Source organism: Phocoena sinus, chromosome X (genome assembly GCF_008692025.1).
Source record: "Phocoena sinus isolate mPhoSin1 chromosome X, mPhoSin1.pri, whole genome shotgun sequence".
NCBI lineage: Eukaryota > Metazoa > Chordata > Mammalia > Artiodactyla > Phocoenidae > Phocoena > Phocoena sinus.
Window position 1 is genome coordinate 20,770,214 of NC_045784.1, and position 144,179 is coordinate 20,914,392.

The 144,179-nt window shown below is 45.3% G+C and overlaps 2 protein-coding genes and 2 pseudogenes across 2 annotated transcripts; 1 reads left to right on the top strand and 3 right to left on the bottom strand.

Moving 5' to 3' along the window:
* Positions 1-13,851: 13,851 nt before the first annotated feature.
* LOC116747815 (transcription factor SPT20 homolog) lies at positions 13,852-16,136 on the bottom strand. The gene is made up of 2 exons (XM_032620353.1): positions 14,216-16,136; positions 13,852-14,096 (listed from the first exon to the last, which is right to left on the bottom strand). The coding sequence occupies exons 1-2, from the start codon at positions 16,134-16,136 to the stop codon at positions 13,852-13,854; spliced, it is 2,166 nt and encodes a 721-aa protein (XP_032476244.1).
* An 8,863-nt stretch (positions 16,137-24,999) lies between these two features.
* Positions 25,000-48,284, bottom strand: LOC116747816 (annotated as a pseudogene).
* Positions 48,285-58,804: 10,520 nt separating this feature from the next.
* Positions 58,805-61,111, top strand: LOC116747817 (transcription factor SPT20 homolog). Its single transcript, XM_032620354.1, has one exon. The coding sequence runs from the start codon at positions 58,805-58,807 to the stop codon at positions 61,109-61,111; it is 2,307 nt and encodes a 768-aa protein (XP_032476245.1).
* A 32,972-nt stretch (positions 61,112-94,083) lies between these two features.
* On the bottom strand, positions 94,084-119,874 carry LOC116747818 (annotated as a pseudogene).
* Between the last annotated feature and the right edge of the window lie 24,305 nt (positions 119,875-144,179).

Consider the following 144,179-nt stretch of genomic DNA (forward strand, 5'->3'; position numbering starts at 1 on the left):
GATTAACAATGTGTTAGTTTCAGGCATACAGCAAAGTGATTCAGTTATACGCATACATGCATCTATTCTTTTTCAAATCATTTTCCCATTTAGGTTATTACAGAGTATTGAGCAGAGTCCCCTGTGCTATACAGTAGGTTGCCGGTTCAGGGAAGAGTTTTTATATGCAAAATTTGGGGGGAGATATGCAGGTATATGACCTTCCTCTGATTGTTGGTGGTGAGATAACAGGGTGGTGTTCCAGGAATCTCAGTCGTCAGCCTTCTGGTTCCATCCAGTCTGGGGTCCACGTGCTTGTGCTCAGCCTGAAGTTACCATCCTCCACCTGGGTGGGGGCCTTAGTTCCTGCAGAAGAACTCAGAGATATATTGCTATGTATATCCCTTGAGGGGGAACCAGGACCCTGCTTTAATTACTGCACTGCTGTTTCTTGACTGCTCCTCCTTTGTTTCTGCATTCCTTCATTTCCCTAATTAGTAACTGTTTGAATCTGCCCTTTGGAACTCAAGGAAGGTCTAGGGGGTGAAGCCTTTGCCCTACAAACAGGAAATGGGGGACGGGGAAAGGCTTTTGTCCCTGGGAGGGCCCCACGAGCTTCCTGCTTTGTTTCAGAATGACAATATTGCACTTGATTATCTGAGTATAAATATGTGAGGTTTTATTGAGATCAAGAGCTTAGTTTTACTAATGGTGTCCTTACTAGAAAACAGTAAGTCAAGTTTCTATGAAGATCAAGTGCCTATAGGAGGAGGCCTAAAATAAGCATTCTGTGTTAAAACAAACTAAGGACAACAACAAAACTGTGGCCAGTGATTCTAACATATAGCCAAGATTGAGAACTAATGAACCCAATGCTGCCCTACAGAACTTTCTACAATGATGCAAGTGTTATACATGCACTGTCCAGTAGAGTAGCCACTAGCCACACGTAGCTCTTGAGCACTGATATGTGGTTAGTGTGAGTGAATTTTTAATTGTGTTCAATTAAATCTAAACGTAGATGTAAACAGCCACAGGTGGCTAACGGCTACTGTGTCGAATAGCACGGCTCTCGTGCAGTGACGCTCAGACTTCGGCTGGTAACAGAGTCCCCTGAGCAGCTTGGTAAAAATACAAAGGCCCAGGCTGCATCCCACTTCAACAAGCCTGGGTCTCTATTCTCTATTAGCTCGACGGGAAATTTTTCCATAGCAGCACTTTGCAAACTTTTGGGGGATCTTGACAAAATGCAGATTCTGATTCAGTAGGTCTGGGATAGGGTCCAGAGACTGCATTTCTAACAGGCTCCCCTGGCATGCCAATGCTGCTGTCCAGGGGACCACACTTTGGGTAGCGTGGCTCTGGATTTTGGTTGTGTCTGTTTCTTTCTAAGGTAAATTCCTGAGCGGATGCTGTTAGCTATTTTCAAATGTTCTACTCAGTGGAAGTTTTTTAAACATTTATTTTAAAATTTGAGTTATAATTGACATATAACATGTTTAAGTTTAAGGTGTACCACACATTGATTTGACGCACTTATATATTGCAATATAATTACCGTAGAGTTAGCTCACACCTCTATCACGTCATATAATTAGATTTCTTTTTTGTGGTGAGAACGTTTAAGATCTAGTCTCTTAGGAACTTTGAAGTATATAATACAGTACTGTTGTCTGTAATCACTCTGCTATGCGTTAGATCTCCAGGACTTATTTATCTACTAGTTACAAGTTTATACCCTTTAATAGTAGCTCCCCAATCCCCCGACCAGGGGAAGAAGTGTTTGGGACATCAGCTGCTCTTTCACTTCCCTTTCCCTGTTCAAATCAGGCCAGCTACATTTTATCCTCCTGCCCCAATTCCCTACACATTGAAAATGCCAACATCACCCTGAAGGCTAGGAAGAGGTAGAAATCCCAGGCAAGTGGCATCCTGATCGTATCTGTATTTTGTGCAGTGTGTTATTTTTCTTTCATAATTTACTGCCTGTTCCAGAAAAAAAGAGAGTCTGTGTAGGTGTGTTGAGAAGGGCGGTCAATATGCATAATGAGAGTGTTTTGAAAATTTATCGGTTGCCACAAATTCTCATCACTGAGAAATGAAAGCTCTGCACAGCTTATGGCACAGAAATGGGACCTGTATTTGCCAACATTAAACAGTTGTATTTCCTATAGATATTAGGAAAAAATTCCCTAAAACTATTGCTAAAACTTGACAGTAAATATAGACTCCTGGTTAGTCAACAGAAGAGAAAAGGGGATTTTTAGTGGGTCAGAAACAGTACATTGTCTTAACATGGACTGACTTTTTAAGTCTCAGGAAGTTAAATGGATCTTTTAATGGGAAATAACGGGCACCCTCTTTTTATTTCCACCACTGCTGTGTTCCACAATGTCATCCATACATTGGGCAGCTGCTCCTTTCTTAACAACACCCCGAGCCTACAGAACTCCCATTTAGATAAAAGAACCTAATTCTGCACTGTGCATCTGTTACAATCTGCTACAAATTGCAGATGTGGGAGGATGGAGGGTTGTGTGAAAAGGCCTGTGTCTCTTTCAGGCTGCCTGCAGGGAAGGGAATGTTGTCCTCCAGGTTCTGTCTTCTCTGACCCTGGAGCTGGTGCTGGGTGGAGCGGCTGTCTGACCGCTGTGGCTGGGGTTGCCTTTACCTGTATGCAGGTTGAGACCTCAAGAAATTACATCACCCACCTTCCTGCTCTTCCTCTCCTTTCTTGGTCACTCCTTCTCAGCCTCCCATTCCAGCTTATTCATTTTATTTATTTAAAATTTTTTTTGGCTGCACCATGCAGCATGTGGGATCTTAGTTCCCTGACCAGGGATCGAACCCATGCCCCTTGCAGTGGAAGCGTGGAGTCTTACCCACTGGACCGCCAGGGAAGTCCCCAGCTTACTCTTTTCCCAACCTGTAAATGTGGGTATCTTTTGATACTCGATCCTAGGCTTTCTTCTTTATGTATTTAGCGGCTATGTTGCTTGGAACATACAAGTTTTTGACACTTGCTTCTTAAACTGTGCCTTCTGTTGTTCCAGTGTCCCTCTTCAGTCTCTCGTAGATTCTTTCATCTTCAGTTCCTCCTTTCCTGATCATAATGTTGCCATTTCTGTTTTTTATGGCATTGGCCTTGCTATCTCTCTCTTTTTCTTATAACTTATCTTATAGCTGGGTTTGGTTTCTTTTTTTAAACTCATTTTGACATTTTCAGTCTTCTCATAGAATTAAGTCCGTTTGCATTTACTGAAACGACTGGTATACTTGGTTTTATTCCTTCTGTGTTGCATTTATGCTATAACATTTGACTTTGATAGTTCTTTTTTTCTTTTCATTTATTTATTTATTTTGCGGTACGCCGGCCTCTCACTGTTGTGGCCTCTCCCGTTGCGGAGCACAGGCTCCGGACGCGCAGGCTCAGCAGCCATGGCTCACGGGCCCAGCCGCTCCGCGGCATGTGGGATCGTCCCGGACCGGGGCACGAGCCCGTGTCCCCTGCATCGGCAGGCGGACTCTCAACCACTGCACCACCAGCGAAGCCCTGATAGTTCTTCTTTTTACTATTTCTTTTCTTTCCTTTCCAGTTTTATTAAGTTGCTCTCCATTCTATTTTTGGCCCTCGTTAATTTGGACATTCCATTGTACCTTTCCGTTCTTTTAATGGCAACTTGTTATTCTCTAGTGTTCTTAATCAATTACCTATTTTGTTACCATTACTTGAAAACAAGACCCCTCAACTATTTTTCTCACCAAGGCAGTCTATTTTTCGCTGACTCCCCTTCCCCGATAAGATGATAGTTAGGCTATTTTCATTTCTCTTCCCCTTCCTGCTCTGAGAAATTTCAAATGCTCTTTTTTCACTCTACCTCCATGCTCACCACATCCAACGTCTAGGTTTTTCTGAAATAGTTTAGTTCTAAATTATTATTAAAATTGCCTTTGCAGCAACCTCTTTCATTTTAAGAATCCTTATCTAATACATTACATATTCCAAGACATTTGTTTATGATTGGTTTAGATTAAACTACATATTTTTAGAAATCCAATTATTTTCCATTTAATTTAAACTTTAGTATGTGAAGCCTCTGTTTTTGTTCATTTGTTGTTTGGTTAGAATGATTTTTTTTTTAATTGAAGTATAGTTGAGCTACAACGTTTCGGGTGTACAGCAAAGTGGTTCAGATATGTATACACACACACACACACACACACACACCCCTTCTTTTTCAGATTCTTTGCCCTCATAGGTTATTACAAGATATTGAGTATAGTTCCCTGTGCTGTTTATCTATTTATTGTTTATCTATCCTTGTTGTTTATCTATTTATTGTTTATCCTTGTTGTTTATCTATTTTATATATAGTAGTTTGTATCTGCTAGTCCCAAATTCCTAATTTATTCCTCCCCCACCCCCTTTCCCCTTTGGTAACCATAAGTTTGTTTTCTATGTCTGTGAGCCTGTTTCTGTTTTGTAAATAAGTTCATTTATACCATTTTTAATTTTTTTTATTATTTATTTATTTATTTTTGGCCGCACCACGCGGCATGCCAGATCTTAGTACCCCCTGCAGTGGAAGCATGGAGTGTTAGCCACTGGACCACCAGGGAAGTCCCTCTTCTTTTTAGATTCCACATGTAAGTGATATCATATGATATTTGTCTGTCTCTGTCTGACTTACTTCACTCAGTATAATCTCCAGGTCCATTCATCTTGCTGCAAATGGCATTATTTCATTCTTTTTTTCATGGCTGAGTAGTTAGAATGATTTTTCTCGAATAGAGCATGTGGTTGTTCAATTTTTTTAATGCATAAAAAATTTTAAAAAAAAAGCTTTTTACCAGGATGGATGAATGAAATACTGGCTGGGTATGGGATTCTTGGGTTGTAGTCCTTTACTTTCAGTAGTCTCCTAGTTGTTTTTTCAACATCTTCTAGCTTCCAGGACTTCCAGTGCCGTATAAGAAAAGCCTAATACTTATCTTACTTTTTATTTGTAGACAACTTATTCTTTCTGACTAGAAACTTAAGATTTATGTTTAATTATTGAGATTTATAATTTTACCAGGATATGCCTAAGTAAAATTAGGCCTGTCGGCTATTGCCACAGTAAGGCTGTGTGACAAAGTACCCCAAAAAGTTCATTGGCATTAAACAATAAGCATTTATTGGCCACTCACACATCTACAAATCTATGCTGGGCTTGACTCTAAGGTCCAAGTTGGGTCCAGGTCTGCTTGATGTATTTCTCATCCTCCTTGGATCAAGAGCCTCCCAAAGCATGCTCTTCTCAGGGCAGAAAGCAGAAGCACATGATGGTGAACCCACTATGCAGGTATATTTCAAGTTTCTTCTTGTATCATGTCCATTAATAGTCCATTGGCCAAAGTGAGTCACATGATAAAACTCAAAGTCAAGAGTTAGGGAAGTACGGGGCTTCCCTGGTGGTGCAGTGGTTAACAATCTGCCCGCCAATGCAGGGGAGACACGGGTTTGAGCCCTGGTCTGGAAGGATCCCACATGCTGCGGAGCGACTGAGCCTGTGCGCCACAGCTACTGAGCCTGAGCTCTAGAGTCCACGAGCCACAACTACTGAGCCCACGTGCCACAACTACTGAAGCCCGCGCACCTAGAGCCCGTGCTCCGCAACAAGAGAAGCCACTGCAATGAGAAGCCCGTGCACCGCAACGAAGAGTAGCCCCCGCTCACTACAACTAGAGAAAGCCTGCGCGCAGCAGCGAAGACCCAATGCAGCCAAAAAATAATTAATTAATTTAATTAATTTATAAAAAAAAAAGTTAGGGAAGTGCAATTTGCTCCATGTTAAAGGGGAGGGAATCAGTACTTGTTGAACAATACTTTAATCTACTATAATGGGTAGATTATCTACTCCGACTCTCATGGCACCTGCTGGGAAGTTGGTGTACTTCTTGAGTCTGTAAACTTGGGCCTTTGTTTTTTTCAGGGATAATTGCATTTATTACTTGCTTAATCATACTTTACCTCCATCGGTTCCTTGTTGTCCTGTTTTTGCTTGTTATGTCTCCTAGATCTATCCTCCAAGTCGCTTATCTTTTTCTTCTATAAGTTCCATCTTTTTATATTTTTGAGACATCATGCCTTGAGATTTTTCTTCCCCTTCACCCATGTTACTAACTCTGGCCACAACAGTAGGTATCCTCTCCCTTAATTCAACTAATGTTTTTGTTTTTTTAAAAATTGGGGTATAGTCGTTTTACAATGTTGTGTTAGTTTCTGCTGTACAGCAAAGTGATTCAGCCCTATGTACGCATATATCCCCTCTTTTTTGGATTTCCTTTCCATTTAGGTCATCACAGAGCACTGAGCCCCTGTGCTATACAGCAGGTTTTCATTAATTGCCTATTTGATACATATTAGTGTATATATATCAGTCCCAATCTCGCAATTCATCCCACCCTTCCTTTCCCCCCTTGGTGTCCATACATTTGTTCTCTATGTCTGTGTCTCTATTTCTGCCTTGCAAACAGGTTCATCTGTACCATTTTTCTAGATTCCACATATATGTGTTAATATACGATATTTTCAACTAATGTATGTATTTAATTTTTTTGGCTGTGTCAGATCTTAGTTGAGGCACGCGGGATCTTTTGTTGCGGTGTAGGCTCTTCATTGTGGCACGTGGGCTTCTCTATAGTTGTGGCACATGGGCTCTCTAGTTGAGACATGCGAGCTCAGTAGTTGTGGCATGCAGGTTTAGTTGCCCCGTGGCATGTGGGATCTTAGTTCCCCGACCAGGGATCAAATCCACGTCCCCTGCATTGGACGGCAGATTCTTTACCACTGGACCACCAGGGAAGTCCCCAACTAATGTATTTTTAAGTTTAAAGCCATAGCATTCATTTACAGAAAGTTTGTGATTTTTTTTTTAAAGGATCCCTGGGGGATCCCCTTCTTCTTGTTTTTTTTAATATAAATTTATTTATTTTATGTATTTATTTCTGGCTGTGTTGGGTCTTCGTTGCTGCACACGAGCTTTCTCTAGTTGCGGCGAGTGGGGGCTACTCTTCGTTGTGGTGAGGGCTTCTCATTGCAGTGGCTTCTCGTTGCAGAGCACAGGATCGAGGCGCGTGGGCTTCAGTAGTTGTGGCGCACAGGCTTAGTCGCTCCGTGGCATGTGGGATCTTCCCAGACCAGGGCTTGAACCCGTGTCCCCTGCAATGGCAGGCAGATTCTTAACCACTGCGCTACCAGGGAAGCCCTGTGATCTTCCAAAAAGTTGTCATCTGTCCTCCTCTAGCAATTCTGTTTTGCTGGGTGCCTGTTCTGTTTTATGTTCCTCCTTCTGGCTGCTGGGAACTCTTAGTTGTCTGTTACTTTTCTTTATCTACTGTACTGAGACCATTTGGGTATCACATGTTATGCAGTAGGGCCTGGAATGAATTGAGTCATCAGCTTTATTGGGGGAAAGGAAAACTTAAAAGGGCAGGATAGCAAGAGAAGAGAAGGCACAGGTCCCCTTCCTTCCATCATTAGAGAAGAGTGCCAGTGCCACCACACCCCCCCGGATACATAGTGTGGGTTCGCATTCTGGTAGAGGGACCCGCACCCTTATTGTTCTCCTTTTATAGAATGAGCATGAGAAAACAACTTTATCAATGAAGGGACACACAAACTGCTTGAGCGTTGCCGTCTGGAGTTGGACACTAGCTATTTAAAGGAGTTGTCTGGGAATTCCAGTTGCCAGCACCTGAAGTCTGGTGGGGGACAGTTCTCCATGTTTCCCTTGTTTCTGCTTGTCTTGTGAGCAGAGACACTGATAACCTTTATTCTGGACTAACTTTCCAGGAAGTTTGTATGGTAAACAGCCTGAGGAAATAGAGATAGTATCTCCCTAATGGAGCCAAAGACAAATTTGTTTCTTGACTGTCATAACAAAGATAATGTCTTTCTCCAGAGCAAAAATTAGGCAGGTTTGTTTGCAGCCCCTTTAAACATTGTTATTTCCTAAGCTTGGGTTCTTCCCTTGTGACAGACATCTACTGCATGTGCGGTATTCACTCGGGCCCACCTCTCTGTTGTCCCCATGGGACTTGGGTGGGCAAGGGAACCAATGCACACATGAAATGCATGCTGCCTTGTTGTGCTATGAGTAATAAAGTCCTTTGTCTCTGACCCAGTATTCTTTTTTTTTCTTTTTCGGTACGCGGGCCTCTCACTGTTGTGGCCTCTCCCGTTGTGGAGCACAAGGCTCCGGACGCGCAGGCTCAGCGGCCATGGCTCACGGGCCCAGCCGCTCCGCGGCATGTGGGATCTTCCCGGACCGGGGCACGAACCCGTGTCCCCTGCCTCGGCAGGCGGACTCTCAACCACTGCGCCACCAGGGAAGCCCTGACCCAGTATTCTTGTCTTCTGCCAGCATCCATGAAATTAAGGCTAACTTGTTAGTTTTCAAGCAGCACAGAGTCTCAGACCTTTCAGAGTTCTCGACAGAGTTCATTAGAAGTGACGTGCCCTCCCATCGGGAAGCTGAATTCAGTGGAAGCCCCGCTCTCCACTCTGCTCCAGCCCCAGACGATTTGTGGTCCAGGCGGCCAAAATAAGGTCACTTTGGGATAATGCTTGTTCGATACAGTGGATAACTGGCAACTACAGGGTGTTCAGTAATTCCTGATCTCTATATGGAAGAAGCCCTAGTCTACAGAAGGGTTGTCTTCCAATGATTTATTTAAAATTTTTTCTAGGAAAAGAACTTTATAAATGGCAGTTATACTTAGCCCCAGGTACTCTTAGATTAGCCCTCTAAACTTACTGAGCAGGTTCAGTTTAGTGGTTAAGACGGTGGGTTCTGGAGCCAGACTACCTAGATTCAAATGCTTACCCCTCCTCAGATGTGCAAACTTTGACAAGTTACATTAACTTCAATTTCCTCACTTGAAAATGGAGTTAACAACATTAACTACCAATAGGGTCATTCTGAGGATTAAATGAATAATGTACACCTTGTAAGCAACTCCTTTCCAAGCTGCTGTGATAACCATTCAGTAATCTGGTCACTGTGTACAGTGGGAGCAGACTTGATCACCGGCAGGCTTGTTCATATAGCATACACTGCCGGAGATGACGCTTACGACCTATTTCTTTTGCTGGGGGAGGACCTTCCATTAGAGCAAGTATTCTTAACCTGGGGCTCATGGACACTTTTAGGGGATCCATGAACTTAATGAGAAAAGAAAATGCTTTATATATTTACATTCTCTGATCTCTAAGTGAAATATATTATTTCCTACAAATGAATATAGAGAACAAACCACAGTAGTATTAACAATGTCTATGAATTTGTATTGAATAAAAATCACAGATGTTTTCACATATTCCACTTATTGCAGGTACCTCAAAATATCATTCATGGTCAGCACTGCTTTGAAATTATAGTAATTATTAGTTCCTCTGCTACATCTTATTTAATGCATTAACCAAGAAGCATATTTATTATTTATCATAACTTTATACTTTCAGGGTTGTATTTTAGTGTAACGGGCTTCCTTTGTAATGCCGTATCTTTTACTTTATGCACATCAAAATGTCATTCTGGGCTTCCCTGGTGGCGCAGTGGTTGGGAGTCCGCCTGCCGATGCAGGGGACACGGGTTCGTGCCCTGGTCCGGGAGGATCCCACATGCCGCGGAGCGGCTGGGCCCGTGAGCCATGGCCGCTGAGCCTGCGCGTCCGGAGCCTGTGCTCTGCAGCGGGAGAGGCCACAACAGTGAGAGGCCTGTGTACCGCAAAAAAAAAAAAAAAAAAAAAATGTCATTCTGAGAAAGGATCCATAGCTTTCACCAAATGCCATAGGCCCATTGTCCAGGGATTAAGAAGCTCTTCAGTAAAGTAAAATTGGCTTGCTCTGCCCACTCAATTTCCCCTGTAAGAGAGCCAGACCCACAGGGAGGGCTCTGTAGTTCTCTAGCCCTGCCTGTGAGCGAGTGGAAGAATCTCCCTAATACAGGGTGCAGTATTAGAAAACCCGCTTGGCCCAGATCTAAATTGTGTCCTTGAATATATGAGCAGAACGTATAAAGAGAATGTATTGACGTTCAGCTGAGTCCTCAATCTCTCTCTGTCAAATGGTTCCAAACTGTGGCAAAGATGTCAGTTATTAGCTCCTCTCAAACACCAGGATGTGGCTGAGTGATAGATTGTAATCTGTCATTTCATCCACACATCTTGAGGTCTTTCCAATCATACGATGAGTCCACTGGGGACAGGTCTATGTCTTGCCCTCAGTGAGGCAGTGGAGAGGGTAGGGTGGTAAAGGACATAGTCTCTGACCCCAGGAGGCTTGGATCCGAATCTGGGCTCTGATACTTCATAGCTGGGTGACTTTGAGCAAATTATTTAACTGCCCAATGCCTTGTTTCCTCATCTATAACCGTACCTTGCTTCCATGGTCCTTGCAAGGACTGAGTGAATTAAAACATGCAAAAACAGAATAGTGCCCAGCAGGAAGTGAGAACAGAGGGAAAAATCCTGTATTTTAGAGCCTAAGTGTTTTTCAAAATGCAATTAAAGCAGCTAAGTTTTACATTTTCCCTGCAGATCAAACACTGAAGTACTTGAGATGAAGGGTTATTTTATTAGACTTTATGGGAAAAGACATTTAACTATCTAAAACACTAACACCCTGTCAAGGTTGTCCTCTCCCTTGCCAGAAAGAATGAACTCGGCTTTCTCTAACGAACAGGTGGTTGTGGTGCTATTTCAGGAAGCAACACACAACAAAAACCAAAGACAATATCGGTATCTGTTGAGAGGTGGCAGAAGTAAGAACAGGATGTTCGAGATGGTCTAGCAAGGAACCTAACATGTTTCTGTCACTTTAAAGAAATAAACAAAAATTTCTTAGGAGTATTTTCCCCAAGATTTTCTCAAAATAGCAATCTAGAATGGAATGATAGATTTTTTAACTTATCATTTATAAACAAGTACAAATTCTCTGTGCAGGTACACATACCTGGACTTCATGAGCTGGGCAATATTTTCTCTCTGGAGTCCGATTTCCACCATCTCCTTGGTCTGTGTCCTAACCTCTGACTTCTGGCAGGGTGGTAAGCCACTAAAATCTTGAGTCTTCTGCGGTTTCCTATTCTGTTGTGTACTCATCTTCAGATATGTAACATTCATTATTCTGCTGAGACTTTATCCTACAGGGAATTTACCTTAAATTGCTGAAGGATAAAATTACGTGAATTTTGAATGAGATCTACATTCTGAAGAGGTGCTTTACTTTTCTTTGGTATCTGTATTCTCTGCATCCCACCGAAGCCCTCACACAGTACAAGGCATGTGGGAAGTCCTCGCTTTACAGCTGTTTGAATGAATACAGACTGTGGGATTGTATTTCCAGGGGTACACTCTTTCTTCTTCATCAGTGAGGCAATGGCTTCAATTACAAACCTTGGTGAGGATTAGTAGGAGGAAATAAAGACCACCAAATGGTAATCTGAAACAAAGCTGCATTTATTTGCTTGCCTGGGAAGGGAGCACAACGTCAGCTGGTCTCTCCGTGTAGTAGTACCTGAAAGGATGAGAGTGAGGACAAAAAGGGAGAAGGCACACAAAATCTAGTGAGATTCAGAGTTCACTTGTCTGGTTGGCTCCCAAGGCTGAGTACAAACTCTTCTTTGCAATTGGTCATTGCACTGGTCTTCTTTGCAATTGGTCACTTCTTCAAAGCGCAGGCACCGTTCCTAAAGATGTCCAGGGTGGGCTACATAAAGCTCTAATGGGCTCAGTGTCACTCCGCTGGCATATCTGCCACGTTGGCTTCAAGCTGACCAAATCTTTCCTTAACAGGATCGGTAGCACGTTGGTACAGCCGGGTTAACGCAGTGAGAATCACCGGTTACCTGCCTCTTCACTCATCTCTTTTGGCACTGCCAAACTTCCTTTGTTTGGTTAGGGCAAAAGGCAGGGAAACATACATGTGTACTTGGGAAAAATACTTTTATATACACAGGTTGTCCTTCAAAGTTGGAAGAACAAAATACGAGAGGCCTCCAGATACTTGTACACAACTGTTCATAGCCCCACTATACACAATGGCAAAAGGTGGGAACAACTCAAATGTACATCAACGGACGATGGATAAACAAAACGTGGCGTACACAAACCAGGGGATGTTATTCAGGCCTAAAAAGGAATGAAGTGCCGATACGTGTTACGATGTGGATGAACCTCGAAAACATTATGCCAAGTGAAAGGGGCCACACAGAAGAGGTCACGTAGTCTCTGATTCCATTTTTAGGAAAAATCGAGATGGAGGAGTCTGTAGAGACAGAACGCAAATTGGTGGTTTCCTGGGCTGGGGGAGAGGAAGCTGGGAAGTGAGTGCTGAATGGGTACAGAGATTTCTCTTGGGCGATGAAAATGTTTTGGAAGCAGACAGAGGCTGTGGTCGCACCACATTCTAAATGCAGTGAATGCCAATGAACTGTACACTTTAAAATGGTTGATTCTTATGTCAATTATACCACAGTAAGAAACGGCAAAAGAAAACAGAAAACTTCAGGGGTCTTCTGAGCCCCACTGACACGAGAAAGAAGGTAAAAAGAGATGAGGAAGCACGGACAGCTGACCAGCTGGTGACCACTCAGGGGAGAGGGACTCCACTTCAGAATGTACCAAAGTTGAAAACACTTGAAAGACAAACCCATTTCCAGATGTTTAGATATTTACCTTCTGCAAATAACCCTGGGTTCTCAAAAATGTAAACGATTTTCTAAAGAGAGAAGACAACATCCCCCTTTCACAGCCAGTGACTGCAGCCTAGAGGAGAACAGCTGGGCTCTGGGGGTGGGGGGCTCCTTTTAAAGGGCTGGGGACATCCACGCAAGCAAGGGCCCCTAAAGCATGCTGCGCACTTGGAGGTATCCCATGGCCTCAATGTCAAGATGCCAAGCATCAATTTTTGGTAGCGTTAGCTTGTTTTTGTTTTTTTCCCAAACCAAATGTATAAAAATTGCATTTCAGACACTGGTGCAAAAAGCTTTTAAACTGAATAAACAAATAGGAAAGTGCACTCTCTTCCGAGGGACGTTTCTAATACTTCGTAGGCCGCGTCAGTATATCGTAGGTACACCGAAAGCACCTGTAAACGGCTACAACCTTCCTGTGGCACGCTAACATGGAGGGACCTCGAGGACAGGACACTAAGTGAAATGAGCCCGTCACGAAAGACAAATCCTGTACGATCCCACTTCTACGAAGTATCTAAAGCAGTCACATTCAGAGACACAGAAAACAGAGGGGTGGGGGCCAGGTCTGGGGGCGAGGGAAACAGGGAGCTGGTGCTCACGGGGATAGAGCTTCACTTTTGCCAGAAGAAAACGACCCTAGAGATCTGTTGTACAGCAACGGCAGAGGTCCACTTAACACTACTGAGCTGTACACGTAGAAGGGTGAAGCTGCTACAGTTATGTGTTAGTCACATCTCGTTAGAATACTACTAATCTTGACTTGACTGGTGTTGCAGTTTTATTGCTGGAGAGAAATTACAGGCTTCAGGAGTTTAAACTGACCCTAGTTTGGATGTGGATACACTTGAGAACATCGCAATAAAAAACACTGTCAACAGCCACCGCCCAAGCGATGGCTTCGGCGAAACCCTGCCAGTTTAGTAAAGCACTTCCCCGTCTCTATGTAAAAATCACGGGCTTGTGCCTCTGCAGAAAGTTTGTACGTCTAACAACGTAAAAAAAGAGCGACACATTAAAACAAAACCCAAATGCGGGTGAAACTCGAAATGCACTCGGTCGCTGCTCTTTGTGTTTTCTAAAGGAGAGAAAATCAGCCAGGCCTCAGGGCTTGGGAGCGGCTGGCGGGCCTCTATCCGCGGTCCTCGCGGCCTGGCTGCTGGGCTGCGGGCCCCGAGGGGAAGTCGCGGCGGCGCACGTGCACGCTGAACTGCAACTGCGGCCGCGGGGAGCTCAGCCCGGGGCTGCTCAGGCCAGAGCCCGGCGGGGACAACACGAGCACCTGGGGCGGCTGGAAGCCGTCCTCTGCACCGAGGTGAACAACCACGGCTTCCTCGGCACGCACGACCGTGTTGGGAACGGCGGCGCCCTGTGAACCTGAAGCCTGTGCCCCCGGACCCTGGACCCCCGGACCCCGTACCCCTGGACCCTGTACCCCCGGACCCCTGGACCCCGTACCCCCGGAACCTGTGCCCCCGGACCCCGTGCCCCCAGACTTTGGGACGCCGGCAGCCGAGGAGGCGGGGCGCAGGGCCACTGCCGGGGAAGCAGCTGGGAGAGGCGCGGCTGCGGGGCCGGCTGCTGGCTGCTGCGCAGGAGCGAACCGCGGGGCAGCTGCACCACAGGAAAGGGTCTGAGATCCGAAGCGTTTTTCTCCGGAGGAGGAGGCGGCGGCGGCGGAGCTCCTGCGGGCAGGTGGCCCGGCTGGATCCCCCCGGGAGCTGGGGCTCTGGTGGCACAGCCTCTCCCCGAGGCCTGGCCTCCGCGTCTGGGGCCCACTTCTCTGATGACCTTCAGGCCAACGGAGATGACCGTGACCCGGGAGCCCGAGGTCGTCCGCGATGAGCCCTCAGTGGACAGGGCGGTGGCAGGAAGCGTGCTAACTGGGCTCTGCCCCACAGAGGATTTCTGGGAGAGACCTGGTGGCTTAGGAGCAGGGCCAGGAGATGCACAGGCCTGAGAGCTGCCTGCCTGCTGTGAAGTGAGACTCTCACCCCAGGAGCTCCTTCCTGAGTGCCAAGGAAGTCGCATGGGTGGAGGTGGATGTGTGGCTCCTCTGTCGGGCACTGAAGACTGAACCCACCCAGTCTTAGGCTGTTCTGGTTCTTTCCCTGGAGAAGGCTGCCTGAGACCGGCTGAGCCACTGGAGCTGTGTGACATCTGCACTGGACACCGGGTGCTCTCCTGGACCGACTCCTCGGGCCGACTGACCACTCTCCCAGCATCAGACTTTGCCCCGGGCGGGAAACTGTAGGGATGGTCATCTGCGAAGGAGTGGGGGGGAGACGGCTGTCTCTCCCACGTGGCTTCTGTACCGGACCCTTTTCCAGAGGCAAGTGAATTATCAGTCAGCTGCCTGACGGTCAGCCTTGCTGCCTGGGACTGGTAGCCAGCGTCACATCCAAATGCAAGATCACCTTGTACCTCACGCACTGGCCAGACTGTTGGTTGTGAGCCATCACATCTGACAGACTTCTTCCCTTTAGCATATTTCTTCACGTCCACTTGAGAAGGTACGGCCAAGTCACAGCGTCTCTGTTTCCACATATCTACACAACTTCCTGCTTTAAAAGTTTTGAGGCCGTAATTCCCACCTGTTTTACTTCCTCTTATTCTTTTGCAGGAAGTCAGGGCTCTTAGCTTAGGAGGTGGACGAGACAGCTCCTGCTGCCAATTCAGAGAGGTCATAGAGTACCTCTTGAAGTTCCTTTTCATGGGAAGAGTGTTCATCTTTTGTTTGTTATAGAGCAGTCTGTTTGCAGTGCACGCTACAGATATAGAAGGGTCTAGACACAGTGGTTCAGCTGTAGCTAAGATCAGTTGGCTCTCAAGCAAAAGTTTGTCCTCCTGGGTCCAATTCTGGTTATCTCTGGCTATGGCCTCTACATCGCAGGCTAAAGTCTGCATCGTGGGACGTAAGAGAATACGCCTGCTTTGGTAATGGGGAGGTTCCCTGTCGCTGGACTGCCTGTAGTCCCGTATTTCTGCTATCACACACCCGTGATGAAAAACGTTAACCTGAGACTTTTCCAGGAGACCCACTAAAACAGGAGGTAATTCTTCTGCATCCAAGTATTCGAGCAATTCCCCTTCTTCGTAGGGCAGTCGGATGATCTCCGAAGATGATCCATTTTCCCCTTTGAGCATCAGCGAATAGCCCTCGTTTCCTGGGTACAGGCTGACCACCAAACACGGCAACGACTCTCTCCTAAGAAGCTTCTCTAACAGGTTCACGTTGCTTGTTAATTCCTCCGTAACCTCAGGCTCTTTTTCACATTCTTCAACATAAATGTCATAAAGTTTTTCATAGAGAGACTTCTCCCCATTAGATTGGTATTTCCTTTCCGGAGGTCTCTGTCGGGCACTTGCAATGATATACTCCGCACGATCCAAAGCTCGTTCTAGAGCCTGTTCCATTGCGGTACAAAATGGGGGGCCTAATGGAAGAGAAAATGTAAGTGAGCACATGAACCGGGTGAAAACCCTGTCTGCAGTACCGACAAGCATTCTTGCAAACGCGGCCACTCCACAGTGGCGCGACCAGCCTCACCTCCAAAAGGACACCAAGACACCCGCCCCCGAAGAAGCAGCGCGCAAAATACCTGCGATTTAGGGAAAGACCTAAAGGCGTGCAAGCGGCCACCGCGCTGGATCTCGCTCGCCCCGCGTGGCAGCAGATGACCCGGATGTGAATGTAAGCGATTCTCCGCCCCCCACGCCCCCCACCCCCGCACATCCCCCCCGAAGGCGCGCGCATCCGTGCGTGCGCCTGCGCAGATCGTAGGCTCAGGCCTCATCCTTCTATTGCCTCTTGGGCGCAGGCCCGCCCCCTTCACTTCTGGTTTTGGGGTCTGCACTTCCACCAAGGGCTGGGCTTCGCCACACCTTCTTTTCTTATAACCTTGAAAAGCACAAGCAGCCAACAAAATAAAAATCTATCATTTTTCGGTGTGGCTTTAATACGCACCAATTTTCGTGGTACTGCAGTTGCCGGGAAGGTCATGAAGGGTGGTCATTTCTTGGCGATCGCTTCACCAAGCATTATTCACTGTTTTGGGAATGGCTTGTTTGTTCCCAGTGGCAGGACTGCGCCTGGTGTCCATCGCCAATTTAACACACCCAAAGAGTCCCCATATAGGGCTTCCCTGGTGGCGCAGTGGTTGAGAGTCTGCCTGCCGAGGCAGGGGACACGGGTTTCGTGCCCCGGTCCGGGAAGATCCCACATGCCACAGAGCGGCTGGGCCCGTGAGCCAAGGCCGCTGAGCCTGCGCGTCCGGAGCCTGTGCTCCGCAACGGGAGAGGCCACAGCAGTGAGAGGCCCGCGTACCGCAAAACAGAACAAAACAAAACAAAAAAGAGTCCCCATACATAGCTCTTGCCTACATGCAGGCTCGCTGTATTTGGTGCAAGCATCAGAATTCTTCATTGATTCTTCCAGTGATCTCCTGCCTCATGGTGTTCATAGAGATGTGCACGTAACATGACATTCTTTTACAGAAGTACTTACCTTTTATTTCTCTAGGTATTTCAGAAAGGACTTTATAGTCTTTTTCAAAGTGTGTGGTAGGTACCTTATATCGTCTAAGAATTCCATTCAGGATTAAATTGTTTTAAAAGGTGGTTTGCATCTGATAGGGTTGAGAACTGTTGTTCCAGGTGACGGCAGTACAGCTTAAATGGTTACTCTAACTGTAGACCATAGCTACAGTCCTAGTGGTGGTTTGGAGTGGTATGATTGAGTCCTAGGTAATTTATGGGCCATTGTTTTCCATTAATATTGTTGCCTTGCAATCTGCCAGCCTTTTTGGACAGGTTTTTTTTTGTTTTCTGTTTTAAAGAATCTCTTGATGTTTAGGTGTAGACGTAATGATAATACAATATTCATAGTGAAGTCACAAATGAGAAGAATCCAAGATAAACTGGTGAAATTCCTGAATTACAGACTACTATAAAATAAATGTGTTTTTCTAACCAATAGCAATTACGATAATTACATATTACAGTAGATACAGTCTACCGACATAGGATTAAAAACTCCTTGACTAAGAGTTCCTTAAACATGTCCCTCGTTCAGCAATAGACAAGAATAATTTTCTCCTGGCATATCAGTTGTCTTTGGGCAAATGTATACAGTCGTCCCTCGGTATCAGCGGGTGATTGGTTCCAGGACACCCGCCCGCCCCCTCAAGGATGCTAAAACCCTCAGATGCTCAAGTCCTTACAGTAGGCCCTCCATATCCCCATCGCTGGTTCTCCCTCTGCAGATCTGATTATATTTGATCCGTGGTGGGTTGAAACCGCAAATGCGGAACCCGCGGATACGAAAGGCCAATGTGAATACTTGTGGATGCCTCGGGGGGGGGGCTTGAAATCGGTTTAGTTTCTTAGCTCTTTTAAGCATCCTTCCCTGTCTCTCTCTTTTCCCCTCCACATGCCCACCTTTAGGCTAAGCGTAAGACTGGATAGTTAAACCATAGTTTGCTATCCAATCATCCAAATAGCCAACTTTAATCAAGCCCAACTGAATGAGGTGAACAGGAGCTCTGACCCTCACTCAAAGCACTGCCTATCCTTCCAACTTGAACAGATGAACTTAGCTGCCTGCCGGCCTCTTGCAGGCTTCTCACCAACCATGATCCCCTTCACCTTCTGTGCTCAGGAATTTGCTGTGTGTTGGGTCTGGAAAAGTACCAGTCTGGGACAGTATTCCGTGTAGGTGGAGAGGCTAATTAGAAAGGGAAAGCTCTGCTTTCTTGGGGATCTGAGGTAGATTCTGTTGGAGGGGAAGTGGCACAGTGGACCTGTGTTGGAGTCAGGTTATCCTTCTGAAAAGTAAAGTCCAGGATTTCTGAGGGCTGCCCCCAGCCTGCAGACCAGGCCCGGTAGCTTCTCAGCACGACAGAGGAGGAGGGCTGGGGCTAGGGTGAGGCAAGCGGGAGCCCAGGGTGTAGGGTGCAAGGAGACAGCCACGCTCGGCCTGTGCAGGTCCCAACAGGGCCGGTGCCCTGGGTGCCTGGCTTGCTCACCTTGCCCCAGCCCTGCAGACAAGGCCCCTCACCACCTGGCGCCTGTCTGCTCCCCACCTCTTTCCTCTCCTCTCTTTCCTTTGCTTTCTGTGCTCTGAGCATAGTCACCGGGCACCGACAGGCCCACCCCTTCAGGGCTCTGTGCCCTCTCTGCTTAGTTACCCGCCGACCTCCACCCATCACCTCAAATATCCCTTCCTGACTTCCAAGGAGCTCGCCTCCTTGTCTCTGCCATTCTGCCAAAGCACACGTACCACACGCCGTATCAGAGCCAGGCTTCGCATCGGAAGGGAATCGAGTGTGTGTTTGCACCGTTCTCCACGCCCAGCCTCTGGATTCTCTGAGGGCAGACACGATGCCTTTTCCGTCTTTGTCTGGTCACCGACTTGGTCATCACTTGGCACAAAGTTGGCACAACAATGAAGGAACGGTTGACCCCGTGCTCTAGTTACTTTACTTCAAGACTCGTGTGAAGAAATATTTCATCCCCTTTTGAGCGGTGAGAAAGGCGTCCCGAGCCGGGTCTTCAGAGTGTTGTGCTGTAGTGCGCCAGGGCGTCTGAGCCTCGGCACTAGTGACGTTTGTGAGGGGGCATTGTGCTGTGCACCGTAGGACGTTTAGCAGCATCCCTGGCCTTACCCACTAGACGCCAACAGCACTCATCCCCCGTGTGATAACCCAGAATGGCTCTAGATGTTGCCCAAGAGGCCTTGCGGGGGCAAAATCATCCCCCTGGTTAGGAACCCCTCCACTACCCTGCTCTGTAAACCATGAGCTTGGTCCAAATGCAGCCCCTAAGCTGACATCCCCGGGTACCCCTCTCTCAGTAGAGAGGTGCATCTGCCCACTCTGTCATGGGATGGGCGAGATGCTCAGTTGTGGTCTTGACTGTGTCTCCGGTTGGGTTCCCCAGAAGCAAACCCTGACAAGAGGATTCGAGTGCACGGGGTTTATTTGGGAGCTCATCCCGAGAGACGCTGCTCAGGGAAAGGGCAGCTCAGTCAGGGATGGGGAAGAAGGTGATCAAAGGCACAGTCGTGAGCAGAAGGCCGCTGTGGACAACTGGTCCCTGCTGGGGCCCTTTGGGAGACAGTACGGAGCAAGCTCAGGTTGTTCTACCCTAGAGGCAAGGAGGCTGGGCTGTTTCTCCATCCACTCCTCTCTCTCATTTGACTGACGACAGTCCTGAGGGCATTATCTCCCATCACTCTGGGTTGCCACATGTGAGAGTCACCCATGCTCCTGGGGCCTGGGTGCCCTCAGAGAGAGCGTCAGGAGTGCTTACAGTAATACTCAGTCCTCGTGTACAGGATGGCAAGTACCTCGGGGGGATGGGCAGGGCCCCGGCAGCACGGGCTACACCTGTGGCTGAAGAGCCACGGAAGAATGCGGCCATTCACTCTTGGTGATGGAGACAGTGTGCTCCGTGATATATGTGGGCGTGTGGAGAAGTGAAATTGTACTCCATCCAAGTGAACGGGGCGATTCCACGTGAGGTTTTTGTCAGCTACTACAGCCCACGATGCCAACAGTGGAGAGTGTGGCCCACGCCTTACTCTTCCCCGGGAGGACCCCCAAGGCAGTCTGGCCACACGTGCACCGGGTGAGTCTCTGTCCCTGGCTGTGCGTGTATTCCAGTGAGCTTTAGTTGGCCAGACAGTGCTTACCATGGCTCAGCACCCCCTGCACTTGAGCTCCCTAATTGCCTGCTCTTTCCACGGGATGAGGTTTTTTGAAAATATTCTCAGTGCACACCATCTTTGGAGCCTTCTGAGCACATCAACGAGCACGCTGGCTGATTCTAAGGAGTCCAGCTGCTGCCGCCCCTACAGCAGCTCGACAGAGATGCACACGCTGAGAAAACCCATGGCCAGAAAAGACACGCTAGAGGAGGCAGAGAACTGAATTAACTACAAGATAATTAACCTAATTTACAGTAGTCAACTGGTTCATTCTCTACCCGCTGAGGTGTAGTTCTAGGTTTTTGCCGCCTCTCTCACTGTGCGTAATTAGAGGGACCAGCCACAGCCTTGGAACTGCCGGGATCAAAGATTGGGGAAGGTGAAGAATCGTTGCTTGTTGGTCTCATCTCGGGTTAACCCTCCATCACTGGCATTGAGACTTAATGCGTTACTCCTGTGATCAGGCTGCAGGTTCAGTAAAGCAAATCCCATGGAACGTTGTAGGTCTGTGAGATTACGTGAGCGAAGATCACTCCCCCGGCCTGTTACGTCATTCTTTGCCGCCACATCTACTAGTTGTTTGTTAAATCTAAGAACTTCTCAGAGCCCGTAAGTGTTGCACTGCATATTTATTTTCCTCTTTTCCCCTTTTCTTGAATTGTGTCTCCCCTCCACCTTCTTCCACCTGTGCACCTTTTTTATCATTTTACTGAAAAATAAATGAAGTTGGATGTTTTTCTGGTGTTATTGCTCTGTTATAAACTCCCTGAGATAAGTAGCCGTAGCCTGAGTCAGGGTTTTTCACCTCTGCTTGTTGACATTGTTGTAGGCGCTGTCCTGTGCAATGTGGGCTGTTCAGTAGCATCCCTGGCCTCTACCCACTAGAGGCCAATAGCAGCCCCATCCCAGTTGAGACAACCAAACATGTCTATGGATATGGCTAAGTGTTCCCTGTGGGGGGCAGAGTTATCCCCAGCTAAGAATCACAACACCATGGTATCACAAAATAGCTGGGTTTAGAGAAAGGAAGCAGCAACCTACAAACCACAAAACACTTTGCACCTTAATTTCTAGGACAGTTCCAATGATTAGGTGTGACTTTTACATTTTTTGTTTGTTTTTTGCTGCAATTACTGCTAAGGTTGGCCCTGAGTTATCTTGCTAATGCTCTAAAATTTCCATTGGACCTGATTAATAAATAGAGTCTCTGGCCAGTAGGAGAGATGCAAACAAAAATATCATTAAATCTTTAGAAAGTAGATTTTCAAAAATATACTAGCAGAGATTTTCTTTTTTAATTCATCTGCCTGATAATAGTCACTAACGATTTCCAGATTTTCCACGTTTCTTCAACAATTGAGAATTTTTGCTCATTTCAATAATTTTTCTTTAATCTTCATTCAGTATTTGCTCTTTCAATGTATGTTCTCTGCACTTTATTTTGCTTTCTTAATGTCAGACTGTCCCTGGACTCACTCCTTCTCCCACTTTTCTCTATTTACAGTCAATCCTTCAATGACTTCATCTAGTCTCATGGCTTTAGGTACCATCAATACATAGATGGTTCTTCAATTTATATCTCCAGCCTGGACCTCTCCCATGAACTACTCATAACATCAAACTTCCTATTCAAAAATCTCTACCTGGGGACTTCCCTGGTGGTGCACTGGTTAAGACTCCGTGCTCCCAATGCAGGGGGCCCGGGTTTGATCCCCGGTCAGGGAACTAGATCCCACATGCATGCTGCAACTGAGTTCGCGTGCCACAACTAAGGAGCCTGCCTGCCACAACTAAGACCCGGTGCAGCCAAAAAAAAGGTAATAAATAAATAAAATAAAATGCTATGATGAATGTGGATAACAGAGAGCTATCAACTATCTGTAAAAAAAAAAAAAAAATCGGGACTTCCCTGGTGGCACAGTGGTTAAGAATCTGCCTGCCAATGCAGGGGACATGGGTTCGAACCCTGGTCCAGGAAGATCCCACATGCCTTGGAGCAACTAAGTCCGTGCACCACAGCTACTGAGCCTGCGTGCCACAACTACTGAAGCCTGTGCGCTTAGAGCCTGTGCTCCGCAACGAGAAGCCACCGCAATGAGAAGCCCACACACCACAATGAAGAGTAGCCCCTGCTCACCGCAACTAGAGAAAGCCTGCTCACAGCAACGAAGACCCAACTCAGCCAAAAAAAAAAAATCTAGTTTTTAACTAGGAGACCCATGGATGGGTTTCAGAAGGTCTTTGAACTTTCTAAAGTAGTAGATGACTTTCAGATCATTCCTGAGAAGCTGTATGGTGTTTTTGTGGGGTTTTTTTTTGAGGGAGGAGAGAAAGCATAGGGTGGCTGAGGAAGGTGAGAAAAAGACCAGAGACTGGTGGGGCCAGGAAGCCATATTTCACCTACCGTACAACTTTCTCATAAAGTGGAGGAAAAGTCACCACCCAGGAAGAGACCACTGTGCGTGTGCCACGTGGGTGGGTGGGACAAGCTAAGCCAGCCTGTGGGACTCATGGGCTGTGGCCTAAAACATTACCCCTGGGAAACTGTACAATAAAACCACCAAGGGAGTTAAAACTCTCAAACCAGCTGTTCAAGAACGGCCTTTTCCTTCCTAAACCCTATAGGCCAGATGCCACTTCCCAGCTGTTTCCTTTCATAGTTTCTCTGCTTTTGTGGATCCCTCAAGGGCCTGTTGATGAGTAAAGAATGTGGAGATCGAATGACAGCCCAGCCCATTCAAAAAGGGTAATTCAAGAAGAGCACAGGTCCCCATTGCTGCTGCTTCTGTCTGTCCAACCTACCAATCACCAGGTGAGTTTTCTTTGGAAAGCCACAGACCTAACAATAAGGGCCGATGAAAACCATCCTGGAATTCATTTTAGAAAGAACCACTTTCTCGGAGTGATCTCTTCAGTGAGTTTCCCCAATCCCTGCACGTGTCCCCTCATCACAAAAATGTTCACTGGCCCTTCTTATTCTGGATGGTGATGTCAGCATTGGCAGTGAGTTTGTTTTGAACTGCTTTCATTAAGCTGTGAGTTTTCTTCCTGAATTATAGCAGATTATTTAATGTAGACAAAGACCTTAGAATCATCATAGTAGACACTCCATAAATAGGGGCTATGTGCCACATAAAATAGGTGATATGCTTCCCAGTTTACAGGCAAGGATATAGGTGCCTGGAGACTAACCAAAATCATCCTGGCTGACGGCAGTCAGCCTTTAGAGCAGAGGTTTTTACCCGTGGCTATTCGTTAAAGTCACCTAGGGAGATTTCAAAACTAGCAACACATGGAACCACCCCCAGAGATTCTGTTTCATTGGTCTGGGTGGTGCCTGGGCATCCTTCACTTTCAAAAGCTTCCCAGAGGATTCTAATGTGTAACCAGGATTGAGAACCAATACTTTAAAACTTCACTCTAGTCTACAAGCTCTATTTGCCTCTTCCAGACAGCATTTGGTCCAATGGCACAGTTTTACAGATGAGAACACTGAGGTCCAGGGAAGATGAGTGATTTTCTTAAGGCATCAGAACTGGAGCTAACCATTAAAAAAATCACAATTTATAACCCTTCTTTGCCTCTGCATCATCTAAACGCAAACTTGGTTGAGCATAAGAATCACCTGATTGCTTGTCAAAAATAAAAACTCCCAGGTTCCTCCCCTGGATATTATTATTAAATAGGTCTGCGGTAGGGTCTAGCTGTCTATAATTTAATAAGTATCCCAGTGGTGAATATAATCTGGCCAATTTGTTGGTTCTGTATCATTTTTGTTTAAGATTCCACATATAAGTGATATTATGTGATGTTTGTCTTTGTCTGTCTGGCTTAGTTCACTTAGTCTGATGATCTCTAGGTCCATCCATGTTGCTGCAAGTGGCATTATTTCATTATTTTTAAAAAACATTTTATTTATTTTTGGCTGCGTTGGGTCTTCGTTGCAGTGTGCGGGCTTTCTAGTTGCAGTGAGCGGGGCTACTCTTCGTTGCGGTGCGCAGGCTTCTCATTGCGGTGGCTTCTCTTGTGGCGGAGCATGGGCTCTAGGCGCATGGGCTTCAGTTGTGGCTCACGGGCTCTAGAGCGCAGGCTCAGTAGTTGTGGCTCGTGGACTCTAGAACACAGGCTCAGTAGTGGTGGCGCACGGGCTTAGTTGCTCCGCGGCATGTGGGATCTTCCTGGGCCAGGGATCGAACCCGTGTCCCCTGCATTGGGAGGCGGATTCTTATTCACTGCGGCAACAGGGAAGTCCCTATTTCATTCTTTTTTTATGGCTGAGTAATATTCCATTGTGTATATACACCACATGTTCCTTATACATTCATCTGTCGATGGACATCTATGTTGATTCTGAGCTAATGAGATTGTTGGTATTTTCTTTCTTGCTTCCTTTCTTCTTTCCTTTTTTTTTTTTTTTTTTTTTTTTGCTGCAAAAAGCTTTACTGTTTCCATTTGGTCCAAGGCTTGGGAGAGAGCTCCAGGGTGGTTAAAAGCTGCCTAGTGGCTGCAGAGCGGGGCTTCAGGCCCTGACACCAGAGGGGCTCCTCAAAGGCCGCTGGGCTCCGGACGCTCCTACTCGTGCTGGAGGGTGAGCCTTTCGACGAGGGACTCGCCCAGCCCCCGCTGGGGACCAGCCGGCCTGCGGAGGTTGGTCAGGTGGGCGCGCATTGTCTGGATGAGTTTCACCTGCTCATCTAGGAGGCGGCTCTCCCGGAAGTCACAGAGGCGGGGGTCTGTGCGGGCAGAGCCCAGGGCGTGCAGGTCCACAAGGACCTGGTTCAGGTTCTCCTCCGCGAGCACGACGGCTTCCACAGCGTCCTGGGTTTCACCCCACTCATCCTGAGACGCTTCTGCACGTCCTGGAAGAGGGCGCGGCTGCCGCGCTGCTTTTGCATTTTCAAGAGGCGCTGGGCGTCCTCACGCTTCCCCTCGGGCACTTCGCGGAAAAAGTGGCCCAGGCCCTCCAGAGCCGCGTCGTGGTGGTGGAAATAGGAGCCCAGAGAGAGGTAGGTGCGGGAGGCCGGCAGATGCATGTTGGCCAGGCGGTTGACGGCGGCTTTATGGAGTTAAGCTCAGAATATGGTGTTGGCGGTCCCGGTGGCCGAGGACAGCTGAGCGGCTGGTTCTGAAGGTTGCGAGTGGAACACAGGCTGGAGGTGGTCGGAGGCGGGAGCGAGGGGCGCCCCTGGGTCTATGCCGTCTACACACCGTTGTAGCAGGAGACGGAGCCGCGGGAGTGCCCAGCACACTGCCTGTTGATATTTTCTAAGCTAAAGAAAATTTTAGATCTTTCACGGTGGTACAAAAAAGAACTTAAATATCATTTTAATGATTTCCCCGTGTGAAGACATTAAGAAAATGTAACAGCCCTGCTTTATCAAACTCTAGGCTTTAGTTACAATTCCGTAATTCTTTTTTTGTTTGGTTGTTGTTGTTGAAGTGTGTGGTTCTTTACTCAGAAGAACATGGATATTCATTTCAATTTGTAGTAAGTTGTGAGCTGAACTCAAATGGTTATAGCTTCCGGAACAGAGAATAAACTGGCTACTAGTGTGACCAATTATAATGACACATGCCAGTCTGTTCTCTGCTCCAAGTTTGGTGGTTTCCAGTCAGGAAGGGTGAGGCAGCCGTAGTCTTAGGTGGCCAAGAGAAGAGTGTAGCTCAGCAAGCATTTGTCGTAGGACCCCTGATGAACATGTGACTCCACAGGAATGCCCTTAAACTCCACTCTTCGAGGCAGCTTTACTAAGAGGTGCAGTGGAAAGAGCCCTGGAATCCAACTCTGAAAACCTAGGTTCTGAAATATTGTTCTCCCACCTACTTGCTCTAGAACTATGATCAAATCATTTGACTTGTATGAAGCTCATTTCCACATCTGTAAAGAGAGGGTAATGATATCCGTTCTACCTATCTAGTGAGGGATATTTGAGTATTATATTAGCTAACATATTCGTTAGCATTTGCCTTGTAGCAATCACAAACCTCTGTGGTATATGACAATAAATATTTGTTTTTCATAGATCTACAGGTTTTAGCTAATCTAGGCTGGGCTTCCTGGGCAACTCTGCCGATGTTGGCTGGATTCACATGGCTGGAACGTTGACTGATCCCCCCAGGGCTGGACAAGGGTGATTAACCCAGATATATCCTTCTCATGGAAATGGCAGGAGTGCAAGATTGCAAGAGAACAAGCCCCATTGTGGAAGCACTTTTACAAGCCTGTCCTGTGTCATATCTACCATTGGTTAAAGCAAGCCACATGGCTGAACTGAAAATTAAGGAGTGGGCTTGTATACCTGGCCTTTTGATGGAAAGGTGTGTAAAGTCACACAGTAAATGGTATGGATACTGGGAAAGATGAAGAAATTGGGTTAATGCAGTCGAACACAGCTGATGCTTATAAAGTGCTATGCAAAGTATATTAATGTAATGAAACTTCTGTGATCCGGAATATGTAAATTAACCATATATGAACTAACTTGTGAGTAACTTTTATGGATAGAAGAGAGTATAAGTCAGTTTATATTCCAAGTATTTTCCATTTTAGTGGGTTTATAGGTAGCATTATATATGGTGCTTTCGTCAGTTATTGTGCTTCTTGATTGGTAGTATGGGACACAAGTTTAAATGACTTGGTTGTCTGAGAGAATTTTTTCTTTTCTCCTGGATTGAGATCTTGAAGAAAGCCAGTTGTGTATGTCAGAGTTTCATTTCACAGTTTAAAACTATGTTTCTCCGGCTGATTCCAGGGAAGTAGTGAGATCGATTCAAGAGGAGCATAGAATATCCCGATATGTCAGGAAGTAAGGAAGTGATCAGAAAAATGTTAGGGACATGCCACAGGTACAGAGGAGCCAGCTTGAAGGGGCTTCTGCAGGCTGAATCTTAGACAATTTGAGCACCAAAATAATTAATTACAGTACTGAATTATAAACCAATGGAAAAACAGGTATATACATGGATAAATGGGGGAGAAGGGTGGTGGGCTTTTGCTTACAAGTACAATGCCAAGGGTCCATGTGGAGGGAGTCCTAGAGTTGGAAGATTATCATTTTGCAACCATCATAATAAAGCCTCGGTCAGGCAAGAATCATCAGTGGATACTAAATGTAGGGGAAATTGTGATGGGCAGGATATTTCCATGGTTGTTAAGTGTCTCCCCAGAGACTGCTCATTAGCAGCAAGGGAAGGAAAAAAATAGTAATTATACAATGGAAAAATTGGACAACACCTAGTCCAGGTGACCAAAATTAACATCCCCAGTGAAGGAGAGAGGGATATCACGTAGCTCCAGAGGTGATACCCTGAAAAGGATACATGGCACCTATGTAGTATTTTGACTGAGAATGTATAATCTGAATCTAATCCTGAGGAAATATCGGCTGGACACAGAACAAGGAAAAGGAGGTGGGACGGTATTCTTTCAATGTCAGTGTCATAAAAGACAAAGGCTGTGGAAATGTTTGAGATTAAAGGAGTCTGAAAAGACATGACAGCTAAATGGCAACACCTGAGCCTAAACTGAACCGTATACTGCAGGGGAGGTGAAAATACCATAAAGGACATTATTAGATCAGCTGACAAAATCGAAATATGGACAGTAGATTAGGCAAAAACATTGTTCTGACCATGATGAAGTAACGGGGACCAGATGTACCCTCCTACCTTAAACAACTAAAGAACCAGAGAAAATGTACGAAACGATGGTTCGCAGACATTAGACGATAGGCGGCACAGGACAGAGATCCCTAAGAGAAGAGACACAAACAAGGTGAACCGTATGATTGCCCCTGTTTACTGCCTGGAGCCAGTTTGCAAGCCTCGGTGCAGGGACGGGAAACGCAAACAGAACCCCCAGGTTTCCTGAGTTGCGGAGACATAGTTGAGAATTTGGAGAGGCCACGGTGGCTAGGATTTGCAGGGCAGGGGACCAGAGAGGAGAGCGCTGCCTGGAGACTGAACTCTGGAGGTCTGCAGAGGGGCTCCCTTGAATCGTCAGCTTAGTGCTGATCTGTACATGAGGTTTTTTTTGTTTTTTTTTTTGTACATGAGATTTTAAGGAAACTAGCTGAGGCCAGGGAAATAATCTCCCAAAACTATCAAGTGGAAAACTTCTTGGCGATCACACAAGTTTGGGAGTAGTTCATCTTCCCTTTTGCTAGACTGGAGAACCCTTGTACTATGTGGGCATTAGGTAGAGTATTTAGAAAGGTGTTATCTCAATAGTGGGATCGAGCTAGGCCTAGACTAAAGGCTGCTCTGGTCTGATTCAGCGTAACAAAGCTGAAAAGCAAGATTTGAAAGAATCAAATTATTTCCAAGTAACTTAACTGCATCCCAGAGGAAAGCTCAAAATTATTTACCAAGAATTACAGAACATTACAGAAATTACTTCTAAAAAACCCAACAGCTAACAACGAACCCAATGTCTGGCATCCAATTAGTCTGTAACTGTACTGTGGTTATGGAAGAGACTAGCTCTACTCTTAGGAAGTACACACAGAAATATTTAGGGATCAAGGGCCATGACGTATGAAATTTGCAAAGAGAGGGGTGGAGAATAGGTGAATCTGGGTAAAGGATATACAGGGTTCTTTGTACAATGTTTATTTTTATAGCTTGTGAATTTGAAATTATTTCCAAGTAAGTTAATTCAAAAAAGAAATATAAGAATGATGTTTCTTGTACCTTAGAAACCAGCAGAATCCTATTTGGATAATGCTATGATGGTGCTCAATCTATCCACAAGAATGTGTATAACTTTCAATTATCAACTGCTACAGAGAATTCAAAATAGCATTTAGAGGGGATCCTGCAAAGGCAGCAAATTGGGGGGAAAAAGAAGAGAAATATAACAGATAGCTATTTGTTACCATGATGGGCATTTGGAAATTCTTTAAGTGTTGGCTTTTTCCCCTCATCAGCCAATTCCTATATTCTGCTGAAGTGAGGGATTTTCCCATTTGCTTTTCTCCAACCTGCCCTGACATTGCTATCTATCGCGTTCTGGATGAATGGAATCTAGAGCCTTTCTGATGTAGGTGCTGAGGCAATCTGACTTACTGCGCAAGGAAGGAACAGCTTCTAGTATGAGGCAACCAGCGACAGGGAGACCAGTTCCTGGTGTCAGTAGAACACAGCAGTTCCAGGTGGAGACAACAGTTTTCTGCAGCACTTGATGCTACAGTGTTTCCACGTGCTCAGTCAAAGGTGGGGGCATGTGAACATTCTGATGGGAACTGGATTTGTCAGAACAATAGGAAATAGACTTAACCAGAGAATTCTGGTTCCTTCTCTTCCTGGATAACCCTCCTGCAATGTGGGTCTAATGTTCTGTTGAGGTCTTCACTGTTCTTATCCTGTGACCAGTTGGAATTATTTTTCTACGTCGTGTGACCCTCAGCTGCAAGAGGAAAATACCTAAGTTTACTCATCAAGGTGATGAACGTAAATTCCCTGATCAGTCTGGGTTTTGTGGCATCTGTAGTATCCTAGCATTGGGGCCTGAGAGAGAGGAGGAAGTGTCACAGGTTTTGAAGCCAATGGAATAGTCCCTATTTCTGATATTTGGGAATAAATTAGACCGAAGGAAATAGGCTATTAGTGGTGTGTGTGTGTGTGTGTGTGTGTATGTATATGTATGTGTGACAGTTCCTGTCTTTAATAGCCCAGGAACTTACCCCTCTAAGATGCCCAGAGAGGTGTTCATTGAACATTTTTCTGTCTCATGGTCTATTGATTTGCTTTAATATGAAACTTCTATTCCCACGTTGGGTCTTTCCTAATCAGAAACATTAAGCAAGCATGAAGTATTAAGTAATTTTATTTTGGGAAACCATGCAATTTAGTCTCATCTGTAGCTAATGAAAATTTATGATTCAGACAATGTCTAAAAGTTCCGAAAACCATACACAAAAATCACTGACTGAGAACAAAATGGTCAGCCTGGCAGATAAAGAGGTTGTTGAACGGCATTTATAAGATTCTATGCTGCATGAAGCCCAGGGAGATCTCAACTCTGGCTGCACATTAGAATCATTTGGGGAGCTTTAAAAAATTCTATGACCAGGAAGCCAAACACCGGATTGATTAAATCAGAATCTCTGGAGGTGGCTTGGGTATTAGGAGCTTTTAAAGCTCCCCAGTTATATGTGGAACTTAAAAAATAAAAAGAAATTAATGGGGCTTCCCTGGTGGCGCAGTGGTTGAGAGTCTGCCTGCCGATGCAGGGGACATGGGTTCGTGCCCCGGTCCTGGAAGATCCCACGTGCCACGGAGCAGCTGGGCCCGTGAGCCATGGCCGCTGAGCCTGCGCGTCCGGAGCCTGTGCTCCGCAACGGGAGAGGCCACAACAGTGATGAGGCCCGTGTACAGCAAAAAAAGAAACAAAACAAATTAATGAATATAACAAAACAGAAACAGACTCACAGATGTAGAGAACAAACTTGGTTACCGGTGGGGAGAGGGAAGGCAGGAAGGACAAGATAGGGGGAGGGGATTGAGAGACGCAAGCTACTATGTATAAAATAAGTAAGCTACAAGGATATATTATACAGCACAAGGAATATAGCCAATATTTTATAATAAGTGGAATATAACCTTTAAAAATTATGAATCACTGTTGTACACCTGAAACTTACATAATATTGTACATCAACTATACCTCAATTAAAAAAAATAAGCTCCCCAGTTCATTCCCACGAGCAGCAGCGAGTATTGAGAACCACTGAGCTAGAGTGATATCTGATTTTCACCTTCACCTTGCGGCAGGTATTTCAAAGAAGAAAACCCAGGGGATGATTTTCTGCAAAAAAAAAAAAAAAAAAAAAAGGAAAATAATGTTTCTTATCGGGTGTCTTAGCCCGTTCACAGAAATGTAGGCTTCTTCTAGCGTGCACCTCAAAACTCCTCTAGTTATTACTGTGTTCCAATGCCGCTTCCACATTTTTATGTATTCTTTTATAGCAGCACCCCACTTCTTGGTACCAATTTCTGTCTTAGTCTGTTCAGGCTGCTGTAACAGAATACCATAGATTGGGTGTGAGAAATAAAATACTGCCTGCCATATCGATAAACAAAGCATGTCACAGTCACCGGGAGGTGAGCTGGTGAGCCCTGAGGGAACTCAGGAAGGAAACAAGGAATACCTGCCATCTAGCAGCCATCAGACTGCAGCCACTCCCCACGGTGAGCCCTGAGGGAACTCAGGATGTGAAAACACAGGATACTGGCCCCAGATAGCTGAGGTGCATATCAAAGGAATGGTTTCAGTGAGCCCAGACTCTTGCATCTTCTCATACATAGAAAAGCGCTAAATTCCTTAACTTGAGATATCTGGTTTTCTTTAATTAACAGTAATCTTTTGTTCCTACTACCTGCCCTTTGTTGCAAAACTATTATATATCCTAGCTCCCCCCTCACCTCCTCAGAGCAGTTTTTTCAGGGTTACCTGAGATGCTGCCTCCAGGCTTGAAGTCCTCAGTATGTCCCCCGAATAAAACATAACTCTCAACTTTTAGGCTGTGCATATTTTTTTAGTTGACAGGTGGTTTATAAACAACATAAATTTATTTCTCACAGTTCTGGAGGCTGGGAAGTCCAAGATCAAGGGGCTGGCAGATTTGGTGTCTGGTGAGGGCCTGCTTCTTGGTTCGTAGGTGGCCATCTTTTCACTATATCCTCACGTGGCAGAAGGGGCCAAGGAGCTTTGGGGGTCTCTTTTATAAATGCACTAATCATATCCCAAAGGCCCCACCTCCAAATACCATCTCAGTGGGGATTCAGTTTCAACATGAATTTTGGTGGGGCATAAACGCTCAGTCTATGGCACTGGGGATGAGAGGAGAGAAGCAAAGGAACGTGAGAATCACCTGAAAAGTTTGTTCAAACCATACATACTCCTGACCATCCTAGATTAATTCATTCCCTCCTTTTGGAATCACTGTCAACATTCAATCTTGGAGAAAAGTGTTAAGGATGGTTATATTAGTAGGTTGCTTTTGATAGCAAGTGACAGAAAATGTAACTCAAAATGGCTTAAATAATGAAAGGATTTATAACCCTTGCAAGCAAAAAGTTTACAGACTAGTTTGGCTTTTGGAGAGCCTTGATCCAGTAGCCTAAATACATCAGCAAGGATTTTGCCTCTCCACTCTGCTTTTTGCAGAGTTGTTCAACCTAAAGATGCATCCTGTCGCAGTCTCAAGATGGCTGCAGGCAATACCTAAGGTTCCTTTTTCTTCCTTCACTTCTAGCAGGAGAAAGAGAACTTGCTGCCTTTCCAGCAGCAGTTCTAATATTCACCCTGATTGGCCTAGAGCATGCCACATGCCTACCTGTGAACGAATCATTGTATAGAGAGATGGAGTGCACTTACTGCCTTAGTTTTGCTCAAATGCTCCACCCCTGAGAAATTGATGGCTGTTGGAAGGGAAAGTTGGGGGGTGGGGATGAGGAATTGATGTTGGCAGTGCAGCCAACTGAGGCCATGGGATGGTCTCAAAGGTTAAGTGTGAATATACTTCAGTAATAAAAAAAAAATAATGAGACTCATTTCACCCATCCTTACCACCAGTCTTGATAGTTTATAGCAGGAGTTCTCAACCTTACAACCATTGGCATTTGGGGCTAGATTTTGTTCTTGCTATGGGGGCTGTCCCATGCATTGTAGGATGTCTAGCAGCATCCCTGGCTTCTACCCCCGAGATGCCAGTAGTACCCTCCACCATCACCACTCTCCCACAGATGTGGCAACCGAAAATGTTTCCAGACATTGCCAAATGTCCTCTGAGGGACAAAATTTCTCTCTTTCCAAACCACTGTTTTATTTATTTATTTTTTATTGAAGTAGAGTTGATTTACAATGTTGTGTTAATTTCTGCTGTACAGCAAAGTGACTCAGTTATATATATATATATATATACATACACACACACACACATTCTTTTTTATTTTCTTTTCCATTATGGACATTGAACATAGTTCCCTGTGCTATTCAGTAGGACATTCTTGTCCATCCATTCTATATGTAATAGTTTGCATCTACTAACCCCAAACTCCCAGTCCCTCCCTCCCCCACCCCCTTGGCAACTACAGGTCTGTTCTCTATGTCTGTGAGTCTGTTTCTGCCTTGTAGATAGGTTCATTTATGTCATATTTTAGATTCCACATATAAGTGATATCATATGGTATGTGTCTTTCTCTTTGTGACTTACTTCATTTAGTATGATAATCTCTAGACCCATTCATGTTGCTGCAAATGGCATTATTTAGTTCTTTTTTATGTCTGAGTAGTATTCCATTGTACATATGTACCACATCTTCTTTATCCACTCATCTGTCGCTGGACATTTAGGTTGTTTCCATGTCTTGGCTATTGTGAATAGTGCTGCTGTGAACACAGGGGTGCCTGTATCTTTTAAACCACTGTTTTATGGTTGAACCTCCTAGATAAAAATCTCTATCGCAGAAGCAGAGATCAGTTTTCCTCCGTTTCTCCAAGGTTTAGGAAAATAATTTAAACTATAGCATGAAGAAATAAGTTAGATGTAAAGCAGAATTCCCACCATTACACATGTGCATTAAGTATTAAATTTATTCCTGTATTACTATGTTATTCTTTACTGGAATTCTTTTTAAAAATGTTCTCACATGTTTGAAGTGAAGCCTATCTGAGATGAAAAGTGTTACTAGATCACTTTTCAGGATTCCTCCTAAGCATCAGTTTGTAAGATTTCTCAGCCTCTTTCAGAGGAGAAGCATTGCACTGAATATTTGTAAATATAAATATTTGTAAATATTATAAACGTGGATGCTTCATTTTGGGTCTCACTTTGAGTAGCAAAAATAATTTGGCGGAATTCATTTGGGGACCTTTGGGCTCTGTTGGGCTCAACTTAGCTCCATGTGTCTTCTCATTCTGGAACCCAAGCTGAAGAGCAGATACTATCTGCAGCTGTTCTCATGGTGGAAGGCAGAAGGTCAAAAAGGGGAACAAAACCATATCGAGAACAGCATGAGAGCTTGTATTAGGGTGTGGTATTAGTCATAAATGTCCATGTTCCATTGGCTAAGGCAAGTTACATGACCAAGCCCCAAGTCTGTGGTGTGGGGGCATTCCTACGTGTTAGAAAACACAGGGTGATAAGTGTTGCAGAGCATACACAAGTGGCTCAAAGGAGATAGTTCTACCTGGGAGAGTCAAGGAAGACCTCAGAGAGAATATGATGGTTAAGCCAGATTTTGAAGGATAAGTAGAAGTTCTCAACAAACCAGGAATGGGGACCAAAGTGGGAGAGAGGGCATTCAAGACAAGGGAAGAGCGTGAAGCAGAGAGGTACCTATTCTCCAAAGAAGATCTCTATAATCACATGGAAGGATGCTCAGCATCATTAATCATCGGGGAAATGCAAATCAAAACCACAGTGTGATAGCACTTCACCCCCACTAGGATGTCTCTCATCAAAAAAACGGATAGTAATAAGAGCTGGTGAGATCGTGGAGAAATTGGAACCTTCATACACTGTTCTTGGGAATGTAAGATTACATAGCTACTTTGGAAACCAGCCTGCTAGTTCCTCAAAAGGTTAAACATGGAGTTACCGTATGATCCAGCACTTCCACTCCAAGATACAGGCATACCTTATTTTATTGTGCTTTGCTTTATTGCACTTCACAGGTACTATGTTTTTTACAAATTAAAGTTTGTGGCAACCCTGTGTTGTCAGATGACGGTTAGCATTTTTTAGCAATAAAGTATTTTTCAGTTAAGGTATGTACATTTTTTAGACATAATGCCATTGTGCATTTAATAGACTACAGTATAGTGTAGACATAACTTTTATACGCACTGGGAAACCGGAAAATTCATGTGACTCGCTTTATTGTGGTATTCAATTTATTGTGGTGGTCTGGAACCCAACCTGCAATATCTCCAAGGTATGCCTGTATATACCCAAGACAACTGAAGACATATTTTCACACAAATATTTGTACATGAATGATTCATAGCTGCATTATTCATAATAGCCAAAAAAATAGAAAGAAGCCAAATGTCCATCAACTGGTGAATGAATGAATACAACGTGGTGTATCCATACAATGGAATATTATTTGTCAATAACAAGAAATAAAGTACTAATACATGCTATATCGTTATGCAAATGAAAGATACCAGACACAAAAGGCTAAATACATGATTCCATTTATGTGAAATGAACAGAACAGGCAAATCCATAGAGAAAAAATGTATATTGATGATTGCCTAGGGCTGAGAGGGGATTGGAGAGAAACGGGGAGTGACAGCCAGTGGGTAAGGGGTTTCTCTTGGGGCTGATGAAAATGTTCTAAAATCCATCGTGGCAATGGTTACACAACTTTGTAGATATACCAAAAACCATTGAACTATACACTTTTGTGGGTGAATTTTATGGTACGTGAATTATATCTCAGTAAAACTGTTAGCAAAAAAATCTTCCACACGGTAAGGCACAGAGGCACAGGACCATAGTGTAGTCCAAGAACCTAAGCAGATTAGCGATAACTATTGCAGAATGGGAATGGATACATCTAGGAAGGCAGGTAAGGATCAGAGCATAGAGGATCTGAGGGCAGCTTGGAGCAAGAAGAACGTTTTAGGAATATTAATTCATATGTGGAGACTGGGTGTGAAGGAAAAGGATGCAAAGAGGATGGGTAGTTAAGACTACTGCAGTAGATCCAATATTAGTTCACCAGGGCTGAGTCAAAATGATGGTGGCAGGGATGTAGAAAGGAAAGAGAGAATCCAAGAGATTTTAAAAAATATTTATTTAGGCAGGCTGCGCCAGGTCTCAGTCGCGGCATGTGGACTCTTAGTTGCAGCAGGCATGCGGGATCTAGTTCCCCGACCAGGGATCAAACCCGGGCCCCCTGCATCGGGAGCTCGGAGTCTTACTCACTGGACCACCAGGGAAGTCCCTCCAAAAGATTTTTATGAGGCCAAAATAATAGGATTTTGTGGGCAGGGAAGAAGGAAGGGAAGGATCTTTCTTACACATTCTTTTGTCCCCAACAACTTAAAATGTCTGATACAAAACAGTGCCCAATAATGTTTAGTGAATTAATGAATGAATGAAGTGGATGGTTACAATTTCAGAGTTTCTGTTACCCGACAGAGAACTTTGGGACACAGCAAGGTATTTTTGGGGGTGAGCTCAGGACTGTAACATTTAGAAAAAGGATACTTTTCGTATGAGGGGAATGGCTATTTCAGGGAGAGAAAGAAAATAATGGTAGATCCAAAGGTACACTTCATCTCTCTCAGTTTTACCTACGGCCAGCCTGCTGTGTGCCTGTGGAATTCTTTTTTAATGAAGAATTATAAAAAGTCAGTAAACTCCACCTAACTCTGGTGCCTTCAGGCTTTTGTACCCATTAGCCAAGTAGACAGAATCTACTCCCACGTGTAAGACAGAACACAGCATGCTTTACAATATGTATCGACCAGATAGATATTTTAATGAGGCTCAGTCACTAAGATACAACCACCAGAAACCACTTCGATAATTTTATCCATTTCCTCCCGGTCAGCTATGGCCTGCCTACTCCACTATGATGCATCCTTCGATGCTCACACTGGAAGATCTAGCTTTCGTATACTATAGCTTTGAGTTAGAAGTTTGTACCTAATTTCCAAGCAGAGCAGAAGAATCCTCTCTGGAGATGGATTACATACAAGGAGATGAGGTGTTTATGTTTGTAATAACAGCATGCCTCCACAGAAGACTGTGCTCTATCTAATATTTGTGGATTTGCAGGGGTAGGGTGGGGAGGATTGCACATTTGCCTTATTCTGAGCCATCGTCGACCTATTGGCTATGACGAGGTGACTTCCTATGGACTTCCTTTCCCTGCTTCAGTAAGAGAAGCTTATGGATGAGTAATAGAAAATTCTGCATTTGCCTAGTATTTGAAGTATTGACAAGGTACAGACAAAGCAATGGGAAGTCAGGGACTACCAGTGCAGCTCTCCTGGCCCTTTCTTGCCACATTAAGACACATACCAGGTCAGATTTAACATATAAGATCTCTAAGCAGTGTCAAAGTCATCACTTACAAGAAAAGAAAGCTACTTTGGTGATGGTATGTCTCCATTTTTTCTACTCTGATTGTTACATAACTTACATTTTCCAGGGAGCCATGCCCCATAAATACGTATGTTCCAGGTTTGTTTACCACAAACAATGCCAGACAAACCAAGTACATCCTCCTCAAAGTATTCCATAGATAAAGACTACTAGTTAATACTATTAGAGTGTTTGCTAGGAGGTCTGTCATTAGCATGTGTACAAGGAGATCTGACTGGCTCAATTTCTTTCCTTCCCAGACAGTAGTCCTTCAATAGAAGGAAAGGCTAGAGTGCACTCTTCTGCTTTCCTTCCCAGATTCCAAGGGACAGGAATGGGATGCAGAGTGTCTTCTGTGTCTGTTTATAGCTGCCCAGATTGTGGAAGGTCTGGGGCACTGGGGGAAATGCATGTTTTGAAGTTGGCCATATAGACAAATGAAGCTCAAACCTCAGTACTTCCCCTTTCTGGGTTACGTTAAAGAAGTCATTACAGGGCTTCCCTGGTGGCGCAGTGGTTGAGAGTCCGCCTGCCGATGCAGGGGACACGGGTTCGTGCCCCGGTCCGGGAAGATCCCACATGCCGTGGAGCGGCTGGGCCCGTGAGCCATGGCCACTGAGCCTGCGCGTCCAGAGCCTGTGCTCCGCAACGGGAGAGGCCACAACAGTGAGAGGCCCGCGTACCACAAAAAAAAAAAAAAAAGTCATCACAGCTCAGTCACTTTATCTGAGGACTGGGAATATTATCTACCTTACTGGTTTGTTGTTATACCTACGTGAGTCTTTTTGTGTGAAAATACTTCTTAAACCATAACAAGCTATGTCCGTGTACTGTATTATTGCTGTTATCACTGAGTGTCTGCAGTCCTTTCTGTTTGGGTGTTCATTTGTGGCCTGTGCCGAGGTTGGTGGCTCTGGACTCTGAGTGCAAAGCCTCTTAGTGGTTAATGCTCTGGGTCGGCATCATGGCGTCCTGGATGACAGGAATCCTTTGTTTTGAAAACCTAACCTGGATCCTGGATCTACTCTTATAACACCACATTTTTCATTCTATTTCTTCTCACAGTGTGCAGTTATATATTTGTATAGAAACAGTTACTACATGCTAAGTACTCTTCTGTGCACTTTAAGTGTAATATCCCATTTAATCCTTCCAACAACCAATGAGGTCATTATTTTTCCTTTTTGATAATAGACTTTAATGATTACAGAAATAAAGTAGTATGTGTTCAAAATGCTATGTTCTGTTTTGATCAATTAGTAATAGATTGGAGAATTTTTCTGTTACAGTCATCATGGTTATCTTTTAAAAAGCTGTTGGACTTTTAGGCTGTCTCTAATTTTTCGTAGGGATAAATAAAACTATAAAGGACATGTTTGTGCATAAAAATTGTCCTTTATCTAAATATGTCATTTTTTAAAATAAATGTATTTATTTATTTTTGGCTGCATCGGGTCTTCGTCGCTGCGTGCCGTCTTTCTCTAGTTGCGGCGAGCGGGGGCTACTCTTCGTTGTGGTGCGCAGGCTTCTCATCGCGGTGGCTTCTCTTGTTGCGGAGCACGGGCTCTAGGCGCACGGGCTTCGGCAGTTGTGGCACGCGGGCTCAGTAGTTGTGGCTCGCGGGCTCTAGAGCACAGGCTCGGTAATTGTGGTGCACGGGCTTAGTTGCTCTGAGGCATGTGAGGTCTTCCCGGACCAGGGCTCGAACCCGTGTCCCCTGCATTGGCAGGCGGATTCTTAACCACTGCGCCACCAGGGAAGCCCTAAATCTGTCTTTTAGCTTTGTTCCTATAGTTTTTTCCCAACTCTTTATGGGAATGTTACGTACATGTAGAAGAGTTCACATGAATGTTCAGCCCAGTGAATTTTCACAAAGTGAGCACATTCGTGTAACCAGCAGACAAAGAAGAAACACAGTATTACCTGAACCCTGGAGTCCCCCTCATGTCTCCTTAAGGTAACCACTATCCTGACTTTTGACCCCATAGATTTCATTTTCCCTCTTTTTGAACTTTACGTAAATGGAGTCATACAGTGTGTACCCTTGTGTTTGGCTTCTTTCATTCAATACTCACCCACGTTGTGTGCAGTTACAGTTGGTTCATCTCAGAGAGGGTCGGTATTATTATTAATCCTACTTAATAGATGAGAAAACTGAGTCCCAGAGAGGTTAAGTGAACTTGCTCAGAATAACAAGTGGCAGAGCTGGAATTTGAACCCGAGTAGTTTGAAGCCATTCTCCTAACCATTATGTTATACTGCTCCTATTTATTTCATGTCCATCTCCTCCACTGTACTGTAAGCTCCAGTTTTTACTCAGCACCTAGCATTTAGCACATACCACATAATCAATAAATATGTCCTGAGTGGATGAATACGGATGAATGAATGAATGAATATCAGATAGGGCTGCTGTATCTTCCTTTCATTCACCTTGATTATGGACTTCTCAGAGTCACTCCCACCACCTGTGGTCTCGGCCCCCTGTTATCCATTCTGCAGCAGACCCCTGTTGAAGAGAGATTTGCTTCTGTGTCTAGAGCTTGGAGAGTTCCTGGGCCTCATCTTGTCTTCCCACATGAGGGAGACTCAAGGGTAGTAGTACCACTTGAGAGCTGCTCTGGGAGTTGGAATGACCCCTCTACAAATTCCTGCCTCTACAAGTCCCAGCGCAGTTAGAAATGATTATTGCCCTTTTTTTTTTTTTTTTTTTTTTTTGGTATGTGGGCCTCTCACTGTCATGGCCTCTCTCGTTGCGGAGCACAGGCTCGGGACGCGCAGGCTCAGCGGCCATGGCTCACGGGCCCAGCCGCTCCGCGGCATGTGGGATCTTCCCGGACCGGGGCACGAACCCGTGTCCCCTGCATCGGCAGGCGAACTCTCAACCACTGCGCCACCAGGGAAGCCCGATTATTGCACTTTTAACCCTAAGCTTCCTGTGCAGAATTTTGATGTCCATGGACAGCTGGTCTCCTGAAATTCACAATAACTTTTTCGGTCTGGTTTTCTCTTTCTTTGTCTATCAGTAAATCTTGTCCGTATAATATCCTTGAGGCGGGGACATTTAGAAACTGCTTTCAGCTCTATTCCATCCAGAACAATGTGAGGTTGACCGTAGGGTTTGTACATCCCAAGCTTGATCAGGATGAGTGGTAAGACTTCAAGGAACAGCCTACCCTCTCCTCTGAAAATTGCCTTCAGAGAAATTATTTTAAACCAACTGTTTTAGAGCCCATAAGTGATCACTAGGGAATTTCCAAAACCAAGAGAAGGGGTCACTTTCTCCAATATCAGATTTCTTCCAGCACTCTGAAGCCTGGTGCTATAACATAATAATAAAAAAATAAATATAGCAACAATTCTTTGTATTATTGGAGAACACTTTTTCTTAGAACATTTTAGCCATTATTGTGACAATTCTGTGTACTGGGCAGAAGTACACTACTTAGATGGAGAAAACCATCCCAACAGTTAATGCCCATCTAGTGGTCTTATTCTCAGTGTTTTCTCCTTATTAGATGAACACTATATTCAAAACAGGAAATACATATTTTGAGGAACATACTTGAGAGTATTAAAAGAAAGCTGATTATTTGTACTTCTTATGGTCTAGGATGGGGGTTAACAAACATCCTCTCTGAAGGACCAGATAGTAAATATTTTAGGCTTTGAGGCCCATACAATCTCTGTCACAACTATCCTAGCCTGCCCTTCTAGTGTAAAAGCAGCTGTAAACAATATATAAATGGATGGGCATGGCTGCGTTCCAATAAAACTTTATTTACAAAAGCAAGGGCAAGCTGTATTTAGTCCACAGGCCAATAATTTGCTGATCCCTTGTCTGGGAGATCTGACAGAAAAAATTAATCCAGGGAGCAAAATCTTTGTAAAACTTAAGTGGAAAAGTAGATATCTTCCTTAAGATTGATAAATCTTTTATAGAAATATTTATGTTGTCCATGGTGCCCTAAATAAAACAGTTGAACGTGATAAAGAATGATTTCAAATGAGGGTATGTGCAGAAAAGAGTTCACATAGCAGGCCTGACTGCAGTCCTTTGGAAAGCCTGCTTATGTTGCCTGCTAAGGGCCTGCTTAGGCTGGCTGTTGAATGGCATCTGGAAACTTCGATTGTGGAGAGAGTTCCCACTCTTAGCCGATAAGACTAGCTCACTGTGCCTGCACTGTACAAGCAATATGGTTTATGCTGAACACCTGCTTTCCTTCCAAGAATCTAGAATTTTTATACCTGCTAGGCAGAGGCTGCCTGTGTGACCAGCCTCCAGTTAAAAAACCAGCTTCCAGGGGCTTCCCTGGTGGCGCAGTGGTTGAGAGTCCGCCTGCCAATGCAGGGGACACGGGTTCGTGCCCCGGTCCAGGAAGATCCCACATGCCGCGGAGCGGCTGGGCCCGTGAGCCATGGCTGCTGAGCCTGCGCGTCTGGAGCCTGTGCTACACAACGGGAGAGGCCACAACAGTGACAGGCCCGCCTACTGAAAAAAAAAAAAAAAAAAAAAAAAAAAAAAAAAACCAGCTTCCAGTAAAAAAAAGTTCTGTGAGTTCTAGTGAATAATCAAACCTAGGGGTGGTCTTGGGCACCTCCCAACACAGATACATTCTTTTCTACCTTGTCCACTTAATCTGTTCTCCCTTCAGATATGAATCATTGTTAAAGAAAAGTATATTCCAGACCCTCATGATAGGTATAGGGCCCACTGGAGGAGAGAGATTGGATTCCGCTCCACATATGGCATGGGCAAGTGGGAATTTGTAGCCAAGGAGCAGGGTGGAAGGTCAGTGGATAGAAAATTACTAAGAGAAAACATCAGGGGTAAGGCGGGGGGTTCTAGCTCAACTGACCTAATAGGATTCTTCACTGAAAACAAGGCAGGGTGGTCAGACATTACCTGGGGGATGGTGGAGGATGAGGAACCTGATCACATATTGAGGGCGATCAGATATCCAGGGGAGGGAGTTCTGGTTAAACTGATTTAGCAGGGTTCTTGCCAAAAATAGGTTCTACAAGAAAGTGTGCAGATGGGCCTAGGAGAAGGTTCAAGAGCCTGACTGAAGTTTGGTCAAGCAAAGAATGTCTGTCACCATCAACTTTTAATTACGGAGATGTTCCTGATCACAGTGACAGACCCTGGGTTTAGCAAAGTAGGAGGTTTGCAGAACCCTGAGCCACGAGGGTATGAGAAATTGCAAGGCAGTGCGTGGTCAGGGCCCCGCTAAAAGGAACTGAGAAGCCACTTACTGGAAAACTGGTCCAAGTCAGCAGAAAAATGGCTTCATGATGCAACTGTGACTTTTTGCAGCCTATGTATAACTCAACTGCATATCTGGGGTCAACATAACAGACTTGATGGGTAAACACAGTTCCTAAAAACCACAACCAGACTTGGGGTTCCGTAAATGGCCTGTGCCCGGCTTCATTACAATGAACCAATCTTGAACTGACAAACTTGGTCTTGTTCAACCAGTCATCCTTTATGAAACCTTCTCGGTTTGATTTTTATAAGTCCCACCGTTGCTTTTGGTCTGAGAGGGTCTCCATGGGAGCTGTACTCCCTTGTGTAGTCCCTAAATGTAAGTAAATCCTCAATACTTTAATTGTCTCTGAATTATTATTTGATAGTTAGTTTGAAGACTCCATCCCATAGGACTTAATCCTGCTGTGTTCGATCAGGTTTTCCCTCTTGTTCAGAAGTAAATTCACCTTAATACTATGTCTCAGAACTTCCCTGGCGATCTAGTGGTTAAGACTCCACACTTCCAGTGCAGGGGGCGCGGGTTCAATCCCTGGTCGGGGAACTAAGATCCCACATGTCGCATGGTGTGGCAAAAAAAAAAAAATACTATGTCTCAAAGTCTTTATATTTCCTTTATCATCAATTACCTCAAAGGTTGGGTACAGGGAAGCCTGGGATGATCTGAATCATGCAGGTATCACTGACTGGAAAAATCAAGGAAACCACCAAGATGAACACATACAGCAAAAGAGAGGAAGACAAAATCCAAAACCTGTGGGAAAAAAACTAAAGTTGTTCTTTTCCACATCTTAAGATAAAAGCTGTTTCTCTAGGACCCAAGAAAACATTGCAGGGAGAGAGAAACTTTTCCTATATGCTTTTATGTTCAGTAGCTGGGGCCTGCTAATTAAACTGACAATAGACATTGACAGGAGAAAAGGTTTATGACATATGCACATGAGGGCCTCACAGGAAAGGAAGTTAAGACCCCAACAGGCACTTTGATCCAGGGGCTTATATTCCATTTTAACAAAGGGTGATAAGTTTGTGGAGAAGTGATAAGACAAAGAACAAGGGGTTTGGGATTCCAGGGGCAGTAAATTGTGGGCAGGTAAAATATATGGGAGAAACAAGTGGAAGATAAAAGCTGTTTAGTAGGGTTTGTTATGCGGACCCATCTTGGGACTGAGGTTCTGTCTCAGGTGATAATGGTGGTTTTCCTCTTGCTGGTGTGGGAGAGGGGAGTGGGAACACTTTTACAAGGAGAAATTTGTGCTCTGCTTCTAGGCAGATAGGAGGAGGGCAGAGAGTTCTTTCTGCATTTGTTGCTTCTTAACTGCCTTTAGCTCAAAATAATCCTTATGTCAAGGTGGCATATTTAGGGGTGGCATTTTCTTTTTCTTTTTAATATTTATTTATTTGGCTGTGCCAGGTCTTAGTTGTGGCACGTGGGATTTTTAGTTGCAGAATGCGAACTCTTAGTCGCGGCATGTGGGATCTAGTTCCCTGACCAGGGATGGAACCTGGGCCCCCTGCATTGGGAGCACGGAGTCTTAGCCTCTGGGCCACCAAGGAAGTCCCACAGGTGTGGCATTTTCTGATCCCCTTCTGCTTATGAATTAGTTGTATGTCTTCACTCCTGGAAGGTGATTTAAATTGTAGTTTTACATTTATGCCTCTGAAAATAAATGGTCCTTAACTTAAAACCCCCTTTCTAAAAAACCAGATGACATTCCCCATCTCCCCCTCCCCAACGTATTTGCTTGGCAAAGGTCTCGAGCACCCCACCCAGACCCACTTTTCTTTATGTTTGCTCTGCTCCCCCCAGCCCTTTTATACTCAGTCTTCAGATTTCACATCCCTCCCCTCAAAACTTGCCCTGTCCTCCAAATGGTTGGAGCTTCACAAAGGGTTTGGGAGCCCAGGAAATAGCATAAATTCCTTACGGGAAAGCAATAGATTTTAATGGAAAAAATGTTATTTTCTGGGGTCTGAAAAGCAACCACAGGCCTCTCCTTTGTGAGGCAAAAGCAATTTAAGATTCCAATTAAAGACCTTTCTAGTCCATGAACAGATGCATGGATAAAGAAGTTGTGGTAGATATATGCACAATGGGATATTATTCAGCCGTGAGCAAGAATGAAATCCTACCATTTGCGACAACATGGATGGACCTGGAGGGTATTATGCTAAGTGAAATAAGTCAGACAGAGAAAGACAAATACTGTACGATTTCACTTATATGTGGTATCTAAAACAAACAACAAACAAACAACCCTAAACTCATAGAAAAAGATATCAAATATGTGGTTACCAGAGTGGGGGATGAGGGGAGGGAGAATTGGAGGAAGGTGGTCAAGAGGTACAAACTTGCAGTTATAAGGTATAAGGTTATAAGGTAAATAAGTACTAGGGATGTAAGGTACAACGTGATGACTATAGTTAACACTGCCGTGTGGTATATAGGAAAGTTGTTAAGAGTAAATCCTAAGGGTTCTTAACATAAAGTAAAAAACCTTTTTTTCCTTTTTCTTTTTTTCTTTTGTACCTATTTGAGATGATGGATGTTAACTAAAATTATTGTCATATGGACCCTGTTCAGGTCCTATCCTGGGTCAAGACTCTCTGCTTCGGCAGGGGAGGGTTCTTTTTCTGCTCAGGTTAGAGCAGCCGAGTAATAACAAAACTGAGCTGAGATCGACTCAGCACAAGCTTTATTCAGTGGCCAAAGAATGGAGAAGGGAACTAAGTTCACAGGTCATCTTCTTGCCCACCTGGTGAGAGGGATTTAATTTTAAAGAGTGAAGACACAGGGAGGAGGAGTGAGGCTAATGGTGGGGAGGCACATGCATTAGTCTACTGGGGAAGGGGCAGGGCTTTTTCCGAGGGAGTGGGTGCCACTCCCTTTGTATCCTTTTTTGATCCTTAATGTCCGGTCATGGCCACCAGTAGGTGTGTCATTTGAATATGCTAATGTAGTAAAATCAGCAAATAATGAGACTCAGGGTCTGTTGGAGGTCAGGTTCGTTGCTGTCTTGGTCCCAGCTGGTTCCATCTCGTTGTGTTTTTTGTTTGTTTGTTTTTGTAGCTTCCTTTCTTATCTCTGGACCCTTTAATTTAAAGATTATGTTACCTCCTGCTAAAGGCAGTGGTTGGTGGGTTTTGAGCAAAGTCCTGGACAGCTCTGGCAATAATTTCACAATATATGTGAATCAAATCACTGTGCTATATACCTTAAACATATACAGTGCTGTATGTTGATTATATCTCAGTAGAACTGGGTAGGGGCCTGTTCTGCAGGCACCAAAACCAAAAAACAAAAAAGGACCTTTCCTTTGTAAAATGTTTCCACTGTTGTCACCCTGCCCTACCACTTTACCACAAAGTACTTTTGGGTCTACCTGGATTTTGTTTAGAGCTGCCTTGAGTCACTTATGTAAATGGAAGAACCTAACCCTCAATCCTAATCCCAGGGCTTTCCTCTAGTTAGGAATTTACTACATTACTTTGATGCCTCATTTCTTTTTACTTATTCAACATGTAAGAAATGTTTACTGATCACCTAACTGTGGTACAGTCATTAGAGATGCAGAGGTGAACAAGAAATAGTCCCTGTCTTTGAGATGCTTCCAGTATAGGGACAAAAAAAAGTAAGCAATTTTGACAGTATGTACACTAATGGGGTAATTCAGTCACGTTATAAGAACACACTAGCGGAGCGCTCATCTCAATATTAGGCACGGCTAAACAGTCTGAAGCAGAGAATCTTGCTTTGTTTCCATTTTTCAAAATCACTGTCATGAAGACCTCTATATTTGGCTGACCTGATCCATTGTATTCTAGTACATCATAGATGACTTCTTCCATGACTCCTAGACCAGTGAATAATGGTGGATGCAGTAGTTCACGGAGGCTTCTTTGTTCTCAGAGTTCCCCTCATTCTACTCATCCTTTCTCCTTGCCATAGATGATTGCATCGAGGATTGAAACTCCTTAGTAACAGCCAATCCTACTTTCTCTCCTGAGAATTTGAAAAAATGTTCACAGAGATTAAAGACAGAAGATGCCTGCCTTGACCAAAGCAGTGGTTCTCAGCTTCGAGCATGCCTCAGAATTCCTGGAGGGCTTCCAACCCCAGAGCTTCCGATTCACTAGGTGTCAGGTGGAGGTCAGAGCATTTGTGCTTCTAACCAGTTCCCAGATGCTGCTGCTGGTGGTCCTGGCACCATAGTTTGAGAATCACTGGACCAGAGAAGAGAGACGTTTTTTGTCAAAGCCCCTGTGGAGTCGTTGTATTACTAAAAACGGCTCTCAGCGTAGATGGCTTGTTCTTTCACAACAGCACGCGATGGACTTACTTCCTGTGTATGGTTGGCAACCGGGCAGGAGGTAGAAGAAGGGAAGAGAATCAGCCTGGCCAATTATAGAGTCTAATTTTGGGTAAAGCACCTCTTTGCAAGTTGTATTGCTTTGGGGAAAGTTTGTCCTCTTTAATCGGATTTAACTTTGTTGCTGAGAATGATTTTTTTGTCCTTGGGACAGATGGTTTATTTTGCCCAGCATTTACCCACTGGGGACTGGAGCAGTAAAGTGGCGCAGTTTCATCCCACACTGTTGGGGAGAGAACTCAGAAGGATTTGGCTTATCACACCAGAGACCCTGGGCTGTTCTGCTGCACTTCGGGAATGTACTGCCTGAGAATTATGGAGCCTTTGACTACGCTTAAAAATGGGTAGAAAGGTGCTGCTTTAGGTCGGTTCCCGAGAAGAAGACCCTGAGATGAGAATTCGTATGAGAGTGATTTTTTTTAAGTACGTGCTTCCAGGGAGACCTTTAAAGGGGTGGGAGAAGCGGGGGACTGGGAAGGGGAGGAACCCTGAGGATGTGATCTCAGGTGAAGAGCCAGCCTCAGCCGGACCCTGCTGGGGAGCTCTGGAGTATGTCACGCCTCTGAGTTTGTCCCAACTTCGGGCCAGGGAGCTGGGCTTTCACATTCCCGTGCCTGCCTGTCCCTGGCTCTTTAAAGCAGATCAAAGAGTCTCAACTTTAGACCACTAGAAGCAAAAGCACACAGGAGCCTGGAGAGGAGCGTATAGAAACTGTAAATGGGATCCAAGGGGGCCTGGATGGGGCCCAAAGAGTGCCCACCACAGAAGATGATCAACCCAGTACAGTGCTAACCCCTGAGGAGAGTGAGTGGAGTTTTCCTACAATGGAGTGAAAACTGTACACTGAACACATTTGAAGAAGGGGGCTCCTTCTCTCTCTCTGGAAGGGTCAGAGGAGAGTGGGCCTGGCAGCAAGGCCGAGAACTGGGATGTCCCGTCACAAGGACCCCACCCTCCTCAATGAAGCGTTTAATGTCCTTTGTTCTTTTCCTTTGGACTATGAGAGAATTCATATTTAGCATCCAGTTAAAAAGTACTTTCTACCCTGTAATACCAGTAAGTTATCCCCAACTGGTCAGTAAAGTCTTAAACATTCGCACCTGCCGTCATGGGGGAATGGAAGGCAGGCCACCATAGAGCGTGTGGCCCACCCTCCGTGCTCCATGACAGCATCGTTGCAGGGGAGGGAAAGGCTGCCTGGGGTGGCCCCGAGCAGGAGCTCGCAAAGCAGAAAAGGAGGTGCCAACTGAATGACTCTGGAGCAGTCAGATGACAAACCCCTTTTTCTCCAAACGTAATAGAAAAGAACATCACATTTGAAGACAGTAGGGACGAAGCTAAGGCTTGGGTTACACTTAGAGTTTAAGTGTCACACCGGATGTGAGAGGTTCTTACAAGAGACGATACCTTCATACCTTGGCCTTGTAAAGACTAGATTGTTATCAAAATGGCGATGGCACAAGGCATTGACTCTCTGAGACAGATGAACAGATAACGAACGATATTTCCAGAAAAACGTAGGCCGGGAGTCATATCTATCTTTTATATATGACAAAACTAAAATTATAGTTGGGGTTATCATCTTTTCTTAGTAATGCATTTCAACTGTAATTTAGTAGTAGACAGTGTTATACATTTAGTAACATTAGTCAGCCATATTAAAATGGATCTGATGACAATTTTTTTTCTTTTAAAAATATATTAAGGGCTTCCCTGGTGGCGCAGTGGTTGGGAGTCCGCCTGCCGATGCAGGGGACACGGGTTCGTATCCCGATCCGGGAAGATCCCACATGCCGCGGAGCGGCTGGGCCCGTGAGCCATGGCCGCTGAGCCTGCGCGTCCGGAGCCTGTGCTCCGCAACGGGAGAGGCCACAACAGTGAGAGGCCCATATACCGCAAAAAAAAAAAAAAAAAAAAAAAAAAAAAAATATATATATATATATATTAAGTTTTTACTCTTTTCAAAATGTAGGATGACTAAGTCGGAGGTACTTTGTCTATAGGGACTTCTTTGGGTAAGGTAATGTGGTGACCTTGAATATACACATAATTTTAATACATACATGTATTATATAAATATTAACATTATATATACCAAAACCTGTTACCAAAAATTAACATAATATATATACCAAAACCTATTAAATAGCATTAAATATGCTATTTAAATAATATTTAAATATGGAGTTTTAGCATTTATAAAATTGTAAAATATATACACACATATATATATATACAAATATATTTTTATTTTTCTGAGCACCAAGCATACTTTCCATTTTCTGAGCTGTATTTGGTAATTCTTGTAAAAACATGCAATCTATAGACTGGCTTAGGGATTAGAGCGTTGTGGATAATGAAAAAGGTTTTCTTTTTTTAATTAATTTTTTATTGGAGTCTAGTTGATTTACAATGTTGTATTAGTCTCTGCTCTACAGCAGTGTGAGTCAGTCATACATGTACATATATACACTCTTTTTTAGATTCTATTCCCATATAGGTCATTACAGAGTATTGAACAGAGTTCCCCATGCTATACAGTAGGTTCCCATGAGAAAGGTTTTGGTTTTAGCCCTTGTCCTTGGAAAGGCTTCCAAGTGGTGGCGGGAGCCCACTTTCTGACCTCAGCAGGTATGGTACAGTGGATGTAACTGAGTTTTTTTTGCGCGGGAGGGGTTTTTTGTGGTACGCGGGCCTCTCACTGCTGTGGCCTCTCCCGTTGCGGAGCACAGGCTCCGGACGCGCAGGCTCAGCGGCCATGGCTCACGGGCCCAGCCGCTCCGCGGCATGTGGAATCTTCCCGCACCGGGGCACGAACCCGTGTCCCCTGCATCGGCAGGCGGACTCTCAACCACTGCGCCACCAGGGAAGCCCTGTAACTGAGTTTTTGTATGATGATGCCGATCTTGCTTTGCTTCCAGATCCTGATCCTGAATGTTGTTTTCATTATAAGTCTCCTGGGAATGAAAACATTTTGGATCTGCTCATTTTCTTGTGATGTTCCCCTTTCCAGTGTCTTGAAGTTCTGCTAATTGAGACTCTGATGGACTGTAAGCCTCACCTGAATAAATGCTTCACCTTGGGAAGAATTAGAAATAGGGAAAAAAAAATAGATGCTATGATTCCTAAAGTCCTTGCTAGATAGAGTATCTGCCATTTTCCATATAAATGTTAGGAAGCCCAAAGGCTTCTAGGCAGCACATTTTAATTTCAGGGGAAAGATAAAGTTTGTCTTCTAGGAAAAACCATATATATTCCTGGATTTGCTCTAATTATTTGAGCTTTGACGAGTTTTATAACCTTCTGGGTCTCTATTTCCTCATCTGTAAAACTGAGACTATAGTAGGCTTTGAGAGAGTAAGGCATGCAGACACTCCGTACACGGCGAGCACTCAATAACTGTTAGCCATTGTAATTCTATAAAGCTAAACAGAGCTAAAGAACAGGTGATCTCTGTTTGCATTAAAAACTCAGTTTACATAATCTAGGTTTACGTCATGGGGTTATCCCTGTCTCTGGTTACACCCAGGGCAGGGAGCTGGATTTGTTGAGTGTAAACTCTGAACTGAGGTCAGAAAAGGGGTTGGCAGTGTATGTGCTGAGAAAGTGACCAGGCCAAAAGGCCTGCAGAAATGGAACATTCCCCTGCAGTCCTCTGAGAGGAAAATGGGGAGCTGGTGGCCTCTTCCTCCACGATGCGATCAGCAGTGGCCTGGGAGAAGCACACTTGGAAACAACCCTGTTAGCAAAATATGCCTCTTGGTTTTGGTTTTTCCTGGTTTCAGAGCCTGAGTTCCTACCACTATATTGTTCTGGTTGGGTTCGTTCTGCGTTCCCCAAAGACGCTAAGCCTCTTACTTGTTTCTGACATTTGGGATCTTGGAAACAAAGCATTTTATAAAATTAAAGGATGACAGTAGATGTTCTGGGAAAGGCTGCATGCATCTCTTTCGTACATCTTTTTTCCCCCTCGATTTTAATCAGATATTAGACAACCAGGTGGTACTCTTGTTAGAGAGGCATGAGGTTCTACAAACCCGGATTCAGTAAACTACAGGCAGCAGTATACAGGTCTTCACGATTTCTCAACACTGTCTATCACATAAAACATAGATTCATTTTCTAGTGCTGCTATAATAAATTACCACAAATGTAGTGGCTTAAAACAACACAAATGTATAATCTTATATTTCTGGAATGCAGAAGTCTGAAATCGATCTCACTAAGAAAAAATTAAGGTGTTGACAAAGCTGCATTCCTTTTTGGAGACTCTAGGGAGGATTTGTTTCCTGGCCTTTTCCAGCTCCTAGAGGCCATCTGCATTCCTTGGCTTATAGCTCTTTCTTCCGTCTTCAAGGCCAGCAGCCAAGCGTCTTTCAATCTCCTCTCTCTCTCTCTCTCTCTCTCTCTCTCTGACTTTCCTCCCTCCCTCCTTCCCTTAGAAGGACCCATGTGATTATATTGGGCCCACCCAGAGGGTCAAGGATACTACCCTCATCTCAAGCTCCATAGCTTAATCATACCCTCAAAGTCTCTTTTGCACTGGAAGGTAACATAGTCACTGGTTCCAAAGAGTAGGATTGGACATCTCTGGGGAGGCGCATTATTCTGTCTACTGTGAGTACCTAGCAAGGCATTGTAGCTATGCCGTAGGTAAGCAGTAGTGAGCAAAAATAGCAGTCCCTGCTCTTGTGGCAGTTTACAGTCTAAAGAAGGCCACCATTCCCCAACTTCCTACAGTCTTGACCCCCCCAAAAGATTGTGAATTATATGTGATACCATATAAGTTGCCACAAGCCACTCAATCTCTTAAAGCTAGCGATTCTGAGTCAAACTCAACTTTCCTTGTTTTCAACTCCTATAACCAATTACTTATCAAGCCCTGCTCAATCTACCTGAGAAGTGATTCAAGCACTTCCTTCACATCTTCACTAACATTGACCTCATCAGTTGCCACTGGGATATTGCAGTCACTTCCAAACCTGTTTTTCTTGCCATCAGTCTCACCCTATTCCCGTCCATTGTCCTCACCATGGTGCCCCACTGTCTTAAAGAAATAAAAGAAAAGGCAATCGGAAGGGTGGTGGTGAGGCAAAAAATGGCTAACCGTTAACGAGTTCTCACTATGTCCCAGGCATTTTTCTACGGATACGGTGTATATGGGTTATGTCGCTTAAACTTCAAAACAATTAAACGAAGTAGGCGTCATCATCATCAACAACCCAATTTATAAATGAAGAAACAGGGGCACGAGAGAGTCAAGTAACTTGCTCAAGGGCACACAGATAATTAGTGGAACTACAGTTTAGACCTGACAATCTGTAGAAATTGGCAAGATGATTCTAAAATGTATGAAAAGACAAAAGGACTAGGATAGCCAAAATTACTGTGCAAAAGAAGAACAAAGCTGGAGCTTTATCACTACCTGGTGTCAAAATTTTTGATAAAGCTACCGTAATTAAGACACAGTGGTATTGGCACAGAGATAGACAAATAGATCAGTGGACCAGAATTGACAGTTCAGAAATAGGGCTTCACATATATGGTCAATCGACTTTTTGCAAAGGTGGGAAGGCAGTTCGACGGTGAAAGGACAATCTCTTCAACAAATGATACTGGGACACTTGGACATCCATATGTAAAAAATGAACCTTGACTTATACCTGACACCTTATACAAAAATGAACTCAAAATGGATAATAAACCTAAATATAAAGCTTACTGCTATAAAATATCTAGAAGAAAATAGGAGAATAGCCTTTTTAAAAATAAAATATTTATTTATTTATTTGGTTGCCTGGGGTCTTAGGTGTGGCAGGCGAGCTCCTTAGTTGTGGCATGCGAACTCAAGTTGCAGTATGCATGTGGGATCTAGTTCCCTGACCAGGGATCAAACCTGGGCCCCCTGCATTAGGAGCACAGAGTCTTATCCACTGCACCACCAGGGAAGTCCCAGGAGAATAGCTTTGTGACCTTGGGTTAGGCAAAGATTACTTAGATCTGATACAAAAAGCATAACCTAGAAAAGAAAAAAGTGATCAATTGGACTTCGTAAAAATTAAGAAATTCTGCTCTTCAAAAGGCACTGTTAGGAGAATGAAAAGACAGGCTACAGACTGGGAGAAAATGTTTGCAAAACACGTATCTCCTAAACGACTTGTATCCAGATCATATAAGGACCCTCAAACCTCAATGATTAAGAAAACAACCCAATAAAGAATAGGCAAACTATTTGAAGAAACACATCAACAAACATATAAATGGAAATAAGCTCATGAAATGGTACTCAGTGTCACTAGTCATTAGGGAAATGGAAAATAAAACCACAATGAAATACACTAGACACCTATTAGAATGGTTTTAAACAAAACGAACCTGTCAATACCAAGGGCTGGCAAGGATGTGGAGCAACCGAGACTCGAAACATTGCTGTTGGAGACACAAAATGGTACAACCACTTTAAAAAACAGTTTGACTGTTTCTTATAAAGTTAAATGCACACTTACCATGTGACCCAACATTGCCGTGCCTGGATATTTACGCAAGTGAAATGACAACTTATGTTCACAGGAAATCTTATTTGCAAATGTTTACACTGACTTTGTTCATAATCACCCCAAAGTGGAAACGACCCGGATATCTTTTAACTGTTAAGTGGGTAAGCAAACTCTGGTACATCCACACGATGGAATACTATGCGGCAATAAGAAGGAACAAACTAATAATAAAAGAAACAACATGGATGAGTCTGAAATGTAGGTATGTTAAGGAAGCCGGTTCCCAAAGCTATATGACTTATGACTCTATTTATATGACATTATGGAAAAGGTGATACATAGGCACAAAAACATTGATGGTTGCTAGGAACTCTGGGTGAGGGAGGAATTGACTCCAAATATGGACGAGGGAATTTTTTTGCATGACGAAACAGTTTTATATCTTGATGTGGTGGCTGCATGGTTGACAAAATTTTTCAAAACTCCCAGAACTGTACACTGAAAAGGGTAAATGTTACTCTATGTATATTATAACTAAAACAAATTTCATGCTCGACTCAGTGAATATGTAACAAACCAGTTGACTACTGTAAATTAGGTTAATTATCTTGTAGTTAATTCAGTTCTCTGCCTCCTCTAGCGTGTCTTTTCTGGCCATGGGTTTTCTCAGCGTGTGCATCTCTGTCGAGCTGCTGTAGGGGCGGCAGCAGCTGGACTCCTTAGAATCAGCCAGCGTGCTCGTTGATGTGCTCAGAAGGCTCCAAAGATGGTGTGCACTGAGAATATTTTCAAAAAACCTCATCCCGTGGAAAGAGCAGGCAATTAGGGAGCTCAAGTGCAGGGGGTGCTGAGCCATGGTAAGCACTGTCTGGCCAACTAAAGCTCACTGGAATACACGCACAGCCAGGGACAGAGACTCACCCGGTGCACGTGTGGCCAGACTGCCTTGGGGGTCCTCCCGGGGAAGAGTAAGGCGTGGGCCACACTCTCCACTGTTGGCATCGTGGGCTGTAGTAGCTGACAAAAACCTCACGTGGAATCGCCCCGTTCACTTGGATGGAGTACAATTTCACTTCTCCACACGCCCACATATATCACGGAGCACACTGTCTCCATCACCAAGAGTGAATGGCCGCATTCTTCCGTGGCTCTTCAGCCACAGGTGTAGCCCGTGCTGCCGGGGCCCTGCCCATCCCCCCGAGGTACTTGCCATCCTGTACACGAGGACTGAGTATTACTGTAAGCACTCCTGACGCTCTCTCTGAGGGCACCCAGGCCCCAGGAGCATGGGTGGCTCTCACATGTGGCAACCCAGAGTGATGGGAGATAATGCCCTCAGGACTGTCGTCAGTCAAATGAGAGAGAGGAGTGGATGGAGAAACAGCCCAGCCTCCTTGCCTCTAGGGTAGAACAACCTGAGCTTGCTCCGTACTGTCTCCCAAAGGGCCCCAGCAGGGACCAGTTGTCCACAGCGGCCTTCTGCTCACGACTGTGCCTTTGATCACCTTCTTCCCCATCCCTGACTGAGCTGCCCTTTCCCTGAGCAGCGTCTCTCGGGATGAGCTCCCAAATAAACCCCGTGCACTCGAATCCTCTTGTCAGGGTTTGCTTCTGGGGAACCCAACCGGAGACACAGTCAAGACCACAACTGAGCATCTCGCCCATCCCATGACAGAGTGGGCAGATGCACCTCTCTACTGAGAGAGGGGTACCCGGGGATGTCAGCTTAGGGGCTGCATTTGGACCAAGCTCATGGTTTACAGAGCAGGGTAGTGGAGGGGTTCCTAACCAGGGGGATGATTTTGCCCCCGCAAGGCCTCTTGGGCAACATCTAGAGCCATTCTGGGTTATCACACGGGGGATGAGTGCTGTTGGCGTCTAGTGGGTAAGGCCAGGGATGCTGCTAAACGTCCTACGGTGCACAGCACAATGCCCCCTCACAAACGTCACTAGTGCCGAGGCTCAGACGCCCTGGCGCACTACAGCACAACACTCTGAAGACCCGGCTCGGGACGCCTTTCTCACCGCTCAAAAGGGGATGAAATATTTCTTCACACGAGTCTTGAAGTAAAGTAACTAGAGCACGGGGTCAACCGTTCCTTCATTGTTGTGCCAACTTTGTGCCAAGTGATGACCAAGTCGGTGACCAGACAAAGACGGAAAAGGCATCGTGTCTGCCCTCAGAGAATCCAGAGGCTGGGCGTGGAGAACGGTGCAAACACACACTCGATTCCCTTCCGATGCGAAGCCTGGCTCTGATACGGCGTGTGGTACGTGTGCTTTGGCAGAATGGCAGAGACAAGGAGGCGAGCTCCTTGGAAGTCAGGAAGGGATATTTGAGGTGATGGGTGGAGGTCGGCGGGTAACTAAGCAGAGAGGGCACAGAGCCCTGAAGGGGTGGGCCTGTCGGTGCCCGGTGACTATGCTCAGAGCACAGAAAGCAAAGGAAAGAGAGGAGAGGAAAGAGGTGGGGAGCAGACAGGCGCCAGGTGGTGAGGGGCCTTGTCTGCAGGGCTGGGGCAAGGTGAGCAAGCCAGGCACCCAGGGCACCGGCCCTGTTGGGACCTGCACAGGCCGAGCGTGGCTGTCTCCTTGCACCCTACACCCTGGGCTCCCGCTTGCCTCACCCTAGCCCCAGCCCTCCTCCTCTGTCGTGCTGAGAAGCTACCGGGCCTGGTCTGCAGGCTGGGGGCAGCCCTCAGAAATCCTGGACTTTACTTTTCAGAAGGATAACCTGACTCCAACACAGGTCCACTGTGCCACTTCCCCTCCAACAGAATCTACCTCAGATCCCCAAGAAAGCAGAGCTTTCCCTTTCTAATTAGCCTCTCCACCTACACGGAATACTGTCCCAGACTGGTACTTTTCCAGACCCAACACACAGCAAATTCCTGAGCACAGAAGGTGAAGGGGATCATGGTTGGTGAGAAGCCTGCAAGAGGCCGGCAGGCAGCTAAGTTCATCTGTTCAAGTTGGAAGGATAGGCAGTGCTTTGAGTGAGGGTCAGAGCTCCTGTTCACCTCATTCAGTTGGGCTTGATTAAAGTTGGCTATTTGGATGATTGGATAGCAAACTATGGTTTAACTATCCAGTCTTACGCTTAGCCTAAAGGTGGGCATGTGGAGGGGAAAAGAGAGAGACAGGGAAGGATGCTTAAAAGAGCTAAGAAACTAAACCGATTTCAAGCCCCCCCCCCGAGGCATCCACAAGTATTCACATTGGCCTTTCGTATCCGCGGGTTCCGCATTTGCGGTTTCAACCCACCACGGATCAAATATAATCAGATCTGCAGAGGGAGAACCAGCGATGGGGATATGGAGGGCCTACTGTAAGGACTTGAGCATCTGAGGGTTTTAGCATCCTTGGGGGGGCGGGCGGGTGTCCTGGAACCAATCACCCGCTGATACCGAGGGACGACTGTATACATTTGCCCAAAGACAACTGATATGCCAGGAGAAAATTATTCTTGTCTATTGCTGAACGAGGGACATGTTTAAGGAACTCTTAGTCAAGGAGTTTTTAATCCTATGTCGGTAGACTGTATCTACTGTAATATGTAATTATCGTAATTGCTATTGGTTAGAAAAACACATTTATTTTATAGTAGTCTGTAATTCAGGAATTTCACCAGTTTATCTTGGATTCTTCTCATTTGTGACTTCACTATGAATATTGTATTATCATTACGTCTACACCTAAACATCAAGAGATTCTTTAAAACAGAAAACAAAAAAAAACCTGTCCAAAAAGGCTGGCAGATTGCAAGGCAACAATATTAATGGAAAACAATGGCCCATAAATTACCTAGGACTCAATCATACCACTCCAAACCACCACTAGGACTGTAGCTATGGTCTACAGTTAGAGTAACCATTTAAGCTGTACTGCCGTCACCTGGAACAACAGTTCTCAACCCTATCAGATGCAAACCACCTTTTAAAACAATTTAATCCTGAATGGAATTCTTAGACGATATAAGGTACCTACCACACACTTTGAAAAAGACTATAAAGTCCTTTCTGAAATACCTAGAGAAATAAAAGGTAAGTACTTCTGTAAAAGAATGTCATGTTACGTGCACATCTCTATGAACACCATGAGGCAGGAGATCACTGGAAGAATCAATGAAGAATTCTGATGCTTGCACCAAATACAGCGAGCCTGCATGTAGGCAAGAGCTATGTATGGGGACTCTTTTTTGTTTTGTTTTGTTCTGTTTTGCGGTACGCGGGCCTCTCACTGCTGTGGCCTCTCCCGTTGCGGAGCACAGGCTCCGGACGCGCAGGCTCAGCGGCCTTGGCTCACGGGCCCAGCCGCTCTGTGGCATGTGGGATCTTCCCGGACCGGGGCACGAAACCCGTGTCCCCTGCATCGGCAGGCAGACTCTCAACCACTGCGCCACCAGGGAAGCCCTATATGGGGACTCTTTGGGTGTGTTAAATTGGCGATGGACACCAGGCGCAGTCCTGCCACTGGGAACAAACAAGCCATTCCCAAAACAGTGAATAATGCTTGGTGAAGCGATCGCCAAGAAATGACCACCCTTCATGACCTTCCCGGCAACTGCAGTACCACGAAAATTGGTGCGTATTAAAGCCACACCGAAAAATGATAGATTTTTATTTTGTTGGCTGCTTGTGCTTTTCAAGGTTATAAGAAAAGAAGGTGTGGCGAAGCCCAGCCCTTGGTGGAAGTGCAGACCCCAAAACCAGAAGTGAAGGGGGCGGGCCTGCGCCCAAGAGGCAATAGAAGGATGAGGCCTGAGCCTACGATCTGCGCAGGCGCACGCACGGATGCGCGCGCCTTCGGGGGGGATGTGCGGGGGTGGGGGGCGGGGGGGGCGGAGAATCGCTTACATTCACATCCGGGTCATCTGCTGCCACGCGGGGCGAGCGAGATCCAGCGCGGTGGCCGCTTGCACGCCTTTAGGTCTTTCCCTAAATCGCAGGTATTTTGCGCGCTGCTTCTTCGGGGGCGGGTGTCTTGGTGTCCTTTTGGAGGTGAGGCTGGTCGCGCCACTGTGGAGTGGCCGCGTTTGCAAGAATGCTTGTCGGTACTGCAGACAGGGTTTTCACCCGGTTCATGTGCTCACTTACATTTTCTCTTCCATTAGGCCCCCCATTTTGTACCGCAATGGAACAGGCTCTAGAACGAGCTTTGGATCGTGCGGAGTATATCATTGCAAGTGCCCGACAGAGACCTCCGGAAAGGAAATACCAATCTAATGGGGAGAAGTCTCTCTATGAAAAACTTTATGACATTTATGTTGAAGAATGTGAAAAAGAGCCTGAGGTTACGGAGGAATTAACAAGCAACGTGAACCTGTTAGAGAAGCTTCTTAGGAGAGAGTCGTTGCCGTGTTTGGTGGTCAGCCTGTACCCAGGAAACGAGGGCTATTCGCTGATGCTCAAAGGGGAAAATGGATCATCTTCGGAGATCATCCGACTGCCCTACGAAGAAGGGGAATTGCTCGAATACTTGGATGCAGAAGAATTACCTCCTGTTTTAGTGGGTCTCCTGGAAAAGTCTCAGGTTAACGTTTTTCATCACGGGTGTGTGATAGCAGAAATACGGGACTACAGGCAGTCCAGCGACAGGGAACCTCCCCATTACCAAAGCAGGCGTATTCTCTTACGTCCCACGATGCAGACTTTAGCCTGCGATGTAGAGGCCATAGCCAGAGATAACCAGAATTGGACCCAGGAGGACAAACTTTTGCTTGAGAGCCAACTGATCTTAGCTACAGCTGAACCACTGTGTCTAGACCCTTCTATATCTGTAGCGTGCACTGCAAACAGACTGCTCTATAACAAACAAAAGATGAACACTCTTCCCATGAAAAGGAACTTCAAGAGGTACTCTATGACCTCTCTGAATTGGCAGCAGGAGCTGTCTCGTCCACCTCCTAAGCTAAGAGCCCTGACTTCCTGCAAAAGAATAAGAGGAAGTAAAACAGGTGGGAATTACGGCCTCAAAACTTTTAAAGCAGGAAGTTGTGTAGATATGTGGAAACAGAGACGCTGTGACTTGGCCGTACCTTCTCAAGTGGACGTGAAGAAATATGCTAAAGGGAAGAAGTCTGTCAGATGTGATGGCTCACAACCAACAGTCTGGCCAGTGCGTGAGGTACAAGGTGATCTTGCATTTGGATGTGACGCTGGCTACCAGTCCCAGGCAGCAAGGCTGACCGTCAGGCAGCTGACTGATAATTCACTTGCCTCTGGAAAAGGGTCCGGTACAGAAGCCACGTGGGAGAGACAGCCGTCTCCCCCCCACTCCTTCGCAGATGACCATCCCTACAGTTTCCCGCCCGGGGCAAAGTCTGATGCTGGGAGAGTGGTCAGTCGGCCCGAGGAGTCGGTCCAGGAGAGCACCCGGTGTCCAGTGCAGATGTCACACAGCTCCAGTGGCTCAGCCGGTCTCAGGCAGCCTTCTCCAGGGAAAGAACCAGAACAGCCTAAGACTGGGTGGGTTCAGTCTTCAGTGCCCGACAGAGGAGCCACACATCCACCTCCACCCATGCGACTTCCTTGGCACTCAGGAAGGAGCTCCTGGGGTGAGAGTCTCACTTCACAGCAGGCAGGCAGCTCTCAGGCCTGTGCATCTCCTGGCCCTGCTCCTAAGCCACCAGGTCTCTCCCAGAAATCCTCTGTGGGGCAGAGCCCAGTTAGCACGCTTCCTGCCACCGCCCTGTCCACTGAGGGCTCATCGCGGACGACCTCGGGCTCCCGGGTCACGGTCATCTCCGTTGGCCTGAAGGTCATCAGAGAAGTGGGCCCCAGACGCGGAGGCCAGGCCTCGGGGAGAGGCTGTGCCACCAGAGCCCCAGCTCCCGGGGGGATCCAGCCGGGCCACCTGCCCGCAGGAGCTCCGCCGCCGCCGCCTCCTCCTCCGGAGAAAAACGCTTCGGATCTCAGACCCTTTCCTGTGGTGCAGCTGCCCCGCGGTTCGCTCCTGCGCAGCAGCCAGCAGCCGGCCCCGCAGCCGCGCCTCTCCCAGCTGCTTCCCCGGCAGTGGCCCTGCGCCCCGCCTCCTCGGCTGCCGGCGTCCCAAAGTCTGGGGGCACGGGGTCCGGGAGCACAGGTTCCGGGGGTACGGGGTCCAGGGGTCCGGGGTCCGGGGGTACAGGGTCCAGGGGTACGGGGTCCGGGGGCACGGGGTCCGGGGGTCCAGGGTCCGGGGGCACAGGCTTCAGGTTCACAGGGCGCCGCCGTTCCCAACACGGTCGTGCGTGCCGAGGAAGCCGTGGTTGTTCACCTCGGTGCAGAGGACGGCTTCCAGCCGCCCCAGGTGCTCGTGTTGTCCCCGCCGGGCTCTGGCCTGAGCAGCCCCGGGCTGAGCTCCCCGCGGCCGCAGTTGCAGTTCAGCGTGCACGTGCGCCGCCGCGACTTCCCCTCGGGGCCCGCAGCCCAGCAGCCAGGCCGCGAGGACCGCGGATAGAGGCCCGCCAGCCGCTCCCAAGCCCTGAGGCCTGGCTGATTTTCTCTCCTTTAGAAAACACAAAGAGCAGCGACCGAGTGCATTTCGAGTTTCACCCGCATTTGGGTTTTGTTTTAATGTGTCGCTCTTTTTTTACGTTGTTAGACGTACAAACTTTCTGCAGAGGCACAAGCCCGTGATTTTTACATAGAGACGGGGAAGTGCTTTACTAAACTGGCAGGGTTTCGCCGAAGCCATCGCTTGGGCGGTGGCTGTTGACAGTGTTTTTTATTGCGATGTTCTCAAGTGTATCCACATCCAAACTAGGGTCAGTTTAAACTCCTGAAGCCTGTAATTTCTCTCCAGCAATAAAACTGCAACACCAGTCAAGTCAAGATTAGTAGTATTCTAACGAGATGTGACTAACACATAACTAGCAGCTTCACCCTTCTACGTGTACAGCTCAGTAGTGTTAAGTGGACCTCTGCCGTTGCTGTACAACAGATCTCTAGGGTCGTTTTCTTCTGGCAAAAGTGAAGCTCTATCCCCGTGAGCACCAGCTCCCTGTTTCCCTCGCCCCCAGACCTGGCCCCCACCCCTCTGTTTTCTGTGTCTCTGAATGTGACTGCTTTAGATACTTCGTAGAAGTGGGATCGTACAGGATTTGTCTTTCGTGACGGGCTCATTTCACTTAGTGTCCTGTCCTCGAGGTCCCTCCATGTTAGCGTGCCACAGGAAGGTTGTAGCCGTTTACAGGTGCTTTCGGTGTACCTACGATATACTGACGCGGCCTACGAAGTATTAGAAACGTCCCTCGGAAGAGAGTGCACTTTCCTATTTGTTTATTCAGTTTAAAAGCTTTTTGCACCAGTGTCTGAAATGCAATTTTTATACATTTGGTTTGGGAAAAAAACAAAAACAAGCTAACGCTACCAAAAATTGATGCTTGGCATCTTGATATTGAGGCCATGGGATACCTCCAAGTGCGCAGCATGCTTTAGGGGCCCTTGCTTGCGTGGATGTCCCCAGCCCTTTAAAAGGAGCCCCCCACCCCCAGAGCCCAGCTGTTCTCCTCTAGGCTGCAGTCACTGGCTGTGAAAGGGGGATGTTGTCTTCTCTCTTTAGAAAATCGTTTACATTTTTGAGAACCCAGGGTTATTTGCAGAAGGTAAATATCTAAACATCTGGAAATGGGTTTGTCTTTCAAGTGTTTTCAACTTTGGTACATTCTGAAGTGGAGTCCCTCTCCCCTGAGTGGTCACCAGCTGGTCAGCTGTCCGTGCTTCCTCATCTCTTTTTACCTTCTTTCTCGTGTCAGTGGGGCTCAGAAGACCCCTGAAGTTTTCTGTTTTCTTTTGCCGTTTCTTACTGTGGTATAATTGACATAAGAATCAACCATTTTAAAGTGTACAGTTCATTGGCATTCACTGCATTTAGAATGTGGTGCGACCACAGCCTCTGTCTGCTTCCAAAACATTTTCATCGCCCAAGAGAAATCTCTGTACCCATTCAGCACTCACTTCCCAGCTTCCTCTCCCCCAGCCCAGGAAACCACCAATTTGCGTTCTGTCTCTACAGACTCCTCCATCTCGATTTTTCCTAAAAATGGAATCAGAGACTACGTGACCTCTTCTGTGTGGCCCCTTTCACTTGGCATAATGTTTTCGAGGTTCATCCACATCGTAACACGTATCGGCACTTCATTCCTTTTTAGGCCTGAATAACATCCCCTGGTTTGTGTACGCCACGTTTTGTTTATCCATCGTCCGTTGATGTACATTTGAGTTGTTCCCACCTTTTGCCATTGTGTATAGTGGGGCTATGAACAGTTGTGTACAAGTATCTGGAGGCCTCTCGTATTTTGTTCTTCCAACTTTGAAGGACAACCTGTGTATATAAAAGTATTTTTCCCAAGTACACATGTATGTTTCCCTGCCTTTTGCCCTAACCAAACAAAGGAAGTTTGGCAGTGCCAAAAGAGATGAGTGAAGAGGCAGGTAACCGGTGATTCTCACTGCGTTAACCCGGCTGTACCAACGTGCTACCGATCCTGTTAAGGAAAGATTTGGTCAGCTTGAAGCCAACGTGGCAGATATGCCAGCGGAGTGACACTGAGCCCATTAGAGCTTTATGTAGCCCACCCTGGACATCTTTAGGAACGGTGCCTGCGCTTTGAAGAAGTGACCAATTGCAAAGAAGACCAGTGCAATGACCAATTGCAAAGAAGAGTTTGTACTCAGCCTTGGGAGCCAACCAGACAAGTGAACTCTGAATCTCACTAGATTTTGTGTGCCTTCTCCCTTTTTGTCCTCACTCTCATCCTTTCAGATACTACTACACGGAGAGACCAGCTGACGTTGTGCTCCCTTCCCAGGCAAGCAAATAAATGCAGCTTTGTTTCAGATTACCATTTGGTGGTCTTTATTTCCTCCTACTAATCCTCACCAAGGTTGGTACTTGATACAGGATCCCTTCTGAGCATATTAGCTGTCTGTGTTATGTGAATATACTTTTCACTGATTTTAGTATCATGAGAACCTGGAGTCTCTCCCCTACGCCAGGTCAGATCCATGCACTTCATCTGAAATTAGTTTCCTGCAGGCTGTGTCTTCACGACTTAGGCTGACCGTTCATAGTGAGGTGGTTGTGTGAAAGCGGCTGGCCTCAGAATTTTCCAAGAGACAGCAGAGAAACTGATCCAGGTGACGATCATCCAGGAAAATCCACGTGGAGCCGGTACAGCCTAACCTGCTTCAGAGAGTTGGGGCCCTTGTCACAGGATGGGGCTTTGGGATCAGGATTATATTCCTCGAGGATAGTATCAAGTGAAGAGAGGACACTGGTTCTAGGTCAGCACTGTCCGAAAGAAATAGATTGTGAGTTCTGTATGTTTAAAATTTTCTACTAGCCACATTTTAATAAGTAAAAGGAAGCAGGAGAACTTACCTTTAGTAATTTATCTAACCAAATATATCCAGAGGATTATCACTTCCACATGTAATCAATATTTTAAAATTCTTAGACATTTTATATTCTTTTATTTTTACTAAACCTTCAAAATCCAGACATTTCCAGCCTGTCTAAATTCGGATGCAAAATTTTCATCAGAAATCCTGGATCTGTATTTAGATTTTTACATAAAATTTACAGTTGAAAATGTAGATTCTTCTTCCAAATGTAGTTTTCCAAAAATTGAATTAAGTACCAGTTTTTTAAAAAATTTAATTAATTAATTTATTTTTGGCTATGTTGGGTCTTCGTTGCTGCACACGGGCTTTCTCTAGTTGTGGTGAGTGGGGGCTACTCTTCGTTGTGGTGCACGGGCTTCTCATTGTGGTGGCTTCTCTTGTTGCAGAGCATGGGCTCTAGGCGTGCAGGCTTCAGTAGTTGTGGCTCACGGGCTCAGTAGTTGTGGCTCACAGGCTCAGTAGTTGTGGCTCATGCGCTCAGTAGTTGTGGCTCACGGGCTCAGTAGTTGTGGCTCACGGGCTCAGTAGTTGTGGCTTGTGGGCTCTAGAGTGCAGGCTCAGTAGTTGTGGTGCACGGGCTTAGCTGCTCCACAGCATGTGGGATCTTTCCAGACTGGGTCTCGAACCCATGTCCCCTGCATTGGCAGACGGATTCTTAACTACTGCTCCACCAGGGAAGCCCTAAGTACCAGTTTTTAAATTTAAATTAGTTAAAATTAAATAAAAGTTTCTTCCTCAGTCTCACTAGCCATGTTTCAAGTAGTCAGCAGCTGCCTATGGTATGGTGTTGATCAGCGCAGTTCTGGACGGAAGAGCAAAGCAGATCATAGAGACAGAGCGTCAGGCATGATCTGGATACCAGAGTACCTCTGGAGATAAGGCAGGAGCCGATCATCAGAGCACAGGGTTGGAGTGGGAGAGGTGACACTGTTTCCATGTGCTGTGCAGAGCTCCCAGGAATCCTTGCTATCTGCGGTCACCTGGGCCTGGGCTTGCAGGTAGAGGTCAAGCGGTCGCTGGAAAACAAGGGTCAGCCTTTTGCTAATTGTATTCAAAATGGCGATGCAGAGGCACTAGCCATCCCAGCAATGAATTAAAACTCACCTAACCCACGTGTACCCTGAGGAGCTTGGAATCTGAGGGAATTCGAGAGCGGAGATGCACCGTCAGCGCTTTCCTTTTCCTGTCACTCCTCCTCCCTGTCTAGCTTTGGGGTCTCCTTGGCACAGATGAAACCAGAGCGACCATGAGCTGGGTGATGGGTATATGGAGGCTCATTGTTCTTCTTCTCTCTACTTTGGTGTATATTTGAAATTGGCCATACAGCTGTAAATGGTTTTATTGCGTCTTGACTAATTGAAGGTTTGTGGCAACCCTGCATCAAGCAAGTCTATCGGCGCCATTTTTCCAACGACATTTGCTCACTTTGTGTCTCTGTGTCACATTCAGGTAATTCTCGCGATATTTCAAACTTTCTCATTGTTACTGTATTTGTTATGGTGATCTATGATCAGCGATCCTGGATGTTACTGCTGCAACTTGCTGAAGGCTCAGACGATGGTTAGCGTCTTTTAGCAATAAAGTATTTTTAATTAAGGTATGTACATTTCTTAGACGTAATGCCATTTCACACTTAATAGAATACAACATAGTGTGAACATAACTTTTATATACGCTGGGAAACCAAACAATTCGTGTTACTTGCTTTATTGTGATATTCGCTTTATCGTGGCGGTCTGGAAGTGAGCCCGCAGTATCTCCGAGGTCTGCCTGTATGTATCCATTTGAAATCAAGTTCCTGATGTTCCTGCAGCCCCATTTCACACCTTGCCTCATCCTAACCTTCATCTTGCACCCAAAGTCATGCTGGGCCCTGACCCTCGGCTTGCCCTTCCTTCTTCCTGGCTTTGCTGCCGTAGCCGCAAGCAGCAAAGAGTGTGCAAGTTAATTGTTAAATTCAGTTCAACAAGTTCCTCGTTAGGGACAAATTACCTGAGTTTGAAATCTGCTAATTTTCCAATCAGAGTGAGTGCTTGCACTTGTGATTTGGAACTAATTACCATATGGTAAAAGCAAAACCTATGTGGGGATTAAAGTAAAGGTGAGGGAGGACAGGAGCTTATTTCAGTATCTTCCTCAGGAGCTCGTGGTAGCAAGTGGAGATGCCTCTGGGGTTGGGGTGGGACACCTCACCTGTAGCACCGTTTTGCAAAGGCTGTTTGCTTCCTGTGCTAATACCCCTGAAATGTGACCTTGGTCTTGAGGGGAGAGCACCTTCATAGGCCTTCACGTGGCCTTCGTAGGCCTGAATTGGGTCTGGAAAGGGAAGAGTCCTTTCAGTTTAGCTCTTTCATCTAAAAATACATCTCTACTTTTGCTTAGATCTGTCCTCTGCCTAAAGCTGCTGCGTGAGTTACAAATAAAAACATTTGCTTGGGGGTGGAAGTGGTGACTTTAAATGCCCTTTGTGTGATCTTACAATGTATGTGTTAGGGAGAGCTCATCTGAGAGAATTTGAAGAATTGTGGGATAATAATTGCTGCAGAATACCACTGTGATCCGAAATGTAGAAATCTGGGTCATTCACCTTCAGAAGTTCGTTCCAGTCCCAATTACTGTATTAATTAGTAGTTCTAAAGCTTTGGAAACTCATGCTAAAGAATAGTCAAGGTTTCAGGTAATTTACAAGCCAATGTAGAAAAACTCCTCCTGAGATAACTGCTTTTGAAATTTGGAACAAGGAAAGCTTTTCACCCCCGAAAAGGTAGTACCCCTCCTCCTTTCAGATAACTGGAATTGTACATGTTCTCAGGTTTCCTTTTGCACCTTGGCTGCCAGGAAACTCAAAACCAAATTTGAAATAGAAATTGCCAAGTTTATATTTATGGTTAGTATCTCAGCGTTCCTTGCACCTTATTGTTTATTTCTGTTGCTTTTTGTTGTAGACTATTTCAGATCTTTTGTCAAAGGAAACTGGGAACAAATGGCTCCATACATGCATAAACGTGTATTAATAAATAGTAGCTTCTATTCATTTATATATACACTGCCTCTAATCTTTTAATAACCTTGCCTATTAGGTATTACTGTCCTCTTAGAAATGAAGAAACTGAGGCTCACATAGGACTTGTCCGAGGCAATAAAGCTATTAAGTGGTGCCCATGGTATTTTCTGTCTTCTTCTGAAGTCCTGTGCCTGGGTACATGTAACTAATGTGTTGACAGGTCTGGATACAGTGGCGGAATGTATACATGGAACTATTTTTTCCAATCACTGTTTTCAGTGCAGCACCAAGCCCCTTTTCCCATTCTTTACTGACACCTTGGGCAGATCTCATAACTTTCTGGGTTATCTTGGTTGGTAAAGCTGACCAGTCCCAATTAGAAATTCACCATGGCATCCTCTGGTCTGGGGAGCAGAGAGATCAGACATCTTCTGCGGATATGGTCCTTTTCCAGGTCTGATGCTGTGATCTGCTGGGGGGGGAGGGGGAGGGGGAGGGGGCGGCTCCAAACAGGGGGCTGTTCGGTTTTGCACCTGGGCTTCTCCTCCCCTGGGGCCTCCCTCAGAGAAGAGCAGCTTTGCCTGCTGACTCCCACCCCCTTCTAAAGGTTCTGTCTCCCATCTCTTGGACAGCCCTCAAAGTAAGCCCTGTGCTCCTCCATATGGAGCTTTGGGAATTGCTGAGGTCCTTTTTTTGAACTCTGAAGGCTGTGGGGTCATGGATCAAGGTGGGCGTGAGGTTCTCATTTTCTTTCCAGGCATACTGCCCCTCAGTATCTTTGGAGCCTCTCTCGTTCAGATATCTCTCGACCACAAGGGGGCACCAGACTCCAGGTTCACACGCAACACGCAGCACGGGGAGGATTCGTTAAGCTCTGGCAAGAATTCCCTGCCCGGCAGCTTCCCAGGCTGCTGGGCGGGCCGCCGGCTCTGTGCAGCTCAGCCGGAGTTCCGGCAGGAAACTGAATGCCCACTTTCCCTTCGTGCGGACCTGCCCCTCTTCTCGAGCAGGTCTCTTGGAGTTCTCCCTTACGCGTCTCGGCTTGGGGGAGCCGGGGGCACCCCTACTCCCCTTCCCACTCGGCCCGAAGAGAAAGCAGTCTGTCACCGGGAGCCCTTGGTTCTCTTCTCTCACCTTTCCGGTCCTCCCGTATTTACACAGGGTGGTGCGTGGTGGTTGCAGGGAACCGCCCCAGGTGTGATAGGGCCACGTGTACCAGTCCTTAGCACTCTCTCTGAGAGGATGTGTTGGCTGGCTGTTCGGAGTTCTTCTTCAGGATGTGGGAGCCCCTGATGCGTTTTGTTTCCAGCTTTGAGTTAGCAACTCTGGGACAACAGGAAAAGACCCACTGCATACACACACAGACACACACACACCCACACACACACACAGCGTTCCAGCCTTCTCCCATTCTTGTCTATTTAAAAGCTCTGGCTTTGCCCTCCCGTTTTCCGGTGGCATAGGGCACAGGCCTATGGCTGGTGAAACCATTTCTCAAAGGACTATTTGGGGTGAGTTTTCTAAAGAGTTTACTGTAAGACTTGAATAAGAAGTCACTGGGGAGGATGGGGGCCTGCTTGGGGATGGGGGGCTGCTTTAGCCCTCCACCCCTGTAGTCACTATGGGGGACATTCTTTGATATGGAAAAGTGACGTTCTCTCAGGATTGTGTAAAGAGTTATGCAATTATAGCTTTGAAACAAATCCCCTCATGCCTGTCCCCACCTAGCAAGATTCCTCTTGGGCTCTAATTGGCTCCTGTACGGAAGTGTGGTAACTTCTACTGGAAGTAAGAGTTGGAGAGGAAAGGTGATGTTTTTAGGAAGTGTTATTTGGGGCTATGAATCTTCTTCATACCCTTTGAGAAAGCAGAGTTATTGATTGATTGATTGATTGATTGATTGCGGTACGTGGGCCTCTCACTGCTGTGGCCTCTCCAGTTGCGGAGCACAGGCTCCGGACGCGCAGGCTCAGCGGCCATGGCTCACGGGCCCAGCCGCCCCGCGGCATGTGGGATCTTCCTGGACCGAGGCACGAACCCGTGTTCCCTGCATCGGCAGGCGGACTCTCAACCACTGCGCCACCAGGGAAGCCCCAGCAGAGTTATTCTGAAGTTATTTTTTTGGCATTGTTTGGAGAGTGGGGCGTTTGAAGCTGAGATTATGGAGGCCTATGGTGATTGTGGAGGCTTTTGGTCTCAAGTAAAACTACGGGAGTGTCTGCCTGTGGGAGGTGGTGAACACAGTCATTGGAAGAGAGGAGGTCAAGGAGACCAGGGGCTAGGCTACCTGAAGGACTATCTGTGTGGATACTGAAATCAGCAAGAAGTGTTACAAAGTGTTGGAGAGTGACCATGGATCAGGCCCTAGAATCTTCGAGGTATGCGGGGGAGTTGAATCCCCACCGTGGGGAAGAGGACTGGTTTTGTTTTGTTTTGCAGGTCCATTAGATCAAGATGTCCTTCATGTTGGTTGTGGGAGACTTCCTCAATGTTGTCTTTTGATTATTGAGAGCATGCTTGCATGCAAGGCCTTTTGCTTGGTTCTTGGAGGAGGAGTAAGGTGCATTCTCTGTCTTCAGCGGGATTAAAGCCTACTCAGAGGAAACAAATCGTAACTATGTGAGGTGGTAGACGTTACTTAAACTTATTGTGGTAATTATTCATTCATATATATATATATATATATATACACGTATGTCAAGTTGTTATGTTGTACACCTAAAACTGATACAGTGTTATATGTCAGTTATATCTCAATAAAATTGGAAAAAAATAAAGCCTACTCAGAGAGAGAAGGGAAGTATGCAAATGACTATAAATCGAGGGCACTGTGGCAAACACTGTTAAAAATAAATCTTACTGGATCTCAGATGGAGAAAGACAAATACTATACGATATCACTTGTATGTGGAATCTAAAAAATACAACAAACTAGTGAATATAACAAAAAAAGAAGCAGACTCACAGATATAGAAAACAAACTAGTGGTTACCAGTGGGGTGAGGGAAGAGGGGAGGGGCAGAATAGGGGTAGGGGATTAAGAGGGGTAGGAGTAAGGGATTAATAAGCTACAAGAATATATTGTACAACAATGGGGAATATCGCTTATCTTCTATAAGTATAAATGGAGTGTAACCTTTAAAACTGAATCACTATACTGTACACCTGTAACATATAATATTGTACATCAACTATACTTCAATTTAAAAAAAGATAAATTGGGCTTCCCTGGTGGCGCAGTGGTTGAGAGTCCGCCTGCCGATGCAGGGGACACGGGTTCGTGCCCAGGTCCGGGAAGATCCCACATGCCGCGGGGCGGCTGGGCCCGTGAGCCATGGCCGCTGAGCCTGTGCGTCCGGAGCCTGTGCTCCGCAACGGGAGAGGCCACGACAGTGAGAGGCCCGCGTACCGCAAAAAAAGGATAAATCTTACTGGATGGAATTGGGGAAGGCCTCACAAAGAAGGTGACCTTTGGGTAGATCTTGGCTTGGATTTTGATAGGTTGAGATGGGTGTGGGAAGAGGGTGTTCTAAGTAGGGGAACAGCAGTAGCTAAGGAGCGGTGGAGGCTGATGTGTGCAGAAGAGGAGCTATGTATATAGCTATGTGTATAGCATGGTGTATGAGCAGAGCGGAAGGGAGGGATAAGGCCAAAATGACAGGTTGGCTCCACATCATGGATCTTCTTGGTAATTTAAATGAAACAAAGACGCTGCTGTTTACATAAGGGATGCAGGAGAGTCACAACAGGACTTATAACACTTTCGTGCCTAAAGGGAGAGAAAGAGATTCCAAAGTTCTTCTTCCACTTAACAGAGAAATCTGTTAGATATATTTGTTCCCTTATGGAAAGCAGAACTGACAGTTTAAGTATTACTATTACCAGAGCAACACATTAAATGACATGACCAATCATAGTTGCAGACCTTTAGGTGTTACAGGTTCCATTTTACAAGACATAGCAACAAACTCTGATATTCAGGTATCTTAAGAGAGATATTTCTTTACAGGTAACACTTCCAAGGACAGTTTTATAGTAACAGAGAACAAAACAGGACCACGGCCTTTCACTCAAACCTCCACCCTGGCCAGGAGATGGGGACAGACAGATCCTTGAGTCAATGTTCCCAATTCTAATCTTGTGACACAGAACTGGCTTCACACCACGCAATGGTGTCTCTGAACCTGTGAGGGAAGAGGGTACATTTTTTCTTTCTGAGGTTATTCACCAACAGCTGGGGCTAGCAGTTTTAAGATTAAGCATTAAAATTCTGAGAAGTTTAAATCTTTACAATATGGAAACAAAAAAAAAGGCTGTAGAGAATTTTAACAAATTAAATATGAGATCGATAATATCAGGTTGAACCATATGAAATTGTTGATATCTGGCCGTTTTTGCCCAGTTAAAATGGCAATTTCATATGGTCCAATCTAACAGCTACAGTTTGTCTTGAATGCCAGGTGAGATCTATGAAGTTAGTTTGGTAAATATTGGGGAGGCGGCACTGGGGGAAAATGGTCTCATTGGAGCTGTGGTTTAGCACGGTTTATGTGGCAGGAGTGTGAAGGAGGGACTGGAGAACGCAGCCTGAAGATTAAACCTTAGCTTCATACTCATCGTACTTGAAACATACCCCTAGATCCATATCCATAGTATAAATTGATTAAGAAGTGAAATTAGCATTAAACTTGTAAGTTAAAGGTTGAGAGTTTAAATTTCTCTCCAGTGATAGGCTACAATGGGTGGACTGTAAAAATGGGCTTTTATGCCCCAGTAGATCCAAATCTTGGCGAACTATGCTACCAACTTGATTTAAAAAACACTCACTTGGGACTTCCCTGGTGATCCAGTGGTTAAGACTCCATGCTCCCAATGCGGGGGGCCTGGGTTCCATCCCTGGTTGGGGAACTAAGATCCCACATGCCGCAACTAGAGAAGCCCATGCGCTGCAACGAAGACCCGGCGCAGCCGAAAGAAATACATATATTATAAATTAAAGAAAAAACCCACTCACTCATCTACCTCCATCAAGAGGGAAAGGAGGCGTTTGGAATATTCCATGCTTCTCCCCACTTGCTTTCACACAACCACAGATCCCACACACCCTGTTGTGACCTTTCCCTCAAACGAATCCTCTTGAGAAACAAAGATTTATATCTACACAGTAATACTGTAAGTGGCATTTATCATTTTAAATACTTTTTTGAGAATAAGGCAGACTGATAAAGGATTAAGGTCCATGGGCTTGTAAACTACTCGCAGGGCTTTGGGGCAGGCCTGTGGTAGCTGTGTGGCATCTCAGAACAAAGCCAAGTCACAGAATAGGCTCGCTAGCAGGTAATACCCTTATTGTTTCTCAAAATTTAGTGTACACCAGAATCACCGGGGGATGGGGGTGGGGGCCTGAGAATGCGCACCTGCAACAAGTTACCAGGTGGTACTGATGCTTCTGGTCCTGCTGATCGCGGGTGGCCTCGGCCTGCAGCAGCTTGAAGCAAGATTTCGGTTCCCGGCCAGAGATTGAAATCAGGCCGCGGCAGTGAAAGCTCTGAATCCTAGCCACTAGACCAGTGGCCAGTGACAAGGCCCTGGACTGTCAGCTGTGTAGAAGTGAATTTCCACAGAGAGACAGAAAGTAGTGAAACAAATAAAGTGTTTATTTGGAAGTAAAGGGTATGTGTGGGTAGACACAAGGGCGGACTTAGAGAGAGAGCCGCCCCCTCGTGGTAGTTTGAATCATTTATATGGGACATTTCTTCCGGGTTTCCTTTGGCCAGTCGTCTTGCTTTGCCTGGTTCTGAGTCCGTTTGGTTTATCTGAGGGTCCTCCCATGTGTGCACACGCATCTCTTAGCCAAGATGGACTCTAGCGAAGACGCCTGTGGGTAGGTTGACATCACACCCTTTTTGATCTCAAGGAGCCTTTCTGCGCCTGTGTAGTCAGGAAGGCCCCCTTGACCTCGAGAATGAGAAATACGTGGTCTCTTCTCTGGGCAGGGCTCAGCTCCTCTCTCACTCCTGCTATCAGTATCTTGGAGTATCTGTCCACAGGGGACAAACTCCAGCTGCTCATCCTGGGGCCCATCTATCTCCTGCCTCACTGGGACCACACTTTGAGAACCACTGCTCTCTTCTATGGGGAAAGGTCTGAATGTGCCAGTGAGAAGGGTTCTCTGCTTCTGAAGAAAGAAAGAGAAACATAAAAGGTTAAAAAAAAAAAGGCTAGAATACTTAGGTAACTGAAGTCATCCAGCTAGGTCTACAGAGTGAGCCCTGAGAATTAGCATTTCTAAAATTCTCAGATGCTGCTACTGCTGGGCCAGGGACCACCCACACTTTGAGGACTACAGTCTGTGTGCCAATCACACGGCACTCTCCAGGGCGAGTGCCCCTATTTCCAAATGTAAACCTGAGCTATACTTAGGGGAGCCCCTTCAGAAATGCAGGTTCTCTGGGCAGAACGCCATTGTGTTCCAGACCCAATACCTTTTCTTAGGGAAATGGGTAGAAAAGACAGAGAAGGAACCTGTGGGAGGGGGAGAGGGGAGCAGAGAACTATTGCATCACCTAATAATCTCTTGCTAGAGACCCATTGGTTCCCAAGCTGCCAGACCTCCAAAGCTAAATATAGATCCATGTGAGTATTGTAAGCAAGGGAGAAAATAGGAAAATACCAAAGGTGGTGGTCTAGACACAGTGTTATTAAATTCATTTTTAAGCCTGCTGGCTATGTTTGTTACATTAAAACCTATTGAAAGAGAAAAACTACAATCATTACTCTTTGACCTGGACATTCTTGGAAACAGGAGGGCCTTGGTTGTTTTTTTTTAAATTTGTTTATTATTTATTTTTGGCTGTGTTGGGTCTTCGTTTCTGTGCGAGGGCTTTCTCTAGTTGCGGCAAGCGGGGGCCGCTCTTCATCGCGATGCGCGGGCCTCTCACTATTGCGGCCTCTCTTGTTGCGGAGCACAGGCTCCAGACACGCAGGCTCAGTAGTTGTGGCTCACGGGCCTAGTTGCTCCGCGGCATGTGGGATCTTCCCAGACCAGTGCTCGAGCCCGTGTCCCCTGCATCGGCAGGCAGACTCTCAACCACTGCGCCACCAGGGAAACCCGGGCCTTGGTTTTATAAGAATCAACCCGTCTTCTGGAATGCCATTTACTTGGTACCATGTTTGCTTTCTTTGCTATTCCAATTTTAAAATCCTTTCCTCTAGTTAGGAATGTTATCCAATATCCACTTAATAAGTTACTGTAAAATAATACTTTATTACATCAAGGGTGAGCTTGGAGGCCTCAAGAACTGGTTTCTTATCAATGCCAAAGAGGAGACAGTTATTGGCAGAGTGAGGCCTACAGTGAATGGAGGTAGAAGGGCACCTCTATTTGATCACATCTTGAAATTATAGGGTTGTTGGGAAAATATTATTAAGTCTCCCTGAAAACTGGCAATGTTCTAAGTTGCTATACATTTTGTTTTGTTTTTGAAGCAAAGCATAAGTACAGTCATAAGAAAAGAATCTGGGTCTTGATTTTTCCACTTCCTATGATGACTTTAATGTGGTAGTCACTCATTGATGTAAGAAAGGGATTAGACAATTAAGGAAGGAAGGTTTGCTTTATAATCAGTGACATGACCCACAAATACCGTTTCTCCCTGCTACAGTCCTAGTACTTAGGACCATCACAGCCTGTCTATGGAGGATGGATTCAGTTGCAGAGAAATTAGTATGACTCTATGAATGATAGTACAATTTTCACTTTTTAGTCATCATTTATATTGATTTTCCCAGACATTATTCCTCAGAAAATTGTCTTCAAAAAAGAACAACAGGGGCTTCCCTGGTGGCGCAGTGGTTGAGAATCTGCATGCCAATGCAGGGGACACGGGTTCGAGCCCTGGTCTGGGAAGATCCCACATGCCGCGGAGCAACTAAGCCCGTGCGCCACAACTACTGAGCCTGCGCGTCTGGAGCCTGTGCTCCGCAACAAGAGAGGCCGCGACAGTGAGAGGCCTGCGCACCGCGATGAAGAGTGGCCCCCGCTTGCCACAACTAGAGAAAGCCCTCGCACAGAAACGAAGACCCAACACAGCCAAAAATAAATAAATAAATAAATTTTAAAATAGAAAGGTTATATTAAAAAAACAAAAAACAACAGCCAGGCGCCCTTTCTGGCCAAGGTAAGGTCAAATCTGCTTCCTCTGGTCATGGGTAGAGAAACTTTGAATCAAACTCTCTATTGGAGGAGGCAAGGTCAATGTTACTGGGAATCTGTAACTAGGGTTGCCAGATTTAGCAAATAAAAACACAGGACACCCAATTAAATTTGAATTTCAGGTAAACAACGAAAAAATTTTTAGTATAGCTATGTACCACATGTGGCTATTCAAATTTAAATTAATTAAAATTAAATAAAATGTAAAATGCAATTCCCCACTTGCACTAGCCATATTGTCAAATGCTACATGTGGCTAGTGGCTACTGTATGTACTGGACAGTGCAGATCAGCGTGGATTCGAGAAAATTTCCATCATCAGAGAAAGTTCCGTTGGACAGTGCTGCTTAGAGCAAACCAGGAAGATGGAGCCAGGTCCGCAGGTAGATAGGCTAGGCTCGCAAGCTCTTGACATGCCACCTCTTCCTTCTTCACATATACAAATGCAGGGGATCCCCAAAGACCATAGGGAAAGGGATAGCCCAACCCTCTGCCTATGAGCAGGGCTGATAACTCAGGATCTCAGCAGAACCAGTTGTTAAATTCTCTGCCTAGCTGCTCCTGAGAGATATAAATCCTTTATGTTTGTATAGGGCTTTGCAGAAAACGGAGAATTTCCAAGTCCACACAGGATTTTTTTTTCCTGCAGTAGCGGTGGGTGGTAAGCGGGCCCGTGAGAGAAATGAGAACATGCAAGGAAAACCGGTACCAGAAGCAATTGTCTCATGCTACAGTGGGGTCCTCACACTTGAGCATGCATCAGAATCTCCTGGAGGGCTTGTGAAAACACAGATTGCTGGCCCCCCAGCCCCAGAGCTCCTGGCTCAGTAGGTCTGGGCTGGGGCCCAAAGATTTGTATTTCTCACAAATACCCAGGTCAAAAATGCCGGTCCGGGGACCACACTTTGAAAACCACTGCTCTTGTGTCATGGCCCTACCCCAGCCTAATGATGCAAGGAGTTGGGCTTTTTGTTCCTCTGACCCTGTGGACAGCTTACTCTACTAGGGCTGCTTTGACAAACTACATCTGTTCACTCATTGGGATCATTATCACATTTATTATCCTTTGTGCAGCTTTTATCCATCAGCTGCTTTGATAGTAAATTGAAGTGAAAGCAATGTCTTTGCATCTGACTGTGGTGTGCCCACATCGTGGTCTGGCCAAGTTCACTGGGTAGATGTTTTAAATCCTCATTTATATATATACAAACTGAGCTTTAGAAAAAGAAAAAGGAAATCATTCACTCAGGGTCACAGAGCTAGTGAGAAGTGGAACCAGGATATGAATCCAAGATTTCCAATTTCTATTTTGGTATTAAGAATGCCCAGGGGGGGCTTCCCTGGTGGCGCAGTGGTTGAGAGTCCGCCTGCCGATGCAGGGGACATGGGTTCGTGCCCCAGTCCGGGAAGATCCCACATGCCGCGGAGTGGCTGGGCCTGTAAGTCATGGTTGCTGAGCCTACATGTCCGGAGCCTGTGCTCCGCAACGGGAGAGGCCACAACAGTGAGAGGCCCACGTACCGCAAAAAAAAAAAAAAAAAAAAAAAAAAAAAAAAGAATGCCCAGGGGGACTTCCCTAGTGGCACAGTGGTTAAGACGCTGTGCTCCCAATGCAAGGGCCCTGGGTTCAATCCCTGGTCAGGGAACTAGATCCCACGTGCATGCTTCAACTAAGAGTTTGCATGCCACAACTAAGGAGCCCTCGAGTCGCAACTAAGGAGCCTGCCTGCCACAACTAAGACCCAGTGCAACCAAATAAATTAATTAATTAAAAAAAAGAACGCCAAGGGATTTGTGAAGTGTTCTGAGCTTCATGATATTTAAAAGTGATAGTGAAGTCTGTTCTAATTTCAGTTGTAAAGGCCTCCGAATATGGACTAGGTGTCTGGGGCAGTGAGTGGAGATCAGCTGGGCCTGTTTCAACATCAGCTATTTTGTTGTTTTATCACTCAGCTGACTATTTCACCTGCTACAATGGTGGTTTTCATCATTTTATAGCTATCCATTTAAAAAAATTTTTTTATTTATTTATTTTTGGCTGCATTGGGTCTTCTTTGCTGTGCGCGGGCTTTCTCTAGTTGCGGCGAGCGGGGGCTACTCTTCCCGGCAGTGCCCAGGCTTCTCATTGCGGTGGCTTCTCTTGTTGCAGAGCACGGGCTCTAGGGCACACGGGCTTCAGTAGTTGTGGCTCGCGGGCTCTAGAGCACAGGCTCAGTAGTTGTGGCGCACGGGCTTAGTTGCTCTGCAGCATGTGGCATCTTCCCGGACCAGGGCTCAAACCCGTGTCTCCTGAGTTGGCAGGAGGATTCTTAACCACTGCGCCATGAAGGGAAACCCAGCTTTCAATGATTTTTATTCCATTCTATAACTCAAGGGCTTATTGGTTAAAGAGAGGATCAAGAATGCTGATTTAGGGGCTTCCCTGGTGATGCAGTGGTTGAGGGTCCGCCTGCCGATACAGGGGACATGGGTTCGTGTCCCGGTCCAAGAAGATCCCACATGCCGTGGAGAGGCTGGGCCCGTGAGCCATGGCCGCTGAGCCTACGTGTCCGGAGCCTGTGCCCCGCAATGGAAAAAAGATTATGTAACTTTCTCAGATGTATCAAATAAATAGATATGGGGAACAAAAGAGAACAAATTTAAAAAAAAAAAAAGAATGCTGATTTAGTGAACAGAATGTGCTACTGAACTGTGCACTTAAAAATGGTTAAAATGGTTTAAAAAAAATAAAATGAAGGAGCTAATGAGGGACGTAAACACAGTCATTCTGGATTTTGACCTCAGACCTGTAAGGTATATTCATATCATTGCTTAGTACATCAGGATATCTCTAGTTCTTCAGAACAGAAGTTAAAAGGAGAAATCTGTATCCAGTTTGGCTTTTTCTTTATGGGTAATAAAATTATGCAAACCCACAGAGTGTTATTTCTGGAGAAGTACTTGCAAATAGCAGCCAGAAAGTGCTCACGTCTCCTCTTTTAGAAACAAAACATGAAAATTATAATAATAAGGTAATTGATTTTTTTATAGTGCAAAATTCAAGAATTCCAAATATCAGGTCATAGAAGCAGTTTGGAGGGTTGTAACACATAGTTAAATTTCAATCTACATGTTAATACACATTCGGTCCCCAAACACAATATTATTACGACATTTTGAAATTGTAGATAAACCATGCTCTTTCTTGCATACTTTTTTTCCTTGCCTGCTTAATTTAAGCAGCAGGTATCACTTGTTAAATGGGAACAAATAGAACTTTGTCCTTATATGTTATGAATATTACTAAACAATACATTAAAATGGAAATTATAATGCAATCTTTAATAGTATACTGATCTAAATTCAGTTTTTTAAATTTAAAGTTGCTTCCTCTTATACTCCACACTAAAATAACACAGTGATTTAGCATTTCCGTGGGGGGTTGCTAAGATTATAGATTTCTGTGAATGCAGTTTATAAGGGTGGAGAGTGGAAGGAAGTGTGTGGGGTGAATACCGTGGAGAGGGTAGGATAGGTTGGTGTGTGTCCGAGTGTGCGTTTTCCGTCAGGGCTTGTGTGCGACACCATTTCTAGTGCAAGTAATAGAAATCCAATTCAAGCCAGTTTAAGAACAGAGGGATTTATTGGCTCAGGAACGTGGCATATCCAGAGATAGAGCTTGTCTCAGGGACTCTAAGGTGTCAAATGACATCCTAAGGGCTATCTGTCACCCCTTCTCTCCCCTTAACTCTGCGTTTCTCTTTATATTGGTCTCTTTATTGCCTAAATATTCTTCCATGTAGTGGGGGAAGAAGGCAAACTCCTGTTATCCCAGCTTAGTTGACCCCAGAGATGAGAGCTTCTCTCTTCTACAATCCATAGGTGGATGGACAACCAGATGATAGGAAGCAAGAAAGGACAGAAGAAGGAGATAAAACTCCAGGGAAAAATCCCATTGGGCTCGACTTGGTTCATGCTCCCACCTCCAGTGACTGGGGAGATGGAGTGTCACGATTGGCCAGGCCTTGAGGACATGCCACCCTTGTCATGGGATGGGGAGAGAGAACCACACAAGTAGGAGAAAGGCAGTTCCACATAACAAAGGGGCTTCTGTTACCAGAAGAAAGAGGGCTGAGGTGCTGGACAAAGACAAGGTACAGGGACTTCCCTGGCGGCCCAGTGGTTAAGACTCCGAGCTTCCACTGCAGGGGGCGCGGGTTTGATCCCTGGTCGGGGAACTAAGATCCTGCATGCCTCAAGGCAAGGCAAAAAAAAAAAAAGACCAGCTACAGACAGTGGCTCTGGTGTGTGTGTGTGTGTGTGTGTGTGTGTGTGTGTGTGTGTGTGTAAGCTAGAGGTCTTCAGGATCTCCAAATAATAGCTTGGAAAACAGTTTGAGCTCCTGAGCTGGATATCCTCCATTTGTCTCTCCAGATCCCATCTGAAGGGTGGCTCCTTCTGGTTGGGTCCAGTCAATGGGGACACGGGCAGGAAATTGGAGGCAGGAAGAGAGGTGGGGGTATTTACTCCCCCAGCTCCTGCTTGCGTGGCTGGGCTGGACAGCAGCTGTTTCCCTCTAGCGAAGGCCACACCTCCTAGCAGGCAGCCCTCTCCCTGAGCTACAACTGCCACCACTTTCGGTGGGTGACTACTCCCTCCTCTTGCCCCTTCAGGCCTAGGTGTGAGGCTGCTTCCTCCTCTTGCCCTGGTGTGTTTCCCCATCCCTTGTTGATTTCCTCTAACCCTGCGCTCACTTTGTACTTCGTCTCTTTATTAAACTCTCCCCGACTCCACCTTTTTGAGCATGCCATCTCTTTCCTGCACGGACCTGCTTGGTACTCTGCCCACCTTCCACACCACCACAGTTCCAGTCCTCCCAGATTCCCTCTTCTAAATAGTTCTGCGAGAGCTTTGCTTTAGGCTCCTATAACTCTCACAGATCATCCTGGTCAGGGCTGTCACCTCAGCCAGCCTGTGTCTGCAGAGGTTTGGGGTCAGGGGATTTTTGCTCTCTAGAACTTTGCTCCCAGCAATGGATGCAATACCTTCCTTTAATTTTCCAAAGACAGACTCACAATATTTGACAAACATTTACTGAAGGTGTAGGGAAAATAGAGAAATAACAAGGTAGAAAAGGAAAGCAAAACTGAGTCTGAAAGCTCCGGGGTCTCCAGTCTCTTTACAGAGCTGCGTGTGCCCTTGGGAACCGCTCTCTAGTTCCTGGGGCCCCGAACAAATCCCTTTTAATAGGCCAGTTTGCACCTGGCAAGAGACTTTGTACTGATTCCCTGGGAATGTGCAAAAGGTCACCTCAGTAGGCCTGATCAGCATAACCAAGTTCTTTGAGGTGCAGATGGAGCTGGTGTATTGGCAGGAACTGACTACTCAAGTGTTCAGGACTTTAATTGATTTTAAGAGAGGGGTTGACAAAACCGCTGCTGTCGTTTGCTGCCTGAAGGCAGAAAGAATCCAAACAGTTAAAGAATGTCAGCTGTGTTAATTATAAGAAAATGCATTTAACGTGTGAAAAATTTCTGGCTCCCTCTGTAGCCCTGGAGATGGATGCAGACAAGGCTCATGGCCCCCGTTTGGTTTTTAACCAGAGATTTCAACAACGAGAGGAGAAAAGTGTGTCGTGTAGTTTTGTTACCGAATCCAACCTCGGTCTGCTCACTGCACAGCAGGATAGTAATAGGGAGATGAGGTGTCAAGGCAAGGAATAGCGACTTTATTCAGAAAGCTGGGTGTCCGAGAAGATGGCGGGCTAGCGTTCCAGAATACCATCTTATGGGGTCTGGATACTAGTTTCTTTCATAGAACAGAGATGGGGAGAAGGTGAGGAAGTAAAGCAAAAAGGCCATAAGTCTTGCAAAACATCTCCTGGTTTGGCCAGCCTCAGGGAGGGGCTGTGTTAATTTCTTCTCTTCTGCAGCCATTCACAGGTGGGCAGGGTCAGGGTGTTTCCCTGTGAGTTGAACAAAGGCACTTTAGTTTAACATTCAGGCAGAGGGGCAGGGTTCCCTGAGGGAGGCCATTATGTATGCCTAAGGCTATAGACAGCGTCCTTTTAGTGATTACAGTAACAAAAGCAATGAAAAGCAAAGGTTAAAGTAAAAGAAACAGATGCAACATGGAGTCAGATTTTGCTCTTCCCTGTTGCAGTTTTGTGTTAAAAAGCTTTACATTCCCAAGTCTTTTGAGGACTGGAGACTCAGGGGAGGTGGGGCTGGCAAACGAGAGGGGATGTACTTGAATGTCCCCTAAATGAAGAAGCAAGGCTGCAACCTGCAAAGCTCCAGGTGCCGCTGACATTCTCTGGGACCCGGGGGATCAGGGAAGAGGTTACCTTCACCCCCATCCTCCAGCCTGCGTCTCAGGCAGCATATGAGTAACCCTGTAAATTAGGGCGGACGTGAATGGGATTTTAGTAGCGATGTGTGGGAGTCTATAGAATCTGGCAAAAGAGAAATAATTTTATTTAGTCTTCAAGAGAAAAATCAGCTATGCTAGCCTCTGAAGTAGCACTCACTATCCAATAGGACTTCCTGTGGTGTCGGCTGGAAAAAAAAAATGCACGATGCGAGAGTTGTGACTTAAGTTTTATTTGGGGCAAAATGAAGACTCTAGCCTGGGAGACAGCCTCTCAGCTAGCTCTGAGGAACTGCTGCAAAGAGGTAGGGGGAGAGGTCAGTATTATATATGATTTTAGTGAGGGGGGTACATGCAATGAAGCACACATTTTGGCAGAAGGTTGCTGCCAGTTACGAGGAGCAGATGTCTCTGTTCGTGATTTTAGTGCTTTTCTAGATATGAGAAGATGCAAGAAATTGGGCTCATAAAATCTTCTCCTGAAAATATCTATCTGAAGCCCTGTTCTGCCAGTTCTTCCCAGAGCACAGAGTGCCTCGTTCCTGGTCTCCATCCTGAACTCTTTTCAGGGGGGTGTTGAAGGTCAGCCACTGCAGTGGCTAGAGACTTCGTTCTTGTAAAACCAGGTGGAGAGCAACAGTTTTTAGTTGGCAGTGGAAATGTTCAGTGTCTGTGCTGTTCCATTCTGGTAGCCACTAGCCACATGTGGCTATCGGGCACTTGAAATGTGGCTAGTGGAACTGAGGAACTGAATTTTTAATTTAATTAAATTTAAATAGCCACATGTGGCTAGCGTCTACCAACTTAGACATCATAGCAAAGTATGCAAAATACATCTTTTTTTTTTTTTTTTGCGGTACGCGGGCCTCTCACTGCTGTGGCCTCTCCCGTTGCGGAGCACAGGCTCCGGACGCGCAGGCCCAGCGGCCATGGCTCACGGGCCCAGCCACTCCGCGGCACGTGGGATCCTCCCGGACCGGGGCACGAACCCCTGTCCCCTGCATCGGCAGGCGGACTCTCAAGCACTGTGCCACCAGGGAAGCCCTGCAAAATACATCTTGATTTGGGGCAGAAGACTAGGAGATTTATATAGGCTTAGGTTTGACTAATAGTCACAAAGTTAGGCCCGTATACACACAATATTATATATTGTATAATAAAGATTTAGACAACCTACTGGTCATGCCATGTGATGGTGATGGAACAGGAGGAAGAGAAGAAAGCCTGGGTCTGTAGCCAGAGGAGGTGGTTGAAGAAAAAGCACCAAGGCCTGGGTGGGAGGAAATTGGTGAAGAACATGAGGAATCAATATACAAGTGCATACGGGGGCCTGGCCTTGCCAAGGGAGAAGCTGCAGGTGTATGGCCAGTTGGTCCCACCCTCAAGGGGCTTACCATCTTTGGAGTTGAGACAAGATCTGTCCGCATAAAATGCACAGTGAGCAATACAGGCCATAGTGCCAGAGTTATGCCAAACAAATAAATACATATGTAAATATGCAAACACACACATAAATATGTAAATATATAAATACAGTGTGGGTCCGACCTTGGGCAAGTCCTTTACCATCTTTGTGCTCTGATTCCTCCTCAGAAAGTGGAAATGATAAAAGTGCCACTATCAAAGGGTTGCTGTGGGGATTAAAAGACATACTAGACATGAAGTGCTTGGAACAATGCCTGGAACGCAGTAAGTGCTCATGAAGTCTCAGCAATGACCGAAGGGCAGAGGAAATGGTGGAGTAGGGAAAGGGGCACTGGCTTTCGTGACCTCCATCCACAAAGGCACCTTTCATTGTAACTGAAACTGCTCGTGAACAATTTGATACTGAGCAGAGTTGTTATTTATGGTGTAACGAGCTATTTTCAAATGCACTCACATAGCAAAAGTCAGGGGAAAATAAGTAAAACAGGTTTGTAGGTAAATGTCCCCAGGAGCAGAGCCTGAGATGGGGATTCAGGTTTCTTCAGGAGGAAGGGCAGGGTGGGAGCAGGACAGGGAAGGGGAGGAAGGCAAGCAGAGGATGATCTTGAGCGAAGTCCCAGTCGAGGCCAGATCCCCAGGGGGGCTCTTGAGGGTAAACTCACCCCAAGAGTTTGTCCCAGATCCAAGCCAGGCAGCTGGGCTTTAATATGCCCACACCTGGCAGTCATTGGCTGAGTTCTCCCCCAGTAAGCCTACAACCCCAGGCACGTGTCTACCCTCTGCACTACGGGCAAAGCAGTGTCAGAAGCCTAGAGGGCAGAAAAAACACACAAAACTGCCGGGAGGGTCGCACAGAAACGGTAAGGGGGATGAAGCACCCGAGCTCGGCTGCTGAGCGCTGTGGGTTTTGCTGAAGGAGGCTGGGCTGGGAACTGATTACGGTAAATTGATGACGCTGATTGCTGAAGGCTCACGCTTCCGAGCAGCTGATTTCAAAGTTCAGGCTGTATAAGATGCCTGGAGGAATCGCTTAGAATGCAGACTGCCGGGCCCCGCCGGCAGAAATTCTGATTCAGTTGGTAGTGTCCAGGAAAGCTCATTTTCAACATGCTCCCCAGATAACACGGATGTGGGGGCGGGGTTCCTCGGGCCACGCCCTGAGCACCACTGCTTAGGGGACTGACTATTGGAGGCTGGCGAGGGGGCAGGGAGGGCGAGTGGGGGGCGGCTTGCTGGGGCCGGGTTCCCAGGAGCGCTGAGTCAGTGTTGTCAGGCGCTCACTTGTGAACCCACGTGGAAAAGCGCGGAAACAGCCTAGTGAGATGCCTTCCAGGGGTGGATAGTCAGGGAGAGGCTGCCGAAGCACAACCGCCCCGGGCGCGGGAGCGCTCATTATGTGAGCCCTGAGGGCAGCGGGGGATGTGATTTACGGAACTACAATCACGTGGTGTCTTAGCACGCACGAGGAGACTGGGATTCGAGCACAAGCAGTTTACTTGGGAGGTGAAACCCGGAAGCACCAGCAGGAAAGTGGGGAAAAGAGGAGCAGGGAAGGCAGTCAGGACAAGTTATTGCTGTCAGTGAGCAGGTGACGACTGGGGACAGCAGGCAGCCTGGGGAGCACGCATCTCCAAGTGGCCCCACTTGGCGGTGAGAAACTGGGATGTTGTGCGGTCGGGTCCCTTTCATGAGTGACTGAGGACCGCTCCCTGGAACTCCTGGCTGCCCTGGGTGTGTGGTGCGCACTCTGCAGAAGCTGGTGGTGAAAGGCTGTCAGCCTGTGTGGGACTGAGCGCTGAGCCCCCACGGGCAGGACACCTACGGTGCTGCCAGGGCGGCTGGGAATTGTCACCTCGCAACAAGGACAGCCTCTTATGAAATCGCCTGCCGCCCGCGGGGTTGGTGTTAGGCGGGCCTGCTGGTCTGCAGCCAGAGGGCAAGCTTCGCCCGCGGGCCCTCATCCCTCAGCCGCGGGCTTCGAGGCCTTCAGTCGGTCTGTGCAGCCTGGCTGGATTTCCAGGACCGCCTCGGCCTAAGGATGGTAAGGGGTCCACGTTCTGCAGATCATGAGGTTCCAGAAGACTTACGCTGTTTCTGCTCTGGAATTAGCATCCGCAAGGTAAGGAGGAGGCAACAGCGACCACCCACCCTTGCCTAGTATATTTTCTGTTTACTCCGTTGCTGGATCTTGGAGCCGCGCTGGGTTCTCTGAAAATCCACCCCTTCCCCCATTGCACCAGGCTGAGCCTAAGAGCAAAGCTGTGAGAGGCAGCCAGCGTTCGTGGAGTTCCTTCTTGAACTGCCTTGTCTGTTTCTTCCTGGTTTAATCTCTGGTCTTGATCATGTGCCACTGTCTTTTTTTTTTAATACAATAGATTAGTATAGTGCCCGGTACAAGGTAACTGAGCAGTAAATGTTATTTTTTTTATTATTAAATTTATTTATTTATGGCTGCGTTGGGTCTTTGTTGCTGTGTGCGGGCTTTCTCTAGTTGCGGTGAGTGGGGGCTGCTCTTCGTTGCGGTGCGCGGGCTTCTCATTGCAGTGGCTTCTCTTGTTGCGGAGCACGGGCTCTAGGTGCGTGAGCTTCAGTAGTTGTAGCACGCGGGCTCAGTAGTTGTGGCTCGCGGGTTCTAGAGCGCGGGCTCAGTAGTGTGGTGCACGGGCTTAGTGGCTCCGTGGCACGTGGGATCTTCCCGGACCAGGGCTCGAACCCGTGTCCCTGCATCGGCAGGCGGATTCCTAACCGATGCGCCACTAGGGAAGTCCCCCGCTGTCTCTTTTGTTTACCTTTCTTGCCTTACAGTGCTGATGAGAGCGTGAGCAGAATGCTACACCCATCCTAATCATCACCCATGAGGTGACAGTGGGAGTGATGGGAAATAGGAGAGAATGACAAGGACAATTTGACCTAGCCAAGAAAGGGATCCCCAGGCATGTGTCCAGAGTTTAGGAAAAAAGATTTTTAAAAATCTACCAAAAATATGGGCATGAGCTCATGGTCAGAGAATCCAAAAGATAGAGATGAGCAAGAGAAAAATGGTTGCTAAAAAAAACTGTTTGTGATACATCACCACAAAGGAGGCTGGAGAAGAGAGAAAATGGGGCAGATCTAAGGAAACCATCAAGGCTGCACAGAGGGCTCTAGATAGCTTTGATTTTAAAGGGATATGTACAAAACCAGAAATCTGGCATCATTAAAGGAGAAACACAAAGCATGTCATGAATTTCTCAGGATCCAAATCAAAAGACCAGAATAAGCTCAGATTTGAGAACAATAGTAATGATAGCAACAAAAAAGCTTTTATGTTCTATTTGAAACAGGAAGAAGGAAAGGATGGGTCTGCTTGGGGCGAGTGAAGTGATACAAAAAATGGCAGAGAGAAGAAGCACACAGCTTCTGGTTTGTCCTTTTTCTTACTGTTTATTAAGGCCAGTGCTCTTTAACCTGGAAGGGGTGAAAGACTCTTGGTTAAACTAGGGGTTGGTGAAGAAATTAAAAAGAGGCCTTGGGTGTTTGGAACAAGTTCAAGTCAGGCACTCTGTAGGTGGAAGGGGTTGTCATGGGGGGTAGGGTATTCTGTTTTGTACGTCAAGTTGTCAATGTCAAAGAAGTGTTGTCTCACAAAAAGAGAGGGGGAAATGAAGGATCTGAAAACCATGGCAAATGAAAGGTTCTGGGTGGGTTTAGCCTGGAAAGGGGGAGACTTGCAGGAAGGCCATCCAAGCTTGGAGAAGGACTAGAGCGCGCTGTAGTAGGGTGGAGAGTGTAGCTGAGCCCAGTGGGTTGACATTCTGGGGAAGTCCAATTCAGTATTAAAAGTTCCGAAGTAATTACCATTGACTAACTGCCTCAAAGCAATGATGTCTTCATAACAGTAAAGTTCAAACCGAGAGTAACTGAATTTGTCGAGACTGTTGTGGACAGAATTTTCTAACAGGGTATGAGGTTAGGTTAGGATCCCAGGCATTTGTTCTTAGCTTTTTCTAGGCCATGGACTCCTTTGAGAATCTGATAAAATGCCCTTTATGTTAAAATGCCCATCTGTGCCAACACACCACTTTTTATGTTCAAAATCAAGGAGTCCACTTTCCGTAAAATAGCATTGTGGTCCCCAGGTTCAGAAGCCCACAGCTAAAGGGATTCTTCTCTCTCTAAAATGCAGCGATTCTAAACCCTTTCCCTAGAAGTTGCCCTTTCACGAATCTCTCCCCAGAGGTCTTTTGTAAACATTTTCATCGCTCGATTAAAAAAAAAATGGACAGGGCGTTCACCTAATTCACGAGACCAGCTGAGTGTTCAGGGCGACCCAAAACTTTGTTCCTTAATGTATGATTTCTGTCATGTGGCAGAACTTTCTCTCAACACCTGTGTGTTTGACACTTGCCACACACGATCCAATGCCAAATCTCAAAGGTTCGACTTTTTAAAAAAAATCATGAAAGGACTAATTCCAAGTTGTTTGCCCTTGGCTTTCCCTGTGTCGGCTTCAGGTCAAAGCCATGTTGTAATACACAGAAGCACCACCAGATGGCACCATTGGGAAAGTCTTGCTTTGCTTGTTGGTTTCCCAGCTCTGACGTCTATTCTAAACATAGCCTGGTAAAATGCTTATGGAAGAGGGAAGAGAATCTATTACGGGGGAGGAAAAACACCAATGACAAGACAGCCCTGCCACTTTCTTGGATTTGGGTATACAGAGTCAAGCTTTGATTACTTCTACTTCTTAATTGTCCACTTTGGGAGGCAGATGCATAGATTTATGTAAAACGTAAGCATTTCTTACATCCACATACATACATATTCTGCCTCTGCTGATGCTCTGTGTGATTTAGAAGCTGCTCATAAGTTGGGGGAAGAGCCTCTTCCTCTTTTGGATTGTAAACTTGCACGTTCATTCTTTTATTGCGTCTGTCTCCTACTTCGCTTCCAGTAAGTTTATTCGGTTTGCATGGAAACATCACAAAAGGCCTTTCTGGGAAAGGAAAATCTCGGTTACATCAGCTCTCTCTGCTGTGAACATCAGGCCAGTTGGAAAGATGAAAGGGAAAGGAGAGGGCAGAAGTGAACATGGATGGAAAGCAGGACTATCCCTGAAATTGACATGTCTGTTCGATCGTCTGTTGCTCCTTCCAGCTTTTTCTTAAAAAATAAGTTTTCTCAAAACCCATGTTCATGCTACATTAAGCCTCATGTTTCTGTTTCTCATTTTACTGCTTGGGATAGCATTTGCTGCCACTTGGTAAGCTTCCTTAAGAGAGGGAGGAGTGATGTCGATTAGACTACAGTTACCTGTGTTGAGAAGGACCCTCCATTGTTTTGTGGTCTTTGGCAGGCAGCTAGCAGATGCCATGTCTCTTTGGGGCACAGCTTTGGCCAGCCTTCTCTTCATTCTTATACCTGCAAGTGGAAAATCACCACTTTAATGAGCCACATATTCTGTGGAAAAAAGTGTTTGCAATTACCCAACAGACGAAAGCGACCTTTCTAAGATCTTTGAGAAGAGGTACTGCAGACCTCCCTCCACCACCACCACCGCCCGCCCCCCCCCCCCGACCAAATTCACAATGGGGGAATTCTTCTTGCCTTACATTCTATTTCAGAGATAGTTCTGCTAGAATCCTGCATTTCTGAGCAAAGAGTTGTGAAACAGAATTCTGGAGTGGTACAGCTGGGAGAAGCCAGGCGTATTGGCATTGAGGAGGCATCTTCCTGGTCTGGCTCTGTGCTGGGCGTTCCAGGGCATGCAGAGAGTAAAGAGATACTGTTCCTCTCCTCCAGGAGCTTCCAACCTAGTGGGAAAGACAAACATACAGAGACCCTGCTTGGGTGGGCGGGGCTGCAGCAAGTGAAAATCTACTAAAATGCAGACTGTTAGCAAAGTCAAATTATCCTTTGTCCTCAAAATGTAAGTAAGTGGATGGATGTGGGCTATTTTTCTTCTTCTTTATACTTTTCTGTTCTTTGTAAATTTCTAAAATAAGCACGTTTAGGTTTTTTGCCCTCATTAGAAAAGTAAGTGGGAGCCTGAAGAGGAAAACGTATACTTTTTTTTTTTTGGTAACAGTCATACTAATGTTAACAAAAGTGAACACTTATTTGGTGGTTACTATGGTGCCAGGTACCATTCTAGGTGCTTTTATATATTAACTCATTTAATCTTTCTAGTCACCTTATGAAAGACGTGCTGTTATTAAACCCATTTTATAGAGCAAGCAGTTGAGGCACAGAGAAGTTAAGTAGCTTGCCTGGGTTGCCCTAGGATTTAAGTGGCGGGGCAGGCTGGCTCCAAAGTTGGAGTTAAACTAAATAAGTTTAGTGAACATTATGAAGGAAGAGTTTTTCCTCCTGAATTAATTTCCCAGAGAACTGAAGCTGGTCATCCTGTCTCAGGATTGGGCTGGGGAATGACATGTTCCTGGAGCAGGATGGGTCAGTAAGGGCGATGCTGGGATTGGAGGGTCAGGCCTAAGAGGCTCGGTTACTTGGGGGAACCTGCAAGTATAGACCAAAGAGTTTCCAGCTGGTTGGCCTAGCCTGGCCTAAAGGGTTGTGGGAAATAGCAAGTCCTTCTCTAGAAAAGCTGCTCCCCCTGGGAGGGAGTGTGGCGGGGGTGGGGGGTGGGTGGGTGGGGAGGGATGGAGTTGTGGCAGGTAAGCAGAGTGTCATGGAGAAAGGGATTGGGGTTTGGGTCAGGGGTTAGCGTTACATATTGGGGTTAGGGTTAGGGATTAGAGTCATGTGATAGGGTTTGGGGTGAGAGGATTGTGGGTAGAGTCTGGTACTTGGCTTAGGGATAAGGATTTGGGTAACCATCGGAGTTTAGGGCAAGAAAATACAATACGGAAATATCTTTGCATTCTCAAATGCTAATGGGATACATTCTTATGGTAGAAGTCTCTGGATTTGAAACACACCTTTATGTTTTTTTGAAGCACAGGTTTTTTTGGTCTTCTTTATTATGGTAAGACATATGGTCTGGTAACATAAAATTTACCATCTTAACCATTTTTAAGTGTGCAGTTCAATAGTTTTAAATGTATTCACATTGTTATGAGTCAAGTTCTCTAGAACTTTTTTTTTAACATCTTTATTGGAGTATAATTGCTTTACAATGGTGTGTTAGTTTCTGCTTTATAACAAAGTGACTCAGTTATACATACACATATGTTCCCATATCTCTTCCCTCTTGCGTCTCCCTCCCTCCCACCCTCCCTATCCCACCCCTCCAGGCAGTCACAAAGCACCGAGCTGATCTCCCTGTGCTATGCAGCTGCTTCCCACTAGCTATCTGTTTTACGTTTGGTAGTGTATATATGTCCGTGCCACTCTCTCGCTTTGTCCCAGCTTACCCTTCCCCCTCCCCGTATCCTCAAGTCCATTCTCTAGTAGGTCTGTGTCTTTATTCCCGTCTTGCCCCTAGGTTCTTCATGACCTTTTCTTTTCTTGGATTCCATATATATGTGTTAGCATACAGTATTTGTTTTTCTCTTTCTGACTTACTTCACTCTGTATGACAGACTCTAGGTCCATCCACCTCACTACAAATAACTCAATTTCCTTTCTTTTTATGGCTGAGTAATATTCCATTGTATATATGTGCCACATTTTCTGTATCCATTCATCTGTTGATGGACACAAACTGAAACACTATACCCGTCAAAAAACAACTCTCCTTCCCTCCAGCTTCCGGTAACCACCATTCTACTTCCTGTTTCTATGAGTCTGACTACTCTAGGTACTTATGTAAGTGGAATCATTCAGTCTTTTTGTGACTAGCTTATCTCACTTACCATAATAACCTCATAATGATCACAGGGTTCATCCATGTTATAACATGTGACAAGATCTCCTTCCCTTTTTAAGAAAATTGTTTTATTTATCTATTTTTGGCTGCCTTGGGTCTTCGGTGCTGCGCGCGGGCTTTCTCTAGTTGTGGTGAGCTGGGGCTACTCTTCGTTGCGGTACACGGACTTCTCATTGCGGTGACCTCTCTTGTTGGGGAGCATGGGCTCTAGGCATGCGGGGTCAGTAGTTGCAGCACGCACGCTCAGTAGTTGTGGCTCGTGGGCCCTAGAGTGCAGGCTCAGTAGTTGTGGCACACGGGTTAGTTGCTCCGTGGCACGTGGGATCTTCCCAGACCAGGGCTCGAACCTGTGTCCCCTGCATCGGCAGGCGGATTCTTAACCACTGTGCCACCAGGGAAGCCCTTCCTTCCTTTTTAAGGTTGAATAATATTCCATTGTATGTGTATACTTTATTTTGTGTATCCTTTCATTTGTCAGTGGATATTTGGGTTGCTTCCACCTCATGGCTCTTGTGTGAGTAGCACAGCTGATTTTTGTGTGTTCATTTTGTATCCTGCAACTTTGCTGAATTTATTAGTTCTAACAGGTGTTTTTTTGTAGACTCTTTGGGGTTTTGAAGTACGGATTTTTTAAAAAGCAGCCTCAGTGTAAGAACAAAATATTAATGTATGGCTGAAATCATGAGTGCCTAAATAGTTCTTGAGAAAGTAAGTTGAAACTTCACCAGAGATAAAATGTATCCAAATTCCAGTAAATCTGAAATTCATGGCACCATCAGTTTTCCCCCTTGACATAAAAAAAGAGTAGAGTAATTGTATAATAGTTCCCTTTGTCCATTACATAATGGAGGGAAGTGGGCAGCCTTGTCAGTTAATCTGTTATAATATTCATGCCTGTGACTTTTTTTTTTTTTTTTTCTGTACGCGGGCCTCTCACTGCTGTGGCCTCTCCCGTTGCGGAGCACAGCCTCCGTGCGCGCAGGCTCAGCGGCCATGGCTCACGGGCCCAGCCGCTCCGCGGCATGTGGGATCCTCCCAGACTGGGCACGAACCCGCGTCCCCTGCATCGGCAGGCGGACTCTTCAACCACTGCGCCACCAGGGAAGCCCATGCCTGTGACGTTTTTGTTTTCAATGACGTTTCTATTCCCTTATCCTTCTAGGGAGATTTCTGATAACCATGAATAGTTTCATAATGCCAGTGCAGAGCATAAAACACTGCATTAGGGCTTCTGGAGATTTCTGATTATAGTGAGTATACAGTCCATGGTGTTTCAGCTTCACGATTATGAAGTTCACAGTAAGAGACGGTGGTGCTAGTAAAGGAAAAGGTCTGACTTTCAGGTTCATCTTATAGGTCAGTGCTAGCGTCTTCTAATGAGGCTCCTACACATACTGTAGAAGAAATGTATTTGCAAAATCTCACTGCAAAGTAGGACTCTTTCAACAGATTGTTCGCCTATGGCTGTCCTTCAGTTTGGAGATTGTCGGCGTTCTTGGAGGTAAATGCACATGTGGTAGAATGAAAAGCATTCTTATTTTGCTACGATTTGAAAGAGTTACTTTTACTTTGAAAAAAATATTCTGAGACATTGATTCTGAACATTTTGGGACTTGTGGCAACATTATTGGGTTAATTTTAAACGTATCCTATTCTGAATCCATCAGAGTTCTTAGTTGCTAACATCAGAATCTACTCTAGTTAGTTTAAGGAGTTTATTCAAAATTTTAAATAGCTTTTGGAGTCTTGGAGAGGGCCAGAGAGCCAGGCTTGGAGGCTACACAGCTGGAGAAGCAGGCAGAGCGCTCAAATGTCCCATAGGACTGTTCCAGAGAAAGCTCCCTGCCTCGGTACTTATGATCCTGGAGGCACCATTCAGCTCTGAGTCCGTGCAACCAGCTCACTTTATCATTATTTTTTTTTTTTTTTTTTTTTTTTTTTTTTTGCGGTACGTAGGCCTCTCACTGTTGTGGCCTCTCCCGCCGCGGAGCACAGGCTCCGGACGCGCAGGCTCAGCGGCCATGGCTCACGGGCCCAGCCGCTCCGCGGCATGTGGGATCTTCCCGGACCGGGGCACGAACCCGTGTCCCCTGCATCGGCAGGCGGACTCTCAACCACTGCGCCACCAGGGAAGCCCCTATCATTATTTTTAAAAGTCAACACATTTGGATTTGAACAACTTATAACAGTCTTTAATATGTAATGGACGATGATATTCCCTTACTGATTGAGTCAGTTTGAGTCAGGCCAACCCCTCATTTTCAAAAGGAGGAATGGAGGCCTAACAAGATGCTATGACTTGTGCGAGGTCTTCTGAGTCTCAGGCCATTATAGAGGGTGAGGAGGGGGAGGGGATGGGTCTGCTCCAGTCTGTCAAGAGTGTTGAATTAAAAAGATATTGTTGGGCTTCCCTGGTGGCACGAGGGTTAAGAATCCGCCTGCCAGGGCAGGGCACACAGGTTCGAGCCCTGGTCCGGGAAGATCCCACATGCCACGGAGCAACTAAGCCCGTGCACCACAACTACTGAGCCCACACGCTACAGTTACTGAAGCCCGCGTGCCTAGAGCCCGTGCTCCACAAGAGAAGCCACCGCGATGAGAAGCCTGTGCACTGCAACGTAGAGTAGCCCCCGCACGCCGCAACTAGAGAAAGCCTGCACGCAGCAACAAAGACCCAATGCAGCCAAAAATAAATAAATAAGTATTTTAAAAATTTTTTTAAAAAGAAATGGTAAAATTTATTTTAAAAAAGACATTGTTAAAAAATTTAAAAAAAAATTTTTTTGGACTCCCCTGGTGGTCCAATGGTTTTTTAAAAAATGATTTAAATATATATACTTTCTAAAGTAGTTTTAATGTCACAGAAGTGGCTTTTCAGTGTGCAGCAAGAGAAATCAGAGGTAGCTAAGAAAAGGCCGCACCAGCCTCAGGTCTCCTGAGCCTGTGGAAGGCCAAGGCAAGCTGAGCCCTGAGCAGCCGGTTTAGCAGCCATGAGAAAGGCCCTGAGTTCCTCAGGAAGAGCCAGGAGGCAGTCCCCGCCCCTTGGAAACCCGGTTTCCTACGGGGGTACAGGCATCTCTGAGTGAAAATCCCCTCAATGCCCCTTCATTTAATGCCTCCTAGGGAAGCGCGGCTCTCCCTAACAGTCAGGCTAGGGGGCTGAGGCAGCCTGCCTTTGCTGCATGGTCCTGGGGGACTGGGGGTGGGCCTGGCCACGGGAAGGGCTCAGTCAGCAGGCTTATCTTCTCGTAGGAGGGTGAGGAAGTGCTGGCCTCCCTCACAGAGCAGGCTGTGTTCAGCCCGGCACAGCACGAGCCAGGGTGGCCCCAGCGGCTCCTGCTTGCTCACCAGGGGGGAGGAGTTCGGCCATCAGGACCTTTTCCAGGTGGATCTGCTGGTGCAGCATGGCCTCCCCGCAGCCCGAGGGCCGCCGGGGTCTGCAGCTCCTGGGTACTGTGCACCGCTCCCTCAGCCTGCGGAGACGCTGCCCCGCGATGGCCTGCAGCCCCTCCGGGGTGAGCAGGCAGCGCTACTCCTGTATCCAGTCCTTGGGCTCTGCCGTGAGCTCTTCCCCACTCGAAGTCTTAGCAGCAAGCAGGCCTCCTGCAGGTGCCGCAACTCTGCCTCCACCTCCGCGGCGCTGAGCCTAGAGCCGGGCCAACTTGAAGTTGTCTGCATTTTCTGCAGGAACTGGGTTTTGGCGGTGGTAGCAGCATCCACAGAATCACTGGTCTGTGCAGAGCTGAGCTGGGCCCACAGGCTGGGATGCACACGTGCGCAGCCCGCAAACCAGAGAGCAACGTGGTGACTCCAGCCAGCTGGGCTGGGCCACGAGAAGTAGGCAAAGGCTAGGGTAGCGGCCCCAGCCTGCGCTGTCCGGCTCTGCTGAATGTCAGGAGGGGCCTTTGGGGGTCCTGGGGAACTGAGGGGACACTGTCCGTGAAAAGGGTGACAGAGCTGACCCACTCTGGGAAATGCTAGGAGAGAATTCAAGGAAAAAAGGGGAGAGGAGCCAGCAGTGACTGGTAGCCAAGATGTCTGGTGAGAGCTCTGGGTGCTGGCTCTGTACCAGGCACAGCACAAGCACCCGAAAGGCACCACCTCGTGTAACCCCTACAGCACCTCTAGAAGCGGCTACTATTATTGTCATCTCCACAAGGAAGACAGATGGGGACTTGGAGACACCGAGTGCCCTGATCAAGGTCTCACAGCTTGAGAGAGGCTGAGCTGGGGGCCTCCGAGGCCGCTGGCTGAGTCTAAGGTGACCACAGCCGTCCTAGGGAGGCTGACTCTCCTAACGCGTAGAGTGTCGCCACCGGGCAGAGAAAGCCGAGGGGCCCGTGGGAGAAGTCTTGCCAGCGGGAAGCCTCGGCCTCCCCGCTCTGCACACTCCCCTGGTCTCACCTCCCCCTCCTCTTCCCCCTCCCCCAGCCTCGAGGCTCAGCCTCACCAGGAATTCTGGGAAGCCGCTTTCCTGAAGGCCTCGGGCAGCTGCATCCTGTCGGAGAAGCCGGTGCCCAGGACAGCTCTGTGTCACTCTGGGGGCTCCAGGCCCCACTCCCTACTCAGAGCCCAGTGAGGGATGAGGCTCACCCACCCCTCAGGCAGGGCTTCCAGGGTGACCCCAGGAGCCAGCCCAGTTCAGGTCCTACCTGGCAGGGAGGAGGGAAAGCAGAGCCCAGGCCTTCGAGAGGTCATGTGGAGCCCTGGGGCTGGGTGGATAAGTGGATAGGGCACAGGACAGGCCCCAGTGCATCAAACGTGGCACCTTCACAGCCAGCTGTTCCACTCTGCCAGCTTCCGGGCTTGGGCCTCATGGGGTGGCATCCTGGGGCTGCCCTGGCCCACATCCAGCTCAGTGCCCTGCCCTCCCTGTCACGCCAAACCCAGACTCCTGCTGCTGCCGGGATCTGATCAGGTAGAGACAGTAGTTCCTCCAGTGAGGGTCTGGGAAACGCACCCCATATCCTTGAGTGTAAAAGCTTCTGGGGCCTGAGGCACAGCCAACGGGACTATTTGTTGGTCCCTGCGGCCTGGTTCAGGCTTGGTGGCTCCGGCCCCTTCCCCATACAGGCCTGATCCCCCACTGACAGAAGCCTGCGCTCAGGGAGGTCCTTGGCAGGCACCCTGGTTTGGTGGATGCCCCTGGGGGCTTTTGTCTCTGGTGCACGGCTGTCAGCCCTGCCTGAGGCGCTGAGGGGGCAGAGGCTCTGGTGGCAGGGGAAGCGGCCATGGACGCAGACTTCAGGCTGGGGGCCTTGCCCTTGTCGCCTTCTCCAGCCTTTGAGATGCCTTTTCGCACCCGTACAGCCTTCTCCAGTGCCTGGGTCAGAAGCTCTGGCTCCTTGAGGTCCTGCGGGCTGGGTGTGCATGCTGCAGGTGGGGCCTCTTCGTTAGTTTCTGGCCCTGGGCTGGGCTCCGGAGCCGGGGTCTCGGCTGGTTCCCAGGCACTCAGCAGCCGCCGGGAGCCTCCCAGGCTCCGCTCCAGCTGCCGCTGTCACTCGGTGCAGGAGTCCAGGGCGTCATGCAGCTTGGCCACCAGCCTGGAAGGGACGCACCCGAGGCTCAGCAGCCTCGGGCTGCGCCGCCTCCCGCCCTCTCCAGGGCACGGAATCCACCGGTGCGAGCAGCCGGCAGGGTCCAGTGGTTAAGACTCTGAGCTTCCACTGCAGGGGACACGGGTTCGATCCCTGGTCGGGGAACTAAGATCCCACATGCTGCACAGTGTGGCCAAAAATTAAAAAAAAAAAAAAAAAAGACATTTTTGGACGTCATGGATATCATCGCTAAGCTCCTTTCACTAATTTGTCACGAAGACAATAAGGTTTCGATCTCTCTCCTACTTCTACTTGACTCTGGCACCTTGGGCCACCCCCCTGCCTTCAGTGTCATCTCTAAAATCCCTGGAGAATTGATCTTGAGCCTAATAACAAGCCCCCATTTATTGAGCGCTGTGCTAAGTGCTGCGTGTGCGCCGTCTCATTTAGTCCTTACATCCACACAAGGAAGCAGATACTTTCATTAGTTTCATTTTATGGATGGGGACACCGGGCCTAAAGGGGTTCAGAGCCTTGCCCAAGGGAGTGAAAAATTTGAGCTGCCATTCAAGTAGAGCACTGGCTAACACCAGAGCACTGGCCCTTAAACTCTGCCTCTCCATCTTTATGGGAAATTCTAGCTTTCATACTCTACTGTCCTCTGATTCAACCTTGATACCTCAGTGGGAAACGAGTGCCCTGTTGGCTCCTGTAAGCCCTATAATCGCCCACTGAACCACACTCTTTCTGGTTTTGGCCTAGCGTGATGTAATGACACTTGCCTCTTTAATAGGGAAGAGGTGAGGATGAACGAGGTGATGATTGGTAAGTGTTTTGAGCCTGTTGAAGAAAAGCTTGGTGTCGTAGGCTTCCACATGGGAAAAGAATTATTTTTAATAGGAGTGAGAAACTGATGAGAATTCAGCAGCGAGAGCCATGTTGCTTTTAGGTGATGGTCTCCTAAACCAAGAGCTGTCATTTTGCTTAATGATTTCCAACCTGAATAAGCAGTATAACAAGTGAGCCTCAAACTCAGTCATTCACCCAAAAGGCAAACATGTTTGTAACCAGGAGATAGAGGAGCTTTACAGCCTTTAGACAATATAATCTTGAGAGCACCCCCGCCATCTTACCAACTGGCAACACAAAATACGTGGGTTTTAATCATTACACTGTGATAGCTGAACAGCCAGCTGGTAGGAAGCTTAACTCTGCTTTATTCCCATGGGAAAAAATAAGTTTAGAATCATGTGGTGTGTTTATTTTATTTATGTTTTCAAATCGACTGCAAAGTATTTTTCAAATGCTATAAGCATAGCCGTCAATTAACACCCTCTTTTTTAAAATTTTTATTTTATGTTTTTGAATTTTATTTTATTTGTATACAGCAGGTTCTTATTAGTTATCTATTTTATACAATTAGTGTATACATGTCAATCCCAATCTCCCAATTCATCCCCCACCCCCACCCCCACCCCCGCCCCCGCCACGTTCCCCCGTTGGAGGCCATACGTTTGTTCTCTCCATCTGTGTCTCTATTTCTGCCCTGCAAACCGGTTCATCTGTACCATTTTTCTAGGTTCCACATAGAACCTAGCTATTCCTGGCTATTGTAAATAGTGCTGCAATGAACATTGGGATGCATGTGTCTTTTTGAATTATGGTTTTCTCTGGGTATATGCCCAGTAGTGGGATTGCTGGGTCATACGGTAATTCTATTTTCAGTTTTTTAAGGAACGTCCATACTGTTCTCCATAGTGGCTGTATCAATTTACATTCCCACCAACAGTGCAAGAGGGTTCCCTGTTCTCCACATCCTCTCCAGCATTTGTTGTTTGTAGATTTTCTGATGATGCCCGTTCTAACTGGTGTGAGGTGATACCTCATTATAGTTTTGATTTGCATTTCTCTAATAATTAGTGATGTTGAGCATCTTTTCATGTGTTTGTTGGCAATCTGTATATCTTCTTTGGAGAAATGTCGGTTTAGGTCTTCTGCCCATTTTTGGATTGGGTTGTTTGTTTTTTTTGATATTGAGCTGCATGAGCTGTTTATATATTTTGGAGATTAATCCTTGTCCATTGGTTCATTTGCAAATACTTTCTCCCATTCTGAGGGTTGTCTTTTTGTCTTGTTTGTAGTTTCCTTTCCTTTGCAAAAGCTTTTAAGTTTCATTAGGTCCCATTTGTTTATTTTTGTTTTTTGGGATTTTTTACATCTTTGTTGGAGTATAATTGCTTTACAGTGGTGTGTTCGTTTCTGCTTTATAACAAAGTGAATCAGTTATACATATACATATGCTCCCATATCCCTTCCCTCTTGCGTCTCCCTCCCTCCCACCCTCCCTATCCCACCCCTCCAGGTGGTCACAAAGCACCGAGCTGATCTCCCTGTGCTATGCGGCTGCTTCCCACTAGCTATCTGTTTTATGTTTGGTAGTGTATACATGTCCATACCACTCTCTCACTTCCTCCCAGCTTACCCTTCCCCCTCCCCATTTCCTCAAGTCCATTCTCTAGTAGGTCTGTGTCTTTATTCCTGTCTTACCCCTAGGTTCTTCATGACATTTTTTTCCCTTAAATTCCATATATATGTGTTAGCATACGGTATTTGTCTTTTTCTTTCTGACTTACTTCACTCTGTATGACAGGCTCTAGGTCCATCCACCTCATTACAAATAGCTCAATTTCGTTTCTTTTTATGGCTGAGTAATATTCCATTGTATATATGTACCACATCTTCTTTATCCATTCGTCTGTCGATGGGCATTTAGGTTGCTTCTATGTCCTGGCTATTGTAAATAGAGCTGCAGTGAACATTGTGGTACATGACTCTTTTTGAATTATGGTTTTCTCAGGGTATATGCCCAGTAGTGGGATTGCTGGGTCATATGGTACTTCTATTTGTAGTTTTTTAAGGAACCTCCATACTGTTCTCCATAGTGGTGTATCAATTTACATTCCCACCAGCAGTGCAAGAGTGTTCCCTTTTCTCCACACTCTCTCCAGCATTTATTGTTTCTAGATGTTTTGATGATGGCCACTCTGACCGGTGTGAGATGATACCTCGTTGTAGTTTTGATTTGCGTTTCTCTAATGATTAATGATGTTGAGCATTCTTTCATGTGTTTCTTGGCCGTCTGTATATCTTCTTTGGAGAAATGTCTACTTAGGTCTTCTGCCCATTTTTGGATTGGGTGTTTGTTTTTTTGTTATTGAGCTGCATGAGCTGCTTGTAAATTTTGGAGATTAATCCTTTGTCAGTTGCTTCATTTGCAAATATTTTCTCCCATTCTGAGGGTTGTCTTTTGGTCTTGTTTATGGTTTCCTTTGCTGTGCAAAAGCTCTTAAGTTTCATTAGGTCCCATTTGTTTGTTTTTGCTTTTATTTCCATCTCTCTAGGAAGTGGGTCAAAAAGGATCTTGCTGTGATTTATGTCATAGAGTGTCCTGCCTATGTTTTCCTCTAAGAGTTTGATAGTTTCTGGCCTTACATTTAGGTCTTTAATCCATTTTTAGCTTATTTTTGTGTATGGTGTTAGGGAGTGTTCTAATCTCATACTTTTACATGTACCTGTCCAGTTTTCCCAGCACCACTTTTTGAAGAGGCTGCCTTTTCTCCATTGTATACTCTTGTCTCCTTTATCAAAGATAAGGTGACCATATGTGCGTGGGTTTATCCCTGGGCTTTCTATCCTGTTCCATTGACCTATATTTCTGTTTTTGTGCCAGTACCATATTGTCTTGATTACTGTAGCTTTGTATTATAGTCTGAAGTCAGGGAGTCTGATTCCTCCAGCTCCGTTTTTTTTCCCTGAAGACTGCTCTGGCTATTCGGGGTCTTTTGTGTCTCCATGCAAATTTTAAGATTTTTTGTTCTAGTTCTGTAAAAAATGCCACTGGTAATTTGTTAGGGATTGCCTTGAATCTGTGGATTGATTTGGGTAGTATAGTCATTTTCACAGGATTGATTCGTCCAATCCAAGAACATGGTATATCTCTCCATCTGTGTCATTTTTGATTTCTTTCATCAGTGTCTTATACTTTCTGCTTACAGGTCTTTTGTCCCCCTAGGTAGGTTTATTCCTAGGTATTTTATTCTTTTTGTTGCAATGGTGAATGGGAGTGTTTCCTTAATTGCTCTTTCTGATCTTTTGTCGTTAGTGTATAGGAATGCAAGGGATTTCTGTGCATTAATTTTGTATCCTGCTACTTTACCAAATTCATTGATTAGCTCTAGTAGTTTTCTGGTAGCATCTTTAGGATTCTCTATGTATAGTATCATGTCATCTGCAAACAGTGACAGTTTTACTTCTTCTTTTCCAATTTGTATTCCTTTTATTTCTTTTTCTTCTCTGACTGCTGTGGGTAGGACTACCAAAACTATGTTGAATAATAGTGGCGAGAGTGGACATCCTTGTCTTGTTCCTGATCTTAGAGGAAGTGCTCTCAGTTTTTCACCATTGAGAATGATGTTTGCTGTGGGTTTGTCGTATATGGCCTTTATTATGTTGAGGTAGTTTCCCTTATGCCCACTTTCTGGAGAGTTTTTTAATCACAAATGGGTGCTGAATTTTGTCAAAAGCTTTTTCTGCATCTATTGACATGATCATATGGTTTTTTTTTTTTTTTTTTATGCGTTACGCGGGCCTCTCACTGTTGTGGCCTCTCCCGTTGCGGAGGACAGGCTCCGGACGCGCAGGCTCAGCGGCCATGGCTCACGGGCCCAGCCGCTCCGCGGCATGTGGGATCCTCCCAGACCGGGGCACGAACCCGTGTCCCCTGCATCGGCAGGCGGACTCTCAACCACTGCGCCACCAGGGAAGCCCGATCATATGGTTTTTATCTTTCAGTTTGTTAATATGGTGTATCACATTGATTGATTTGCGTATATTGAAGAATCCTTGAATCCCTGGGATAACTCCCACTTGATCATGGTGTATGATCCTTTTAATGTGTTGTTGGATTCTGTTTGCTAGTATTTCGTTGAGGATTTTTGCGTCTATATTCATGAGTGATACTGGTCTGTAATTTTCTTTTTTTTTGTGGTATCTTTGTTAGGTTTTGGTATCAGGCTGATGGTGGCCTCATAGAATGAGTTTGGCAGTGTTCCTTCCTCTGCAGTTTTTTGGAAGAGTTTGAGAAGGATGGGTGTTAGCACTTCTCTAAATGTTTGATAGAATTCACCTGTGAGGCCATCTGGTCCAGGACTTTTTGTTTGTTGGCAGATTTTTAATCACAGTTTCAATTTCATTACTTGTGATTGGTCTGTTCGTATTTTCTATTTCTTCCTGGTTCAGTCTTAGAAGGTTATACCTTTCTAAGAATTTGTCCATTTCCTCCAGGTTGTCCATTTTATTGGCATAGAGTTGCTTGTAGTAGTCTCTTAGGATGCTTTGTATTTCTGCGGTGTCTGTGGTAACTTCTCCTTTTTCATTTCTAATTTTATTGATTTGAGTCCTCTCCCTCTTTTTCTTGATGAGTCTGGCTAAAGGTTTATCAATGTTGTTCATCTTCTCAAAGAACCAGCTTTTAGTTTTATTGTTCTTTGCTATTGTTTTCTTTGTTTCTGTTGCATTTACTTCTGCTGTGATCTTTATGATTTCTTTCCTTCTGCTAACTTTGGGTTTTGTTTGGTCTTCTTTCTCTAGTTCCTTTAGGTGTAAGGTTAGATTGTTTATTTGAGATTTTTCTTGTTTCTTGAGGTAGGCTTGTATAGCTATAAACTTCCCTCTTAGAACTGCTTTTGCTGCATCTGATAGGTTTTGGATTATCGTGTTTTCGTTGTCATTTGTCTCTAGGTATTTTTTGATTTCCTCTTTGATTTCTTCAGTGATCTCTTGGTTCTTTAGTAACGTATTGTTTAGCCTCCATGTGTTCGTGTTTTTTTTTTTTTTTTTTTTGCGTTACGCGGGCCTCTCAGTGCCGTGGCCTCTCCCGCCGCGGAGCACAGGCTCCGGATGCACAGGCTCAGCGGCCATGGCTCACGGGCCCAGCCGCTCCGCGGCATGTGGGATCCTCCCGGACCGGGGCACGAACCCGCGTCCCCTGCATCGGCAGGCGGACTCTCAACCACTGCGCCACCAGGGAAGCCCCTGTTCGTGTTTTTTATATTATTTTCCCTATAATTGATTTCCAATCTCATAGCGTTGTGGTCGGAAGAGATGCTTGACATAATTTCAATTTTCTTAAATTTACCGAGACTTGATTTGTGACCCAAAATGTGATCTATCCTGGGGAATGTTCTGTGTGCACTTGAGAAGAAAGTGTAATCTTCTGTTTTTGGATGGAATAGCCTATAAATATCAATTAAATCTATCTGGTCTGTTGTGTCATTTAAAGCTTCTGTTTCCTTATTTATTTTCATTTTGGATGATCTGTCCATTGGTGTAAGTGAGGTGTTAAAGTCCCCCACTATTATTGTGTTACTGTCGATTTCCTCTTTTATAGCTGTTAGCAGTTGCCTTATGTATTGAGGTCCTCCTATGTTGGGTGTATATATAATTGTTATATCTTCTTGGATTGATCCCTCGATCATTATGTAGTGTCCTTTATTGTCTCTTGTAACATTCTTTATTTTAAAGTTTATTTTATCTGATATGAGTATTGCTACTCCAGCTTTCCTTTGATTTCCATTTGCATGGAATATCTTTTTCCATCCTCTCACTTTCAGTCTGTATGTGTCCCTAGGTCTGAAGTGGATCTCTTGTAGACAGCATATGTACGGGTCTTGTTTTTGTATCCATTCAGCGAGGCTGTGTCTTTTTGTTGGAGCATTTAATCCATTCGTGTTTAAGGTAATTATCAATATGTATGTTCCTATTAACATTTTCTTAATTGTTATGGGTTTGTTTTTGTAGGTCCTTTTCTTCTCTTGTGTTTCTCATTTAGAGAAGTTCCTTTAGCATTTGTTGTAGAGCTGGTTTCGTGGTGCTGAATTTTCTTAGCTTTTGCTTGTCTGTAAAGCTTTTGATTTCTCGGTTGAATCTGAATGAGATCCTTGCTGGGTAGAGTGGTCTTGCTTGTAGGTTCTTCCCTTTCATCACTTTATTTTATTTATTTACTTACCAAAAGATTAACCATGTTTGATTTTTTTTTTTTGGTCTGAAAAGTAACTGCCTTATTTTTTTTAACATCTTTATTGTGGTATAATTGCTTTACAATGGTGTGTTAGTTTCTGCTTTATAACAAAGTGAATCAGTTATACATATACATATGTTCCCATATCTCTTCCCTCTTGCGTCTCCCTCCCTCCCACCCTCCCTATCCCACCCCTCTAGGTGGTCACAAAGCACCGAGCTGATCTCCCTGTGCTATGCGGCTGCTTCTCACTAGCTGTCTGTTTTACGTTTGGTAGTGTATATATGTCCATGCCACTCTCTCACTTTGTCACATGGTGCCACTCCCTTCTGGCTTGTAGAGTTTCTCCTGAGAAATCAGCTGTTTACCTTATCGGAGTTCCCTTTTATGTTATTTGCCTTATTTCCCTTGTTGCTTTCAGTAATTTTTCTTTGCCTTTAATATTTGTCACTTTGATTACCATGTGTCTCGGTGTGTTTCTCCTTGGGTTATCCTGCCTGGGACTGACTCTCTGTGCTTCCTGGACTTGGGTGGTTATTTCCTTTCCCATGTTAGGGAAGTTTTCGACTATAATCTCTTCAAATATTGTCTCAGGTCCTTTCTCTCTCTCTTCTCCTTCTGGGACCCCTATAATGCAAATATTGTTGAATTTAGTGTTGTCCCAGAGGTCTCTTAGGCGGTCTTCATTTCTTTTCATTCTTCTTTCTTTATTCTGTTCTGTGGCAGTGAATTCCACCATTCTGTCTTCCAGGTCATTTATCTGTTCTTCTGCCTCAGTTATTCTGCTGTTGATTCCTTCTTGTGTATTTTTCATTTCAGTTATTTTATTGTCCATCTGTTTGTTTGTTCTTTAATTCTTCCAGGTGTTTGTTCTTTCATTCTTCCAGGTCTTTGTTAAACAGTTCTTGCATCTTCTTGATCTTTGCCTCCATTGTTTTTCTGAGGTCCTGGATCATCTTTACTATCATTATTCTGAACTCTTTTTCTGGAAGGTTGCCTATCTCCACTTCATTTAGTTGTTTTTCTGGGGTTTTATCTTGTTCCTTCATCTGGTACAAAGTCCTCTGCCTTTTCATTTTGTCTGTCTTTCTGTGAATGTGGTTTTCCTTCCACAGGCTGCAGAACTGTAGTTCTTCTTGCTTCTGCTGTCTGCCCTCTGGTGGATGAGGCTGTCTAAGAGGCTTGTGCCAGCTTCCTGATGGGAGGGACTGGTGGTGGGCAGAGCTGGGTGTTGCTCTGGTGGGTAGAGCTCAGTAAAACTTTAATCCTCTTGTCTGCTGATTGGTGGGGCTGGGTTCCCTCCCTGTTGGTTGTTTGGCCGGAGGCGACCCAGCACTGGAGCCTGCCTGGCTCTTTGGTGGGGCTAATGGCAGCCTCTCGGAGAGCTCACGCCAAGAAGTACTTCCCAGAACTTCTGCTGCCAGTGTCCTTGTCCCCACGGTGAGCCACAGCCACCCCCTGCCTCTGCAGGAGACCCTCCAACACTAGCAGGTAGGTCTGGTTCAGTCTCCTATGGGGTCACTGCTCCTTCCCCTGGGTCCCAGTGTGCACACTACTTTGTGTGTGCCCTCCAAGAGTGGAGTCTCTGTTTCCCCCAGTCCTGTCGAAGTCCTGCAATCAAATCCCACTAGCCTTCAAAGTCTGATTCTCTAGGAATTCCTCCCCCCGTTGCCGGACCCCCAGGTTGGGAAGCCTGATGTGGGGCTCAGAACCTTCACTCCAGTGGGTGGACTTCTGTGGTATAAGTGTTCACCAGTCTGTGAGTCACCCACCCAGCAGTTATGGGATTTGATTTTACTGTGATTTTGTCCCTCCTACCGTCTCATTGCGTCTTCTCCTTTGTCTTTGGATGTGGGGTATCTTTTTTGGTGAGTTCCAGTGTCTTCCTGTCGATGACTGTTCAGCAATTAGTTGTGCTTCCAGTGCTCTCGCAAAAGGGAGTGAGCACACGTCCTTCTACTCTGCCATCTTGAGCCAATCCTAAATAACACCCTCTCTTAAAAACGATATGTAAGCTCCTTGGAAGATACAAACAGGGCTTATTGAAGGGAATTTAAGTATGGGGACCTGGCTTTCAGCTCTTCTCATGCTCAGAGGAGCCAACAACGCATGCTTTGGGCTAGACCCTACGTCTACTAACACCAATGCCATTCCTCCCTGGGGCATTCATTGCTTCAGACATTTTGTCCACCCCTCAGGCCCCAATTTCCATTAGATCTCCCCTGCTTTTTCTCTCAAGGCACCTTGAACTTCCCCTTATAAACTTATCCATAATTTTTCTTCATTACTTGTTAATGCGTGCCTCTCCCAGCATACCAGAAATTCCATGTATGTGTACCCAGTACCAAATGCAGACTCTGATACTTGGTGAGTGCTTAATAAATATTTGTGGATCTGTGTGTTCCTGTGGAGAATGGGGGGGAATGGGTGAGAATCTAAAAAGCAATTTTAATAGGATTGAAAATCTTTCATCTTTCTGATCTCTTCATAAAAACGTATGTTGCCCAGCTAGATTGTGATTTTAGAAATTTGTGCTGCAGGAGTCGGTGAGGGATGTCTCAAGTTTGTCTTCATGTGACTGAACCAGAGTGGGTCCACTTGCCCATGCGCAGTAAAGCCGATCTACTGATACTGGGTCGTGGTGAATACAGTGCGGTGTTTATTGCAGGGTGCCAAACAAGGAGTCCAGGTAGCAAGTGCTTAAAAGACCCAAACTCCCTGAAGGCTTTCAGGGAAATGTTTATAAAGGCAGGGTGAGGGAGGGGGGTTGTCAGGTATGTGATCAGCTTGTGGACACTCCTCTGACTGGTTGGTGGTGAGGTAATTGGGAGTCAACATCATCAACCTTCTGGTTCCAACCGGTCTGTGCTTGTGGGCAGCAGACAGTTAACTTCTTCCACCCGGTGTGAGTTTCAGTATCTGCAAAACAGCTCAAAGGACGTGACTCAGAATATTATCTATAGCCCTTGAGGAGGAATTAAAGGTCCTTGACTCTTTTTAATGGCTAAACTGTTATTATTTTGTCTTGCTTGTCTTTTTTCCTTTCTTTCTGCATTTTCTCACTTCTCTGATTAAATTTATACTTTGACAAAAGTTTTTCTACAGGCAAAAGGTAGGAGGAGAACGTGGGGGGAGTTCTGTTCTGGGAAGGCCCCATAGGATCCTGTTTGGTTACATTCAGTCCTCTGATGCCATTTAGTTCATGCCCGAGATATATGCATATGTATGCAATGCAGTGACCAAGAAAGGGGGATTTACAGTCAGAAAGATCTCAGCTCAAATCCTCCCACTATTTGCTGGTCGTGTGATTTTAGCTTCAGGAGCATAACTGAGGGCCCAGCTCCTGCCCCTCTGGATTCACTGCTGCATTTGCACCTAGGTTGTGTTTCCCATGGGCTGCTCCCAGCCAGTGAGTAAGCACAGTCAGAGTACTAGTGCAGGCCATCCCAGGGACATGTGGGACTCCTCCAACGGGCCACCTTGGCTGCAGGACTCCTCGTTGGCCTGACTGAGACTTTCCTAGAGGTCCTTATATGTCTCCTCCACAGGGTCCAGACTGGCATCGCCACCTGAAGGCACGCTCTGCCTTCTCCTGCCCCCTCCTCTGAGCCTTTCCCTGGCACTTCCCCCCATACGGTTCTTGCACTTTTATTTTTAACATCTTTATTGGAGTATAATTGCTCTACAATTGTGTGTTAGTTTCTGCTTTATAACAAAGTGAATCAGCTATACATAATACATATAGCCCCATATGGTTCTTGCACTTCTAATCCCATCTTGGCGTCTGCTTCTTGGAGGACCCAGTGAATTAACACAGCTAGTCACCTAACCTCTCTCTGGCTCCGTTTCCTCATCCGTTAATTCCCTTTAGGGTTGCAGTGAGGATCAATGTGAATAACCTCGGAAACGTGGCCGGCATCCTGCACACAAGAGCTATCATGCATTCCCAGCTTTTCGCCTTCATGTTGCCCACTCCTGCTCCTTCCCATTGACTGTCTCTATTGCAGTATCTTGTAGCTCTTCCCTTCGGTTCCCAAGGTATCAACGAGCTCGATGCACCCCTCCCGCCCCCCACAATTCCCCTGTGTTAATATACTAACAATAGCAGTGTTTTAACGTGAGTTCTCTGTGGCATAACCTGTAGTCATTGTAATGATAGAACAGCTTAAACAAATCATGAAATGACGATGTATCTTTGGCTCCCTCCTAAGTCCCCTTTCTGCCTCTCTTTCTGTTCTGACTCCTTCAGTGCTGGGAGGAATAGACTTTAGCTGTCTCTTCTCTGCTCCCAGTAAAACCTGTTGTCCTGGAGGACGAACCAGTGAGGGTGCCTCGTGTCTCTTCTGTATTTAGCTGCCTATTCCTCCTGCCCATAGGATGGGCCCCCCTGGGCAGCTGAGGGTAGGAGCGATGGCTCTGGCTGCCTCTCCACACTGCTCTGGATCTTCCTTTAAGCGCTTCATTCCCAAATGGCAGCCCCTCCTTTCTAGATGGGGCCTGAAGTTCTACTTGCACCAAAGTGGTGGCCAAATAGAGTCGATCTTGCTTATCTCTGCTTCAGGCACAGCACGTAGAAGGCTCTGCTTGGTAGACAGGATGGCCTTAGTGTAGGCAGCTGATGGGCAAAGTCCACCCTCTCCTCTGCTGCTGGAGCCCCTCAGAATGTCTCCTTTGCCATCTAGACCTCTCTGGGCTGGCCCATGGCAACTCATAAATGGCCTGATCCTCTAGGGCAGACCTGCATTCATTCAGCTGGACTTCTGAACTAGGGCTACACTGAGTGTCTTCGCTTAGTTCTTAGCTGAATTGAACTTTCTGAACCTTCTGGAATCTCCCCGAAAACACCCAGCCTTAACCCTTCCTTTCAGTATTTTCTGTTGCAGCGGTACATATTAGAGTTCTCGGCAATGTTTTACCAAAAACCGCCTTCCTCTGTAGAATCCAACAGCCCGGGAGCTCCTTTAAAATGGGCTGGGCGGACCGTGAGCTGCCTCTTGGCCTTTGGTAAGCTGCTATTTCCAAGACCTTCAGGACTCCCACGCCTGGGCTCGTTGCCCCACCCAGAGTTCCGACAAGTGAAAAGTTGAAAAACAAAGAATGATGAGACAGAGAGAGTAAACGCTGCTTATTGTAAAAAGTCAAACCGTAAACAAGCCTAGGGAGCAGACACTGTGGGTGTTCCGCCCGCCCGTATCTCTTGGCCTTCACCATTCCCATGCGTGCTTGTGGCTTCCTCCTCCAAGCCCCTGTGACTGTCATTCTGAGGGCTTCCTTGGGCTTGCCCAAGCACAGGCAGAATGGGGAGTAAATGCCCCCCGAGCGGCTCTCAACCATTGATGGCAGAAGCTGGTATATAACTACTCCGTCTTCCTTCCCCCTAGGGTGGGACGCGTCTAACGCAGGTTCTACACCAATTTCCAGTTGCCTTAGTTGCCCACAGTGATGACATGCTTGCTAACACACCCCCATTTCCCTCCTAGTGTTTCTTGAGTCTCTCTCTCATTCCAACTACTCACATCAAATCCTCATCTCCAGGTCTGCTTCTAGAGGAACCCAACCTAGAACAGCCCATATACTCTACAATATTGTCTGAAAATAGCCCTTCACATTGCTTGCAGCAATGAACTCCCTTTTTTTTGGCCCGTATACCTTCCTTAGTATGCACCCCCATTATATTCATACTTGTTTATTTATAAATGATATCCTTTCATTAACCAGTATATTAAGTCATGGGCTGTACCTTGGGCCAGCTTTATATCCATATTTTTAATAGGTACCTGGATAATTTTGAGTTCTCTGAACAACCTCTTTTCAGCTCTGACTAGATGGTCATTGTTTTGACTTCAACCGTGGTGGACAAAGAAGGTTCTAGAAAGTGGAGAAACGCATCATTTGTTGCATTGTGAGAAGGAGAACTCATTTTCAGGTTGTTTGATTCTTCTTGCCTTATTAATATTACTTCCAAGCAGGGTTTCCTTTGTGGGATTCTTCAAAGTCACCTGTTTATTTTATGAGGGCTGGTTTCATTATAACTGGAGGCTAGAATCTGTAAACACACTTTACCTTATAAATGTTGCAAAATGCTGAAAGTAAATGACGAGGCTTATCATCCCTTCAATTCAGGAATTCCCACTGTCTTCAAAATCATTTGAGAATTCTTGTCTTGTGACTGTCTGACTTCCAGACAGGGGGAGGGTGGTGGCATGAATCCATATATTACCTACTAGTTGAGTTTATTTTCTTATTCTTTGGATCAAAAATCAATCTAGTCGAAGTTAGCGTCTTTCCCTCCCCTGCTGCAGTGGATCATCTTGACCACCCCTTGAGATGTGCACCCCTACTTTGGGCGCCACTGGTTTGCTTGCATCTGTTCCGCATTCCTCCGCCTGTTCTTCAAGAGCCTCCCTGCCCTGCATCCACCTCTCCAGGACACCCTGTTCCAGTCAGTCCAGCCTCTTCCCTCCTCTAGCCCTTTGTTTGTTCCCAGTTGTGACGTGGGCCCTCCCTCCCGCCCCAGTTCCATCCATGGTGTTTTCATCTTTCCTTTCCCACGGGCTTCCTTCCTCACTCTGCTCCAGACCCCTGGAACATGTCTAGCCCTCACCACACTTTTTTTTTTTTAATGCACCACCTCCTTATTTGTCTGTAGCTGGGCTCTAACAGCTGCCCACAGGCTAGAGCCACCTGAGTGCAGAGAGGACAGAGAGCTAATTGGAGGTGACGCTTAATCTTATTAAGTGGCGCCGGGATCCTACATCCCGTAACCAGCCCAGGGGCCCGAGGATCCTCTGGGCTCTGCTCTTCCGGCTCTCCCAGCGTCTGTCTCCTCTGGTAACTGACTGGGGAGTGTAAATATTAATTGGTCTATGGCACGCAGGTAGTAAGGAAGCCATAGAGAAATTACTCCAACTCCTAGCTGAGAGGATAGAACAGTGCCGGCTCAGGGTGAATTAGGCTACATTCTTCGTGGATTACAGCTTCTGTTCTGCCTTCCAGACTGAGTCAAACACATTCATTATAAGACTTTTTGTTTTAAGCCCACATTTATTTTTTGAAACTAGATCTCCCAAAGCATAGAACTAACCTACTTATTTTTTTTACAGCTTTATTAAGATATATTTCACACACTATATAATTCACCCACTTAACGTGTACAGTGGGCTTTAGTTAATTGACAGAATTGTGCGGTCAGTTCATGGGATGTTCAGTTTTACGTGTCAGCTGGGCTAGGCTACAGTCTCCAGTTATTCAATTAAACGCTAATCTAGGTGCTGTGTGAAGGTGTTTTGTAGATGTGATTAAAGTCCACAATCAGTGAACTTTAAGTAAGGGAGATTATTTTAGATAGTCTGGGTAACCCTGATTCAGTCAGGTGAAAGGCCGTAAGAGCAGACCTGGGGTTTCCCAGGAGAAGAAGGAATCCTGCCTACAGACTGCAGCTGTAGCTTGTGCCTGGGAATTCCAGCCTGCTCCTCCTGGTGGCAGGCCCTATGGATTTCAGACTTGCCTAGCCAGCCCCACAATCGCATAAAGTAACTCTCCATGCAATTAGAGTCCTAAACACTGGACCGCTAGGGAATTCCCTAAATCTCTTAATATATGTCTCCTATCATTTATATGTTTCTGGTTGAACCCTGATTGATACAAACTCACTTTGAAAATACAAGAACAAATTTCCATTTTCCGTAGGAGCCTGCTTTTCTCTGGGATCCCTTGCAATCTTCTACCCTTTTGCTCTGTGTTCTTAAGGGTGTTTCTATCTTCCCTCCTGCCTGCAGGGGCTAAGTTCTGGATTTAATTTTCATTGTATATAGGTACGGTCAAAGAAATTTTCACCACCACAACAGTTCGTTTGGACTCTATTTGAAATCTTTCCTGTTGCGATTTCCACTAGAAGGTAAATTTCATGGGGAAGGGGGAAGGATCTTAGTCTGCTCTGCTTATTAAGATACCTCAAGAGCCCAGAACTGTGCCTGACACATAGTAGATGCTCAGTAAACATTTGTTGAATGAATGAATGCCCACAATGGCGTGTAAGCGTGAAAGAAGGAGAGGGTTTTCTTTTACATCCTCCATAAAAGCCTAACAGTGTAGAAGCATCGAGGTACTTGTGGTAAATTACAAAAATGGCCACAAATCCTTCCCTTCTCCTAAAAGCTGGAGTCTATTTCTCCATCTCTCAAATCTAGGCTTGGCTATGTGAATTGCTTTGGTCAATAGGACATGAACAAATGTGATATAAGCAGAGACTTGAAAAGCGCCTAGGTATTAGGGCTTGGAATTGGAACTCTAACACGACCATGAGCTAGCCTGCTAGTGGGTGACAGGCTACAAAGAGAACCAAGGCATCGCATCTGACAGTGTACCAACCACCAGACACGAGAGTGAGGCCATTCTAGATCATTCAACCAGCTGCCAAACTATAAGCTGAACACAGACACGTGAGCCAGTCCAGATCAGAAGGACTGCCCAACTGACCCATTGGCTAGTGAGCCAAATAAAATGTTTGTGATTTTAAACTGCTAAATTCAGGTCATTTTTTACACAGTAATAGATAAACGATGCAGTACTCAATAAATTCCCAGGTTCAGATAAAGATACGTCATCCCAGTTCGCAAATATTGTGTGCCTGCTCTATGCCAGGCTCTGTGCTTGGCACCAAGAACAAGAAGATTAAAAGATGTGGATCCTGAAAGCCTCCTTAAACATGACACCAAAAAACAAGTGACTAAAGAAAAAAATTGATAAATTGGATTTCATAAAAATTTAAAACTTTGGGGCTTTAAAGGGCACCATCAAGAAAGTGAAAAGACAACCCACAGAATGGGTGAAAATATTTACAAATTATGTGTCTGTTAAGGGACTTGATTCCAGAATATATAAAAAACTACCATTCAATAATAAAAAGTTAACCCAATTTCAAAATGGGCAAGGGATCTGATTAGACATTTCTCCATAGAATATATACAAATGGTAATAAGCATATGAAAAGATGCTCAACATCATTAGTTATTAGAGAAAAGCAAATCAAAACCACAATGAGATATCACCTTACATCTGCTAGGATGGCTATAGTAAAAAAGACACACAATAGCAAGTGTTGGTGAGGATATGGAGAAATTGCTGGAGGAAATGTAAATGTTAAACACAGAGTTACCATATGACCTAGTCTGGATCGTACTCTGACACCAGTCAACCAATTCTCCAATTCTCCGGACACCAATTGGTTGTCCAACGGTTCAATTTAATTCTGACACTAACTACCTGGAGTTAGTGACAGATTCCACAGATTTAAGGGTTCAGTCCCACCAGACTGCCCCTGATGCCAGTGTAATGTCCTGGGCCACCCGTACTTCTGGCTATAAATTGTAGGTTCCCACGACCCCCTCCTTAAGTTCAATAGTTTGCTAGAATGGCTCACAGACCTCAGGGAAATACTTTACTTACATTTATGGTTTTATTATAAAGGATGCAACTCAGGAATAGCCAGATGGAAGAGATACACAAGGCAAGGTATGGAGAAGGGAGGGAGCATAGAGCTTCTATGCCTTCTCCAGGCACACCACCGTCCCAGCAAGTCCATGTGTTCACCAGCCTGGGAACTCTCCGAATCTCCGAATCTTGTTCAAGAGTTTTTTATAGAGTTCCATGTCCAGCACCACCTCCCTTTCCCAGAGGGGTTGGTGGGTGGGGCTGAGAGTTCTAACCCTCTGATCACTTGGTCTTTCTGGTGATTGGCCGTATCCTATAGCTATGGGGGGGGGGCGGGTCCCACCCTAAGTCACCTCATTAGCATACACTCAGGTGTGATTGAAAGGGGCTGGTTGTGTATAGCAAAAACTCCCACAAATCCTATCACTCAGGAAATTCCAAGGGTTTTAGGAGCTCTGCCAGGAGCTGTGGGCAAAGACTAAATATATTTTTGTATTATATCACACCCAGAAATTCCACTCCTAGATATATACCCAAGAGAAACTAAAACATGCATCCACACATAAACTTCTATGGGAATGTTTACAGCAGCGTTATTCATAATAGCCCCAAAGTAGAAACAACCCAAATGTCCACCATTTGAAGAATGGATAAGCAAAATATGATATATTCATAAAGGGGGATATTATTTAGCAGTAAAAGGAATGAAGTTCCTTCCATGCAAAAACATGGATGACCCTTGAAAACACTATGCTAATGGAAAGACGCCAGACGCACGGAAAACATACATCGTATGGTTGTATTTCGATGAAATGTCCAGAATAGGCAACTGTATGGAGACAGAAGGTAGATGACTGGTTGCCAAGGGCTGCGGGGGTTGGCAGGAGTGGAGACTGACTGCAAATGGCTACAGGGCGATAAAAATGTTCTAAAATCAGTTTGTGGTAGTAGTTGTACAACTCTTTGAATATACTAAAAGACATTAACTTGTACACTTTAGATGGGTGAACTGTATGGTGTGTGAATTATATCTCAATAAAGCTCTTTTCACAAAGTTGAGCAAGTTGGCCAAAGGTGAACAATTATTAGTAGATAAGCTAGGTTGGGACTTGAGTCCAGGTCCTGTCTGCACACTGTCTTTCTTTCTGTTTGTATCTCAGTAATGCCTAACATATTTATTTATCTCAAGACCAGTGTGCAAAGAAAAATGCATAATCATATCTAACACATGTATAACAATGTTTTATAATCCATCTTCTTTTTTTAACTTTAAAATAGACTGCGAGCACTTTTCCATGTCATGACGTAGTCTTCTACCACATAAAATTTAATAGCTACGTAGTATCCCGTTGTATGGCTGAACCTTAACTTGTCCAACCAGGTCCCTATGATTTGAATGGTTTCTAATATGGGGCTATTATCAAACTCAGTGCTATAAACAGGCTGGTGGGCTTTCTATTTTTGATAGCGTCTATGACCTTTTTTCACTGACCAGTGTAATGTTTCTCTCCTTACAAAACTTTTTACTAAAGCATGATGTACATATATAAGTGTCCATATCGTAAGTGTAGAAGTGGCCATGTTTCAGAAACAGCAGCCCTGTGTAACCAGCATCCAGTTGAAGAAACAGAACATGACCAGCACTCCAGAAGCCCCCTCCTACCCTCCATATCTTTTTTCCTTCTTCAGTTGACTATCAGGTGGCAGTACCTCAAATTGGCAAATCCAACGCCCCCCCTTGGAGCACTTGTGTCTCTCTATTCTGTTTGTGCCTTGGCTGTCCCGCTTTCAATGCTCTGATGTCTGGTAACCTTAATCGTCACCTGAGCATCACCTCGACCTTGAGTTTCCACGTTTTGGGTAGCTTCAGGAGCTGAGTGGGCAGCTGGCGAGTTAAGCTGGCATGGGTGAGTGGCATGACCAGGCATGTGGTGTCATCTTCCCCGCCCTACACGCCTGACAGTGTGTATAAAGAGGACCTAAGCCCTGGTTGTGAGCGAGGGCCAGACGTTCTATACTAGTGGATCTCGACCTTGGCTGCGTATTGGAATCCCTGGAGGGCTTTAAAATATAATGATGCCTGGGACCCACCCCCAGAGATTCTGATTTAATTGGCTTGGAGTATGGCCTGGACATGGAGATTTTTTTTTAATACCCAGATGATTCCAAAACGCAGCCAAGGCTGGGAACCCATGCTCTCCACTCGGATTCTCTTTGGCTTTTGTGGGTGTACTGCTTGGTGTCAACATTAGCTGAAGGTTAAATGCTAGATCTCATTGACTCCATAATATGTTTGTAATTCACTGCAACTGTTTTTGGCTTTCTTCAGAGGGTTTGTGCAATGCTATTTTGACAAACATCGCACTCTCTTAGATTGAACTGACATTCTCTGAGATGGCTGTGGGTGTACCAGGTCATTTAGCCTGAATGGGAATTAAGATGTCTTAAAACAATAATGAGTTACCAGATGTGTAAATTACACAAGGGAGATTTGCAAAGCCATCATGCCTGATCCGTCTAAATTGTTCCCTGTTTCCTGCAGAGGATAGGAGCCTTTAGAAGGGCACTCTGCAGGCAGGGGGGACTTTCCCAAACAGAGGCCCAGAGAGCATACCTGAAAGATGATTAAAGAAAGTTACTTTTATAAGTTACCTTCAAGAGGGAAAAGGAAATACCTGGTTTATGAGCCAAAACCAATGGGCTGAGCAAATATCAGACAAAGGGAAGAGAAAGGAGTTTGAGCAAAGCGAGAAGGGAGATGAGTCTGGAGGAAGTTGATGCTTCCAGGGTGTCCCCAGTAGAGGGAACAATCAGCTAGCTTACCTGGTGGGGTTGTTGGCAGGTGTAAGCAGAGCTACCCAGGTACTGAGGCACAGGGAATCCGAGCAAGTGTCATCCGTGTTAGACAGAAAGGGTAATAAACAGTGAAGGCAAGAGTGCAGATATGGAAACGCCTCCTGATTCCCAGGGAAATGTCATGCTCTCCTCAGTTTCACCCTCCTAAATGTTTGCACGAGAATGCTGATGCATGGGCTGGAGCGCCTAGGAGCCCCATCCTTTCTCAAGGAGTGCCTGGTGGACCCTGGCCAGAAGGTCAGCTCCAGCAGAGCTCAGAGTTGATGATACACTTTCCCGCATGATTTCGAAGCAGTGGTGGGTTCTGTCTTGTATTTATACAACCAACGGAAAGAATCTATTTTGGAGAAAACAGGCAAAGGAGGGAGCTGAGGATAGTAATTTTGTATCCTGCTCTGTAATTTAGTCTGGTATTCTCTGCTGAAGGAGAAAATAGTCCCTGTGTTAACAGACAGCAGAGGATGAGGGAAAGATGGATCAAGGAATTTGGACCCTGGTCGTGGAATTTTCAATGTGTTAGGAAGAGAGGAAATACTTTTAACTTTTTTTTCCCATTTTAAACATCATAGAAAGACATTGCTTATTTGTGGAGGAGATAGATGTACAGATTCAGCTATAGATGGATGGATAGATAGATAAATATAGCAGGGTGGGCAGTGTAACAACCGATAGATGAGAGGAAGTGAGGGCATTGGCCAAGAGCATAGATTCTGAAGACAGACTGCTGCCTGTGACAGTCACAGCTGTCACTAATAAGTGACCTTGGGCAGGTTATACAACCTCTCTGTGCCCCAGCGTCCTCATCTGTAAAATGAGATAGTAAGAGTACATACCTCATGGAGCCTGGCACAAAGTAAGCCAATCAAATTTCACTTTAATTTTATTATTATCAGGATATTACGAGAGAACTGATGAGGACTATCTACCCCAGCCTGAGGAAGTCAGAGAGAATCACCTCCCCGATTAGGGGAGGTGGTAGCCTGGGCTGAGTCTCAGATGGTGAATATGAATTGGCAAGACAGGACGGAGACAGAATTCTCATTCTAGGCAGAGGAGTGGGGTCTGCGGGTGAGAAACATGTTTGTAAGGAAGGTTGTTAAGTGATTTGTATTTTTTGAATCATAATTCCCTCCATGTTTGAAAAATAGGTGAACACATATGTGGAAGTCACAATGTGGTTTTTGGGTTTTTTTTTTCTTTCCCTTCCCGTCCACAGGATCACTGCAGCGTAAGGAGGTTCAGAAACATCTTGTAATGTCTCCTAGTCTCCTCCCCAGGGTCTGTAGTCTACAGTTTGGAAATCATTGCTGGAGTCTGCTGTATCCTGGACTCAGGTCCTGCTTTCCTTCGACAGTGCTATCCACATGGAGAGCCACTGAAGGTTTTCAAATGGAGGAACCGTGGGGAAAATGATTACTCATCATCCATTTCAACGTCCTTTCAATGTGCCTTTACATGTAGCAGAGTCTACAAATCTAAAACTACATTTCCCAGACTCCCTGGCAGCTGAGTAATTTCAGTTCCACCAGCCAGATGCGGTCACATGAGACAAATTCAGACCTCTTCCAAGTGGGGAAAGACGCATGGTGGGAAGCTTATGTTTTGCGGGCGCATCTTACAACAGGTCTGGTGTGCCTCTGAAGCCAGGGGTTCCAGCAGTGGCTTCCTGAATCCCCACATCACATCTGAGGTCGGGACCCTGGGGCCAGCTGCTGCGAGGGCAGCTTGCCAGTTTGCTTACACAACACTTTCCTGAAGGTGGTGGTTTGCTGTCAGGAGAACCAAGTTAGCACACGTCTGGGTTCTGCTGTATCCTGGACCCAGGCCATGCTTGCTTTCCACCTCTCTCCCGTGCAGGGTCAACCCCACTTCCCCTGTCTCCTTTCCCCTGCCCATGGCCCTTCCTTAGAGTCCCCTGGTCTCTACCACAGCTTTGGGAAGGGAATCTGCACTGGCATCTCGGTTACTTTCCTCCCAGGAGGCACCTGGGCTTCTTATGCAAATTTATCTCCTCCCACTTATGCAGATTTGACCATTCCCCTGCCTTTAAGCTAGTTGTTTGTTTAACCTTAAAAAGAAAATAAAAAAGGACAATTGCCTCCCCAAATACCTTGCCACAAAGTGATGCCACTTGGGGCGGAAAGAGTGATATAGTCTTGTGGGGAGATGCTGATACAGCAGGCCAAATGATCAGGTAAATAAACTGACTGAAATGGACAGGCAGGAACTTCCAGGTAATTTATAAAGAAAGCAAGTTGTGGCCAGAGTAAGGAGCTGTCCTCTGAAGCAGAAGGAATAATCTTTCAGGATCTGGAACTTAAAGAGAAGTGAGATAGAGTAAACGATAGCTCTGACCTGGGGTGGGGTGGGAGAGTTTCCAGTCTCCACAGTGTCCCCAAGTGAACTGTAGGGGTCTGCTCTGCCCTCAGAGGCCTGGCCGAGGGCCCCAAGAGGGGGCTGAAATCCAGGCCAAGCCCCCCTCGCCAAACTGCGGTCCCCAGCATGGGGCTGTGTGCTCCCAGAGGAAGGAATGGGCCCCTTTTAAAATCCACGTTATGGTAGTTCTATTTGTAGTTTTTTAAGGAACCTCCATACTGTTCTCCATAGTGGCTGTATCAATTTACATTCCCACCAACAGTGCAAGAGTGTTCCCTTTTCTCCACACCCTCTCCAGCATTTATTGTTTCTAGATTTTTTGATGATGGCCATTCTGACCGGTGTGAGATGATACCTGGTTTTAGTTTTGATTTGCATTTCTCTAATGATTAATGATGTTGAGCATCCTTTCATGTGTTTGTTGGCAATCTGTATATCTTCTTTGGAGAAATGTCTATTTAGGTCTTCTGCCCATTTTTGGATTGGGTTGTTTGTTTTTTTGTTAATGAGCTGCCTGAGCTGCTTGTAAATTTTGGAGATTAATCCTTTGTCAGTTGCTTAAAAAACTACAAGTAGAACTACCGTACAACCCAGCAATCCCACTACTGGGCATATACCCTGAGAAAACCATAATTCAAAAAGAGTCATGTACCAAGATGTTCATTGCAGCTCTGTTTACAATAGCCAGGACATGGAAGCAGCCTAAGTGTCCATCAACAGATGAATGGATAAAGAAGATGTGGCACATATATACAATGGAATATTACTCAGCCATGAAAAGAAACGAAATCGAGTTATTTGTAGTGAGGTGGATGGACCTAGAGTCTGTCATACAGAGTGAAGTAAGTCAGAAAGAGGAAAACCAATACCGTATGCTAACACATATATATGGAATCTAAGAAAAAATATGTCATGAAGAACCTAGGGGTAAGACGGGAATAAAGACACAGACCTACTAGAGAATGGACTTGAGGATGTGGGGAGGGGAAGGGTAAGCTGGGACGAAGTGAGAGAGTGGCATGGACATATATACACTACCAAACTAGATAGCTAGTGGGAAGCAGCTGCATAGCACAGGGAGATCAGCTTGGTACTTTGTGATCACCTAGAGGGGTGGGATAGGGAGGGTGGGAGGGAGGGAGATGCAAGAGGGAAGAGATATGGGAACATATGTATATGTATAACTGATTCACTTTGTTATAAAGCAGAAACGAACACACCATTGTAAAGCAATTATACTACAATAAAGATATTAAAAAAAAAAAAGAAAATCCACATTAATGGGTCATAGGGGCCGTCCTAGTTCCCGGTGATGGGACAGAGAGAGAGGCCCAGACATGCCCGTGTCAAAGCCTCCTGACAGCTGGAAGGGTACTCCCTCCCCCAGCCTCCAAAGCATGGAGGGCGGCTGGATGTGCAGAGCTGTGTGCCCAGCCCTCTCCCAGCTCTGCCTGAGACAGCAGTTTGCCCTTTGATTACATAACCACACGGAAAGGGTGAGGTGGCATTGACTTTGTTATTGTTTCGTCTGCCAAGTGTTTTCAAGCCATAAACTGCGCGTTGGGAACTCTGCGATCTTTCTTGGGACTTGGAAAACTGCTTAGAGTGTTTCCTGTGGTGAGAGGGTGCAGAGGAGAAAAAGAGGAGGAGACGTAGTCCTCTTGGAACGCAAACTGCCACTGTCCTTTCTAGTGTGACTAACCGCGTTTGGCATTTCCTTCCTCACCTGGGGAACATGTTCGACAAGTATAAAACTGGAGCAGGGTGTTTGCAGACATGCTTTGAAGGTGCCAGGCCTTCTGCTGTAATAGCACTGCAGACCGTGCTTTCTACTGCGCGGAGCCACGTCCACCCAAAAACAGACAACAGGTCTGACCAGAGTGAGCCGCTTGGGCACGGAGGCCCTCAGCCTGCTGTTAAGTGGGCGGCAGCTCCGGGAGGCAGCTCCGGGAGGGCGGCGGAGCAGGCAGAGAAGGACGTGTCGGTAGCAGCCCTGGGGCAGGAAAACGAAAGTGCACACGAGAGAATATCAGAAAGTCAGCTTTAAGGAGTTTCAACCGTAAATGTAAGCCATTCAAACCACTTTTTAAAAAGCACTAAAGGGAACAAACACGCCGTGAGGAGCTGGTTTATTCCATCTGTAGCAGATGCTGTGCTTCTGCGCTGCCAGCCCTCTGCATTTTCACACACACCGGCCCGACTTCCAATAGGCAGCAACGGCTGCTCTGCCCTGAGACGTAATCTGGATGCCACAGCGGCCCCCAAAGTGCCCTCGCTTCTCAGGCAGGGTGACTCAGGTGCGTGTGTTCTCACTGGTCACCCCGTGTCCCTCAGCAGGATGAGGTTCCAGCGGCCCACAGTGGCAGCTAGCTTGATAACATCCTTTTAAGTGGCTTCCTTCCCTCCCCTGCCTGTTCTAGCTTCCCCGATGCCCTACCGAAGTGCCCAGAAATCTCCTCCCAAATCAACCACTTGCACTGGAATCCTGGTATATATATCAGTGCCTAGTTCTAGGGGAACCCACATCCTCCTACCTTGATCTGTTTTATTGAAATTTGCTCTCTTCCCTTGTTTAACAGGTTTCGCTTTCCTCTAAGCTGTTCATTCTCAAACTCCGTACCAAGCTGGAGTGGCCCCTCCCTCCAAATGATGTGTTTGATACATCAAGTTTAAAAAAATCCTTTTGTGACTCTAAGGCACTTTCTTTGGTAGATTGGAATTTGTTGTATTAGATATTTGTTCTGGTATCTGAATCACAGATGGGCTTTCATTTGGTAAATGTCTTCTCTGATAATATAGAGCTCAAGCTAATTCTTTTGTGAATCCTTTCATTTAAAAAGCCCAAATTCTATTGAATTTTCATGTAGTTTGTTTCCTTAAAGTGAACTATACCCACTTTGATTTAAATGGGGTTCATCTATAGTCTCCCCACTCTTTTTATGCTATTTATACTAGTGCTATTTAGCCTCTTAGCAAGCAACAAACACAGAACTATAAGAAGTATAGTTCTTATATACTATACTTATACCATATATACTATACTTATACTATACCAGAGTATAAGTACAGAGCCTATGGGAAATTAGTCGTGTTCCCCAATATCACTTTAGGATTACCATAATGTTTCTTTTTCTGTCGTTAATTTGCTGAGGGATGCTGGATAAATCTCTCTGACTCTGCATTCTTCAGTTTTTAAAACTGAATTAAATATTAATATTTGAAGTTACATGAACTAAAGAAAGAATATGACTATATCTCTTTTTTAGAAATGAAATATTAGAGCTTATTTCAGTGTAAAAGCAATGTATATATAGAGAAAACTAGAAGAATTCAGAAAAGAAGAAAAGCATCTCTATTTCTCACGCATAAAGAAAACAGCATTACATTGGTTTAGTTTCTTTCAATCTTTCTATGTACAGGTTTTGTTTTCATAAAAACATTATCATCGTAGCATAAGCACATTCCATGTCATTATCTTTCATTGGAATCAGACACCATCTTAACAGCAACATGAAATTCCAGTGAGTAGATAATCCATAGGTTACTCCCCTAGTTCCCTATGTTCAGGCACTTTTCCCCTATTTTTGCCCAGCAGGATTTAATTTGTATTACAGTATGTTTCCCCAGTTTTCCTCCGGCGATTGTTAATCCTCATGCATGATGGGTTGGGTGGATCCCATGCTACAAAAATAACGGGCTTCTCTACGTCTCTTCCACACATACTGAGTGCCTGGTCTGTGCTGGGCATGTCCAGGGAGCCACAGATGATTACAGCATCTGTCTGCAGGGAGCTTGGCACGTAGAAGAGGAACACAGACCTGTAATCCGTAAGTAACAGCAGGCTAGTAAGAGTTCTACACAGGGTTTGAGAGCTCTCCCAGGGTATAGTGAGAGCCCACAGGAGCAAGTCTGTAACTTTAGCTAGTGAAGGGTTTTGGAAGCATGAGTAAGACTTTTCCAGGCAGCGCAGATAAAGAAAATAAGGAAATAAATCAGGGCAGAGTGATAGCAACGGGAGGAGGGCAGCAATTTTTGACCGGGTGGATAGGGGAGACCTCTCTGAAGAGGTAACATTTGAACTGAGACCTGAACGACAAGGGCTTCCCAGCCATTCAAGGACCTGGTGGAAGAGTGCTTACGGCAAAGGAACAAGCACCAAAGAGACTTAAGTTATCTTGGCTTGTTCAAGGAAGAGCATGATGGGAATGACATGAGTGAAAGGGAGAGTAGTTGACATCAGGCAACGGGAGAGGAAACTAAAATGGGTTAAAGAAAAAGCTTGTAGGGCCGGTGTGAGAGCTCAGCTGGTACTGGAGAACACAAATCAGGAGTGTTACCAGTGCATAAGGTAACAGTAGCAGTAGAAGTAGAGAGGGCAGATGGTCGGATTGATATATGGTTGGAGGTTGCAGGACAAGTGTAACAAAAAAGGTAGTGGGGCAAAGGAGTGAAATCTAGTGGGAGTGGAGGGTTTACAGTGTTGTGATCTAAGGGCTAGGCTGGATGAGAGTGGAAGATGAGAAGGTTGGCAAGAGGCAAGCGTGACAAACGGAGAAAGCAGAAGCCTGGCAATTGGAGGTCTTCGAGGGTTTACAGAGCATATGTGATAGAAACAAGGTAGAGATAGAGCTAGAAAGACAAAGAGTTTTACCCTGAGAATAGAATAGTGGAGTTTAAGAGAGAAGAGTTCAAACAGCTTTGGGTGCTTTCAAGGTCCACTGTTGAGGTAAAATGGAGTTAATGGTTGAAGAAGTAATCAGGGAAGTGTGAAGTGTGGTGTAAGATAGGGTGTTGGGACGTCATCAAATTAAACACTTTTGTGCCTCAAAGGTCATCATCAAGAAGGTGAAAAGACAACTCAGAATGGGAGGGAGTTTTTGCAAATGATGTGATAAGGGACTTGTATCTAAAAAATATGAAGAGCTCTTACAATTCAATAATAAAAAGATAACTAACCCAATTAAAAAATAGGCAAGGAATTTGAATAGATATTTCTCCAAAGACAATATACAAATGGCCAATGAGCACATGAAACGATCTTCAACATCATTAGCCATCAAGGAAATGCAAACCAAAACCACAATGCGATACTACTTCACACCCACTGGAATGCTTATAACCAAATAATCAGATAATGAACAAGTGTTGGCAAAATATGGGGAAATTGGAACCCTCACACACTGGTGAGAATGTAAAATTGTGGCCGCTTCAGAAAATAGTTCGGCGGTTCCTAAAAATGTTAAAATTAGAGTTAGCATATGACCCAGCAATTTCACTCCTAGGTATATACCCAAGAGAAATAAAAGGATAGGTCCATACAAAAACTTGTACACAGATGTTCATAGCAGCATCACTTAATAGCCCGAAGTGGAAACAACCCAAATGTCCATCAGCTGACAAATGGATACACACAATGTTGTATATCCATACAATACTGTAACATGGATGACCCTTGCAAACATTACACTAAGTGAATGGACACAGTCACAAAAGACCACATATTATATGATATGTGATCCTATTTACATAAAATGTCCGGAATAGGCAAATCTATAGACGCAGAAAGTAGATTTGAGGTTGCTGAAAGTAGATTAGGGGTTGGGGTTAATGGGGAGTGGCCAGCATTTTCTTAATGAAATAGAACAGAATAGAATATATCTTTACATCTCAGCTCAGGTACCATTTCCTCAGAAAGTCTTCCCTTATTAGGTCAAATCCTCCTCCCTTGGAGCCTTTGTAGCACCAAGCACAGTTGAAAGTTTGCATTTATTTGCGTGATGATTGGATGGATGTTGAGATCACAGGATGTGGATACAAATCCATTGCATCTCCTCTACCTAGCACAGTGTCTGGCACAGAGCAGATGATTTGTAAATCTCTGTTGAAAGAAGGAAGTTGGTAAGTTGGGGGCCAAAGGTCTAGATGAAAAGAACAGAGTAATCTAGAGGGAAAGGAATAAAATTGGGGATGTAGATGAGGTCTCTAAAATAAAGGTCTCTAAGACAATGTTTCTCAAACTGGGGGTTACAACACATTAGTGAGTTTGTGAAAATGATATACTAAGTTGTGGTCTGCATTTCTAAAAATGAAATAGAAGAGAAGATAGCAGAGTATTTTTCACATACCAAGAGTAAAAGTTTTCAGGAAACTTTTGTTTCAGTTATATCCACATATACGCTTATGTGTATTGTATCAAGACATTACTGCGAGTTGTAATTTGAAAATTTAAGAGACACTTCTGTGCTATACAGTTAGTTCAAACATTTGTGACTGTAATTCTTTTCTGAAGCATTGATCATTCCAGTGGGTTGAGAATCATAGACTGTGACCATAGACCTTTGATAGTTGGTACTAGTAATAGCACAGCATTTAAAAAAAGTCATTTGTTAAGTATAAATTAAACATTAACTTCTCAAGTATAAATTGAATGTTAATGGAATTTCTTAAGTACAAATAATCATTAATTTAATTTCTTAAGAACAAATTAAACAATGGTTGCAATCCATATTAAATTATTATTCAGTCTCTAAAATGTATGAACAGTGATGATTCTTTCTAATCATATATGATTAAGAAACCCAGGAAGCCAATGTTTAGTGATGTGGTAAAACACACGTCCTTAATTTAATTTTTTTTGTAGCGAGTTACTTCAAGACAGTTTAATTCTAAGATTTCTTTCAGTGTTAGCAACATATCAAATGAGCCTAACAGTTCTTTCATTTGGGAAGTGTGTGTGGTGGAAAGCACAGGGGCTCTGGAGCCAGTCAGGCCTGCAAGGAATCCCAGCTTAGTCACTTAATAGCTGTTTGACATTTGACAAATTGGTATGCTGGGGTCTTGGCCTCCTTGTCCGTAAAACAGAGAAAATAATATTAGATGAAACCTTATGAAATTGCCTCTTGTAGAGGTCAAAACTGGTCAGCTATCAGCAATTTCATATAGTTCCCCTAATGATTACCTTTCACGGTGCTTGTGAGGATCAAACAAGATAATATTTGCTTAATACCTGGCACAATTCTTATTAGATGTCAGTATCCCCTGTGATAAAGGTGAAAACTATTACCATCGATGTTTAATTCTCTCTTTCAAATTGGCAGCATATCCATTGGTCCACTGCACCTCGTATACTTATTTAAGTTGTACCTTGCCTTGGTCCGGGAACAATTTAAGGAGACTCTTTTGCACATAGTTGGTACTAAATAGATATTTGGATGCGAGTGAATTAATGTTTCTGTTTCGTTTTGGCCCTTCGGTTATTTATGGGCCATCATTTTGTATCTTGCTAGAATTTGATGGAACACTACAGAGCCCAGTTTGGACTGATCTTTTTGAAAAGAGTTTGTAACGAAGTCTTCTTTTGTACTTCTATGTCAGGTTCTTTCCTGCAAGCCAGCCCCATGCAGTGGTATCTGGTGAATGTTTCACAGTAGGCTCTCTGGCGGGGAGGACGTGGGTGCGAGGGCAGACCTGATTTGTAGCGTTTGCCAGTTTCCATGGTGTGACTACTTCCATCGCTGCTGATTTCTGGCTACCAACATGACATCACCAAATGCAGAGTTGGGAAGAGCTGAGTGCAGTGAACTCTTCCGAGCTAGAACCAGTTGGCCCCCAAACGCGTGAAACCCCACCTGAGGGCAGTGCTCTATAACAGGAACTGATAGTGTTTGTAAGATATCTGATTTATATTTATGTTGCTAATAAAGACTTTTCAGAGTTACTGAACATTTTGGAAAAAACACAACTAAACAGAATAAATGCAAAAATGGAACAAAACAATAATTACAATAGTTATTGCTGTCCTAGATCTGTAGGACTCAGATGTTGGGAAACTCCTTTTCGGTGGGGTTATAAAAGCAAAGATCAAATTTTTCAAAAAATGTGAAGGAATGTGAGTCACAAATGGAGGAATTTCTGAGGATCTGGATCCTTTTTTATCAGTGATGTATTTTAAGATTTTAAAAATGCTTCTGCAAATAAAATTTTTTACTCTAAATCAAGGGTACTAAATGGGAGCTGGTATTGTCCAGGGGTCAGTGGGGGTGGATTTTAGAAATTGATGGTGGCGTGTTTTGGTTGTCACAATGATTGGGAGGTACTATTGATATTTAAAGGGTGGTGCCCAGTGATGCTAGAATTAGAAATTGTTCCATGTTCCAGATGACCTTCAGATGTCCTGCTGAACCTTCATGTAGGTGAAAGTAAGCACCTAATTTTCCAAGAATGCGAGCACAGTATGAGTTGAAGGATGCTTGCATTTAGTTTTGCTTAGAATTTTCCAAGAGTTGTTCATCATGTTGGGAAGTCATAGTCGCCATTTGAGTCGCCACTAAAGCACACCTGGATCAGTCTGTGTCTTGAGCTGTCACTCACAGTGATGTTATGATTAATATAAGCGTCCGGCTATTTTATTTTGTCATCTAGTGTTGCCATGCCTGAGGGTTTACATTTTGAGGTGCATGCCATTTTATTATAAATTACTTTCCTTTTATTTCTCCTTTCTACTAGGTCATTATGTTGATTGTTTTTTACAATGATTGTAGAAGTATGTGGTATCACCTTTGAATTTCAAGTCAGTATAGGAGGACTGCTAACTAGAATTTATGTTATAAAAGGGATCATTGGCTCTGAAACCACTGATCTAAATAACTAATCCTTAGCATAATATGACAATACCATTTGTTTCTCAGGCCTCCAGCCTATCTGCCTACCTTGTGACATCAAAGAGTGGTGTATCATATTCCCTTGGCTTCAAGACTGTAAAAGATCGTTCACCTCTGCCCCAGTCGCTACCATTTGTGGTCTAAAATAGCAATTTTATCCATTTTCTTTATCAGTGCTTACAGTTCTGTCATTTGTTCTTTGGAACATTTGGTGCCCTCTTGGAAAAGGACGTAATCAAAAAGTCCAGTGGATCAAATCTTAAGGTGGTTGTAAAATGAAGTAAACCTAAATTTCCTTAGAGTTTAGAATTTTCCCTTGAGGAATTTGGAGGTAAGCATTAACAAGCACATCTATTTCGTCTCATGCAGTACACATTGGCAATAAACACCCTGGTAAGAAAATAAGCAGTTAGAGCTATGCACACAGTAACAAAAAATAACTATATACTTTGGGCTGGATTCAAACATGAGCCTACAGATCATGTCAACACAGTGAAAGAGGAAAAAATGCATCATCAGTGAATAAACCTGTAATGAATATGCAGCGCTCACCTTTGGCAAGATTGCAAAGTGGCTGGCATTTGTTTCCAGCACTTTCATCTTTTTTCCTCAGTGCCCTTTTCGGGCCTCTCACTGTTGTGGCCTCTCCCGTTGCGGAGCACAGGCTCCGGACGCGCAGGCTCAGCGGCCATGGCTCACGGGCCCAGCCGCTCCGCGGCATGTGGGATCCTCCCGGACCGGGGCACGAGCCCGTGTCCCCTGCATCGGCAGGCGGACTCTCAACCACTGTGCCACCAGGGAAGCCCCAAATCCTTTTTTGATTCGAAGGAATCTCACTGTCAGAAGGAAGGGGTTCTGATCAACTTTTTTTTTTCTTACTGACTCTAGAATCTTTTTAAAGCAGATGGATTCCTTTTAGAGATCAGGAGAGTTGTTACCTTAGGCATTTTTAAAAGGTAGCTGGAGATAAAATTTTAAAATCATTACTACCATTTCTCCTAAGGTATTAGTAAGTTGTGTTACTGTTCCCCAGATACGGTTTAGAAGTCCCACTTGGAGAAGGCAAGCTTAATTCAAAGGAGTACTTGTTGAGGGTAGAGTATCAGAAGAAATGGATTCAGATAGGCCCTCTTCCAATCTCACCTGATGCGTGCGTGACTCTGAGGCCCTTTATACAGAAGCCTGGTGCTTCCCATCACAATTCAAAGCCACTTAAACTTAATATCCCCCCAAAAAGAGTAGAAGGTGAAGAAATAACTGTTCTTAAAGAGGGCAATGAAATTGGGAAGAAGGCCCATGAAAATAAAATTTTAGGAGAACATAACAAAGTTGGATGAAAAAAATCACGTAACGTTGCCAGATCTACCAAAAAAAAAAATCGATCAATACAGGACATTCAGTGAGATTTGAATTTCACATAGTCAACAAATAAGTTTTTCAAGTATACGTATGTTCCAAATAGTACATGAGACATACTTGTACTCAGAAAAATTTATTTCTTGTTTATCTGAAATTCAATTTTCACTGGATGTCCTGTATTTTACCTGGCAACCCTAGATGCCAGGGAAGCAGGAGGGAGATAAATCATAGGGAACATGAAAAATGTCTTTTCAATACAGGGAACCACCCCCAAACCAGATTCTCTGGCAAGTACCTATTATTAATTAGCAGTCCCTGTCCTAAAAGAGGGAACAAACTTTCCACTGGGAGTCAGTTTGATTTTGCAATTAATAAAAAAGCAGGGGACTTTTCTTGAATGTCTTGATAGGGGTCCGGAGTTTAAATCAAATCCTGTTACATTCACTGGTTCCCAGAGAGCTGGGTGGCAGAAACGGCCTAGGATAATGGTGTGTGGGCTGCAGGCAGGATGGGCAAAGGACTTCTTCCGAAAGGCTTCGTGCCTGGTAGTGACTTGTGTTGTCAGTTTTCATCTGAAGAAGTCCTTTATGTGTAAGAATAAGGGTTGCCATTCAAAGTACTTTGTTAGTCCTGGTGGGGAAAACCAAATTCCTAAACACTCCACCCTCCCTTATTCATTAAAGCAAAAGCGTCCAGGATTCACTCGAGGTGAATGAGGACAGTTGCTCTGGAAGAGTCGGCCTTGTCACACAATTTCTGATTCCCTTTGAAGCCCTGCAGTTAAACCCCTTTAATCTGGAGTCACTAGAAGGGATGGTCAGGCCGGATCAATGAAAGTTCTGTATAATGGGGATTAAATAATTAACAGAATGACTCTAAACTGAGGTTTTGCATGGCCTATCTTAATAATTTATTTTAAAATCAAAGGTACAGTTGCATACAGTTAAAGGCAAATGTCCTTTAAACCGTTTGCCCCTAGAAATAGGTAAACAATATGTTCTATGATCTTTCTACACCATTAATTGCTTAGTAAGTTTTTCTCTCATAGAGCATTTGAAGTAAACTTTGCCCTAGCTCAGGTCGAAGTATCACAAAACCTTAAAACAATGGAGACTGAATCTACTATATGGAAGCTGTATCTATGACTGTTATCAACTGAATATGTAGAATCTTGGTTGTTAGCTTTTATGGCCTTATGAAACTGTCAACAGCCCTGACCTGTATGTCCTTGGACAATTTCCTTAGGTGTTTACACCTCAGCTTCCTCATCTGCAAAATGAGTGGGTGGATCAGCTGGTCTGTACTCTGCAAGCTCTAAAATGTCATGAGTAGATTCACACTAAAGGTGTGTGCGTCTCAGGAATAGATGTCTTAGAACAACCTACCTAGAGCTTTTCTTCGTAGTGATGTTTCTATTTTAATAAAGAAAGGTAAGGAGAGTGTAGAAAAAGTGTTTTCCATGCCTTCTTGTCCCTTTGGAAATCTTTCATGGGTAAAATAATCAGGACTTGGGAAAACCCCAGAGTATCCACAAAGCATTACTCTCTAGGTGGGACCCAGGATTAAAGAACTGAGAGTTGGTTACTGCAAGGGGAGTAGATAACGTGAGAGAAAATCTTGCCTGTCTTCGCTCCCAGGTCAAGATCGAGCCTGTTGATAACAAGAGATTCACTCCCAGTTAGTACATTCAGTGTTGCCAGAAGCAACGTCTTCTGTTTGATTTCCATAACTGTCAGAAAAAGCGTGTAATGGCAGCTGCAGTGCCAGACGAGACCATGCCTGGGGCTGAGTGTCTCTACCCACCCTGACTAGGACGTGAACAGTATGTAGGTAGTTCTTTGAAGATCAGGCTTTCTCAGTCTTAAGAATATTCATACCACTTAAGTCAAGTGTTTAAGATGCAAATTGCTTACCATGAAACCCTTTTGCTTCCACACTCATTGCCCAATATTTGTGCACCTTCTGAATGTTGTTTTACAAATTATAAATGTATCTAAAGATGTTCAACCAGAGCTTCTTGCTAAGACTCTTCCACCTGAAGACACCTTGTGACCATCCATCCCCTCAGCCAGTTTCCCCACAAAGCAACAGCTGGGAAGGGAGACTTGGAGTTGGGAGGGTAGACTCGGGCATCAAACAAGACGAGGTGACTTCAGCCCGCTGCCTCTGCCCTTCCTCACCAAAGGGACAGGAATCAGGAGGGATATTCTAAGCACACTTGGGGAATGTGTGTATGCGGACACTATGGAGTATATGTGCCCACTTGAGGAAAGACTAATCAAAACCGATTTGTAAGGGGATCTAGGAGGAAGAGTTATAACATGGGCAGTATCATGATGTGTATGGAGTGTGTATGGCGTGTGATATTTTGTAGCAGAGTTCAGAATTTGTTCCAGAAAACTTGGCAAGAGTTTTATCCTCTGGGGCGTGGGAGGTGTGGTAGGCTGGATAATGCCTCTCCCCAAAGATGTCCGCCTCCTAGTCCCCGGAACCCGTGAATGTGTTACCTCACATGGCAAAAGCAACTTTGCAGATACAATTAAGTTAAGGATCTCCAGATGGCGAGATGATCCTGGATTATCCAGGTGGGCCCCGGGTAATCACAAAGGTTCTTATAGGAGGGAGGCAGGAGGGTTGGAGTGAGAGAAGCAGAGTGACAGAAGGAGATGTGATGATGGAAGTAGAGGTCGGAGTGATGCAAGGCCACAAGCCAAGGAATTGAGGCAGCCTCTAGAAGCCAGAAAAGGCAAGAAAATGGGTTTTCCTCTAGAGCTTCCAGAAGGAGTGCAGCCCTGCTGACTCTTCGATTTTAGGAATTTCTCCAGAACTATAAGAAAATACATTTGTGTTGTTCTAAGTCACTAAGTTTGTGACAGTTTGTTACAGCAGCAATAGGAAACTAAGTCAGGAGGACTCAACAGGGTGTTTTTAATTCAACAAGCATGGTTTGGTGAGAATGTTCAGAGAGTCGGTTCCTATACAGATTTTTTCCTGAGAGCCTGCTGTTAGCTAGGAACTGAGACCTCAGTGGTGGACAAACAGACATGGGCGCTGCCAATATGGAACTTACAGCCACAAGAGGAAGATTGGCATTACGCCAAACACTGCTGTTAATTCACTTCAAGTGTGCGTGGCGCTATGAGAGTGATTCAGAGGAGACCTAGACCTAGTCTATCTGGATGGTCGGGGAAGGTTTTCCTGAGGATCTAATTTTTTTTATTCTTAAATTTTTATTGGAGTAGAGTTGATTTACAGTGTTGTGTTTATTTCTGCTGTACAGCTAAGTGAGTCAGTTATACACACATATATACTTTTTCATATTCTTTTGCATTTTGGTTTATCACACGATATTGAATATACTCCCCTGTGCTATACAGTAGGACCTTGTTGTTTATCCATCCTATATATACTAGTTTGCATCTGCCAATCCTAAGCTCCCAGTCCTTCCCTCTCCCACCTCCCTCCCCCCTGAGGATGTGATGTTGACGGGAGACTCTAAGGATGAGCAGGAATTAGCTGCCTCAGGTCAGTGGGGGTGGAAAGAGCTTTTCGGACAGAAGGAAGAGCATGTCCAAAAGCTGTAGGCAGGCAAAACATTGCATTTTAAGGCGTTCATATAAATCCAGTTTTGCGGGACTTCTCTGGTGGCGCAGTGGTTAAGAATCCTCCTGCCAACGCAGGGGACACGGGTTCGAGCCCTGGTCCGGGAGGATCCCACATGCCACGGGGCAACTAAGCCCGTGCGCCACAACTCCTGAGCCTGTGCTGTAGAGCCCACGAGCCACAACTACTGAGCCCACGAGCCACAACTACTGAAGCCCACGCGCCTAGAGCCCGTGCTCCGCAGCAAGAGAAGCCACCGCAATGAGAAGCTCGCGCACCGCAACGAAGAGTAGCCCCCGCTCGCCGCAACTAAAGAAAGCCCGCGTGCAGCAACGAAGACCCAATGCAGCCATAAATAAATAAATAAATAAATGTATTTTTAAAAAAAGACTCGATGATTGATGGGGTGTGAGAGGGGACACCGAGGGGGGTGTCAAGGATGACGTGTAAGGTTCTTCGTTTCAGCAGCCTGGTCAGCAAAACTACCATTTTCGAAGGAAGGGAACTATGCTGAAAGAGAAGAATTTTGGTGAGAAGATCATGAATATTATTTTGGATAGCTTGAGGGGGTCACTGAGACAGTCAAATGGAAATGGCAAGTAGGCATTTGCATATACCAAGGCAGGAGATTTATTGGGAGTCCGAGTTTTAATGGTAAGTGAAGCCATGGGGATAGTGGAGATTGCCTGGGAAGAGATAAGCGAGGAAAGAGCTCTAAGGACCCCTAAGGTGGAGCCGAGGAGCAGATGTCAGAAAAAGAGACCCAGAAGTGACCAGAAAGCTGGGAGAGAAACAGTGGCGGTGGGGAGCCACTGAATTCAAACAGTTTTTCAACAGGAGGGAGTGACCATAAAGTCAAGAAAAATAAGAACTAAAAAGTGTTCCTTGGACACGAAGATCATGGTGACCTTAGCATGAATTTGGCGTGATGGGTGGGATGGGGACAGAACCTAGGAATTGTCATCTCCTCGGAGTGTTTCTGGCAGACGTTCGTGAGAACAGAGCCTTCAGGAAAAGCAAAATGGTGGTGAGAAGTCCAGTGGGAAACCGCTGTTGAGGAGGGCCTGAAATACACGCACCGCCGCCGCCACCAAAGCGCGTGCGCACACGTACTTTGCCCTCCCAGTAAGACAAATGGAGGTGGTGGACTGGACTCCAGGCCCCTGTGGCCTTAACCACAGCTCTTTGTTCGCTGTCACCTTTGGCCAGAAGCACTCCCATCACTTGCTCTTCCTCTTAGCTCTCTAGTCCTCGATGGCTGCCATGTCCTTCTCCAGTTGGTTATTCTGAGACTTGAATAGAGATTTTGTGTCTCCAGGGAATCTGAGTATATTAACATTTCATTGCAACTGCTTCTCATCCAGTGTGTATGCAGTGGTTCTTCATCAGGAGCATAGCCAGCAAAGGACAATAGGATATTTGTTAGGTTGGTGAGTTCACAGAGTAGTATAAGGGGAGGACACAGGTAAGTCTCTTACCTTGTGAGAAGCCAAGAAGGGTATTGGAAAAGCCAAGAGAGTTGCCTGAGGTTGAAGGTTTAAATAATGGAAAGAGAAAACTTTCCTCTATGTTTTAAAACTGTCTACTGAAATTCAGCTTACATCTAATTCAAATGGAACTCTTTGACCATGCCTATGAGGGGACATAGCTTAAGAATGAGAACAGGTGTTCCTCAGGTTCTGCTGCCGAAAAAAACTTACCCAAGACCGAAGTGACTTTCTCACTGAAACCAAAGCAACAACAGGAATGCAGAGAAGAAAAAAAAACGCAGTGAAAGAATGAAGCCATTTTGAGGGAAAGGAATAAAAGAAGAAAAGGGTTATACCAGGAGCTATACAAGGAGAAACAGAATACAGCTCTGGGGCTTCCCTGGTGGCGCAGTGGTTGAGAGTCCGCCTGCTGATGCAGGGGACACGGGTTCGCGCCCCGGTCCGGGAAGATCCCACATGCCGCGGAGCAGCTGGGCCCTTGAGCCATGGCCGTTGAGCCTGCGTGTCCGGAGCCTGTGCTCTGCAAACGGGAGAGGCCACAGCAGTGAGAGGCCCGCATAATACAGCTCTGACTCATGCAATAACCTTGAGTGGTGAAAAAATAATTGGAATAATATCAGAGTTCTGAACTTGGTTTTGAACACATAAAAAACATGTTTTATGTGTAAATTTTAGGGCAGTTATCCTCCCCTCCCCTTTCACTCTTTCCTTTGCCCTTCGGATTTGGAAATTATTCCCTCAAGTAAAACAAAATTATTTTCTCTCATTTCCTGGGAAAGTTCTTGTCCTAACTCTTCCCTCGAGTAAGTTAGTACTTGAGGAGTGAGAGCCGTAGTGACTACATTGGCATCAATAAATAATTGACTATTGTAGTCAGAGTTCTTCTCATAGACTCATGATCTCCTTTTTAGAGATCAGCTGAAGTCCAGCTGTCTCGCTTTACATATGAGGAACTGGGCATGGAAGGATGAAGCAATTTTCCGAAACCCACGGAGCTAGTTAGTGGCAGTTCTAGGCCTGGAACTTTGAGGTCAGGTGCTAGCAGGCTATGCTGTCATGCTTGAATGTATAGAAACAGCAGCAGCCCCCGTAACAGAAAGCTTCCTGAGGCCAGTTCTCACAACAAACCTTTAAAGGAGGCTCTATCACTTCCATTTTCCAGGTGAGGAAACCAAGGCTCAGAGAGGTTAAATAACTTGCCTAAAACCACCCTGTCAGTAAATAGCAACACTGCCTCATCTTGCAGGAGGACCAGGTAGGGATTACCAGTATCTAAGGGTGATCCTGCACCTCACTGGGGACAGATGATGGCCTGCCTGGTGTCATGAGGAATGCCCAAAGGCCCACACAACCAAAATTATAGACCCAACTCCCTGGCTATGGTGCCTAAAGTTTCCACTTCGAGTCACTGCTAGGAAAGGGCAGAGTCTTGAGGAAATGGGACCCTGAAAAGTTATGTTTTGTTGGGAAGGGAAACTCTGGGAAGCAAGGGGAACTTTTCAGGCCCAGTAGGATGGTGCTGGTCAGGTGGAGGCAACATGAAGAGAAGGGGTCTCTGGAGAAATAACAGAACAGTATCTACACTGAGGCTGGATCTTTGTGCCCCGAACTCTGCTGAGGTGTTTATGAAAGCTGATAGCGTGCATTTATAGAGCCTGATAGGTGTGCTGTGACTCTACTGTTTCTGAGGGGGATCCGTAATTGCATAGAACTGAGTTAATAATAATCCTGGGCTCAACATACACAGGTCCGTGTGTGCCTCTCTTTTCAAATAAATACATAAATTAATATGAACACCCATGAACCCAACACCCAAACCCCAAACCAGAGCATTCGACGAAGCTGTCTGACAATACCAAGTTTTTAAAAAAATGTATTTTACTGAAGTATAGTTGATTTACAATGTTGTATTAATGACAATACCATACCATAGGAATTATAAACTGCCTTAATTGATTTGCATTATCTTGTAGTATTAAACATTCTCATGGAGTCTATATGCCTGTCCAAAACTTACATTCGCAGCAGCACTGTTTACTATTTGTAGTAAATAAATAAATACATAGAAAGAAGGAAGGAAGGAAAGAAAGAAGTCTAGAAACAACCTAAATGCCCCTATGGTAACACACATAACATAAAATGACGAAAAGTTATGGGACTCTTTTTTGAATGGGGCAAGTGTAGATCTTCAGCAGTACCCAGTGAAAACTTCTTTCCAAGTTAGGGTCAGAGGAAAAGAAAGGCAGTGCTATATCACTTGTCACCAGTCATGTGTTTGGAACTTGGCCTCAAGGACTAGAGAGGTGTAGTTTTTTTTTTTTTAATGAGGCTTGTCTGTGTGAAGCAATTTCAGTTTTAGAGAACGCGTCTCCTTCCATTTTTTTGGCATCACTTCTTCTGCTTGTATAGGTCATTGAGTCATGGCAGAGAGAAAAGCCTTGGCAACTGGATAACGCCCTGAACAATTATCTAGTGTTGAATTCAGGGGCTCTGTCATACTTCAGTGGATGACCTTGGGCAAGTTACTTCTTTGAGCCTCAGTTTTCTCATCTGTAAGTGGGGTATACTCGTGAGTGCCTTGCAGGATTGATAGGAGGATTGAAAGAGCTAACTGTGCCTAACACAGCTCTGGCACAAAGAAGCCCAGCAGCAAATGTTAGTTACCTTGTCCATATATACACAGGAGTATAAGGGACACCCTGCAATATATTGAGCACAGCACTGTCCACTGGAAATCTAATGGGAGCCCCAAATGCGAGCCACAGGTGTAATTTGACATTTTCTAGAAGCCACGTTTTTAAAAGGGTAAATGAAATTAATTTTAGTAATGTATATGATTTAACCAGTATATCTAAAATGTTTTGTCTCAGCATGTAATCAATGTAAAAATTAGTAATGAGATAGTTTTGTATATTCTTTTTTCCTTTCCTTTTCTTTCTTCCTCCCTCCCTCCCTTCCTTCCTTCCTTCCTCCCTCCCTCCTTCCCTCCCTCCATTCTTTCTTTCTCTCTCTCTCTTTCTCTTTCTTTCTTTTTCTCTCTCTTTCTTTTTCTTTTTCTTTTCTTTCTTTCTTTCTTTCTTTCTTTCTTTCTTTCTTTCTTTCTTTCTTTCTTTCTTTCTTTCTTTCTTTCTCCCTTCCTTCCTCCCTTCCTTCCTTCCTTTCTTCCTCTCTCTCTCTCTCTTTCTCTTTCTCTTTTCTTTCTCTCTCTGTTTCTTTCTTTCTCCCGTCCTTCCTCCCTTCCTTCCTTCCTCTCTTCCTCTCTCTTTCTCTTTCTTTCTTTCTTTCTCCCTTCCTTCCTCCTTTCCTCTCTTCCTCTCTTCCTCTCTTCCTCTCTTCCTCTCTTTCTTTCTCTTCCTTACTTTTTTTTTTTTGCATCCCAAGTCTTCAAAATCTGGTGTGAATTTTACACTTACAACATGTCTGAATTCAGACCAACACATTTCAAGTGCTCGATAGCCCCACGTGGGCTTTAAGTACTTCTAATAAGATTGAATCTCTTTAGATTTTGAAATCTGGCCTTTTCGATTCTATTCTGTTGTGCATTTCAAATTGTGGCAGGTGATCGGCCTCAGTCCTGTTCCTTTAATATCACTGATTTATACCTATCTGAGGCATCAGATGGTACACGGGACAGATTGTCCAAGAGCAGGAATCCCCAGTCTCCTTGCGAGGAATGGCTGTCCTTTCTTGTCCTCAAAGCTTCAAACCTCTAGAAACCTGGGATATGTGGAGGGAGGGGGAAGGTGAAAAGAACTGGGCCTGATAATAAGACGCCAGAGTTCCTGGGGAAGAGGCCCTCCTGGTAGCTACACAACAACCCTCTCTGATGGAAATCTTAGCAACTTGAGAACTGACTCAGGTTCGCTGTCAAGTTCGCCGTTGGGGGTGGTGATGGTCAGGGGTAGAGGTGGCGGCTGCTTCTTGGCAAACAGCTTGGATGGGTGAAGGCTGTACTAGACTACTCATGTAAGAAACACCAAGTTTTCCAGATAAGAGGTGGCACCTTAGATGTCAGAGTCCACTGCATATAATGATTCCTGCTCAGTTAATTATGGGTACTAAGTAAGTATTAATCAGAACTAATAAGATCATGCTTTGGATAAAAACAAAACAGTGGATTCTGACAAGTCTCTGTATAATTAACCTTCATCTATTGGAGTGAAGGAGAACCGAATAAGGCCATTCATGTTACCTATCCTTGGTTCATGTTTTTGGATCACTTCCCACCCAGGGACTCCAAGAATTTCCTAAATGGTGTCGCTCAAAACACTCTTCAGGGTTCTTGTGCTGTTGGCATTTTGCTCTGTTTCCTTCCAGACTTTTTTTCTATGAAGCTTTTGTGATCTCTTTATAGCCGAGCTCAACTTTAATAAATAGTTTTGTATCTTGCTTTTACCTCCTTATGATGTTTGCATTTCCATGTTCTCATATAAACTTCATACAATGAATTTTTGATGACAGTGTAATGGTCCACTGGGTGCATGTGCTCTGATTTACGTAATCATCCACCATTATCGTTTCTTCTGGATATTATAAGACGTGATTTCGTTCCATAACACTTGGGCACGTGAAACGTTACCTTTCTTTATTTTTAAAAAATCAAATTAAATCTGGCTTTGAATTCCTACGTGCAGGGCTGGCAAGACACCCACCAGCAGCCCTCAATGTGGGGCTTGTTCCTAAGTGTGTATGCAGGGTATCTGGAAAATGCTTCATGTGAAAGTTAGGATCCTTCTGACTCTGAGTAACACAAAGCTACCCAAGCTGGCCTAAACCATAAAGGAGACTGTACTAGTCTGTGAAATTGGAAGTTTCAGGATTGGTTTGATTTAGTTACCTGACAACATCACCGAGGACCCAGCCTCTTCCCACTTCTGCTCTGCTTTCTACACAGTCAGCTTCACCCTGCTCACAAGTTGGTTGTCAATTGATGCTTTCGTGGGTGTGCTTAGAGATGGGGAGGAGGTAGAGAGAGTGAAAGAGAAGAGAAAGAGATTCTTCCAGAAGCTTCCTCTGAATGGCAAGCAAGTTTCTTTTACAGAAGCTCCCAGGAAATGTCTCCTCCTTTTTATTGGCCTAAATTGGGCCATGTGCCAATAACCATGAGCCATGGCCAGTGGTCAGAATTAAGCTTATTAGTTTTTATTTTATTTTTATTTTTTTAAAATAATTTTTAAATTTTATTTATTTTCGGTTTTTGGCCGCAGCGGGTCTTGGTTGCGGCACACGGGGTCTTCGCTGAGGCACGCGGGGATCTTTGGTTGCTGCGCGGGCTTTTCATTGCGGTGCTCGGGCTCCAGAGGGCGTGGGCTGTGTAGTCTGCGGCATGCGGGCTCTCTTGTTGAGGCGCATGAGCTCAGGAGTTGTGGCGCACGGGCTTAGTTGCCCCGCGGCATGTGGGGTCTTAGTTCCCTGACCAGGGATCAAACCTGAGTCCCCTGCGTTGGAAGGTGGATTCTTTACCACTGGACCGCCAGGAAAGTCCCTAAGCTCATTGGTTTTTAGATTGAGCTGTATATTTCATTACTACAACCAAAGTGAGCTGTTCCCCACCCCACTCCCACCCCTGGCCAAAACACAATTGTACTGCATGGGGAACTAAACAAAAGCTGGGGGTAGTTACCAACAGGAGAGGGAATGAATTTACAGAGACTACAGTACCCTACGTATGAACAGGTTCTGTTCCGAGAGAGAGCACATTCGTAAGTCCAATTTGTTCATAAGTCCAACAAAGTTAGCCTAGGTACCCAACTAACACAATCAGCTATATAGTACTGTGCTGTAGTAGGTTTATAATACTTTTCACACAAATAATACACAAGAAACAAACACAAAAAATAAAGAAAACATTTTTAATCTTACAGTAAAGTACTTTGAAAAGTATAGTAGTGCAGTACAACAGCTGGCATCAAGTTAACAGGCAAGAAGAGTTACTGACTGGAGGAGGGAGAGGAGGTGGGAGATGGTGGAGCTGAAGGATCGTCAGTAATAGAAGATGAAGGGCAAGCTGCAATTTCACTCACACCTGATGTTGGAACGCACGTTTCACATCTTTGAAAGTTCGCAGCTTGAAGGTTCGTATGTAGGGGACTTACTGTACCAGCTTTGCACAGTGGCAGTATTGTAGCCAATGAGGTTTAATCCGAGGCGCAATTACAGAGACTACCAGAATGTCTCCTCTATCTTCCAACCTGTTTTCAGCCCTAGAAACCAAAGCACTCTGCTATACAGAACAGCTAACGAATTTCCCAAGGCACAGCAGCCCAAAGCCAAGATCCAAAGTCTCCGTTGTCTTTTATTTTTGATTTTTTTGCGGTACGCGGGCCTCTCACTGTTGTGGCCTCTCCCGTTGCGGAGCACAGGCTCCGTGGCCATGGCTCACTGGCTGAGCCGCTCCACGGCATGTGGGATCTTCCTGGACCGAGGCACGAACCCGTGTCCCCTGCATCAGCAGGCGGACTCTCAACCACTGCGCCACCAGGGAAGCCCTCCGTTGTCTTTTAGATTGGGGCTGATCAGCCACCCCTTTCTTTTGTCCCTCCAAGAGCAGCAAAAACAAAATCCAGATTTAATTTCTCAATAAGTTACCCTGCCACACTATCCCTGTACTTAAAATCTTTTCTGACCTCTTTTGGGGCAAGAGAAAGACCATCAAGACTGAAAACCCTCCTTAGTTAGAAATGAAAGGACCAGGATAAATGGACATCAAGAGGATTTGTGCCACCCAGAACAGTTTGTCGAAAGAATCAAGAATCTTGGCCCTTGAGAGGATAGAACTACTGCTTCAAATCACACACATATTTGATTCAAGATATAAATTTAGTAAAAGTTAAGTAGTTGTCGCTCCTCTAGTTCACTCATCTTCACATTCTTACTTTCCACTTTTAAAATCAAAAGGTGGGCTAGCGAATCTTGGATGCAACCGAAATTTCCTTCGAGAGGTGAATGGATCAATAAACTAGGCTACATCCAGACAATGGAATATTATTCAGACCTAAAAAGAAATGCGCTATCAAGCCACAAAAAGACATGGAGGAGTCTTAAGTGCACATTGTCAAGTGAAAGAAGCCAATCTGAAAGGCTGTATACTGTATGATTCCAATTATATGACATTCTGGAAAAGGCAAAACTATGGAGACAGTGAAAAGATCAGTGGTTGCCAGGGGTTGGGATGGGGAGGGATGCGTAGGCAGAGAACAGGGGATTTTTAGGGCAATACTTTTGTCCAAACCCATAGAATGTACAATACCAGGAGTGAACAGTAATGTGAACTATGGACTCTGGTTGATAATGATGTGTCAATGTAAGTTCACTGATTGTAGCAAAGGTACCATCTGGTGGGAGTTGATGGTGGGGGAGGCACAATTTTGCTATGAACCTAAAAATGCTTTTAAAAAAAAGTCTATTAAAAACAATTCATGCTGGTATTGTGAAAGAACATAGAATTGAGAGTCAGGAGACCTGGATTCAAATCTGGACTGTCATTTACAAGCTGTGTAATCTTAAATTAGTTTAAGCTTTCTGTATCTTAGTTCACTCACCTATAAAATGAGGATAGTATTCATTCATCAGATTTACTGTGAAGAGACAACATAGGTAATTTCACAGAGCACACAGTAGGTGCTCAGAAAATGTTAGTCGAGAGTGAAGAGAGAGAGGGGAGGAAAAGGCAGGGAGACCAGGATTTCATAAAGTCAAGTGATGGTGGAGGCGTTTTATAACAAGATCCAGCAAGCAGTGATTGATGATGAGATAGTCAGGGGTTATTTTTTTTCCTCATCTGTTCCAGTCCACTTTGGATTTTGGCTTTATCAAAATATTATTTAGTGAAGTGTACATTATCGTTTGAATTATTCAGAACGCTACCCTTGCCTTTGTTCTCCATTGAGAGCTGCTCAGAAGGAATGCGATTTGGGGTGGGTTTTTTTTTTTTTTCCCCGGGTACGCGGGCCTCTCACTGTTGCAGCCTCTCCCGTTGCTGAGCACAGGCTCCGGACGCGCAGGCTCAGCGGCCGTGGCTCACGGGCCCAGCCGCTCTGCGGCATGTGGGATCCTCCCGGACCGGGGCACAAACCCGTGTCCCCTGCATCGGCAGGCGGACTCTCAACCACTGCGCCACCAGGGAAGCCCTGGGGTAGGTCTTGATGTTATTATTGTCGGTTTTCATTTATTTAAAAAAATATTTGTTGTGAACCTAAATAGTGACTGGTACATATGCTGCACACTGAGGATGAAGCAGTGAATAAGCCAGACCTGGGCCCAGTGGTCACAGGGCTGATGTCTAGTGCCGAAGACAGGCATTAATCAAATGATAACGAAGTGTTTTGAGTGTTACAGTGGGAGGAACAGAGTCAGGAAACCATATAGCAAGGGGAATGAATAGCGTTTATGAGGGGGGAAGGCCTCCCTTGATGTCTAAGTGTTGACCATGCTGAGGTCTGAGGCATTAACAAGAAGGAATAGGGTGCTGCTCTAGAGTGCATAGTACAGGAGACTGGTTCTCACACTTAAAAAAATTTTTTTATTGGAGAATAGTCAATTTACAATGTTGCGTTAGTTTCAGGTGTACAGTAAAGTGATTCAGTTATACATATATTCATTCTTTTTAAGATTCTTTTCTCATGTAGGTTATCACAGAATATTGAGTAGAGTTAGAGTTCCCTGTGCTATACAGTCGGTCCTTGTTGGTTATCTATCTTACATATAGTTAAGGTTAGTATGTTCATCCCAAGCTCCTGATTCATCCCTCCCCCCCCCCCCCCCACGTTTTCCCTTTGGTAACCATAAGTTTGTTTTCGATATCTGTAAGTCTATTTCTGTTTTGTAAATAAGTTCATTTGTATCTTTTAAAACAAAATTAGATTCCACATATGAGTGATATCATATGATATTTGTCTTTCTCTTAGTATGATAATCTCTAGGTCCATCCATTGGTTCTCACACTTGAGCACGCGTCAGGATGACCTGGAGGGCTTGTAGACTAGTTAACTATTAGTGCATAACAAATTATCCAAAAAGTTAGCAGCTGGAAACAACAAGCATTTATTACAGCAAACTGTGAGCATTTCTCAGCTAAGCGTCCAGGAACTGCTTAGCTGAGTGGTTGCGGCTTGGGGTCTCTCCCGAGGTTACAGTCAAGGTGCTGAGCAGGGAAAGGATCTGCTGCCAAAGGGATTTGCTTCCAAGCTCACTCTTGTGAGCTTCTCCACAGGGCTGCCTTGCAGCCTGGCAGGTGGCTTTTGAGAGAGGAAGAGAGAGACACAGACACAGAGACAGAGGAAGGGGGAGAGACAAAACCCTAACATGGAAGCCACAGTCTTTTTTTAAATGTTGACATTAGTATTAGTAGTGGTAGTAGTAGTAGTAATTCATGTCCTTTAAATGTTCAATAGTTATTCCATGGTTATAAAATATTTTCATTGCTATCTTAAATATTTTCTTTATATTATTTGAATATATTTGATTTTACATTTTGGAACCAAAAGGTACTGCTTTTTTTCCAGTTTCATTGAGATATAATTGACATAAATAACATTGTATAAATTTAAGGTGTACACTAAAATGATTGATATATGTATATATTGTGAAATGATTACCACAGTAAATTTAGTTCACATCCATAGACTCACATAGTTACAAATTTTTTTCCTTGTGATGAGAATTTTTAATATCTGCTCTCTTAGCGACTTTCAAAACTCCCAGTTATAAGATAAATAAGTTCTGATATAACGTATAATGTGATGACTATAGTCATCAATAGTGTATTGTATAACTGACTTGATTCTTTTAAGAACACTTTTAGATTTACAGCAAAATTGCGAGGACAGCACACAAAGTTCCCATATGTCGCATATCCAGTTTCCCCTACTGGTAACATTTTGCATTAGTATGGTACATTTATTACAATTCATAAGCATATGTTAATACATTATTATTAAACAAATTTGGCCTACAGTCCTTCCCTTATGCCGAATTCCCTAGTTTTTACCTTAGCGTCCTTTTATCTGTTCCAGAATCCCATCCAGGATAGCACATGATATTTAGTTGTCATGTCTACTTAGGCTTCTCTTGGCTGCGACAGTTTTTCTTATTTTCCTTGTTGTTTTTGTTTGTTCTTTATAAATTTATTTTATTTTTATTTATTATTTTTGGCTGTGTTGGGTCTTCGTCGCTGCACACAGGCTTTCTCTAGTTGAGGCGAGCTGGGGCTACTCTTCGTTGTGGTGCGCAGGCTTCTCATTGCGGTGGCCTCTCTCGTCGCGGAGCGCGGGCTCTGGAGCGCATGGGCTTCAGTAGATGCGGCGCGTGGGCTCAGTAGTTGTGGCTTGTGGGCTCTAGAGTGCAGGCTCGGTAGTTGTGGCGCACGGGCTTAGTTGCTCTGCGGCATGTGGGATCTTCCCGGACCAGGGCTCCAACCCGTGCCTCCTGCATCGGCAGGCAGATTCTTAACCACTGCACCACCAGGGAAGCCCATTTTCCTTGTTTCAAATGACCTCGATAGTTTTGAGGAGTATTGGTCAGGTAGGACAGAAGTTGTTTTCTAACCTAATCTTCGAAGTGAGATCTCATCGCTTTTGGCCATCCTGTATTTGGTAGAAGTGAGTACTACTTCTAGTCCATACTCAAGGGGAGAATAATTAAGCACCATCTCTTGAGGGGAGGAATATCAAAGAATTAGTGGCCATATCTTTGAAACCCCCATAAGCTTACTAAAACAGAGTGCCAGGCCCCACCCCCAGCGTTTCTGATTCAGTAGGTCTGGGGTGGGGTCCAAGAGTTTGCATTTCTAACAAGTTCCCAGGTGACACTCCTGCTGCTGGACCCAGGGGTCTCACTTTGAGAGCCACTGGGAGCAGGGCTTGGGCAAGACCTTGGTGTGTACAAATATTTGAAAAAAGTTCATCAAGATCTATTTATTTCTCTCAAGATC

What these genes read in the sequence shown, in the direction of transcription:
- LOC116747815 (XM_032620353.1), bottom strand. Translation starts at nt 16,136, where the DNA reads ATGGAACAGGCTCTAGAACGAGCTTTGGATCGTGCGGAGTATATCATT. An exon ending in TCGGCTGCCGGCGTCCCAAA is followed by an intron (nt 14,097 to 14,215) that starts GTCTGGGGGCAC and finishes CACAGGCTTCAG; the next exon opens with GTTCACAGGGCGCCGCCGTT.
- LOC116747817 (XM_032620354.1), top strand. Translation starts at nt 58,805, where the DNA reads ATGGAACAGGCTCTAGAACGAGCTTTGGATCGTGCGGAGTATATCATT.